General features: G+C 36.0%; 2 protein-coding genes and 1 long non-coding RNA gene across 6 annotated transcripts in view; 2 read left to right on the forward strand and 1 right to left on the reverse strand.

Moving 5' to 3' along the window:
- Nucleotides 1-33,004: 33,004 nt before the first annotated feature.
- LOC121427206 (elongation factor 1-alpha-like) lies at nucleotides 33,005-107,556 on the reverse strand. Of its 2 annotated transcripts, none has more exons than XM_041623482.1 (7): nucleotides 107,448-107,556; nucleotides 102,818-103,023; nucleotides 101,069-101,248; nucleotides 82,547-82,846; nucleotides 68,428-68,587; nucleotides 45,300-45,556; nucleotides 33,005-33,504 (listed from the first exon to the last, which is right to left on the reverse strand). In XM_041623482.1, the coding sequence occupies exons 2-7, from the start codon at nucleotides 102,968-102,970 to the stop codon at nucleotides 33,145-33,147; spliced, it is 1,410 nt and encodes a 469-aa protein (XP_041479416.1). In that variant the 5' UTR covers nucleotides 102,971-103,023; nucleotides 107,448-107,556; the 3' UTR covers nucleotides 33,005-33,144. The 2 variants fall into 2 exon arrangements, with proteins under 2 accessions (XP_041479416.1, XP_041479417.1); XM_041623483.1 differs by having other exon boundaries at nucleotides 102,818-102,979; nucleotides 107,448-107,550.
- On the forward strand, nucleotides 56,085-62,722 carry LOC121427207. The gene is made up of 4 exons (XR_005971680.1): nucleotides 56,085-56,393; nucleotides 57,647-57,793; nucleotides 58,758-58,882; nucleotides 60,245-62,722. It is a non-coding gene; the product is annotated as an uncharacterized LOC121427207 (long non-coding RNA).
- A 20,143-nt stretch (nucleotides 107,557-127,699) lies between the features above and the next one.
- The window catches only part of LOC121427223 (methylenetetrahydrofolate reductase-like), a 17,353-nt gene continuing 873 nt past the window's right edge, over nucleotides 127,700-144,179 (forward strand). The window contains exons 1-12 of one of the 3 annotated variants that reach the window (XM_041623521.1): nucleotides 127,700-127,759; nucleotides 130,423-130,779; nucleotides 134,027-134,265; nucleotides 134,595-134,711; nucleotides 135,341-135,534; nucleotides 136,282-136,436; nucleotides 138,168-138,579; nucleotides 138,965-139,147; nucleotides 141,069-141,167; nucleotides 141,653-141,775; nucleotides 142,542-142,787; nucleotides 143,683-144,179. The exon at nucleotides 143,683-144,179 is cut by the window's right edge and continues 873 nt beyond it. In XM_041623521.1, the coding sequence (XP_041479455.1) occupies nucleotides 130,511-130,779; nucleotides 134,027-134,265; nucleotides 134,595-134,711; nucleotides 135,341-135,534; nucleotides 136,282-136,436; nucleotides 138,168-138,579; nucleotides 138,965-139,147; nucleotides 141,069-141,167; nucleotides 141,653-141,775; nucleotides 142,542-142,787; nucleotides 143,683-143,718 (2,073 nt within the window). In that variant the 5' untranslated portion in view covers nucleotides 127,700-127,759; nucleotides 130,423-130,510 and the 3' untranslated portion in view covers nucleotides 143,719-144,179. Of the gene's footprint in view, nucleotides 127,805-128,121; nucleotides 128,282-130,422; nucleotides 130,780-134,026; nucleotides 134,266-134,594; nucleotides 134,712-135,340; nucleotides 135,535-136,281; nucleotides 136,437-138,167; nucleotides 138,580-138,964; nucleotides 139,148-141,068; nucleotides 141,168-141,652; nucleotides 141,776-142,541; nucleotides 142,788-143,682 lie in introns of those variants that run through there. The other 2 variants (XM_041623520.1, XM_041623522.1) reach the window with 2 other exon arrangements.

Here is a 144,179-nt window from a genome sequence, read left to right on the forward strand (position 1 = left end):
AGCACTTTTTTTATATAAATCTGGAATTAAACACAGCCTGGAAAGGTTTTTTGCAGTGGCGGACCGCGACCAGGAGAGGACAAAGCATTGGAGGGGCACGTACAACATTGTTCACAAACAATACAGTGCCCCTCGGGTCACTGTCCGCCGGTTGACCGTTTTATAATCTGATAACTTTCTTAATCTTTGATGGATTTTCTTCAAACCTTCACCAATAAGTATCGTACCCACGAGACACTCTGACGAACTTACCACTATACAGAACTTTACTGGACAAAAATTAAATTCCTATTCAACGGTCCTAAATTATGGAACTCCCTATCTAATAATGTTAAAGACAGCGTCTCTTTAAATTCATTCAAACGTAAAGTCCCTCGTAAATTCAAACTTATCCTGCTTCATTCCTATAATTCTTTCCAACGGAACTAACACTTCGTTATCTTGATTATATCGTCCTTACATCTTTTTTCATCTTATATTGTCAAGTTATATCATCTTTTATTATTTCACCAGATCAGGTAGGTTTCTGGTCAGCCCTTCCCCATTCTGACTTTTCCTCCTTTAAAAAAAATACAATGTTTTATCTTGTCTTGTAATATCATGTCTCTTGTTTTGTCTTGTTTTCTATGTTCTGTCATTCCCTCTCTCTCTTTCTGCTTTTTCTTCTGTCTATTGCGCAACATATCTTCACAAGGAAGACCTCTTTGTGTGAATAGCTTTGCATTTGTTCAGTAATATTTTCATCAATATGATTTCGACGTTTTTGTTCCTTCTTTTTTTTCTTTCCTGTATATATAAGCATATATGAATAAGTAGAATATATTTTCTCCATTTCCAAGGAGGATCCACACTCTACAAGCTTTGCTTTTTAGTGGACCCTTGTTACACCCACAAATGTAATAACGCCCACAAATATAATAATCGCCCACAAATGTAATAACGCCCACAGATGTAATAACACTTTACCCACAAATGTAATAACGCCTACAAATGTAATAACACTTTACCCACAAATGTAATAATGCACTTTACCCACAAATGTAATAAATTTTTGATCGCCCACAAATGTAATAATGACTTTACCCACAAATGTTAGAAATTTGAAGGGGTTTTGGCAAATCCGTTCTAATCTAAAATCCGATAGTAATGCGTTCATATAGCACACAAGTGCAAAGTCTCTTTTCCTGATCCGGCTAATTAACAAATTATAATTTAAGTCCAAAGCCATTTCTCCAGACCCGGTTGTTTCAAAAATTATAATATCAAGCCAAAGTCTTTATCCAGACCTGGTTGTTTCAAAAATAATAATATGAGGCCAAAGTCTTTTCTCCAAACCCAGTTGTTTCAAAAGTAGTCTTTATTCCAGACCCAGTTGATTAAAAAAAATTATAATACAAAGCCAACAATAATATGAGCCCAAAGTCTTTATTCCAGACCCGTTTTTTTAAAAAAATGATGATATAAGTCCAAAGTCTTTTTTTCCAAACCAACTTGTTTCAAAAGTAATAATACAAAGCCAAAGTCTTTATTCCAAATCCGGTTGTTTCAAAAATCATAATATAAAGCCAGAGTCTTTTTGCCAGACCCGGTTGTTTCAAAAATTATAATATAAAGCCAGCGTCTTTTTTTCCCAACCAACTTGTTTCAAAAGTAATAATATAAAGCCATGGTCTTTATTCCAGACCCGGTTTTTCAAAAATTGTAATATAAAGCCAAAGTCTTTTCTCCAAACCCGGTTGTTTCAAAAATTATAATATAAAGCCAGCGTCTTTTCTCCAGACCTGGTTGTTTAAATAATTATGATACAAAGCCAAAGTCTTTTTTCCAGACCCAGTTGTTTCAAAAATTATAATATTAGTAGAAAGTCTTTTTTCAAGACCCAGTTGTTTATAATATAAATCCAAATTTATAATATATAAATCCAACGTCTTTATTTCAGACCCGGTTGTTTAAAAAAATTATGATATAAGTTCAAAGTCTTTTCTCCAGACCCGGTTGTTTCAAAAATTATAATATGAGCCAAAAGTCTTTTTTCCAGACCCGTTTGTTAAAAAAATTATAATATAAAGTCAAAGTCTCTTTTCCAGTTCCGGATGTTTCAAAAATGATATGAGCCCAAAGTCTTTATTCCAGACCTGGTTGTTTCAAAAATTATAGTACAAAGCCAAAGTCTTTTTTCCAGACCCAGTTGTTTCAAAAATTATAATATTAGTCCAAAGTCTTTTTTCAAGTCCCAGTTGTTTATAATATAAATCCAACGTCTTTATTTCAGACCCGGTTGTTTAAAAAAATTATGATATAAGTCCAAAGTCTTTTCTCCAGACCCGGGTGTTTCAAAAATAATAATATGAGCCCAAAGTCTTTTTTCCAGACCCGTTTGTTTTAAAAATTATAATATAAAGTCAAAGTCTCTTTTCCAGTCCCGGATGTTTCAAAAATAATAATATGAGCCCAAAGTCTTTATTCCAGACTCAGTTGTTTCAAAAATTATAATATTAGTCCAAAGGCTTTTCTCCAGACCCGGTTGTTTCAAAAATTATAATATAAAGCCAAAGTCTTTTTTCCAGACCCAGTTGTTTCACAAATTTAATATTAGTCCAAAGTCTTTTTTCCTGACCAGGGTATTTCCGTAATAACAATATGAGCCCAAAGTCTTTATTTCAGACCGGTTGTTTAAAAAAAATGATAATATAAGTGCAAAGTCTCTTTTCCTGATCCGGCTAATTAACAAATTATAATTTAAGTCCAAAGCCTTTTTTCCAGACCCAGTTGTTTAAAATATTATAATATAAAGCCAAAGACATTTTATTCCAGACTTGGTTGTTTCAAAAATAATGATATGAGCCAAAGTCTTTTCTCCAGAACCATTTGTTTCAAAGGTTATAATATAAAGCCAAACTCTTTATTCCAGACCCGGATGTTCCAAAAATTATAACATAGGTCTTTTTTCCAGACCCGGTTGTTTAAAAAACTATAGTATAAAGCCAAAGTCTTTTTCCAGACCCGGTTGTTTCAAAAATAATAATATGAGCCCGAAGTCTTTATTCCAGACCCTGTTGTTTCAAAAGTTATAATATAAAGCCAAAGTCTTTATTCCAGACCCGGTTGCTCCAAAAATTGTAATATAAAGCCAAAGTCTTTTCTCCAGACCCGGTTGTTTCAAAAATTAAATATCAAGCCAAAGTCTTTTTTCCAGACCCAGTTGTTAAAAATTATGATATTAGTCCAAAGTGTTTTTTTCCAGACCTGGTTGTTTATAATATAAATCCAAATTTATAATATAAATCCAACGTCTTTATGCCAGACCGGTTGTTTCAATAAAAATTATAATATAAGTCCAAAGTCTTTTTTCCAGACCCAGTTGTTTTAAAAATTATAATATAAATCCAAAGTCTTCATTCCAGACTTGGTTGTTCAAAAAATAATAATATGAATTCAAAGTCTTTTTTTCCAGACCCGGTTGTTTAAAGAATTATGATATAATTCCAATGAAAGTCTTTTTTCGAGACCCGGTTATTTCAAAAATTATTATTTAAGTCCAAACTAAGATACAATAATATTCCAGTGGAATGAAAATGAGAATCGAGCTTAGTCTTTTCTCCAGACGCTAATATTAAATTGATAATCAAGCATAGTCTTTGCTCAACACCCGGTAACTAAAAGCTGAAGCCTTATAGTACTGCATTTCTATTGCACAAAAATCCGAAATCTTTTTTCCAGACCGGTTAATTAAAAAATTATCATGTAAGTCCAAAGTCTTTTTTCCAGACCCGGTTATTTCATAAATTATAATGATTATAAAAATAAAGACCCATGATCCTATTTATGCAAATAACGTTGTTGTTGTTGTTAGCTTGGGTTTTGAAGCGTGTGTCATTCAGATATGAAAATATAGCGTTTAAAAATCATTAAAAACACAACAATAACAACAACAAAACAACGACCCTGCAACCATTTAAAAAAAAATGATTTCTTGTATATTCCTTCTTTTTTTAATACATATGAAGAAAAATGAGAAATAAGATATCACTAACCAATAGGGGGATTACTTCCCTAAAACGATAAGGTTGTTGATCAACGATCTATGATATAGTATATAACAGAAAAACATTCTATCAAAAGGGATATCCATTCCATGTTTTTATTTGGCAATAAGTCATGATTTACTATTTTTGCCACCCACTGTATGAGAAGTAGGGTAACAATTTAATAAGTGTTATTTTGATTACTCCTTTTTTATTATTATTATTTCTTATATATTCATTCCTTTTTATTCTATGAAAAAAACCTTTAAATATATATAAAACAAAAAACTGAGTAATAAGATATCAGCACACAATATGCGGATTACTTCCCGAAAACGATAAGGTTGTTGATCGACGATCTATAAGATATTATATAAAAGAAAATGATTCTATGAAAGGGAATAACGTTTTAACAAGTATTTCGGTACTTTAAATTTTCAGTGTACCAAGCACCATTTGTAACAGCATTTTTTTTAGATTAGTTACAATTCCAATAATCTCAGTGGCCTAAGATATATTTTCTGGTGTTATATTGACCCGTAAAGTAAAGAGAAAGAGAGAGAATTTATGTGATCAAGAAGTGATAAGATAGGGAAAAAATTATTTGAAATGACTGAAAGAGAGACAGGCAAAGAAAGAAGAGACCCTCCCAAACCCGTACCAGAGTTACGGGGTTAGGCTGTCCCGTCGGTGGATTCAGGTCCATCAACGTCTTGAGGTCTGATCTTTCCAAGGGACAAACGTCTTTAAATATGGTGTAGTCTTTGCTCTATACCATGTTTTTCCAAAATAGGAAATTATTAGAAACGATAAAAAACAGACAAACAATATTAACAAAGACGCCACAATATCATTAATGTAGAACAACGATGTTGTTGTTATTTTGGTTTTTAAGGAACGTACCATTCAGATCTGAATATTTACGCCTTTTACTAATTTGTCGTTTTTGTGGTATGCGTTATCACAGGGTTTTTATAGTTTGGGAGAGGCTGGTGTCTAAGTTTTCAGATTAATCTTTTGCTTAATTTGTATTTTTAAGAAAACTGGGTGTGGGGTAAAGACAACTCTTCTAAACCCAAGCATTTTAACTGGGTTTAATTTCAAAGATTGTTTTTTTTCAACATTTGTTTATCTCTTATAATAACTGGGTCTAAAGACGAAGGTCTAAGCATAAAATCCATGTTATTCAACAGGAATAAGAATATTACAAAATCTTATGTTTTTAAGAATGTTTAAATTAATTTGATGACTGGGTCTGGAATAGAGATAACGCTCTAAACACGTGCTTTTCTACTTGGTCTTAATTTGGAAGATTGTTGGTTCTTAGATTCGTTGTTGGGGTTGGGTTTTATTGGTTTTTTATTCTTGAAATAATTGTGTCTGGAGAAAAGTCTACAATTGATCTCCGTGTTATTCCACAGTAGTAAGATTATTGGGTATTCGTTTTAGAATATGTTTAAAAACTATTTTTTTTTAATAATAACCAAGCTGGAGAAAGGACGTTTACTTTATCAATGCATAATTACAACGTTTTGTAGGGGGTCTTAGTATTATTATATAAAAAAAATCTGGGTGTGGGGTAAAGACATATTTTTTACTGGGTGTAAGATTTGAAAATTGGTTTTAGATTTGATTTTTTTAAATTCATTCATTTCTTTAGATAACCTGGTCTGGAGGAAAGAGAACTTTTTAAAACTCGTGCTATTCAAAAGAATATGACAGAGTCTTATGTTAGAAGATTTTTTTCGTAATTTTTTTAATGATTAGGTCTGGAATAAAGACAACGTTCTAAACCTCTTTTTAAAAACAGGTTCTTAGGTTCAAGGATTGCTTGGTCTTAGATTTGGAGCTATTTCTATTTTTACTATTAGCGTTATTTTGAAAAACAAATGACTTGGTCTGGCTGAAAGACTACGCTATATGTCCATGTTATCCATGTTATGTTAGTCTTTATACAGTTTTTGTTGTTGTTGTTGTTTTGTTATTTACAATTTTTGAATAACAGGGTTTGGAGAAAAGGCTAAGCTTGATTTTCTCTTTTCTTCCATTGGAATACCATTATGGTATCTTAGTTTGGACTTTATAATTATAAATCATAAAATTATAATTTTTAAATAACCGGGTCTGGAAAAGAGACTTTGGACTTTTGTGCCATATGAAGGTATTACTGTAGGGTTTTAGTTTTTAGTTTTAAATAACCAGGTCTGGAGATAAGACTATGCTTGATTCTCAATTTCCCTCCTCATTTTTTATAGGGCGCTAATAAGATCGCTAATGGATTATGAGTGCGAGGCCTATGATAGTGCATCCCAAACAATGAAAGCAAAATTAGATGCAATTCAATATCAAGCATTAAGGATATCTGTTGGAAGGCTCCCTCTTACCTCACTAGAAGCCCTGCAGGCTGAACTCGGGGAAATGCCCCTCGACCTGAGAAGAAGAGTACTCACAGATAAGTTCAGAACAAAGATTGAAAAAATGCAGACTATCCAACTTTGCTTAATATAAAACCGTGCTGGCAATTCGATTTATCCAAAACTCAAAAAAAAATTAACCTTTTGGAATCAGAGTGGAAAAAATAAACTACTCTGTAGAATCATATAAATGCGCTTTTCCTCCATGGCTTTTCAAACGCCCGAAGGCTTCAGTAGAAGTGAACAAGGAATTAAATAAACATGACCATCCTTTATACCAAAAACAAAAGGGCCTTGATCTTATTAACTCAAAATGGTCAAATCAACTCCATATTTACACAGATGGATCCAAAGAACCCGTCACTGGAGCCTGTGCTTCCTCCTTTTACGTTCCAGCTTTCCATTACTCCAAGTCTAAACGCCTCACTGATTATTCTTCATCATATAGAGCTGAATTAGCAGCAATTATCTTAGCCCTCAACTGGTTAGAAAATCTTGATGTATACGTAGGAGTAGTAATATTTAGTGACTCATTAAGCTCCCTCGTAGCAATATCAGAACAAAAAGAAGTACCTTTTGTCTCAGAAATTCTTACCCTATTAACAAATTTAACATATTTAGGCATAGATATAAACTTTGAATGGATCCCCAGCCACTGCGGTATTAGTGGAAACGAGATGGCAGACATGCAAGCAAAAAATGCATTGAAGAAAAAAATTGAAATCAACAACAAATTATCTTTAACAGAAATAAAACATCTCATTTTCAAAAGATACAATCTAGAATGGCAAAAAAGATGGAATGAATCCCACAGCCTACTCAAATTATACCATCCCACTGTTGATTCTCCCTTTTTTGTTCCCTAATTAGATTCCACGAAACCATTATCCACAGACTCCGTTTTGGTGTAATAGGATTGAACTACGATTTAAAAAGACTTAATATACACCCCACGGGACTTTGTGATACATGTAGGCCTAACAAATTTGAAACAGTTGAGCATTTCTTAATCGAATGTCCCAAATATATAATAGAGAGGGCCATGCTACTTACAGAAACAAATCTTTCAACCTCCAAAAAAATAATGGATCTCTCAAAGAGTACTAAGTTAGAAACTCAATCTGCACTAGTCTGTTTCGTTCTCAGAACGAAACGACTATATAAAGTCTGAATAAGGAGGAAGAAATGAGACTTTTCTCCTCCTTTCTTACCCTTGGCTGATTATCCGAGTTTCGTTAATTTGGCAATTCGCCAAGGGGACAGAAAGGATGAAGAGAGAATTTCCGTTGTTATTTGTTGGTTTGTTTATTTCTATTTTCAATTTTTCAATGTTTTTTTTTGTGCACTTTGCACTTTCATCCTATACTTTAGTTTCGGTTTCCCAGAACCTGGAGTTTTATCAGGCCAGAAATCCAGTTTACTTTTGCTTTTTATGTTGCAGCTTACTGTAGCAGAAGAAAATCAAACGTGCTGCAAGAATCAGAACACATATAAAAGAAAAATAAATTAATTTTATGAAAAAGGAAGGGAAACAGAAAAGAAATAAAAAGGAAAAAAGAGAAAAGAAAAGAAAAAAAAAAGAATTAAAAAAGAGAAAAAAGAAGAAATATGAAAAGAAAAGCAAAGAAAAAAGAAGAAAAAAAAAAAAAATAGAAAATAGAAGACAAAAGAAAAGAAAAAAAATAAAATGAAAGGAAAAGAAAAAAGAGAGGAAAAAAGACAAAGAAAATAACAGAAAAGAAAAGGAAGAAAAAAAAGAAGAAAAAAAAGATTTAGAGAGAGAAGGAAAAAAGGAATGGCAAAAATATATATTAAGCTACTGAAAATGAACAAAAGCTGTGGCAAATATAGTCAATCCTGACTGGATGCCAACCAAGGAAAGAAGAAGAAGAAGGTTTACTCGTGGCGAATATATTCACAATACATTGCGTGTAATTCAAAACAACAACAAAGACATTGATTCCACCAGCTTTAATTAACTGGGTCTGGAGAGAAGATTAAGCTCGATTCTCATTTTTATTCCACTGGAACATGGAAGACTTCAGACTTATATCATCATTTTTTAGACAACCGGGTCTGGAAAAAAGACTTTTTTATATTATTATTTTCTAAACGATCGGGTCTGGAAAAAAGACTTTGGACTTAAAATTATTTTTGACACAACTGGGTCTGGAATTAAGACTTTTGATTTATATTATAATTTTTTTAAACAACCGGGTTTGGGAATAAGGACTTTGGACTTATAATTTTCTGAGCAATCGGGTCTGGGGAAAAGACTTCGGAATTATATAATAATTTTTTAAACAACCGGTCTGGAAGAAAAATTTGGACATATATTATAATTTTTTAAACAACCGGGTCTGGAAAAAAGACTTTGGACATGTATTATAATTTTTTAAAACAACTGGGTCTGGAAAAAAAACTTTGGACTTATATTATTTTTTTAACAACCGGGTCTGGAATAAGACTTTGGATTTATATTATAATCTTTTAAACAACCGGGTCTGAAGAAAGACTTTGGACTCATATTATCATTTTTTAAACAACCGGGTCTGGAAAAAAGACTTTGGACTAAAATTATTATTTTAGACACAACGGGGTCTGGAATAAAGACTTTGGATTTATATTGTAATTTTTAAAACAACCGCGCATGGTAAAAAGACTTCGGACTTATATCATCATTTTTTAAACAACCGGGTCTGGAAAAAAGACTTTGGATTTATATTATCATTTTTTAAACAATCGGCTCTGGAAAAAAGAATTTGGATTTATATTATAATTTTTTAAACAACTGGATCTGGAGAAAAAGACTTCAGACTTATATCATCATTTTTTAGACAACCGGGTCTGGAAAAAAGACTTTTTTATATTATTATTTTCTAAACGATCGGGTCTGGAAAAAAGACTTTGGACTTAAAATTATTTTTGACACAACTGGGTCTGGAATTAAGACTTTTGATTTATATTATAATTTTTTTAAACAACCGGGTTTGGGAATAAGGACTTTGGACTTATAATTTTCTGAGCAACCGGGTCTGGGGAAAAGACTTCGGAATTATATAATAATATTTTAAACAACCGGGTCTGGAAGAAAAATTTGGACATATATTATAATTTTTTAAACAACCGGGTCTGGAAAAAAGACTTTGGACACGTATTATAATTTTTTAAAACAACCGGGTCTGGAAAAAAGACTTTGGACGTATATTATTATTTTTTAAACAACCGGGTCTGGACTAAGACTTTGGATTTATATTATAATCTTTTAAACAACCGGGTCTGAAGAAAGACTTTGGACTCATATTATCATTTTTTAAACAACCGGGTCTGGAAAAAAGACTTTGGACTAAAATTATTATTTTAGACACAACGGGGTCTGGAATAAAGACTTTTGATTTATATTGTAATTTTTAAAACAACCGCGCATGGTAAAAAGACTTTGGACTTATATTATCATTTTTTAAACAATCGGATCTGGAGAAAAGACTTCGGACTTATATCATCATTTTTAAACAACCGGGTCTGGAAAAAAGACTTTGGATTTATATTATCATTTTTTAAACAATCGGCTCTGGAAAACAGAATTTGGATTTATATTATAATTTTTTAAACAACTGGATCTGGAGAAAAAGACTTCAGACTTATATCATCATTTTTTAAACAACCAGGTCTGGAAAAAAGACTTTGGACTTATAGTATAATTTTTGAAACAACCGGGTCTGGAAAAAAGACTTTGGACTTATATTATTTTTTTAACAACCGGGTCTGGAATAAGACTTTGGATTTATATTATAATCTTTTAAACAACCGGGTCTGAAGAAAGACTTTGGACTCATATTATCATTTTTTAAACAACCGGGTCTGGAAAAAAGACTTTGGACTAAAATTATTATTTTAGACACAACGGGGTCTGGAATAAAGACTTTGGATTTATATTGTAATTTTTAAAACAACCGCGCATGGTAAAAAGACTTCGGACTTATATCATCATTTCTTAAACAACCGGGTCTGGAAAAAAGACTTTGGATTTATATTATCATTTTTTAAACAATCGGCTCTGGAAAAAAGAATTTGGATTTATATTATAATTTTTTAAACAACTGGATCTGGAGAAAAAGACTTCAGACTTATATCATCATTTTTTAGACAACCGGGTCTGGAAAAAAGACTTTTTTATATTATTATTTTCTAAACGATCGGGTCTGGAAAAAAGACTTTGGACTTAAAATTATTTTTGACACAACTGGGTCTGGAATTAAGACTTTTGATTTATATTATAATTTTTTTAAACAACCGGGTTTGGGAATAAGGACTTTGGACTTATAATTTTCTGAGCAACCGGGTCTGGGAAAAGACTTCGGAATTATATAATAATATTTTAAACAACCGGGTCTGGAAGAAAAATTTGGACATATATTATAATTTTTTAAACAACGGGTCTGGAAAAAAGACTTTGGACACGTATTATAATTTTTTAAAACAACCGGGTCTGGAAAAAAGACTTTGGACGTATATTATTATTTTTTAAACAACCGGGTCTGGACTAAGACTTTGGATTTATATTATAATCTTTTAAACAACCGGGTCTGAAGAAAGACTTTGGACTCATATTATCATTTTTTAAACAACCGGGTCTGGAAAAAAGACTTTGGACTAAAATTATTATTTTAGACACAACGGGGTCTGGAATAAAGACTTTTGATTTATATTGTAATTTTTAAAACAACCGCGCATGGTAAAAAGACTTTGGACTTATATTATCATTTTTTAAACAATCGGATCTGGAGAAAAGACTTCGGACTTATATCATCATTTTTTAAACAACCGGGTCTGGAAAAAAGACTTTGGATTTATATTATCATTTTTTAAACAATCGGCTCTGGAAAACAGAATTTGGATTTATATTATAATTTTTTAAACAACTGGATCTGGAGAAAAAGACTTCAGACTTATATCATCATTTTTTAAACAACCAGGTCTGGAAAAAAGACTTTGGACTTATAGTATAATTTTTGAAACAACCGGGTCTGGAATAAAGACTTTGGGCTTATATTATTATTTTCTAAACGATCGGGTCTGGAATAAAAACTTAAGACTTAAATTGTTATTTTTGACACAGCTGGGTCTGGAATGAAGACTTTTGATTTATATTATAATTTTTTTTAAACAACCGGGTTTTGGAATAAAGACTTTGGACTTATATTATAATTTTCTGAGCAACCGGGTCTGGAGAAAAGACTTTGGAATTATATGATAATTTTTTAAACAACCAGGTCTGGAAGAAAAATTTGGACATATATTATAATTTTTGAAACAACCGGGTCTGGAAAAAAGACTTTGGACATGTATTATAATTTTTGAAACAACCGGTTCTGGAAAAAAGACTTTGGATTTGAATTATTATTTTGACACAACTGGGTCTGGAATAAAGACTTTCGATTTATATTATAATTTTTTTAAACAACCGGGTTTGGGAATAAAGACTTTGGACTTATATTATAATTTATTAATTAACCGGGTCAGGAAAAGACATTTTGCACTTGTGTGCTATATGAACGCATTACTATCGGATTTTAGATTAGAACGGATTTGCCAAAAAGCCCTTCAAATTTATAACATTTGTGGGTAAAGTCATTATTACATTTGTGGGCGATCAAAAATTATTACATTTGTGGGTAAAGTGCATTATTACATTTGTGGGTAAAGTGTTATTACATTAATGGGAGTTATTACATTTGTGGGTAAAGTGTTATTACATTTGTGGGCGTTATTACATTTGTGGGTGCAACGCCCCCCCCCCCCCCTCATTTCCATTTATGCTCAATGTTATACTTTTTTTACGAAGTAAGAATGCTCGTCTGTAAAATTTTACTTGATTTGTATTATTATATATTAATTTTTAATATGTTTTTGAATGGAAATTGAATAAAGAATTGAACTGAATTAAATGTTCTTTGTACTGTTTTTATGCTATATTTGCAACAAACTTTTCGTCAGGTTGAACGTTGCCTTTAATAGTCCTGAAATTAAGTGGAATAGATGTCCTAGATGTCACCGTAAAAAAGCTCTTTAAAATTCTTGACAACATAGTTCTCCACAACATGTTCTTCACAACATATGAGCTTTACTGTGACGTGTTTACAGTTTAAACAACCATTCTCAGTTTTATTGAGAATTGAATATTGGAAATTAAACTTTGTTATTTAATATTTCAATCATTTCCATTAATTTCCATTTATTGGATAATACGTCAATTCAATTTGATTAAACCTTTTAAACAACAACAGCAAAAGGCAAACATGGTGTATAAACATTTTAATCAGCGTGCAAGCTTTTCAAATACGACACAAAAACGAACAAAAACATTCTTAAATTTTTGACATACGCTGTTACTGTTCGAACCTTGTAGTAGTTGATTAAACATTAATTAAGCAAGTGTTTAAACTGTAAGAAAAGAAGTCTATTTTGTAATATTCAATTCTCATTATATAACGTATCGTTGTTTAAACTTTTTAACAACTACGACGAGCATAGTACGGTCAATATAGTAAACAACGATGTATACAATTTTATAAAAAAAATATAATTGTGTATCATGGTAAAGCTGCGCTAGATCAAGGGTATGAACATATCTTGAGTATGTCTACGTAGGTTTAAACAGTAAAAACTCTTTGAATTTGTATGCAATGCTGTTGACTATGAACCCTACAGTAGTTTGATTTGGTTTCATTTATTTCTGTATTCACACAATATACAAAGACAATTTATATAAAACAAAATATTGATAGTCGTGTAGTATAAATAGAGAAAAATAAATATAAAAAAAATGTATTATAATCTACATTTTGCAAGACAAGATGACAAGATTCAAAGGAATGCAGGAGACCGCCATCGTGAGCGATTATAGGCTTGATGATGATGGCGGCCTCGTATAAATGTTATGTAGTTCTTCATTGATGAAGTGGGTGCGGTGCAGGTATACATGTAGGTGCAAGTGAGAGCAGTTCTCGAAACCACATAAACACCTGTTTGCGTATTATGTTCCTGTGCGTGACTCCATCATACATTTTTAACATTACAGCGATTATGTATACCCAGTGGGTATATGTTCTGGTGTGAGAGTATGTTAAAGGGGAAGTTCACCCTAAAGAAATCTTCGTTGTAAAAATAGCAGAAAAAACAATAGAACAATATTGGTGAAGGTTTGAGGAAAATCCATCAAAGGTTAAGAAAGTTATTAGAATGTCAAGTTTTGGATTTGTGACGTCATAAATGAGCATCTGCCCCATATGTTATGCAATATAAAATGTACAAATTTCAATTTTGCAATGGTTCGTGAACACTATTGTTTACTTTTTAGAAACGGGTTAAATGACTTGTCTATTGATATAACGATGTTACAGTAAAAACCATTTTCAATTTTCTGAGAAAATGACATTATATTGATTTTCGCCATACGATATGTAGATATGTACAAATCAACTGATTAAAACTCTAATAACGTTTTTATTCTTGAATGGATTTTACTCTAACCTTCGGCACTATTTCTAATTCATTTGTCAGGGTAAACCTCTCCTTTAAGAGAGAGAAATATAGATTGGAAGAGGGGGAGAAGGGGGAGGGGCATTCTGCTATGCAAACCCTGTACTCTATAAGAGTCTGATTGTGCAGCCTACATGTATAATGTCGTGTGTACTGAAGGCCTTCTCAGCAGTATTCTTTGTGTGGCGACGGAGATCCACTTGTTCATCAAAGTTTCAATCAGGGTCTGTGCCTAAAGACTAAGGGGAGGGTGAGAGCGTATAGTGGGTTGCGATTTTAAAGGAAAAATCCAACCCCAAAAAGGTTGATTTGAATAAAAAGATAAAAATCCAATAAGCACAACACTGCACACTTCATCAAAATAGGGTGTAAAGTAAGAAAGTTATGACACTTCACCATACAGTTATATACACATCCTGGTCCGTATGCAAATGAGGAGAATGATGACGTCATCCACTCACCATTTCTTTTGCATTTTATTACTAGTATGAATGATTCTAATTTTGTCCTCTTGTCAAGTGAAACAGCCAAAAGGCGGCGGAAGCGGGGGGGACGTGTCCCCCCCCCCTAAATTTTAGGTGGGGGGGACGGTCCCCCCCCCCTAAATTTTTTTTTGCTAACCTTTTTTTTTTTTTTTTTTTTGCTTGTCAATTTTTTCCCTGCGTCCCCCCTAAATTCACGTGGACCCCCATTGAAACGTGTGTGTCCCCCCCCCTAAAATTTAGGTTGATTACCTTTTTTTTTTTTTGCTTGTCAAAAATTTTGGAGCACTTGTCCAATGTGTCCATCCCAAAATTTCAGGTAGACATCCCCAATTTTGTTTCCTTCCGTCGCCAATGGAAACAGCCATGAATTCTTCCCTGAATATGTGGAATTAGCCTTGTTTGCGGTCCAGTCGTTGGTCCTTATTGTCAGTTCTGTGAAAAAATATTGTATGTTTAAACAGTAAAAAAACGAAATAAATAATGAGTGAGGGACACCATCGACCGTCTCATTTCCATGTCTCTGAGTTGTGAATATCACTATTTTGTGAAAAATAAGCGAAACGAAAATGTCATAACTTTATTTATTTTACATCCGATTTTTATTAAATTTTCAGCATTATGCTACTTTAATTGTTTTCTATTCATTCAAATCAATATCATTCTGGCGTGGACTTGACCCTTAAAGATGCACTTGCTTCTTTCTCGATTAGTTCGAAATACAAGACCACCCCCCCCCCCTTCCGTGGCGCCCAAGAACGTGTGTATAAACAAGCTGTCTTAGATTCTATCTTTTGGTGAAATGGCAGAAAATATATTACACCTAATGAGGGGCATTTAACGAAAAAAGGCGATTTTACATGCTACCAAAACCCTTGTATTTGATTAGAATAAGGGTTTTTTTTAATAGTAAATATGAAAGATGCTTGGTGAGACACCCCAGGACGCTTGGCATTCTTATAAATAAAGAATATGATTCCTAAGATTTTGGAGACATAGCCTTGAGCTTGGTATCCCAAATGTAAATAATGACGAACTAAAACAGCAAGCTAAAAAAAAGAACGATGACGTCAGAGTTCAGTGGGGTCCTGCCTGCTAAAACTGCAACTTGAGCTTTAAACATGTTAAAACGCACATCCCACTGGTATCATACATGATTGTACTTGTTCCAGCAAATAAGCAGCATGTACCCCCTTTTCATGTTGAACTTGATGTCAGATGTCGCGTTCATTAAATCTACCCAAGATTGGAAAGGACATGCCGAGCGTAATTGCTCCCTCATGTTGTTATGTTATTTTACGGACCTGTTGCCTGCCATTATGGCCATATTATGGCATTATATCCTGCTTGATATTTATTTTTAAATGTGATTGTAAACAATGCAAAATGAAAGGGAAAATGGAGTGCTACGTAAACAAAATTCGGTTGAAAACACATAGAGTGTAAAAAAGGTTCAATATTTAGAGATATTCATTCAAAGAATAATCTCACGGACTCGCCCGATCGCGCTCAAGCCCCAAACTTGAAAAAAAAATGAATAAATTCTGTGCCAGCTTCAAAATTAAAGCACGTATGGATGCCTTTAACCATGTTGACTCTATATATGTGAATGGGGGAATGGTCAATGCGATTACAATGCTCTTGAACCGACGGATATATAGATATTTACGGACCTGTTGCCTGTCATGTTGTACACCTTGCTTGATATTTTTAAATGTGATTGTAAACATTAAAAAATGAAGGGAAAGAATGCTACGTAAACAAAATTCGGTTGAAAAACACATAGAGGGGAGGAAAGGGGTTCGATAATTAAGGATTTTAATTTAAAGAATTAATCTCAAATACCCGCCCAATCGTGCTCAAGCCAAAAACTTGAAAAAGAAATATGCGTGAATTTTGAGCCAACTTCAAAGGTAAAATACGTATCAATGTCTTTAACTCTGTATATGTGAATGGTCATAGCGAGGACAATGCTCTTGAACCGACCAATATATACATGATAATATGTTTTGGCGAATATAATGAAGACAAATTCGTATAGGCCTACAGAATCGAGATTTCAATAATCTGAGAAGTCATTGTTATGGGCTTCAGTTCGTTGCGTTTAATGTCAATTTCTTTTGGATATCTCCGGGGTTTTTTTTCAACGCATAACAATGGTAAAAGGTAAATGAGAATACATAAAAATTCTTATATCGTGTAAAGGTTAATTAACTATGCCTCCGGCTTGCTCTAGACATGATAGACGAGTTTACGTCCCCTTTGAATACCGTCCGTTACATTGAGATTGGGCTCCGATATATGTAAGCGTATTTTTAGAAAGGAACAAAAAAATAGATACCTTGTAAATAATGGGCCGTATACGTCAATGGAGTATACAATTTCCCCGGACAATTTCCATTCATCACACTCTTGTATTAACGTACACACCGTGTGATAAATATAGATTGAGTTCATCTGAGTTATTATTGTCCATGGGAGCATCAAACGTTTAGTCTGTACGGTGGTTATTACGTTATTGTTAATTGCTATATTGTATATGCTACGTCAAACTATATAGCTTTTATCATGAAGTTTTGGGGACAGAGTTTATACAAGCACCAAACTCAATAGCTTCAATTTTTCCCACAGAACATAATGTTGAAAATTGCATTTGATGCAAAAATATGTTAATTTATGTAAATTATCACTAATTTATGCATGAAACTATCTATTTATTTCAAAGAGGTGCACACCAAGTTACCAATAATGCATAGAGCATTTCCATTTATCAGAAAGCAAGATAAATAAATTCTTTGCTCACGGGCATAGTTGCCGCGGCCGGGATCGAACCCCAGACTTTTTCATGTATAGCCAGGCGCATTAGACCACTCGGCCACGGCACCTCCACCTCTTCATGCCGTCACTGATCGATTTATTTATCTATTTATTTATTTATATTTTATTATTATGCCTATTTGCAAAGTCACCAGACCATTTCAACTGATTTTATGCTAAGAAAGTAAGTAGACTTTAAACCGGGTAGCCATCGGATTATTCCAGCAGTAGGGTCCTCGATATGTATGGGCAGTATTTATAATGATAATAATGATAATGATAATGATGATAGTAATAAAAATGTTGATAATAATAATAATGATAATAGTAATGATATCGATAATAATATCAATAAAGATATTAATAATACTGATGATGATGATAATGAAGAAGATGATGATGATGAGTTTAAAATTCACCTTTTTTTTAAAAAAAAATCGGACTAACAATAATGAATAGATTGAGGGTAAATTCATATATTTTAGAAAAAGAGGTATTTGTCATGAAAAGCTTTCGCAAAGAAAGAAGAATAGAAGAAAAAACGAGAAAGAGCAAAAAAAAATGATGAAAATTTATCAATCATACTACAATGATATGTTGACTTGCATGGAAAAAGGTGTTTTTATTCAGGCTATTTTCAACCCTTTACTTCTTAAGCATTATTTTCGTCTCACTGCTCCATTGAAAGATATACTTCCAATTTCCTCTCAAGGTGAACAAAATTTATATTTCCATTATTTAATTGGGAAGAAAATTCAAATGTTTTGCGGAAATGAAATGAATACCAAATTTGAAAAATTTGCAAAGTACATTCGTCTCATAGTCATGATTGTAACATGGGGAACATACTCTGCTTCATCCGCAGAAATAATGATCTGCGGCAATTATATTTGGTACAGCTTTCCGTGGTAAATCTCTGCATTGTGTTCCTGTTGACATTTGAAACATGTATTGTAAAATGTTTCATGGAATGTGCGGGGTAATTTTACCTGAATGTAATTTGGAAAAAGCAGTCTATATCACAGAGGGCATGAGATACCAGACTATTTGACTTTGTAAGGACAAAAGAGGAGGGGTATAATATAATCTAGGAAAGATGATGTCACTTTATTGGTACCTTCTTCCTTCTCCCATTTGCAGAAATCAAACTTTTCGTCGGCGGTCATCCAAACCGTCGCATCAGTCAATTTGATCTAAAATCGATTTCGATATTTTTTTCATAAAATGAAAGTACGTTCTAGGCAGGGTGTATTTTATTGTCTGGAATATGAGAGGATTTTCACGGCGATGCCATACATTTTTTAATAAACTGCGCAAATCCCATGATTTGAAACGTGTATTGTAACAAAGCAATACGGCGTTTTCACCGACTGGGATCGTGCGCATTGCAAACGCTGTCAGTCAAAACGTCAAATCGCCTTTTCCCTATGGCGTTTTTGTACGGGGGAAATCTCAGCCGCTCACACCGAAATTACAAGCATCTAGCTCTTTTACAATATTCCTTGGATAATTAGTTTTTTGTAAAAAATACCAATGTCAAGCAATTTTCTTGGTCTTTCCAACCATGTATTTTCTAGCAATTAAAAGGGTGGTCCAGGCTGAAAATATTTATAGGTTAATACACAGAGTAGAACTCACTGAGCACAACGCGGAAAATTTCATCAAAATCGCATAACAAATAATAAAGTTATTGAAGTTTAAAGTTTAGCAATATTTTGTGAAAACAGTCGTCATGAATATTCATTAGGCGAGCTGATGATGTCATATCTCCACTTTCCGTTTTCTTATTTTATTACATAAAATCATATTTTTTTTCATTATTTCATACTTGTGTGACTAAAATGGCTCCCTTATAATGAAATAAGTTGCAGCAATAAATACCTAATGCACTCAATCAGTTGTCAATCCAATTTTGGAGGAAAAAATTTGAATAAACCTAATTTCATATAATAAAATACAAAAGAACAAGTGGAGACGTAACATCATCAGCCCACCTAATAAATATTCATGACGATTGTTTTTACAAAATATTACTAAATTTTACAATTCAATAACTTTGCTATTTGTTGTCCAATTTTGACGAAATTTTCGGCATTTTGCTCAGTGAAATCTACTCTGTTTATTGAATTATGAATACTTTCAGCCTGGACCACCCCCTTAATATGTTGTGAGGCTGGGGAACTAAGTGTGAAAATTATAGTAAACTTTGAAGTCGATTTTCTGTGAAATGGGTATTCAACGTCGTATACGGTTAAGATGATCGCCGACGATTTATTTCACGTTAAAAGCAATTTTGTGCTGCAAGGTACTGTCACCTGTGAATTTTTTAATGAAATAAGCCCCTGAATATATCACCATAAAATCATTATTAGTGCTTCGAAACAGTGACAATAGAATAATCAGAAATACCATCCCAATTCTATTTACTACATACTCCCAGGTGATAAATATTAACTGATGTTCTTTCAGTCACAAGTAATCTTGAAAGTGTCTGCACAATTTAATGTCAATTCTATGGATCCAGCAGGCTAAAAATATACACAGCTCTTTTACAAATAGGCCTATATGACACTTTGATGTATAATACAAAATCATCAGAGTCCATTTAAGTTATTCGTTAATCAGTTAATCAAGTCATTAATGAATACTATTGTAGTACTTATCTTTATTCCAATAATTGCAATAACTATTTGCCAGGGCAATACTGCGTATTCAGAGCGCCTAGGAATTCCTGATCGGAAAAGATAAAACACACATAGTTGAACAAAAAAGGGGGAAATGAATGAAGCTCAGTGATCCTGCCCTATTGTGTTATCAACCTACAAAGCTTTCTTTTTCAGTCTTTCCCCGTTTTCTTCTCTTCCCCCTCTCTCCTCGCCCCGCTTGTGCCTCTCTCTCTCTCTCTCTTCATTTATTTCCTTCCTTTTTCATTTATGTGTCATACTTAAGCTAGTTTCATTAAAGGACCCTACTATCAATTATTTTTCTTCTGCTTAGATTCATTACCTCAGCGTCGGCCTCGTCGTCCATCTCGGGCAGATCTACGAGGAAAAACCTCTTGCCAGACACCGTCACCCTCCCGCCGGTTCTCGACTCCTCCGGTCGACTGCGTGTTCATCGACGACGGGACGATTCCATGCGGTTGGTACGACAGGCAGTCAACAGCGACCACAATGAGTGGATGGATAACAGCAATGAGCATGACAAGCGGAAAGCGAAGAGTACTGCGCTAGGTTTCGCCGAGGTTTGAATCATCCGTAGGATATGGAACGAGAGAAAGAGAGAGGGAGAGAGGCCAAAGATGAAGAGGAGGGGGAGAGAAGACAGCGAAAGGCTGATGATCAAGAAGAAGAGGGAGATGGAGGATGGTGAGAAAGAGGAGGAGCGAGAGAGAGAGAGACTGTGGGGGGGACTGACATGGCTGAGGAGAAGAGGCGGAGAATGTGGATAAGTAGATCGGTGATGAGGGGAAAGAAATGAGGAGGGAAGAAGGAAGAGCAAGACGAGGAAATAAGAGAGGGGCCGAGGAAAGAAAGGTGGAGGAGGGGATAAAATAGTTGAAGAGCAAGATAAGAACAGAAGAGAAAAGAAAGATGAGGTCTGGAGGAGAAAGGAGAGCGTGGAGAGGAAGAAGTAGAAAAGGAAAGAGAGAGGGGGTGGATAGCTCGGAAGAAAGCGTACGTCATAATGTAGGTCCTAAGTCGACTACCTCTTTGAAATAGGCCAACGACATTTCTATCCCAGCTTTGTTTTCTCTCTTATTGGTGGAACTAATTTCCGACGACAGCAGCTGCTTTAACTATACTTACCATGTAGAAACAGGCCATATCCCGGCTTCATAATTACTAGTTACTTGGAAAGGTTTGACGTCCGTCAACGTGTATGTCGTCAGAGTTTTATGTAACGTGAGCTCCAAGTATCGTTTTGATCACGAGATCATACAAAAGTTCGGTAACCACTGTTACTTCACTGCAGCTCCCACGCACTTTGGATTTGCATTTTCAATGGCGCCATCTTAAGTCAAGGGTTAAACAAGTCATGGTCGCAATAATGGGAAGATCGGTATGAGCGTGCTCCGTCATTTTCATTTTTCAAATAGCTAATTTTACTGGAGATTCGATGGAAAAATGACACCAAATGAATTCTGCTTCACTTGCAAAGACAAATCAACATGATTCCCACTCATTCATGTCATTGATCATGTTGATATGACGCGGGACCTACAGATCTAGGTTCTTTCCTTCACTTTTTTTTTGGGGGGGGCAATAGTCAGGCAGCATATGTCATGATTTACCGGCTACTTCGACAAATTGGCTAAGTCTGATTTTTCACTTTTATGTGATTGGTGACATCACAAGGAACAACTTCCAACTTGGTGACAAATTTCTAATGGTCATCTTGACCATGTTAGGGGTCAAAATGTGGTCAATAGGGGTCAATTTTTTTAATTGCTCCAATTCTGTCAAATGACATATCAAATTGTTTGTCTTGTTATACTGAACAAAAAAGTGTACACAATCATATACTCTTGACCTCCCGTTAAAAAGTTATGACCGGAAATGTCAAAGGTCAACGAACTTTTGTTCAATGGCAAATTACACTGAAGGTGTTAAGAAAGCTCATTTTTTCCGTGTTTTATGCATGTGTGTACTTTTTTATTCTCGATTTTGATAAGTCCATCGTCAGAAGTCCTTATCCATAAGATATAAAGGGTCAAGACAAGGTCAGGGAAAGGTCAAAAGGTCAACAAACTTTCATTGGAGGCCAAAATACACGTCTAATATAGCGGTTAAAAATTTAGAAGTCTTATTTTTCGTGGGTTTTCTATTTTGAGTCTATATCTAAGAAGATATTTTATATACAAAGGGGTCAAATATGCTTATTTAGGAACAATACAGATAAACAGAGATAGACGTCGAATACATTCAGTGTGGTATGGTATTGCAGGAATACTTTGAAAAGACTTGACAAACCCTTATGCCCTTAAAATCTTATGATCTTCAAGATGTGATGAGTGCAACCAGTGTGTTTTTTATTTAGGAATTCAATTCAAGTTCAGTTCACTTTCCATTTTCTAATCTTTGATATGTAAAGAAGTATTTCCTTCATTTGCTTTGTACAGAATATCTAAATTAACAGAAATTATTGTAATGTATTGGGGTATAAGTATAATACTATGTTAACAGAAAAAACACATCGATTGATCAGTGCTCCCAGCTCCTAAGAAAGATGCCCAATATTTCATTTGGATTATCTTGCAAATAAGATAATGAGGTTAGGATTGAGGATGATAAGTTTGGCTCCAATTGCTCCTCAATTAATTCTAATGTCTGACGGTTATATTGTTTCTGACAAAGAAGCAACATCGTGTATGCATGCTCATTGTAGTCATGGATGTCCATTATGCTGATGTAATATATTCTGACCATTACTCGATCTCTGGAGTCAAGAAGGACTATATTCACATTTATGGTTTATGTGCTGTTCTAAGCTTATCATTGGGCCCTTTTGCATTTTGTAAAGTGAAAATTTATAAGGATTTCGTGCATACTTTTGGTCAATCGTATTTATTTTTTTAGTAAAAATGCAAGTCTTCACAATTTCTGGGGGCAGCTGCCCCCCCCCCCCCTTCCCGCTGCGGTATGGCTGTGGTTTACTTCAATTATATAATTATTCTTTCTAGTAAAACATGCAGGTAATTCAGCAAGTAGGAAAAAAACAAGAACGACAAAAGAACGAAAACAAAATCTGCATCTTGTATTAAGTTTAGTTTCACGTTGTATGCTCTGCAAACACACACTTGATAAAATAGTAGATGTTAGGCATCTTTCTTAGGAGCTGGGAGCACTGATCAATCGATGTGTCTGTTAACATAGTGCACATAATTATATTCCCCAATACATTACAATACACTCTCTATTGATTAAAATATTATGTACAAAGCAAACTAAGTATTAAATGTATCTTTACATATCAAAGACGAGTAAATTGAAAATGAACTGAACTTGAATTGAATTCCTAAATCCAGAAACTCGGAAAGAGCTGGTTGCACTTATAACATCATGAAGATGATTTTAAGGGCATAAGGGTTTTTCAAGTCGTTTCAAAGTACCACACTGAATGTATTCGACGTCTATTTCTGTTTATCTATTTTAAATAAGCATATTTGACCCCTTTGTATATAAAATATCTTCTTAGATATAGACTCAAAATAAAAAAATCCACGAAAAATAAGACTTCTAAACTTCTAACCGCTATATAAGACGTGTATTTTGGCCTCCAATGAAAGTTTGTTGACCTTTTGACCTTTCCCTGACCTTGTCTTGACCCTTTATATCTTCTGGATAAGGACTTCTGACGATGGACTTATCAAAATCGAGAATAAAAAAGTACACACATGCATAAAAACACGGAAAAAATTAGCTTTCTTAACACCTTCAGTGTAATTTGCCATTGAACAAAAGTTCGTTGACCTTTGATATTTCCGGTCATAACTTTTTAACGGGAGGTCAAGAGTATATGATTGTGTACATTTTTTTGTTCAGTATAACAAGACAAACAATTTGATATGTCATTTGACAGAATTGGGGCAATTTAAAAAATTGACCCCTATTGACATCATTTTGACCCCTAACATGGTCAAGATGACCATTAGAAATTTGTCACCAAGTTGGAAGTTGTTCCTTGTGATGTCACCAATCACATAAAAGTGAAAAATCAGACTTAGCCAATTTGTCGAGGTAAATGACATATGCTGCCTGACTACAACGCAGGACCCCCATCTGTATGCCAATGGAAGATAAAGAAGAAGTAATAACGGCAGAGGTAGATAACCATGGTAACAGAAAGTTAAAATTTGATATACTTTTTCGCTGTGCACCTTGTTTTTTATCTCTAAAAATATTAACGCCCGATTTGGAAAAAAGTTTGAATATGTGAAAGCGATTTTTGGCGAACTTTGGCCAAGTTGGGGGTATTTGAGGAATTGTCATCATAACTTTAAACTTTTATGGATATAGTCCATGAAGCTTGGACATAAGAGAAATCAAGTATCCTTGAACATCTTGTGCGAGTTCAAAACACATCAATAAGGTTAAAGGTCATTTAGAGTCAACAAACTTTGGTAATGTAGGGGTATTTGTGGAATTGTCATCATAACTTTAAAAGTTTATGGATCTAGTTCATGAAACTTGGACATTAAGAGCAGCAATGTATCCCTGAATACCCTGTGAGCGTTTCAGGAACATGGTCAAGGTCAAAGGTCATTTGAAGCTCAATGAACTATGGCCATGTTGGGAGTAGGTGTTGAATTTGCATCATAACTTAGAAAGTTTATGGATTTAGGCTTTTAGCTCATGAAACATCGACATAAGGGTAATCAAGTATGAATGATTGTTTTGCACATGTCAAATTAGGTCACATGATCATTGTCAAGGTATTTTGGGTTAATGGACATAACATTTTATTACATAAGTATTTTCGCCTGTGAATAGTTATTCATTAGCTGTTTTCATAGGCAGCACAGTTGCTGCCAGAGGCGTTCTACTTGTTACCAAAAGTTAACAATCTTTAAGACGTGGTATACATGTATCATTGAGATGTGTGTGCTATCCTTCCATAGGGTTTTTAATTAAGTGTTTTCTTTTGTACACAAATATCTGTATTATTTTCGGATACATCATTTTGGCTGCCATGTTGTGATTGTTAGTCAGAGTTGCAGGGTCGTATGCTAAAAGTTTTTTTCCAAATACTAACAGCAATAAAGGTTTCACGGGCCTTACTGGCGGGTAAAAAAAGATATTCATTCAATTTTTAAATTTGATATTGCTGATTGACAAAAATGAATGAATATGAATGAATTTCCTCTTTATTTTTATTTTTTAAGTATCACCTTAACACACGAGTCTATGGGAAATTAATTAGGCCTGTGATACCTATATCTTAGACTATAGCCTATTACAAGCTGACAAGGGGAATTCCCTAGTGGATGAAATACCTGCCCAAACTCTTCAGTAGCAAGATATTTTTTACTAGTATATATGTTTCAATCTTGAAGAGGTCTAAAAATTGAACTTAATGGCTATATGCAAGGCTGTATAGGGGCAGGGGTATGTCAGGTAACGAACTGTGATTAGTAGCTGTGTGCTTGTATACCTAAGCTAGGCTGTGTAGGCTTACGTTAGTCTCTGGCTTACATGTTTTGGTGTGTTTTCGTGTACCAACGAGCGCTGCTGTATTCGTGTGTAGCGCTCATCACAGGATATTTACACATTAAGCCTTGATTGTGAAAATGGTTCATGATCAGGGGAAAGGGATGGAGAAGAGAGAATTTTAGAATTTGACTGAAGAGTGGTGGATTCAAGAGCGCGGGGAGGGTAGAGAAAAGAATGGAAGTATGTCTGGGGGTGGCTTAGAATCGGAGTGCTAATATTTTGCTATCTTGTTTAAAATTTTTACTCATTATTTTCTAGTCCCCATCCCTTAAGAATAAGCCAGTTCGTAGTTCCTTTCTGCGCATGATCAAAATATTCTACGCATGATCAGAGGAAGGTCATTTGTACTAAAGTTACATGCATGGTTTAAAATCTAATGAGATAAAGCACCAACTTTGATGTCTTGATTATTCATATATCATTTTGAATTGTAGTTTTCATTTACATCCACAAAAAAAATGCGTTCACGAACGACTGGTATTTCACAGATTGCCAAGTACATTGCGCAACATGCTCTGATATGCATTCAAAGTAGGAATGCAACAAATACCTTCATAAGGTGTTCATTGGTGTGCTACTCTAGTCATCTGGTTTTATTCAATCTCTTCATCCTGCTATGTAAGGCAAGCTTACATAATATCTTGCTTTGAAATCTGCCTATCATAATGAAAGAAATGAAAGGTCATTTGACCAAAATTGTCCATAAGTAACTACGAACTGGTCTATACAAGCCATCTAACCCCCTCTCCCCCTCTCTCTTACACCCCTTGTCATAAGAAGATGTTAATGTGTAGTATGCTTGTATGTTAATTCTCATTTCTTTTTATTGTTATCTCATTTAACTCATGTAAATCTGGTTTTTATATTGTGGCAGTTCTTGCATACAGATATCTACACTTTTGCATTATAGAGGACCTTGGGCCCTACGTTGCATCTATTGTTGAACTATATATAGGCAGGTAGGATGTGTGTAAATCCTTAGAGCACTAGACATATAGGAGTAACATTAAAATTGGTCATTACATAACACATCTGTATATTTCATGAATTTATTTGTGATAAAGTGAGTGTACAGATTTTAAAGAAAAGCCAGCTAGGAAGGTGATTTAAAAAGAAACCTTCATGTGTCATATAATAGAGGTTTCACGGGCCTAACTACAACTGGCATGCAGGCAAAACATATGCATTCGACCCAACCCAATTCTCAATTTAAAAAATTTGATATTGCTGATTGACAAAAATGAATATGATTGACAATCTAACACTGATTCTAGGGAGGGTACCTACTGAACTTCCTTTTTTTCAAATTGGAAAGATATATCACTACTTTGGAACTATTTTTTTTACTGGCGGAAGAATTAGGGCCATTTTACTCTCTCAGGTGATGAATTTGATCCTGTCAGGTGTAGTCATGCCGATTTATTCTTAAAATAAGCCGGCCGAGGTACCCTTTTCTGATCAGATATGGAATGTCAGACATATATCCTGTCCACTGGTATTAAACATTCAACCCTCGAATTTCCTCCTTATTTTTCATGATTTTATTAAGTGCCACTTTGACACACGAGTCTATATATGGGAAATGAATTAGGCCTGTACTTATACCTATATTGTGTGCTCTGCTTTCTGTTTCCGGTGAATACTATGACTATACAAGTATACAAGTTTCATGTTGTTACGTCTCTAATCATATATATAAAACAAGGAGCTGCTTTTGAATAAAGTATAAACTATATAGGTTTTTTAAAAAAATCCAGAGGAATAAGATATTTTAAATATACAGTTAACCAATAGAGATTTAGAGCTACGGAGCCTCTGCCAGACTTTAATATGGGAGAGGGCATACTTAAAGATCAAGTCCACCCCACAGAAATGATTTGAATCAATAGAGAAAAATCAGACAAGCACAATGCTGAAAATTTCATCAAAATCGGATGTAAAATAAGAAAGTTATGACATTTCAAAGTTTCGCTTATTTTTAACAAAATATTTATATGAACGAGCCAGTTACATCCAAATGAGAGAGTCGATGATGTCACTCACTCACTATTCCTTTTGTTTTTATTGTTTGAATTATACAATATTTCATTTTTTACGAATTTGATGATTAGGACCTCCTTGCCAGAAGCACGAAATGTTAAAATAATGGAATTCCACGTGTTCAGGGAGGAATGAAACTTCATTTCACATGACAATGACGAGAAAATAAAAATATTTCATATAATAAAATACAAAAGAAATAGTGAGTGAGTGATGTCATCAGTTCCCTCATTTGCATACCTACCAGGCTGTGCTTATAACTGTTTTGTGAAATTAAGCAAAACTTTAAAATGTCATAACTTTCTTATTTCACATCCGATTTTGATAAAAATTTTCAGTGTTATGCTTGTTGGATTTTTCTCTTTTTATTCAAATCAACTTTTGGTTGGGGTGGACTTGTCTTTTAAGCTGTCTGACTCTGTCAAAGACCTTGGGGTCACTTAATAGACAAGCAACTTACCCTCCAGCCATATATCAGGAACATCTGCAAATCAGCATCATGGGGTTTATTTAGGATTGGTAAGGTCAGGCGACTACTCGACCAAGCCTCTACTGAAAGACTCATTCATGCCTTCGTCTCATCCCATGTAGACTACTGCAACTCCCTCTTTGCCAAACAATTTCTTCCATCTCTCCCCTCCAGCGAATCCTCAACACTGCAGCGAGGTAACCTTGAGCAAGAAACACGAACACATCACCCTAGTCCTTCGCAAGGACTGTTCTACTTTTCAGTTATGTTGTTGATCAATAACACAATCTTCGACCTCTACGCCCGAAAAGAAAACAGCCGCACGATTTCCTCCCATCAAGGGCGTGAAAGAGGGGATAGCGCGATCACTGGGGAAGGCGCGCAGGGGATGGAGAATGAAGCAAATGGAGAGAAATAACAAGTACACCGACGTCTAGAATCTAGACTAACATCACCCCTATTCTCCGATCACTTCATTGGCTTCCGGTTCACTCTCGCATAACGTTAAAAATTCTACTAATTGTATACAAAATTACCCATAATATGTCACCCAAATATCTCCAAGACCTTGTTTCCCTTCGTTCTTCCTCTTCAGTCAGATCCTTACGTTCATCATATTCCAATAATTTAATTCATGGCCCTCGCACTAAGACCCGATATGGGTGATCGTGCATTTTCTGTAATTGCTCCCACCCTCTGGAATAAACTCCCAATTCATATCCAAAATGCTCCCTCCGTAGAAATTTTCAAATAGTCACTTAAAACTCACCTTTTCTCATATTTTTTTTATCGATTGACTGTATATTATTATTAGCGCGATCACTGGGGAAGGCGCGCAGTGGATGGAGAATGAAGCAAATGGAGAGAAATAACAAGTACACCGACGTCTAGAATCTAGACTAACATCACCCCTATTCTCCGATCACTTCATTGGCTTCCGGCTCACTCTCGCATAACGTTAAAAATTCTACTAATTGTATACAAAATTACCCATAATATGTCACCCAAATATCTCCAAGACCTTGTTTCCCTTCGTTCTTCCTCTTCAGTCAGATCCTTACGTTCATCATATTCCAATAATTTAATTCATGGCCCTCGCACCAAGACCCGATATGGGTGATCGTGCATTTTCTGTAATTGCTCCCACCCTCTGGAATAAACTCCCAATTCATATCCAAAATGCTCCCTCCGTAGAAATTTTCAAATAGTCACTTAAAACTCACCTTTTCTCATATTTTTTTTCGATTGACTGTATATTATTATTATCTGCCAACCTGCGCCCTTTGAAACACCCGTATAAAGCGCCCTACAAATGTTGTTATTATTATTAGAAAAAAAAATCAAAGAAGCATAACGCTGAAAATTTCATCAAAATCGGATATAAAATAAGAAAGTTATGACACTTATTAAAGTTTCGCTTATTAATCACACGACAGTTATACGCCCAACTAATTCAGTGACATGCAAAAAGACAGAGTTGATGAAGTCCCTTCCTCATTGTTTGTTTCATCTTTATTATTTGAATTATGCAATAATTTTTACGGATTTGACCAACTTGACTGATCCATAACATTTTGAATTCATGGTTGTTCTACATGTTCAGGAAGGAATACGATTGTGTTTCACAGAACAAAATTAGAATATTTCGTATGTCATATAATGAAGTATAAAATAAATAGTGAGTGGGTGACGTCATCAATCTTCTCATTCCATACAGACAAGGATCATGTGTATATGACTGTTTTGTGATATCAAGCGAAACTTTAAAAATGTCGCATTTTTTCTTATTTTATACATTATTTTGATGAAATTTTCAGTGATCTACCGGTTGGAATTTGTCTTTTTATTCTAATCAACTTTTTGTTGGGGTGAACTTGTCTTTTATATCGTGGATTCTTTCAAGCTTATTATAGGGCGCATCTCACCCCTTAAGTCTCTTCCTGGCTTTATGACATGTATATTATAATAGTATTTTCAAGGGTTTTGAACTCTTATAGGCGATTCAGATGCTTAAATCACTTGGTTTTATTATGGGAGAAGGCCTTTAAATATCTAGCGTTTGAACTACTGACAGATTAAAGAACGAGCTACCCTACTAGATGAAGACAATAAAATATTGATATTAACATTGCGTACTTTCCTTTTGGATGCTAAAATTATCATATAAATAAATTCATATTTTACTAAAATGAGGAGTAAGAACCTGCCTTCAAGAGTAGTGATTAGAATATTTCCTATACATGGTAAAAAAAATGAAGGGCTAATTTAGCTCTTCACCATAGTGAAGTCACTATACATGCACTGTAAGTGCTAAATTTGTACTTCATTTTTGACAGTGTACCCCACCCATCCCCTCTCTCTCTCTCTCTCTCTCCCTCTCTCCTGAGCATGTATCGGCGCAGGATGTCCGTAAAATCGCCTTGCGGTCGCAGTAAACGGCTTCAAGTCGCAGCCCATTAATACGTTATTACGTTTTGGAATTGATTTGCTTTTAGCCCCGCCGGGAGGGTTGGAAACAGACTGGAATTTCAAATCACTTTGATCGTTAAGATTTTATAGGTGGAAATACGCGTAAGAAATAATGCCATTAAAATTTCTTTGAAAGTCGGATAGCAAAGGATCGTATAGTGTACGCCTGGCTTATACCTAGTTCTCATTCTAACTACTCTCGCCACAATTGAAATGGTGGTTTTCATCGTAAAGTAATTATACCGAGGTTGTTTACCTGACTGCTAAAAGAACGGCCACGAAAGCCTTTGAGCAAGCAACCAGAGGACCAACGGCTGAATGTCCTCTCCGAGGGACCTGTTAATGAGGATAAATGCCTTTCCAAGGGGCACTAGCGCACCATTTGGGAATTGAACCCGGGTCACCGGAATCCGAAACCCCCGGCTCTACCGACTGAGCTATCGCGCCTCCAAATGTGAGATCAGTCGAGATAACTAATTGTAAAAAAATGAATGGCAAACAAATTTTCACGATCAGCTACGAAAGTCATTATTGGCGTTCGTGACGGATCGTGTGACACAGTCGAAACGCGGTATCAAGAAAAAGCTACCGGGAATTAAAGTCGCGATCTTCACACAAGTTTTTTTTTGATAAAATGGTTTAATTTTAATGAGAGAATCACAAACATTAACAGCCAATTTCGTTAGACATTAAAATCAAGACGTTTAGTATAATCTTTGAACATGTTGAACATATAATAAAGTGATTAATATGAGAATAGTATTGAAATATCGTGCGTTTTTGTTTGCTGTCAAGAAATATTGTTATGACATCAAAGTTTCTCCTATAAAGGAAATGGCATTGTGAACTTACTATTTCAATTGAGACTATGTACACGGTTTGGGCCTATGCCCAGAATGAAAATCATCTAATATAGGTTTTCCCGTCCAATTTCGTCAAAATCTCAACTGATTTAATGATGTAATAATTTAATTTGCAGCTAATTTGAATGACCTATGAGATCAGCATTTAAATAGCCAAATACTTAATTTAATTCTGCTGGCACGCGATTTCATAGTTATTTCATTTAAAACATTTATAAAGAACGATCAAATTAAAATAGCTGAGTCGTGTTTTCAAATTCGCACCGGTACCTTCCTTGCGAACGTTTAGGAATTCAAAATAATTAATATGCAATCACTTACAAGATATGGACAGTGTTTTTCGTTGTTGTTGTTTTTTTTTTACTTCTTTTGAATAATTATGGAAATGGGTTTTACTCCTAAATTGGATGTTCAAAATTTTATTGAATTTTACATCTGACAGACCATCATTGGGACAAAAACTCGTTTTTGTTCCACTTTCATAACTATAGACTGTGGTCAGTACCATGATACCCATCCCTTCCCCAAAACGATTTAAATTAGGTACAATTATGTAAAATAAAAAATAACAAGATGATGAAGAAAAAATACCTACCATTGGCATACTAGGTCATCGACTCACTCAATGGCGGATCCAGGTTAGGACACAGCCGACTCGTGCCCCCCCCCCCCCCTTTAGAGGCACAATTAATTTTTTTTCGTGGACGGAATACCCTTATTCTTTGGTTAAAAATCCTTTTTTTACTCGTCAAATTCCTCCGGAAAATGTGCCCCCTTTTGGGAAATCCTGGATCCGCCCCTGCACCCACTCATCAATCACTAAAAGAATAAGCGTTTACAACCATATCCTATAAGTGTTGCATGAATTACGTCTTTATCAAACATAATGGAATAAAATGATTCTAACTGAAAAGATCCGCAAAAAATAGAAGTATAGGGTAAAGTTTGAAAAAAAAATGAATACAGAAACATATCTGAATTTGGAAGTTTAAAGTGCAAATATGTGTGCCGATAAATGAAATTGAAAATGGTGTTTTAGGCGAAATTAAACGATCAGTTCGTCGTCGCGAAATTAAATGACACCTTAGGGCCATTAATTTAAACAAACTTCTCTCTAAATTGAATTTCTACAAAATTCAAAGGAATGATATAGAACGGAATTGAATGCTAAATGAATGAAAATGAAGTATGTGTGAAGAGGGTGGACGAATTATTTCGAATTTGAACGTCCTTTCATTAATTTAATTGCAACTCTGATGAAATTGGACGGGAAAACCTATAATAAAATGCTAATCAACATAAAAACTACCCTTTTATGAACGATCCACACGATGTTACCACACCTATAGCATGATACACATTAAGAAATCCCGGTGCACTAATGGGGTGTACGATATACGTACAACTCGCAATACCATCGAGATAGCTCTTTTGCGAGAGTACGTGTCTGTTGTACACACCTGGGTGCCCATTGCATAAAACTTTTTACCTGAGAAAACTCAGGTTGTTTTTACCAGTGTTTTTGCCCTGTGCTAAAGTCAATGACAGAAATCATAATTGTGTTCAAGATGTATGTTTTTGTGGAATGTGAAACAATAAATCAAATCAAATCAATCATATATATATATATATATAGGCCTACCGATATGTATATATGTGTGATTTTGTGTGTGGGGGGAGGGGGTGAGTGTGTGAGTGTGTTTGTTTTGTGTGATCGAGCGCGCCTTTCACCGCCTTTGGAACGTTAATTCATTATTTTGCACCCCCCATCTAAAAATCGATTGACGCCCCTGGGATGTAGTATCAAGTATCACTTTTTGCCACCTGCCTTCTGGGCAGACTTGGTAACCTTGCCGGTAGAAGCTTCTTCCCTCTCTACCGACTTCACCACACCAACGGCGACTGTCTGCTTCATGTCGCGTACGGCGAACCGCCCAAGAGGAGGGAACTCCGACATGACCTCGACAACCATCTTCTTGTTGGGAACCAGTTCTGCGATGCAAGCGTCCCCAGACTTCACCTTGCTTGGATTCTCCTCAAGCACCTTGCCTCCTCGGCGATCCAGCTTCTTGATTAGTTTAGTGAACTTGCAGGAAATGTGGGCTGTGTGGCAATCTACGACCGGGCTGTAGCCAGCGTGGATTTCCCCCGGGTGGTTCATGATGATAATCTGGATTGGATTGAGAAGATCAAATCATTTCAGGGGGTATCGTGGGGAAAGGGCTTTATGACTATATTTTTTAAATGATTTTTAACATGTTCTCTTAATCTTTTTTTCCAATATTCTTTGGAAATGTAATGAGAAATGAAAACAAGAGCTATCATTTACAAACTGGTTTTTGCCATATCTGAAATAAACTAATAAGATGACCTCAAAATGGCTAACAGTCGTTATTGAATTTCTTTTGTCGTGGATGTGTGTTAGGGTGTATGTTTCTCTTGATGTCGACTTCGTCTATGTGGGTTCAAGTTTAACCGTTACATTTTATTCTTAACTGTTTTATGAAATTTGGTGAAGCTTCGAAATTTCACAACTTTCTTTATTACATCATTTTTTTGTCCAAAACTAACTTTTTAGTTGGAATGTATAAAATTAAAGGCTTTCGCATCCTAACCGGTTACCCATTTAACACCTTGGTGGAGATCGAATGGCAAAGCGGGATTCGAACACACGATCCTCAAATTACAAGGCAAAGGTCAAAAACGCTACACCACGAGGCTCCTTTTGTAAGAGTAATAATCGAACAATCATTCTAACAAATCATCATCAATAGAGTACCGAAGGGTGACGTCATCAATTTTCTCTTTTGCATGTCAGAGTTCTGATAACATGTTTTAGGAGCATGATGAATCACATTCACAACCCAAATAGGAAGAGGGGGGATGAAAGAGAAAAAATGATAAGGGGGAAAGAAGAGATGAAAACAAAGATAGGAAGAAGGGGGAGGAGGGAGGAAGAGGGGAAAGAGTTAAGAAAAAAGAGAGGAAGAGGGGGAGAAAAGAAAAAAAGAGACAAATTCGGGGAAAGGAAGAGAAAAAAAGGAAAGAAGAACTGAGAAAATAAAGAGAGGAAGAGGGAGAAAGGAAGAGAAGGAAAGGGAGAGGGGTGAAAGAAGAGAAGAACAGAGAGAGATGAGTGGGGAGAAGAAGAGAAAGAGAGAGGAAGAGGGGGAAAAGAAAGGCGAAGAGAAAAGAGAAAGAAAAAACAAGGGAAATGAGAGGGGAAACCTATAAATTGTCGCATACATATTACCTAAAAAAAAACACTTCATGTACTTAAGGAATATCTCCTTTTATTATATGCTTGCATATTTTGATCCAGTCTCTCTTGCTCATCTTTTCTACTTTGGAGCTCATTTTATTCTTCACTTCTCTCATATCTTTCTCTTTTTCCTTTTATTTCCTTCTAAATCTACCCCCTTCTCCTGACTCTTCTCTTTTCTCTTTACTTTACACTTTACCCTTCTTTAAAGGTCAAGTCCACCTCAGAAAAATGTTGATTTGAATTAATAGAGGAAAATCAGACAAGCACTATGCTGAAAATTTCATCGAAATCGGCCGAAAATAACAAAGTTATGACATTTCAAAGTTTCGCTTATTTTCAACAAAATGATTATATGAACGAGCCAGTTACATCCAAATGAGAGAGTCAATGATGTCACTCACTCACTATTTCTTTTTTTTATTGTTTGAATTATACAATATTTAAATTTTTACGAATTTGACAATTAGGACATCCTTGCCTGAAGCACAAAATGTTAAAAATAATGGAATTCCTCGTGTTTAGGGAGGAATGAAAATTCATACTACATGACAATGACGAGAATATCAAAATATTTCATATTTCATATGATAAAATAAAAAAGAAATAGTGAGTGAGTGATGTCATCAACTCTCTCATTTGGATGTAACTGGCTCGTTCATATAACTATTTTGTTGAAAATAAGCGAAACTTTAAAATGCCATAACTTTCTTATTTTACATCCGATGAAATTTTCAGTGTGGTGCTTGTTGAATTTTTCTCTTTTTATTAAAAATTAAGTTTTTGTTGGGGTGGACTTGTCCTTTAAGCTTTCTGCTCCAACCCTGTGTTCTTCTCTTTTATGTATAGCTTTTTTTTCTTATTCAGTCTACCTTTCCTGCAGACCTCAGGCCTTTTTAAGTGTGCCTCACAAGCCTTTCATTGTATTTAGAACACATTTTATTTTTTTTTTCCTTTTTCACTGTAAATATAATGATTAGTTAACATGTATTTTCTTTTACCTCAATGCATCATGTAACATCCACATATTCTGTATGGAGCTGCTCTACATTGATATCTTTGAACTGTTTCTCCTGTATTTATCTTGTTTTTAAAAAGAACCTTTTTAATCGGCTGGTGAAATAAAGATGAATAAAAAAAAACGAAAAGGGGGCCGAATCGATGTTCAAACTAGGAGGGGCGCCAAATTGATGTTTGAACTAGTGGGCGCCAAATGATGTTCGAACTAGGGGGTGCCGAATCGTGGTTCAAACTAGGGGGCGCCAAATTGATACTGAAACGAGTTGTGCCCAATTGATTTTCACAAAGGGGGGCCGTATTGATGTTCAATCTAGGGGGCGCCAAATCGATGTTCAATTCAATTTCAAATTGTTAATAATTCATGAAATGCCAAGCTGATATATGCAATAAAATGTGTTTGTGAATCACAACAAAAGCCTATGGCTTGCTAAACAGTGATCCCCATACATGCAAAATATGCAATATAATATGGTAAATCAAGTTAAAAGAACAATCAAATCTGCAATAGGTCAATTACAATCAGACTACAAACAACAGTCAGAACACATTATGCAGATAAAATAAATTTTCTACATTTAGATTTAAAAGCATATTGTGAATGTATATTTTTTAAAATGTAGGATCATTCCATAACTTAGTACAGTTAAAGATGAGGGAGATACGCTGTGTGAGATACAGTCGCGGATCCAGGGGGGGGCACATGGAGCACGTGCCCCCCCTGAAAAGCAAAATAATAAAAAAATAATGTAAAATTGCCATGAAAAAAAAAGGTGTGCCCCTTTTTTAAGAGTGAAGACTTTGTTTTTGCTTGTCCATTTTTTACGAAATACCCTTAATTTGTGGTTGAAACGTTTTTTTTGCTTGTCATTTTTTTCTTTAGAAATATTTGCCCCCCCCCCCCCCTCTTTGGAAAATCCTGGATCCGCCCCTGGTGAGATATGTACGACGATATGGCAAAATAGCGTTATTCCTATTACGTTTATGAAATGAGTGCTTAAATTAACTATTAGAAAATAAATCATCGAAAATAGGAGGTAGTTAGTCATTAAAATAAAAAAAACAACAGAAAGTTTGCCAATCTTAGGTTAATCGATAATAATAATCGAGCATTAAAAAGAATTTTGCATTTTTAGACCTCACGAGATCACGACAATGAGTTTAAATCCCTATTACTCAGGGGCCGCAGAACGGTTTTCAAAGTGGGGGGGGGGGCTGACCATTCAAAACAAGTGGAATGCCTCTGGCCGTCTCACCTGCATCACGCGATTCAACATAGCAGCAGTGCTCACTTTGAAAACTACTATAACTCACACAAGATGTTCAGTGATACTTGGTTATTCTTATTTCCACGTTTTATGAATTAGACCAATACACTTACAGAGATTGGATGGTAATTCAACAAATACCCCCAATGCGGCCAAAGTTCATTGATCTCACATGACCTTTGACCTTGATCATGTGACCTGAAACTTGCACAGGATATTCAGTGATACTTCATTACTCTTAGGTCCAAGTTTCAAAAGTCAGATCAATAAACTTGCAAAGTAATGATAGTAATTCAACAGATACCCCATTATGGCCAAAGTTCATTGACCTATGACCCTGGTCATGTGACCTAAAACGCGCACAGGATGTTCAGTGATACTTGGTTACTCTTATTTCCACGTTTTATGAATTAGACCAATACACTTACAGAGATTGGATGGTAATTCAACAAATACCCCCAATGCGGCCAAAGTTCATTGATCTCACATGACCTTTGACCTTGATCATGTGACCTGAAACTTGCACAGGATATTCAGTGATACTTCATTACTCTTAGGTCCAAGTTTCAAAAGTCAGATCAATAAACTTGCAAAGTAATGATAGTAATTCAACAGATACCCCATTATGGCCAAAGTTCATTGACCTATGACCCTGGTCATGTGACCTAAAATGCGCACAGGATGTTCAGTGATACTTGATTACTCTTATGTCCAAGTTTTATGAACAAGACTAACATACTTTCAAAGTTATGATGGTAATTCAACAAATACCCCCCAATTCGGCCAAAGTTCATTGACTCTAAATGACCTTTGACCTTGATCATGTAACCTGAAACTTGCAAAGCATGTTCAGTGATACTTGATTACTATTATGTCCAAGTTTCATGAATCAGATCCAAAAACTTTTAAAGTTTTGATTGTAATTCAACAGATACCCCCAAATCGGCCAAAGTTCATTGACCCTAAATGACCTTTGACCTTGGTCATGTGACGTGAAACTCATGCAGAATGTTTGGTGATACTTGATTAATCTTATGTCCAAGTTTAATGAACTAGATCCATATATTTTCTAAGTTATGATGACATTTCAAAAACTTAACCTCAGGTTAAGATTTTGATGTTGATTCCCCCAACATGGCCTAAGTTCATTGACCCTAAATGACCTTTGACCTTGGTCATGTGACATGAAACTCTAATAGAATGTTCAGTAATACTTGATTAACCTAATGGCCAAGTTTCATGAACTAGGTCTATATACTTTCTAAGTTATGATGTCATTTCAAAAACTTAACCTCAGGTTAAGATTTGATGTTGACGCCGCCGCCGTCGCCGTCGGAAAAGCGGCGCCTATAGTCTCACTCTGCTATGCAGGTGAGACAAAAATCACAATCATATGATCATTTTTACGTTTTTGTACATGGTTTTGGAAAAAGTGGGGGCTGAATCCGCCAGCTCCCCCGCTTCCGCGGCCCCTGTTACTTAGTAAAAATCCATGAAAATTTCATCAAATTTTGCAATATGATTAATAATTGTATCCGTAAGATGGATAATCTAATTCTATTGCTGTCAATTGTTTGCTCATTTAAGTCTAACAACACTTTCACTTCTTATAAATTGCGGGAGAGATATTCAACCTTAAAAATTTCAAATTTCATTATCCAATTTGAGAAGTAAAAGAAATCTGCACTTTATTCAAAACCCATGTCATTTACACCAAACTTTGCAAAGTTTTAGAGGAAGGTATACCTAAGAGGTGCAAACATTAAAAATTATGGGTTCATGTGCTTATTTTTTAAAACTATCAGCACTCTTATTACGTACATGAGAGCAAATTTGCTTTTCTTTTAACAGCTGAAAACGCGTCAAAAGCAGTATCTATTTGAGGAAAATTTCCAAACCACTTTTCCATTTTATTCAAACTGCAACAGTGCTCTAATGTATGACGAATATGACCCCGTGTTTGAATGAATGGTAGAATGGTTTAGAATTTTTCCTCACATACATACAAAGCTTTTTGTGCTTTTTAGGGTGTTTTAAAAAGCACATTTGCTCCAATAAAAGTGCTGATAGTTTGAAAACGAGCACATGAACCCATATTTTTTTAATGTTTCCACATCTGAGGTATACCTTCCTCTGCAACTTCGCAAACATTTGTAAAAATGACAGGGATTTTTAATAAAGTGCATCATTTCTTGTACTTCTCAATTTTGATATTGAAATTTCACTTTTTTGAAATGGAGTTTTTGTTATCTTTCGCGCAATTACTAAGTAATATTAATAGATCATCCATCTTAAGTATACAATTATTAACTATACTGCAAAATTTGATAAAATTTTCATGAATTTTGACTCAGTACACTGTGAAAAAAAAGAGTAAATTTACGTTGGTCATTTTTTTGTTGGGTAATATATACGTTGGTTATTGTTTTGTTGGGCATTATGTGCCCAATACTTAGGCAAATTTTTACTCTGCCGCTGCCAAAATACAGATGTCCAATTGTTGGGCTAGTAATTGCCCTGCTGAGTGGTAAATGTTGCGAAACTTTACGATCACGAGTTGCGCTTGCAGCATGCTACACACGGTCGATAAGATATGGAGGAGCTTCTAGATGACTGGGGCTGGGGAGCCTCGCTAAATCTTTCATAGATGAGTTGCTTAAACGTTTCTTTAATTTTTTTTTATTTTGGACTTTACGTTAAGCATAATTTGTAAGGAATTTGTCAGAATAGGCCTACATACATGACATATATCTGACGCTGTTTTGTTTTTGCTTCACTCACTTGAGATATGCACTTGCACTTGTATGCAGCGTTATTGTGCATGCAAAGCACTTTCGGATAAGGTCTCCGGATCGACACGGACCAGGTACACGAAGTGAGTGTAGGCCTTGCCCAGATGTTGGGTTAATAACTTTATTAAAAAGTTGGGCAAATTAATGTCCCCCAAAATGTAGTTCAAAATATTACCCAACAGTTGGGCACATTAATGCCCCAACAACGTTGGGTAAAATATTGCCCAGTAGTTGGTAGGGTTGACTATCGGCCCAACGTTGGGCAAAATATTGGGTAAAATATTGCCCAATTTTTTCACAGTGTAATAGAGCTTTAAACTCATTGTTGTGATCTCGTGAGGTCTAAAAATGCCAAATTCTTTTGAATGCTCGATTCTTATGAACATCCATTTAGGAGAACTTTGAAGCTCTATTGCAAAAAAATCAAACACATGGATCCATGTTAATATTTGCACATTTTGTATATTCAGGTGTTTAAGTATCTATGCACGAAGTATGATGAAAATGACATGGATTTTCAATGTTTGGGAGCAAGACTACGGAACCATTCGCATTTTTGACGGTGTAATCAGACTTTTGCTTGTTCTCGGCGCATTTTGGGCTGTTTCAAGCCGTCTCGCAATATTTTGGACATTAATAATTTGAAAAACACATGGACCCCATATTCTTAATGTTTTAACGTCTTCAAAATATTTTCTTCTACAAATATGGAGTGTATGAGTTAAATGACATGGATGTTGAATGTTTCATCATCATCATCTGCTGTAATCTTTAAATGGCTCTGCAGCCTATCACGAAGATGAAGATGTTTGGCTCGGTGTTAAAGTGGCAGAGGTAAAAATGGCAGAGGTAAAAATGGCAAAGGTAAAAGCGGCAGAGGTAAAAATGGCAGAGGTAAAAATGGCAAAGGTAAAAGTGGCAGAGGTAAAAATGGCAAAGGTAAAAGTGGCAGAGGTAAAAGTGGCAGAGGTAAAAATGGCAGAGGTAAAAATGGCAGAGGTAAAAATGGCAAAGGTAAAAGTGGCAGAGGTAAAAATGGCAAAGGTAAAAGTGGCAGAGGTAAAAGTGGCAGAGGTAAAAATGGCAGAGGTAAAAATGGCAAAGGTAAAAATGGCAAAGGTAAAAGTGGCAGAGGTAAAAATGGCAAAGGTAAAAGTGGCAGAGGTAAAAGTGGCAGAGGTAAAAATGGCAGAGGTAAAAATGGCAAAGGTAAAAGTGGCAAAGGTAAAAGTGGCAGAGGTAAAAATGGCAAAGGTAAAAATGGCAAAGGTAAAAATGGCAGAGGTAAAATTGGCAGAGGTAAAAATGGCAGAGGTAAAAATGGCAAAGGTAAAAGTGGCAGAGGTAAAAATGGCAGAGGTAAAAATGGCAAAGGTAAAAGTGGCAGAGGTAAAAATGGCAGAGGTAAAAATGGCAGAGGTAAAAATGGCAGAGGTAAAAATGGCAGAGGTAAAAATGGCAAAGATAAAAATGGCAGAAGTAAAAATGGCAGAGGTAAAAATGGCAAAGGTAAAAATGGCAGAGGTAAAAATGGCAGAGGTAAAAATGGCAGAGGTAAAAATGGCAGAGGTAAAAGTGACAGCGGTAAAATGACAGAGGTATAAATGACCAGTCTTAAACCCCAAGCAAAAAAAATCCATAAGCCCCTCCATATACAGTAGATTAAATAAGAAATGTTCTGAGAAGAAAGTTAGAATTATAATGTTAAACTAATGAAAAGGGAAACATTTTAAAATCATATTGTAGATCTTCTCTGCACCAAATTGATAACACTTGAGTTGGTATTTATTTATGTTTTCCTTGACTTACATGCACGGCCTTCTCATATCAAATTGCTCCTCATATATTTAAATTTCAAGCACTCTTTGGATCCCAAGTATTGTACTCAATTCATTAAAGGGGAAATTCACCCTGACGTACAGTTTATTGTAAAAATGACAGAAAATAATCAAAATAATATTGCTGAGGATTTCAGGGAATCCATCAAAGATTTAAAAAGCTATTAGATTCTTATATTTTAACGGTGACGTCATATGCGAGCAGTAAATTTCCCTTACATTATGGAGTAATAACAAATATTAATGAAATGTTATTAAAAAAAGAGAATGCTTTTTATTATATAGAAAATAAAAATGTGAACGTTCTTGTAAACAACCTTAACGATGATCTTATTGCAATTAACAAATGGTTAGCGAATAATAGATTGGCGTTGAATATAAAGAAATGCGAGTTTTTGTTGATTGGGAGTAGACATCGAATAAAAGAATAGAAGTAACCAATGTTTTTATCGGACCTAATGTTATTAAAAGAGTCACTCAAATGAAATACTTAGGAATTTTGATTAACCAATACCTTGACTGGAGCAAACAAATATAGAAAAACTGAAACAAGACGTCAATAAAAAATCTGTACCTACTCAAAAGAATCCGACCGGTTATAACTAAACAAACAGCACTGATATTTTACAAGAGTTTAATACAAAGCAAATTTGATTACTGTGATATAATTTGGGGCAACTTAGGAAAAGTTTTGAGTGAAAATTTACAAAGAATTCAAAATAGAAGCCTTCGTTGTGTATTAGACGTGGATTGGATGTACCCATCCGAACATATAATTCAAGAATTAGAAATTAAAAGATTGGTAGAAAGAAGAAATGTACGCGCCTTACAAACAATGTACAAGATAATGGTATGTTACCACAGATCATTCGTAAGCAATTTATTTTAAGTAATTGTAACTACATGCTAAGATCATCGTCTCTAAAAATCAAATTACCCTTAGTTAAAAGCAATTTATGAGAAAAGAAGCTTACAGTACAGGGGGGCCAGAAGCTGGAACGCACTACATAATGACTTAAAAGTAACTAGATTCAACATATTTAGATTAGATGCCAGAGTGATGTAAACTTGTTTGTTCTGTGTATTTGTTTTTCTTTGTAATATTGATATTTTAATTGTATATTTATTTCGTATTACGTATCTAAATTGTATATACATGTAATGTGATTTTAATATGTACGCACGGACGTTCAGAAGAACAGCCATTGGCTGAAGTTCGTTTACCGTGTTGAAATAAATGAAATGAAATTGTACCTTACGTATATCAACATGTATACAAATCATTTGGTGCATAAAATACGGGGCAGCTGCTTGTTTATGGCGTCACAGATAAAAGAACATTCATAATAACTTTCTTTATCTTTGATGGGTTTTTCTCAAACCTTCACCAATACATTTTCTGCCATTTTTGCAGTAAACCATTTGTCAGGGTGAACTTCTCCTTCAAAACAGGTCGATAGAATGGTTCCTACGAAAGACCTATGATTATTTTTACCTCTGCCATTTTTACCTCTGCCATTATTTCCTCCGCCATTTTTACCTCTGCCATTATTTCCTCTGCCATTTTTACCTCTGCTATTTTTACCTCTGCCATTATTACCTCTGCCGTTTTTACCTCTGCCATTTTTAACTCAGCCATTTTTACCTCTGCCATGTTTACCTACGCCATTTTTACCTGGCACATAATTCTCTTGATTGCGCAGCATTTCATATCATTCAAATCGGCGACTTTGAAGTCCGTAGAAAAAATAAGCACATGAAAAAAAATAAGCACATGAGCCCCACTGAACATTGACTTCAGTGGGGCTAATTATGTATTCATGAGGTCAGCTAAGGCCCCCATGGACCGATTCCCATCAAATTTTGGTAGTGGGCATTTTTTTTTCGTTTTCATGCCCTTCCGAGATGTGGTTTTAAAACGCTAAAATCCAAAATAGAAGTTGTTTTTGTTGTGACCATGCATGGGTGTCAATCACGGGGGGGGGGATGGGGGGATATACCCCCCCCCAAATATTTCAAGTGGGGGGATGGCCTGTATTATCATCCCCCCAATAATTTAGGGTAAAAAATTATAATAATGATGATGAAAAAATGAAAAGTTTGATCATGATGATTATAGTGATGCTTATAGTATGCCATCAATCAGTTTGTTTCCCTCGCAATTTGTGTATATTGTTATTATTTTCAGGACTATTAAACAGATGGGTGGAGGTTCAAGATGAAAAAGGATGAAATGCATATGATATTTTTTAACACATAACATAAAAGGACCCCAACGAAAACTAATTTATGTTGATACGGCGTTTCATCCCACCAGTGGTGAATAAATTAATTTTAATAAATCAATTAATTCAAAAGGGTGGAAAAATAAACGGGAGTAAATGGGTGACAAGATAAATCATCTAAGGAATGACGGTAAGCCCGATTGCACACGAGAAGCCACACAATTTGTGTTATTCTTAATTGGTCCGAATCTGCATTTTATCATCATGCATTAAGAAGAAAAAAAGATATTGCCAGTCGGGTTAGATTTAAGAGAGAAGTTGTATACACAGAGGCATCGATCCTAGGGGGGGCAAGGGGGCGATCGTCCCACCGATGAAAATAGGGGAAATATATCGTTTTGCCCCCCCCCCCATAATTCCGCATGTGCAGCTAAAAAATAAAATAAGATTGTAATGCTACGCTGAAATCAGCAAGCGAAATTGAGATAACAACTCGATTTTGATTTGAAATCGTGCTCAAAATGTCTGCTTTTCAGATTGGAATATAAAAATTTTCAGCTCGCGCGTCGTGCTCGCATCATTTCTGTACCAAAAACCCATACTCTTCATGATTAAATAGGTGAATAGAATGTCCCGTTTTCAGTTCTTAACCTCAAAAGAATTCCCGCTTCGATTTGCAATTATCTTTTGTTGGATATATATCTTGTTCTTTATTAAAAGCGTCCATTAAACTGTGTGTTTCCAGATCGAAATATCAAAATTTTCAGCTCGCGCTTTGCGCTCGCATCTATTGTTCTTCTAGATACCCATCTTAATCATTGGTACCAAAAATGCTTAGAATATCAAGCTTCAGGTCAGAATATAAAAAAAAATCAACACGCTCGCTACTAGTGAGATACATGTATCTATCCTCCTCATGAGTTACTACAAACAAACCTAAACAGGTACATTTTTCCTGTTTTCATGTCATAATTAATAAATTTCAGCTCGCGCTTTGCGCTCGCATTGTTGGTGAGGATGAGATATGTGTCTCTTTCTCATGAGTCATATATGTATATATATATATATGCATATATTTATAAATATAAGCCTATGTGTGTGGGAGGTGTGTGTGGGTGAGTTTGTTCGTTTTGTGTGATCGAGCGCCTTTGGAACGTTGATTCATGATTTTGCCCCCCTCAATCTGAAAAATGGATCGACGCCTCTGTGTATACATCATGCTCAATAAACAGATCAATATTTACGTGGTTAAGACAATTTTTGTCATTTTTTTTTATTTCGTATGAGTTTAGAATAGGTTTACTTGTAACACAAATTGAATTTTAAAAAAAAATGATGTAAGTGCAGTACACTACAACAATGAAGGAATTTCCAAGAACACCATGCATTATCAACCACTCCCAAAATGTCCTAACATGTGATTTTAGTGGGGTTAATGTTGAAAGATCCCCATCCACAAGAACATTTGTGTCAATCATCCCCCCCAACCAAGAATACCGATCGACACCCATGGTTGTGACGTAACCACTTTGGTACTCTTTATCGTCACTCTCGTCCACATACCTGAGCCTGAAACGACTTAGCAGCAATAGGAGGGGTATTCTTGCTGTCACCGCAGACCATACCACGCTTGACCTCCTTGATGGAAACGTTTTTGACATTGAAGCCGACATTGTCTCCTGGGTTCGCTTCGGGGAGTGATTCGTGGTGCATTTCTACAGACTTCACTTCAGTGGTGATATTAGCAGGAGCGAATTTAACAACCATACCAGGCTTCAGTATTCCAGTTTCAACGCGACCAACCGGAACCGTTCCGATACCTTGAAATTGAAAAAATTGAATTATTAGAGCAATCAAAGAAAATCATGCAACTTCCAGGATGAATATTGTAAAATCAATCTTACATGAGAATGCACCCTGGGAACGATTTTTTTTTGACTGGGGTGCTGATTTCAATTTGACAAGCATAGAAAAAAAATGTTTTCTCCGCAAAAAAATTATGTGATTCTCGTCCCCATGCACTTTGACAAAAAAGGGTTTCTATTAAAAAATCAGACCTATACAGTGCGTTCCACAAAAAAAAATCGAGAATTATCATAACTTATTCACAAATACGATAGACAAATGACCTACCATTGTAAAGCTTAGGATCTCTTCTTTCATTTGAAATTACTTAGATCATTTCTCATTCATGCATGAGTGAGCAAAAATAATTTGAAGAGGGGATACAAAAAAGTCACTTGGTGGGCTGTATTTAGGTTTCAAAAAGAAAGCCACATTTTTAATAAGTTTAATATCTTCTCTTTAATTTGATACCTCAATTACAGAAAATTGTCAAGGAGTAACAAAGTTCTGGTTATTTGAAATAAGGTTTGAATTTCAACCATTTCATAAAATGAAGAGGTTTTACAGGTTAGCGTCCAGACTCACTCGACACTCCGTTTTGTTGACCATCAGCCATGCAGGGGCGTCGATCCATTTTTCAGATTGGGGGGGGCAAAATCATGGATCAACGTTCCAAAGGCGATCGATCCCACAAAACGAACAAACTCACCCACACACACCCCTACACCTCCCACACACACATAGGCCTATATCATATGTATATATATGTGTGTGTGTGACTCATGAGAAAGAGACATATATCTCACCCTCACTAACAAATTAATGCGAGCGCGAAGCGCGAGCTGAAATTTTTTACTGACATGAAAACAGGGAAAAGGTACCTGTTTAGGAGTGTTTGTAGTAACTCATGAGGGGGATAGATACATGTATTTCACTACACAGATAATGTGAGTGCCGTTAGAGAGCTGAAATTTCTTTATATTCTGACCTGAAAGCTTGATATTCTAAACATTTTTGGTATCAATTATTAATATGGGTTTCTAAAAGAACAATAGCTGCGAGCGCGAAGCGCGAGCTGAAAATTTTGATATTTCGATCTGAAAAAATGAACTATTTAATGGACTATTTTTAATAAAGAACAAGATATATATATCCAACAAAAGATTATTGCAAATCGAAGCGGGAGTTCTTTTGAGGTTTAGAATTGAAAAAGGGACATTCTATTCACCTATTTAATCATGAAAAGTATGCGTTTTCTTCCTACAGAAACGGATGCGAGCACGAAGCGCGAGCTGAAAATTTTGATATTTCGATCTGAAAAAAAGTTTAATGGACACTTTTAATAAAGAACAAGATATATATCCAACAAAAGATTATTGCAAAACGAAGCGGAGATCTTTTGAGGTTTAGAACTGAAAACAGGACATTCTATTCACCTATTTAATCATGAAAAGTATGGGTTTTTGCTACAGAAATGATGCGAGCGCGAAGCGCGAGCTGAAAATTTTTATATTCCAATCTGAAAAGCGGACATTTTGAGCACGATTTTAAATAAAGAACTAGTTGGTATCTCGATCTCGCTTGCTGATTTCCGTGTAACATTACAATCTTAATTCATTTTTAGTTGCACATGCGGAATTATTGGGGGGGGGGCAAAATGATATGTTTGCCCCCCAATATTTTCTTTGGTGGGGCGATCGCCCCCCCTGCCCCCCCAGGATCGACGCCTCTACAGCCATGCATTAAGTCTTTTGTTAAAGGACAAGCCCACCATGACAAAAAAAGAATTGGAATAAAGAGAGAAAAATCCAAGAAGCATAACACTGAAAATTTCATCAAAATCGGATGCAAAATAAGAAAGTTATAACATTTAAAAGTTTCGCTTAATTTCACAAAACATTTATATGCACATCCTGGTCGGTATGCAAATGAGGAGACCAGGCGCGCCGGAACACTTTCAGTTTTAGGGGGGCAAAATCCCGAAGGGGGCACAATATTTTGACAGCGTGAGATACCGAAGCGATCGAGCGAGAGAGGGTGTAGGACCCCCACGGTAAGGACTTTGTGTAAAAATGGAGTATAAAAGTTGCGTTTCTAAGAGCATTCAAAAATAAATTTCTTGATAAATAAACGTAGAATTCACTACGAACGACTATATACTCATAATTTGTGAGAACCTATGAAATCTACGCGCAAAACGATCGCTTCAAAATGTGTTTTTTATGTCTGATCAATTAAATTACGTATTATACGCTTATATTGACTCAAAATACCAGAAATTACATTTTTCATGCAATATCCTTTCAGAAACATTTATTTATGTACATTTACATACACGGACGACGCGAGAGAGCACAATCATCATAAGTTTCAAGTAATTCCTGTCAGGACAAGGAGTGTTTTAAGCAGAAGAAGCGTAATAACAGAAACAAAAGAAATTCTAATGAATGTCTTTTCAAATTCAAAATGTCATACTGTTCTGACGTGGCAGACGTCGATAAGCACTTAAATTCTCCTTGTATGCAAATCATTTCTGAAATCAGCATTTGAGATAGTCCCTGATTATCCATGCATGGGCAATCATATTTTCTAACTGGGGAAAAAGAAATATGACAAGCTTAAAAATTGTCTAACAATTCAAGATTTTTCTGAAAATCATTAAAGTTGAAAACATTACTCGATTTATGTGTTTCCTTTTGCATGTTTTGTATGGCTGGGAAGCACGTTTGGATGACTCCATCAACATCTTCTTTTTTCTTTACATATTTTCTGGAGGAAATGTGACCATAACTAGGAAATGATGAATATCAAATTCCAGGAAATATTCATTTGTAAGTAATCATGAACTGATTAAAACCTACCGCAGTTCATAATGTACATTATGTAACATTATTTAGACGAAAACAATTACATTCCAATAGCGGATGTGGTTGACGGTACACCATGTGAAGTTTTCGAGAACAAAAAGTGGATAGAGGAAGAAGTGAAATTGATAGGGGAGGAAGTGGACAGTTGGTAGTCGCGTAATTTTTTGTTTAAATGAGCGTAGTCCTGAAAAAGACAGTAAACCAGAAAAGAATGAAGAGTTGAAGAGGCTTCAGTAGTTGAAAGATGAGTACTCCTGCTCTGCACTCCATTCGCCGACTCTAGCTAGCATCTTCTCATTTATCCAATTATCCAACTACTCAAGCTTCTTTAACTCTTTAACCTTTTCTGTTTTACAGTCAATTTCAGGACCACGCACATTTTCAAGAAATATTACTCTAGGACCTACTCTCAATCTTCCAATTTCTCGCCTATGAATTTTACTTCTTCGGAAGAAGTAAAATTGATAGGCGAGAAATTGGAAGATTGAGAGTAGGTCCTAGAGTAATATATGACGACCTCGAGATGTTATGGCTTCTGGGCTTGACAGCTATGCCATATAGATTCCATAATAATGTTGCTCGAGTAACTAGCGTTCACGTTATCATGGTTATTGATCGGGTCCGGTCTGAGCGTTTCTGGGCGACCGCGCGTTTGTTTGCCGACACAGCCAGCATGCATTTTTGAACCACTTTAATTTCAATTTACTTTCAATTTACTTTCAATTTACCTTCGGTTTAAGTCTGAAATATATTCATTAAAAGCTTAAATGTTATCACACTGTAATACGATGGAAAAGGGGCTTATCAAAGGTATGTTTCACAGAGGGACATGTTCGTCAAAAGACACGAGGCTTACTATGATATGTAATTGCCCCGTTATGGGGCGAATTTTTTTCATTTATGACAATGGAAATTTTAGGCAGAAAAGTGCCTTCTTCGTTTACTTTTGTCCTTAAATAATTTATCATTTGTTTACTTTAAGGGGGGCACAATCTCGTTTTGCCACCCCCCCCCAAAAAAAAAATGGGGGGCAAGTGTCATCCCCCCCCGCTTCCGGTGCCCTTGGAGGAGACTGATGACATCATTCACTCACCATTTCTTTTGTATATTATTATATGAGATATGAAATGTTCTAATTTTCTGTCATTGTCAAGTGAAACAGTGATTAATTCCTCCCTGAACATGTAAAATTAGCATTGTTTAATACTATATGGTTTAGTCAAGTTGGTCCTTATGGTCAAATATGAAAAAAAATGAAATATTGTATAATTTAAACAATAAAAAACAAGAGAAATAGTGAGTGATGGACATCATCGACTGACTCATTTGCATGTCACCGAGTTGTGCATATCATTTTTTGTGAAAAATAAGCAAAACTTTAAAATGCCATAACTTTCTCAATTTACATCCGATTTTGATGAAATTTTCAGCGTTATGCTAATTTGATTTTTTTTATTTAAAAGAGTGGGCACAGCATTGCGCGCGCGGAAAAAAAAGTTGCTCAATATAAGTCCAGAGAGAGCGAAGCGATCGCTTCGCTCTCTCTGGACTTGTGAACGAGTAAATTCACACTGTGAAATCAAACATCACTAAGTGAACACTCTGTGGTAAACCACACTGTTGAGGTGTCCACAATGTGAAATCATTTCACACGGTTAAATTGGAGCGTTTTAACACTGTGAATCACATCTTCACAGAGTCGACTATGTGAACACACTGTGAACACATTGTGGGACACTGTGTTCTTTCCAGCAGGGGCGAGCAGAACAAAAATCCCCTTTACATGAGAGTCTACCGTTGAAATTGATTTTGAAATGATATTCAGAAAATAACATGACATCTTCCTTTCCTGTCCTTTTCTTTCATCTTATCTTTTTGTTCTCGGTTGTAGAACTTTTGGGGTCCAGTGCTCTGCGGATCGGGTCCGAGGCAATGGCGGCACCAAGATTTTTAACATTGGGGGATGCAAAATAACATGGGGGGCAACAAACAAATATTTTGCCTATTTCACAAAATCGAGCGAGAAGCTATTTTTCAAATGTATATAGACCCTATTGACTTGAAAAGGGATTTGTTATGGACTAGCTGTTTGCATTGGGTTATAACGATGATTTCTCACCAAATAAATTATGCGAGCGTGCAAAGCGCGAGCTGAATTTTTGTTTATATTTGGAGATGACAACCATGACAACGGGACGTTCTAAGCACATTTTGTAATCATGAACTGGGTAGCTATCTAATCAAACAATATTGATGCAAGCGCGTAGCGCGAGCTGAAAATGTTTGATTTATAAAAAATTTCTGAATACGCAGGATGTGTATCTCGCTAAAACGAATAATGAAAACTTTAATCGTGGGATGCATATTGACTTGAACATTGGATTTGTAAACCCCGTGTGAACATTTACTTATCTCAGTAAACAGGTACTGCAAATGCGTAGCGTGGGCGAAATTTTGAATTTTATACAACGACCTGAAAGATTTGTGTTAGTGACAAATTGCTGGGAGCTAACAGTGATTGGATGAGAACATTTTTAAAAGTCTAAGAACGAAAAAGCTGTTTTGGAGCACTTTGCATCTTCAGTCGGATGCTTATCACCTTATGACAACATTTACTATTCATTTTAGCCCATACGGCCCGAAGGGAAAGATGAACTTATTTGTTGACCAACTTTGATTTTTTTTTACTTCCATATAATAGAGCTTCATGAGGTTCACCAAATTTTTAACATTGGGGGATGCGAAATAACATGGGGGCAACAAACAAATATTTTGCCTATTTCACAAAATCGAGCGAGAAGCTATTTTTCAAATGTATATAGACCCTATTGACTTGAAAAGGGATTTGTTATGGACTAGCTGTTTGCATTGGGTTATAACGATGATTTCTCACAAACAAATATTTTGCCTATTTCACAAAATCGAGCGAGAAGCTATTTTTCAAATGTATATAGACCCTATTGACTTGAAAAGGGATTTGTTATGGACTAGCTGTTTGCATTGGGTTATAACGATGATTTCTCACCAAATAAATTACACAGAATTTTGACCTGAAAATTATGCTAATTCGTGCGAAATTTTTTCATAAAATCACCCCTAAAATGTATTTCTCCTTCATTTCGTTATCAATTTAATTTTTTTGCTTTATTTTTTTCTTTTTATCCTCGTAATCGAGGTATTTATTCACAATAACATGTACATTTATATACAAACAATTTTTTTAAAAAATAGTTCATTTCAATAATGCAATAATTCTTTCAATATCACATTTTTTCAAAATTCGGAGCTTCGTTTTTTGTTTACATAAACTTTCTAAATAAATAATCATAGTAAGCTTGAATTCAATCCATAAAGAATTCGTATCATATCTTTTTCCTTTGAATATGCTTTTTATATAATTTCGATGAATAACAAATTGAGCAATAACACAAAATAGATTACACATAATATTGCTGGCATTTTGCAGATCATAACCTATAGTTAATGTTTTTTCATCTATAGAAATAGTAATCTTGAAAATATAAAATACCAACCTTTCTATAACTTTCCAAAATAATCGAACATATTTACAATACAGTATGAAATTAAAAGTGGTATCAACTTCTCCACAAATGTTACATGTGTTGCTTTCTAATACATGCCACTTAAATAAATTGTCTCTTGATGGTAAAATCTTGTTTAAAAATTTAAAACTAAACTGTTTAACTCTGTTATCCACAATTAAATGCAACTTGAAATAAAATACATGGCTCCAATTAAAGGAAATTGGTCATGAGAACAGATTAGACCAAAAAGATAAAATGCCTGGTTCTTCCGATACCTCTAAACATAATAAAGAATATACCTTTCTTGTTGGTAAAGAATCTAGAGTTATTTGTACTCCACTTTTTAATGAAATTAAAATTCGTTCACTTTTCTTTAATTCTAGTACACAATTTTCCTTAAACAACTTATTCAACCAATAAACAGGAAAAGACTTTTTTAATTTAACATATTCTAAATCAAATAAAAGCTGAGAAAGACAGATTTATTCAAAATATTTGGTGCTAACCACTGACGATTTCTAATAACATCTTTAACCCTAATTATACCTGCATGCTTCCATTTCTCAAATATCAACATACGTTTATTAAAAGTTATATTGCTGTTATTCCAAATAATTTCATTTTCAATGTTTTTTACTCCAAATATACCAATATATCTTAACTTAGACCAGCTACAAAAAAAAATCATGATAAAAACTGGGCATATTTGCTTTTGTACAAAGAAAATGCATATTTTTTGTTGAAATATTGTATTCAAAACATAAAGGAATTTCACCAATCTTTGATAACCAGTAATTGAAAAGAAATTTCCAACGACGATCGCTTTGCTCTAACAGCTTGCTTATCCACGAAATATTAAGTGATTCAATTTTCGATTCTAAGTGGACCATACCAAGACCACCTTCGCTTGTTTTATTTATACAAACATTTCTTTTAACCTTTTCCTTTGAAGAATTCCAATAAAAGTATATAACATTTTATGTAGAGATTTGATTATTTTGGGGGGAACTCTAATTACTTTTGCAGGATACACAATTTGCGAGACCAACAAAGTTTTGATGATAATAATTTTTCCGAAAAATGTTAGATTTCTTAGTTTCCATACGTTAATAATATTTTGTATCTTATCTATTTTGCCAATTATAATCTTCAACAACTTTCTCATTTTTGCCAACATATATACCTATTAGGTATATTTAGTAAATATTTTATCGGTTCTTCAGTGCATTCTATTTGTCCGGGGACAATATCAATATTAAACTTCAGCAGTTTGTTTTTTTGCAAATTAATCTTTGGCCCAGCATTTGAACCAAAAAGTATTAGTTCTTCCATCAAAATAGAAAGAGAATTTTTATTTTTCATAAATATAGTTGTATCATCCGCAAATTGGGATATTTTTACATCTACTTGATCAACATTCATCTGAGAAATCGGCAAACTGAGACGTTCAATTTTATGATTCTGTTTAATGTTCGTCGCCAAAACTTCTGCAACAATTATAAAAAGTATTGATGAGAGGGGGCACCCCTGTCTTACACCTCTTTGAATTTGAAAAGTTTCAGAGATCCAGCCATGATTTAACACACGGCCTTTTGCGTTGTTATACATTGATTGAATCCACTGAATGAATGAATTTCCAAAATTTAATTTTTTTAAAAGGTAAAATAGAAAATTATGACTTATATAGTCATATGCTTTTTCAAAATCCAAAAACATTATAATGCCCGGGGCTTTCATGCCCTGATAATAATCAATTTTATCTTGTACCAGACGTATATTTTCGGCTGAAGACCTTCCATTAATAAAACCATTTTGATCGGGTGATACAATGCTTGTTATTACATTTTGTAGTCGTCTGGTAAGAACTTGTGAAAGAATTTTGTAATCCACATTTAGGATTGATATCGGTCTCCAGTTATGAATAAGGTTTTTATTTCCTTTTTTAAACAATAACGCCAACATGGCCATGTTTTGACTTGGAGACAATTGCTGCTTTCTATGTCCTTCATTTAAACTGTTCATTAACATATCTTTTATCTTGCTCCAAAAGCATTTATAAAACTCGACTGTGAGGCCGTCGCTACCTGGTGATTTATTATTCTGCATTCTAGACAGAGCCTCAGCACATTCCTTTTCGGTTATATCACCATCACAACTCGATGCTTCATTTTCATTTAGGATTTGTATATTTGTATGTAATAAATATTTTTCGTACTCCAAATCACTTTTACAATTAAGGTTTATATAAATCTTCATAACATTCACGTAATCTCTGTAATATTTTCACCTTATCATTGATCATGTTGATGGTTTTACCCTTGTATTCTAGGCAATCAACTTCTTTCTTGTTTCCGTTTCTTTTTTCAAGGCCAAGAAAGTACTTTGTTGATTTTTCACCTTCCTCCATCCACTTCTCTCTCGATCTTGTGTAAGCTCCTTTAAATTTATAATTATACAAATCATCGATATCCTTCCTTATTTTATTGATTTCTTCGATATTTCTATCATTAGGACTACTGTCAATTTCTTTGTTTAATAAAAAAATATTGTTTTTCCAATTGAACAAGTTTTTCTCTCTTTTTCGTTGTAAATCTATAGCATATTTAATTGTATATTCTTTTATTCCAACTTTATACATTTCCCACTTTCCTTGAGCATCAAGTTTTTCATATTTTCATTTACATTTAAATATTACATTTTCAATATTCAACCTATATATATATCATCTTTAAGTAGATCACTATTAAATTTCCAGTAAGCCCTTCCTCGTACGTCGTTAAAAAGTTTTAATTTCAATGAAATAGCATTGTGGTCGCAACTGAGACATGGTCTGATATCCATAGAGAGAACATATTGGCTAAGGTCTCTTGAAATTAGCCAATAATCCAAACGAGAAAATAAATTGAGTGAAATTTGTCTCCATGTAAACTGCTTACATGCTGGATATAACTTTCTCCAGATATCTAACAATAAGTATTGTTTTTTAACTTTAAGATATAATCATCTGCATGCACCATATCAAATTCCCTGTGTGTCTAATTTTTTGTTTTGAGCATAATTCCAATCTCCACCAAAAATCATTTTCTCATTTGGATTTTCAAAGTTTTTAATCAAACTCATAAAATTTGTATAAAAGGAACCCTTTTCAGATCGTTTGGTGGGTGCATAAATGTTAATACAATTAAAAGATTCACCTTGACATGTGAAAGACAAATTTAGTATTCTACCATCTCCTTTAGCTTTGCTACATATGTTTTCAATATGAAGATTATTTTTAATCAGAACTGCAACCCCTTTTGAATGGTTCGTTCCATGATTAAAATAACATTGACCTTTCCATTCATTTCTAAATTTAGGTTCTAGATCACTTGTCCAGTACGTTTCTTGTAAAAACACGATATCACTTTTTTGTTGATTTAACCAAAGAAAAATCTTACTTCGCTTCAGATGATCCCGAAGCCCTCTCACATTCAAGGATATAAAGTGCACTAAAGCACCGATCATTAAAAGTAGAGAATAAGATCAACTTTGTCCAAGAACGTATTCAAAATCTATTTGATTTTATTTGATCCCTTTCGCCTTCTTTTTGAGGGTTTTTTACCTTTCGAAACAGCCTTAGGAACTTCAGATGAAGATGATGTTGAAGGTGAGTCAACTTCGCTTTCGCTGCTGCTTACTTGTGCTTCTAAGTCCTTAATCAACTGCCTTCTTTGTAGTCGCTGCTCTCGGTTGTTGGAGATCGCTCCGTCTGATGCGTACATGAGACCTTTCGTTTTCTGTGACGTGCCATGTGGACGTACGAGATTAAGGAAATTTGGGAGCACTGCGCATGCGCGAAGTAATCTGTGACGAGCCTTCTCGTCCACTGACCAAATCTGTGACTCGTATTTGAGGGTTTTGACGTTCGGTGTCATAGTGCTCGAACGAGCGCTAGTTCGTACATGATGACGTCATCCCAGCTTGGCAAAAATGAATGAAGCCGCATCAACACTCGAGTTTCGTTGATTCAGCAGGGCTGGTAAACTGCAAATTACTGCTTGTTACCAGCTTTTCCATTACATTTAGTGTGTCATGTTTTCAGACACTACATGTCGTCACCGTTTTTACGAACCGGCCTGGGAGCCAAAATCGATGAAAAAATATAAAATGACTTTTTTCAGTATTTCGACTCAATAGTCAAATATCTTTTATTTCACAAATTTGTAGGTCTTAAAACCATTTCGTTACGTCATTTTTGACGTCATGAGACGCTCTGGGTTCATGAGAATGGACGAATGCCGTTTTTACGAACCGGCTTGATACGCGCGCCGCAGCTAGCTCGCCGACTCGCATCGTCTGTTTGCTGAAACTTCGTTTTTACGATCTGGCCTGAGGCGTCAGCTTGTTCAAACTTGCATCAGGTAAGTTGTTTATTTTTCTTATTTAAAAAGGAAACATTTGGAGAAAAATAGCTGGTAGTTATCTTTTAATACTTGTGATCAAAATCAAACAATTTTCTGTTTAAAAATCATCAAAATAAGACGAAAATTAAACCACTTAAATAACTGACATTAAGTTTTTTTATAGTCCAGCCCCATGCGTACTAATCTGTGTTACTATTAAGCAGTAACGGTAGAATATGTGTCTACAGAGCTAGGCCTAGATCTACTTAGTCAGGAGACTTCTAAAGAGTAAGCCCATGTTAGTGAATGATTTTTACTCTTTAGAAGTCTCCTGACTAAGTAAGATCTACTTGCTGTTAGAATTATGCTGATCTAGACTCGATAGACATCGACCTCTAGTCAGGGCTGCCAACATCGGATAAATACTAAAATAGTTTAGAGTGAGACTCCCATAGGCCAATGATATATTTTGGGGTCAAAATGAGTGAGATCAATAGAAACACATGCAAATGAACTAAATTTGAGAGTGAGAAAAGACCAAAATGAGTGAGTCTCACTCTAAATGAGTGAGAGTTTGCAGCCCTGGAACAGGAGATCCTGCGTCCAGAACTGAACCTTATGTAACCTTATGTAGGCCTATGTATTATTAACTGGCAATGATTCACACTAGATCTAGGCTACTCCACTCTGTAGGATAATAAATTCTAGGGAACATTGCCAGAAAAAAAGCTGGCAGTGGTAGTAGATCTACATGTAGATTCTCGAACTTTAAGTTAAATCTAACAGTTAACATGGTTAAGTTAGACCTATTCACACTCAAGCACCGAGATATTTCATCAAAATTTTCACTTTAGATATAATTTGTGATAGATCTATCTAGACAGTCTAGACATTAACTAGATCTAATTTCACTCAAAAAAGTGCAGAACTAAAAAGAGAGAAAAAATTAAAGTCACTAGTCGTAGATTTAGAGATCTAAGTTAGACAGCTTACCCCGCCACAAGCTGTGTCGCCACTCGCCAACACAGTGTGTTACCGCGGGTGAATTCATCGACCCGTTCATGTGCTATTGTCACCTATGAGGTCCGTACATGTATATTCGGACCCCATTGGTACTTGGAGTGGGATAGTAGGCCTAAAGTTGTGCCTAACTGTCATTATTAGTCTAATGTGAGATCTACAGACTAAAGTTAGATAGCAAAGGAATAAATATATCTTCTAAATGCTAAGAGTTTAGGCCTAAATGCTTATAAATACTCTTTGTATTTCAGCTGAAAACTGTTGCTTTCAGGTAGACCAATGGGTGTCTCATCAAACCATACCTTCGACAGTTAATTCGCCGTTCATTGTTTGGTGATTTCCAGAGCTGTTGCCTGATTTTAAGAGTGAACAGATTCTTACCTCTTCAAACGCATCTGGTGAGTATTTCATCAACAAAGATTTGGCTATTGTCTTTACTTCCACATCAATATGGGAGAATTGACATTGTACAATGTCCAAATTACACTTGGGGGAGGGGGGGTAGGGGTTTGAAAGGAAAATAATGTAAATTTCCTTTTGGAATAGAATTCAAACTCTCACTCGAAGAAATAACAGACTTGTTTTTGAACATTTTTTGTATGTTTATCTGTGATAATGCTTAGCACCTTTTTCCTTAGCCCTGTTCAGTTTCACACTGCATTGCTTAGCACTACAATAATCAGGCTAAACCTGCTTTTTAGCAGGGCTAGATAGTACAATATTCTTTACCATGCTAGCCTTCTTTCATAAAATGCAGTGGGAAACCAAAGTGGGCTAAGCTTAACCCCGGGGAATTGGTGGTGCTAAGGCCCCTCTTAGCCCCACCAATCTCCTCGTTTTTTTGTAGTATGCTATATAAAAAACATGTTTCTCTATCCGCTTTATAGTAGAGAGAAATATGTATAAAAATATAAACAAAAATAAGCCTGTTTAAGGCATGACTTATAAATTGATCATGCAAAGAAAAACATTTGCCAGTTACTTATCAATACTATATGGGAATAACAGTTCCTCTGATTACAAAATAAGTCCTCGTTCTTTGTAAAAGTAATCAATTGTATCCATTGTCGCACTGAAATCAAACAGCACCAATACCACTTCTGAGCTTTAGCATGAGCTGCCTTCCAGCACTCAGTGTATTCCTGCCGGGTACCCATTCGCCTCACCTGGATTGAGTGCAGCACAATGTGGGTTAATTTCTTGCTGAAGAAAAACATGCAATGGCTGGGATTCAAACCCATGACCTTCTGGTTGAGAGACGAGAGTCCGAATCACTACACCCCCAATGTTCCATGACTAAGTAATATTAGAAAGTTGCTGAAAAGTTGTCAAATTTTGTTTTTTTTTCATATTTCTTTTCAGTGGTGGACTGTTACTTTCTATTCCAATTGTTCATTCTACTGGGGACGAGATGCTCAGTGTCTGACTGTCTGGTGAAGGGCTACTACTGAAATTCCATAAATTGAAGCAATCCAGGAGTGAAAGATGTAAGTGATTTTATTTTGTACTCATTTGTGTTGATCAAGATTTTCTAAATTTGAGAACCATTAAACTAATCTTCACCAGAAGGATGTTGGCCGATTGGATGAAATCTGAACTGCTGTACTTTGGCAAAAGGAAGCAAGTTACAAAAGTATTATTTGTTGGAAATGAGCAACGTGTGTTGGTCATTTACATGGGCATCCATGCAATTTAACAGCATATTTTCTTCAATATCTTTCCATAGAACAATCATTTCTTCCCCAAATTTTGCCTGAATGTGCAGCATACAAAGGGTGTTTCAGAAACAACAATAACTCAAATTTGACTGATGTGTCACTTACTTCCTTTTGCCAAAGTTGGGCAGTGTAGTTTTCATAAGAAGTGGTAAGTACATGTATGTAGGTCATCCTGGAACACATGAAGATGGAAGAAGTGAAAGATTTAAAAGAGGGTCTTTTAGAACATCACACTGTATAGGGGAATAATGGCGGATTCTGAACAAATGTCTGTGGTGCATAATCAAGCTCTATTAAGTGTGAATAGCCCAGGCCAGCCCGAGGAATCATTCATGCAAGTATTGATATTAAGTTTGAAGTTGTAGTCAACATATTGCAAAAATGAATCTTTGAAATATTTTGTATTGACCTCAATTATCAAATGATGACAAAGGAATGAAGAATGATGGACGGAAGGTTTGGAATGGTTTGGAATGGTTATATTTACCTTATTTTTTGATATAGAAATGTTAGTCTCCACACTTTATATACCGAATGTATATTAAGTTCCCCCTTCCCCCCAAAAAAGTGGCTTTCATTAATGTTTATATATAGGTCTAAGTACCTTTTGATAATAGAACATATCTATCTCTATTTGATTATCAGTAAAAATTTACAAACTTGATTTGTCAAGCTGTTCAGCTTATAAGGCAAAAAGAACAGTAAGTAGTAAAATAGAATTTAAAAAATTATTCATAATTATATTCAATTGTCAATTTATCAATATTGGCAACTTTGCTTGCATCCAAATTGAGCAAAACAAGTATTCTCCATTTTCATTACTATGCAAAATGGCGTAAATTAAATGCTGCAGAAATGGAAACCCCAAGCTCTCCCAAGGAAAGTACACAGACTTAATGACCCTCTGCATTGGTGAAACAGCAGTCATTGCTCATCCTGAATATCAGGCCTTCTATCGTATGCTGCCACACTAAGCACCTCAACTTGCTTAATGAGTTATGATTTTTAATGTAACTTTGAAATAATATATGTGTAGATAATGTTTTAATGACACATTGCACTGTATTGCTCTAAACAAGTAAATTCAATAATCTTTTGTTTCTTTCTTTTTTTTTGCTTACTCAATTGCAGGTTTCAGAGATTTTTGGAGACTCCACTTTTGAAGATGAAGGAAAATCACGATCTCTTCTGATAAAGGTATACATTTCTTGTGGTTTGACTGAACTTGTTTTCCTTTGGGATATTGATAGAGAGATCTCAAGACAGTAAACATCAGTCTTCACAATAACTCTGATATTGTATTTACTGTCAAGAACATGTGATAACTACTCTTGTTGCTTCAGAGACCAAAGCTCAAAACACAATATATCAGTTCTTATTTGGACTGGTATATTGTATTGTCTGTAAAGAGCACGTGATATGGTCTAAAATGTTTTCATGGCAGAGAAGGACAGTTAGGTAGACCAAAGCTCAAAACAGAATACATGTATAACAGATTAACTGTGAATTTCTGTCAAGGGCAATTGGTAAATTCTTGTTGCATTTAGAGACCAAGAAGGACACTTTAGGTAGACCAAAGCTCAAAACAGAATACATGTATAACAGATTGCCTGTGAGATGGTATTTTCTGTCAAGGGCAATTGGTAAATTCTTTTTGCATTTAGACACCAAGAAGGACACTTTAGGTAGACCAAAGCTCAAAACAATACATGTACAACAGATTAACTGTGAGATTGTATTTTCTGTCAAGACTGTAAGAAGTATTTTTTTGTCCAGAGCAAGTGTACAAATTTGTTAAATTTAGCAAATATGAAAGACTCCGATATTTAAACAATAGCTTAGATCAGAATACATATGTTGTTAGAAAGACTGTCAAAATGCAGTTTGCTTGAAGTGTGGGTTTTTGTTTTAACCTAATATGATGAAATAGCTACTTGATTTCCTAAACTGGTTTATGTTCTCATTTAGGAATAAATGTCACAATTGCATATGTGTGTTGGGAAAAAATTCATGCAAATATTTTTATCGCATGTTTCTTTTCACAACAAATTTTGAAACTCAGGTTATGAAATAAGTGTCATTTTTACAATTAAAGTTTTGCAGACACAACTTGCTACAGATCTGATTTTTCTTGTCATATTTTATTTGCAATCAAATCCACTGCAGTACAATTAACAGTCTTGATGTTGCTTGATTTTATTTATGGTGCTTTGAACAGATCGTAATATATTCATGCTTGAAATTCTATATATTATCCTCTGCCATGTACTTGCCAAATAGTATAATGACTACTCACGATCCGTCTTTCAAGACTAGTTTGCAATTCATGAAATATTTTCATTTGTTTTTATTTGTTAAACTCTGAGATTATCTATTATTGTTTTGTATTTATTTAAAAAAAAGTGTTGTTTGTTAGAAATGAGATTATGACCCTTTGGGTTTCATGTATTAATGGTCAGTTTAAATTTAAATTGGTGTACACGTCTGAAAGATTCTAAACTGGTTATTAAAAAGACATTTTTTCAATATGGAACCACTTTGGAACTTGATTTGAAAACAAAATAGAATAATGGGCATGCAAATCTTTCTGCTAAACTTATAATTTTGAACAGACACTGTAACATTACAACACACACAAAAGAAAATGGCAGTAAGAGGCAAGAGATTTTTTAGATTACACAGAACATGGTGAGAACATTCTAGGACACCATCATGCATTTGTGTATTATGTACAATTTACTGTACATAGTGTGATCAATTTACTGTACATAGTGATGCATGGAGTTTGATTTATTTTTAAAAATGGTTAATGTTTTAAAATTAGTGTTTAATGTTTAAAAATGTTCAACTGGAAGCTTAGTAATAATATGTGTTCATAAAATGGTTTATCTTTCACCTTCTTAAGTGAGTTTACAAAATAAATGGAAATGATTGTTGCCATTTTTGTATTTGAATAATCAAACCTGCAGTCGATTATTAAGATATTCATTAAACAGAAGAAAATAAACTTTTATCCAGGTAAGAGAAATAAAATCATAAATGTTTATACTGTATGCAAATAATAAAAGTGCATTTTGATAATATAGACTTATAAAACAAATTTATTGAAAAACAGGTTTTCAAATGCAGTACGCTGTCATACGTTGTACATTCAAATATGTACACAGATATATCCTTGTGTCAATGGCAATGAGGGTGATAATGTGGGGTGTTTTTCTTTGTTAGGCAGGGGCATTTTTAATCTAATTGATAAGATGTGTGTTTTATGTTTATATGAAGTGCTTCTTTTAATTTTCTTATAAGAATCTCAGTTATAAAACTTAACCAAATTGGTGTAATTTCCTGAAGTACATTTAATGTAAAGTTGGTATATAGGAGACTGATGAATTAGTTAATGTTAAAGAAAATGAAGATGTACTTTTATATGTCTCATTGTGGATGTTGACATGGTTTTTGTAAATGCAGGTATATTATCTACATGTATATGAATTTTTAATGAGTATTTTCATTGTGTATCCTTTCTAACATTTGATATAATTGAAACAAATTTCTATGATCTTGTGTTGTCTATGTTTGGAATTTCAATTAAAGGTGTATTTTCATCTTTTATTCAAATGTTTTAGAATTTACTTGAATTTTCCTAATAGTAAATTTAGAAAGAAAAAAGGATAGTTTAGTTGTTATGCATCACCAAAAGAGAGGGTGAATGAAATGGAGAGGGACACAGCAGTCAGGAAAAAGAGAGGGGATGATTATGAATAAGGTGATAAAGAGAGGGCAAATGAACAGGTAGAGGGGTTGAGGAGGTAAAGAGGGGGCTATGAAGAGGAAGAGAGTTGTCCTGAAACAAAGGTTGACAGATGGATCAAGGGATATCAGGAAAAGAGGAAAGAGGGTGAGGGATAGGAAAAGACTGGGGTTATACAGGAGAAGAGGAGGGGAGCAGAAAACACAGGAATTGGGATGGGGAGTGATTGACCGTCGGGACAGAAAAGGAAAGACTGGAATGAGAAAAAAAGAGGGGTGATAGAAATGATTCATGAGAGAATGGAAGAGAAGGATGTGAATAGGTGAGGAGAAAAGGGAGAAAACATCTACAGAGTCGAGAAAGGGGCATCTAAGTAAAGAGAGAAGAGCTACTGTCATGACTGTAGGGAATAAACAAAAATTGGGAGAAATTAGCGGGGGGGGTAGAGTTCTGAATTGAAATTAAGTTGAGATATAGGATATGCAGATGGAAGGCAGAGCACAAAGGAACTCGTGTATATAATGCAGAATATGGAAAGGGTGATGGACATTTTGTCCAGGAATGGAACCATTGGCGGTGAAACGACATTTGCTCCTGCGACAATTGCTCCGGGTTTTATTTATTTAGATATAGGGTTAGGGTAGCAATAGGGTTTTATGTTAGATTTAGGGTTAGGTTTATGATAGGGTAGTGTTAAATCCAGGGTTGAAGTTAGTTATTCGATTAGTGTGTGGAATTTATAGCGGAACAATGTCGCCGGAGCAAATGTCATGGAACCATTTGGTGTACTATTTCAATCCAATTCATATTGGGAATTAAATACAAACAAAACCAGCCCCGGTTATTGGACAATATAGTTCATTTTGTGACAATCACCTGGAATGTATCATCTTCTAGTTAATACCCATCATAGTTGATAATGTACCATAATTATCTCAATTTTATTCTTGCCAATAAGGTTATATTGTACAATAACCGGGGCTGGTTTTGTTTGTATTTAATTCCCAATATGAATTGGATTGAAATAGTACACCGAATAGCCGCAAAAATGAGAAGTAGGTCTAATATTAATTTTAGAAAGGGTATTCAAAACAACGCTTGGCGCGCGCTGCAATCTTTATTACACAAGCATATGACGAGCGCGTACGGTGCGTCGAGCGCGCATCATCCAGGCCGGTTCGTAAAAACGACATTTGTCACATTGCGCTGTGAAGACGCGGCTCCGCACTGTGCGAAGCCAGTTCGTGGTAACGGGCTTCAGTGGGGATTTCAACTTTATCGTTTTTACGAACGGGCTTGGACGAATGAGGCATTATTATTCATTAACAAATGGGTTATATCGATAAAAAATCATATCACATGAATTCTTTGATAGTGTTCTTTCCTGAAATCCAAAATTAACAGATATTATTTACTTTTACCCGATGAAAATAGCGAAGAAACAAAGTATAAACTTTAAACGCATTTATCTCGAAACTCATTCTATCCGCAAAATGGGCCTCCAGGCCGGTTCGTAAAAACGGTGTCGATATATCCGATAGGTAATTGATGTTTTATTTCCAAACAACCGTGTTTTTCGGCTTTTTGCGCAAGAGTGGTTGCACCCATAGTCGCCTCACCGGTTCGTAGCGTGATGCTACGCCTGATTCTCCGGCCAAGCATCGGCCCACGGCCCGCTCGCTATCACACTGGTATATGCTGTGGCGTGGTACGGGTACGTCTGTCAACTTAAATCGAAACTGTTTTCATCAATGTACGAACGTGATACTGAACGAGCGGTGTCACCACTTCCGGTTAACTAGGAATACGTTGCAGTCGCAGACAATCGAAATCTCTCTGAGATGTCTGACGATTTGCAGCTTTACGAGGAGGAAGTGAAGATGTACTCGCGCCACTACGATCGCTTTGCTGTGGTTTTGTCAGGAAATCCGCGAGGCTGGTTTGACGTTTCGCTTCTTTGCCGCTTCGGGGTCGGGAGCACACGCTGTATCCATGGTATCACTAGATACCGCGATATTACGTAACTCATCTATACTTTCGTTGCCAGGGCAAGCACTTTTCATGTGCCCAAACTTATGCCATGGTCACATTTGTTCTACGGCGGCCGTACGGCGAGCCGAAAACAGCCGTTTTAACATTTTTTGTCCAACTACATATCGGTGGTTTGAATCAAAATTGATAAAACGGCTGTTTTCGACTCGCCGTACGGCCGCCGTAGAACAAATGTGACCATGGTATTACTGCACCTTATGCACTTTACTTCACTAATACAGGTGGATGCATGGTGACCAACTTCTAAGCATCTTGAGCATTTCACTTGACCCCTGCTGAATTGCTGTGGTTGGCCATCATGGTAAACTCTACCTGTAAACAGGTTACTGAAGCTCATCTTTCTTGGGAGTGGGTGGGTTGGTGGGGTGATGAAGATGATCCTATCCCCATTCAAACAATTGGTCAGCTGACCGTTGACCCGCAACCTTTGCCGATGAATATCTCCTTTTGTTTCTTGCTTTGTTGCCAAGATCTCTCTTCTGATGACATCATCACTTAAAGAAAGGGGGATATCTTTCACTACAACCCTGGTAAGATGCTCATCCCTCGCCTTTGTAAAAGGATTGACGTCATGGATAGCAACAAAAGATCCACGTAGATCAAGGCCGTTTGAAATCAATGAAACCCTGTCCTCGGATGAGATTAGGTAGATTCTCCTTAGGTGACGAATTTCTTGAATACCTGAGATATTTTCAGGTTCAACGACCTTTACGATACTCTTGTAAAGTTCCTCTCCCGAAAGTGGTTTCTTGTCTACGTTACGGATGTCGGTTGAACGTAGAAATACGGGTTTGGGACCTTGTGGAAGAAATGAAGGGAGTGGCGTAGCTTTCTCCACAAACATCTCGGAAACGGAACAATAATCCAAATTATACTTACAATGTAAATGTCCTATGATATTCCTTTGTAAAAGTCTTTCAATACGACAAAAAAAATGATAATAGCAAAAGTCGATTTCCAACGATTTAAGTTCGAATTGAACGGAGGAGAGAAAAGAGGCGTCGTAACACCTCAAATCGCCCTCTTGATTTTTTTTTTGCTTTATATTTTAGCATTATATAGTAGATTCCGGATGAGGTCCACATCATTGATGTGCTTTTTTTTCTTCCAAATTTCGGGGTGGGGGGCAACTCACTGGGGTCAAATCCCCCCCCCCCCCCCGCCTCCTCCTTGGTGCCGCCACTGGTTTTGGGCGGAGGCCCTAGAACCTCATGACATCTTTTAACGTTGCAGATGGTCATTTTTTATCAAATCGCGGGTACATACACAACACAAATTAACTTCAACGCAGTTGCGGATACTAAACAAAATATTTTGACATGTTTGAAGCATCACAACATAGCAAATGTGATAAAATTTGTAAAAGTAGTCAGCGAGCAAAGCGAGCCAGAAACATTTGGAATTTTAAAATGATTTGAAATAAATTCTAATTATATGATAGTAGCTTCGGACATTTAGCAAAATAAACATTAAAGTGGCTTTTTATGGTAATCTATATAGCCAGCGTAAAGCTTTACTTAGGTTAGGGCATGATATATTATAACTAGCCTTAGGCTAGCCCTTGGCTAGTGATTTTTTGTCCTGATTGCCTGCCATTAGCAGCTGATTATTGCATCAAATTTAGCAAGCTTATAATAGACGCCATCCACCTTTCTTAACGTTCTGTATATTTTTCAATCCTCGGTAGCCCGGCCATGTTATTAAGTTTTTCTCGTTTTTTCTTGTCCCTTTTCTGCATATTCTGATTTTCCAATTTACCTTTAGGCTTACTTCACAATTTTCGTACACAGTGCTAGAAATGGTGCTTAAATTGACCCTTTTCAGATGGGAATATCTAATATTTTCAGGATTTCAGCTCGCGTTTCGCGCTCGCATGATTTATTTTCATGATTTTATTGTTATGCCATTCAGTTTATGATTGCTTTGCAAACTGCACATTGATAAGTATTACTATTGAACTTATTTTTGTGTGTGTGCGTGTGTTAATTAGGTCAAATGAAAAATAGTTTAGGGCTAATTGCCTCACATGCAAGCTTTGCTTTTTTTTTGGCAAGCCCCTCCATTTTACTCTGAAATACAAAAATTATCTGAGGCAGCTTTATTTTTTGATGTTTTTTATCATATATATAGGACTTACTATGTTATATATGATGTTAGGTCTTGTAATATTCTTTACTTTATGTTATGTTTATTACATTATGTACAGTGTGAAACGGAAATCAATGAATTAATTGAAATGAATTGATTTAAGAAATGAAAATGCATTCAGAATGCCGAGATTCTAGGTCTAAACTGGGTCTTAATCTAAAAACGCACGCGCATGTTTATTGAGATATTTTATAGCTTGTTCTTTATTTAAAACGAGCTTAAATTATCCAGTTTCAGATCATAATATCACAAATTTCTGCTCCCGCTTTGCGCTCGCACTATTAATGTAGGAAAATATTCAACTACCATCTTTTTTATGAGTTACTAACATGAATAGATTGTCCCATTTTTAGGACTGAAATCTCTTTTTTCTACCGCTCACGCATGCGTTCGTGTTAATTGTTTAGTCATTTACCAATCCCGTTCATGATTACAAAATTCCGTAAGAATGACAATTTTTTAGGTTGAAATGCCCATTTAATATTTGCTCGCGCTTCGCGCTTTCATTATCTAATTTTGAAATATTTATCGTCTTCATGGTTACCTGCCAACAGTCCCTTTCCGATCAGACCACAACGTATATGAAAAATGTATAGTTACATACGCATCTTGTTCAGGATCACAAACATTGCCCAGAAAGTATGTTCAGTTTCAGGACAAAATACATGACATTTCAAGATTCATGCTTTCTTAGCAATCAGGAAAAAAATCACCACCATTATCTTGTCGGACAAAAATGTTGATGAAACGGCCGAGCCCTGCGGTATAGCGGTTAGCACCCTAGTCCAGACTGGACCTTGTGGTCTCACAGGCCTAATTCATTCCCCATAGACTCATGTGTCAGAAAAAATTGGAACCATTGGGCTTCGAACCTGCAGTAGATGGCAGGTTCGAAGCCCACTGGTTCCAATTTTTTCTGACTTATAATCTTATGATTTTCATTACAGATCGAGCATACCGATCTTATGATTTTCATTACAGATCAAGCATACTGATCTTAAAACTAATAGGAGTAATGCCGAAAATTTGTTAAACAAATTATAATTTCCTCCTATATAGCCTCTTAATTTACAATTATGAATGTTTATCTGCTAGTATTTATCTTTCTCCGACAGACCACCTAATTCGTCCGCATGACGAATTACAATCTAGTTTATTAAAGGATTTTTCTTTGGTTTGTTTTATTTTACATTGGAGATCAGGCTAATTAGCGGAAAAACGTTTGTATGTGTGTTCGTGTGTGTGGAGCGTACCCTTCCAATTATTGTTAATAGAAACCCAATTATTGTTTACGCGGTGATCAACCAGAGACTATCCTATCACATCCAATGCAAGGGATTATATCTACAAGAAACAATGCTCTTACCACTAATTTTGTAGACATCCTGGAGTGGGACTCGAAGAGGCTTAGTTGTTGGTCTTTCTGGCATTAAAATAGAATCTAGCGCCTCGAGGAGGGTATTACCCCGTGCATCAGAGATATTTTTACCACGTTCGGTAAGTTTCCAACCCTGGTACCATGGCATCTGCACAAAATGGTAGAAAGAAAAAGAAAATTCCCATAATATTTTGTAGGATTAATACCTTGGTCACATTTGCTAAACGGCGGCCGTACGGCGAGTCGAAAACAGCCGTTTTAACATTTTTGTATATACTAACTACATTAGTGGTTTGAATTAAAACACGATACCTATGTGCCGCGCAAACTCGAAAATAACATGAATAAGGGGCTTTGCTACTAAATCTTGTCTTAAAACGGGGGTCTCTGGAATGGCTCTTGGATCAACGATTGCTCAAAATGCAATGCTCTGGAACGAACCACAAAACTTAGGGTCTCCGGAACTCACTAGATCGTAGGCGTAATCGTTAGTGGCTATGTAAAAAAAAAAAACGCGCGCGCGTCTTGTTAGATTCATTCATATCGGACAAGCGAAATAGTCCAGTCATTTTATCTTTCACTTGGAACAAATTGCAACATAATTTGTTCCAATGCATAACATTTTTTTTGAGGTCCATAGCAGACTACACTAAAAGTTCCCAAAAATCCAAATAGGGAAAAGTGTTATAATTGTTATTTTTGGTCATATTCGCTCATTTAGTTTTCGTAGCAAACGACGCTAGTGTATACTACGGACTCAGACCCGATTGCAAATCAAATCAATTCCGGACTCGATAGTACTATAAACATTGGCCTCCTCAAACTATCTAGCTATATCATAAATATCACTTAGCAAAGATTTATACTACAAGAACATTGTTACTATTAATATTAAATACATACATTCAGGGTTGCATAAATTCGATTCTGTTTGGACTGTATTATTGTTTAACATGATAAGGTCTAGGCACGGAAACTATCATATGCTAGTCACGTGACGTTGTACAACAATATGATGACATTTTCTGCCTGCTCGATCTCAGAGTTCAAGACAAACATGAAATGTAGCTATTAGACCTGCCCCATCCTATTAACGAAGTCACTCACCCCTTTTCCGTATTTTGCCAATTAATGGGAAATCTGTCAATTTGGAGCCCCTGAAGAGGCAAAGCGTCGATGTGCTAACAATTTGTTATATGTAGCTGATAGAAAAGGCCTTCTCTTTCATCTCCATGTGGTTTTACAAAATAAAAGTGACTTTACGCTATAGTAGAAACGCCTTTTGCCTCAATGGTGTGCTAAAATTGACTTAGTACTAGGCAAAAACGTGGGGTGACATACAACAGCCACTGAATTAGTAGCGTCGATTTGTCAGCAGTTTGTTACATGTAGCCGATAGACGAAGCCTATTCATCTTTAAGTGGTTTCAAAATTTGATAAAGGTGACTTTACCATATAGCAGAAATGCCTTTTTGCCTGAATAGGGGGGGGGGTAAAAAAACTGCCTGGGATAGGCAAAAAAGGTGGGGAGGCTTCGGGAACCCCTGAGGGGGTAGGCTTTGCTGAGCCAGCACTTCTTTATTATGCAGCTGATAGAGGATAATCTACCTTTTTTTATCTCCAAGTGGTTACGAAACAATGAAAGTGGTTTGCTACAGAGCAAAAACACCGTTTTGCTTCAATGGGGGCTCCAAATTGGCACATTTTCCCATAAATTATAAATTAATATATAGGGAAAATATGGAAAAGGGGTGGGTAAATTCGGCAAACCCCTGAGAGGTAGGCTTTGCTGTGCCAGCACTTCTTTGTATGTAGCTGATAGAGGAAAATCTCATTTTGTTATCTCCAAGTGGTTACAAAACAATAATAGTGGTCTGATGCAATGGGGGAAACGTCTTTTCTTTTACCTCAATGGGGCTCCAAAATGGCGAATTTTCCAAGAAATGCGCAAAATACGCAAAATGGGTGGGGTGATTTCGGCAGCCTCCTGAGGGATGTAGGCTTCAATATGCCAGCACTTCTTTAAACGGAGCAGATAGAGGAAAGGTTACTCTTTCGTTTTCAAGCGTTTTTTAAGCACTGAAAGTGGCTTACACTCTAGCAAAAACACCTTTTTTGCCTCAATGAGGGCTCTGGATTTATAGATTTTTCCATAAATTGGCAAAATATGGAAAAGGGGTGAGTGAGTTTGGCAAACCCCTGAGAGGTAGGCTTTGCTGTGCCAGCACTTCTTTGTATGTAGCTGATAGAGGAAAATCTCATTTTGTTATCTCCAAGTGGTTACAAAACAATAATAGTGGTCTGATGCAATGGGGGAAACGTCTTTTCTTTTACCTCAATGGGGCTCCAAAATGGCGAATTTTCCAAGAAATGCGCAAAATGGGTGGGGTGATTTCGGCAGCCTCCTGAGGGATGTAGGCTTCAATATGCCAGCACTTCTTTAAACGGAGCAGATAGAGGAAAGGTTACTCTTTCGTTTTCAAGCGTTTTTTAAGCACTGAAAGTGGCTTACACTCTAGCAAAAACACCTTTTTTGCCTCAATGAGGGCTCTGGATTTATAGATTTTTCCATAAATTGGCAAAATATGGAAAAGGGGTGAGTGAGTTTGGCAAACCCCGTAGGTGATAGGCTTTGCTGTGTCAGCACTTCTCTATATTCAGCTGATCGAGGAAAATCAAAAGTGGTCTATTGCAAAGGGGAAACACCTTTTGCCTCAATGGGGCTAAAAAAATTGCGAATTTTCAAAGAAATGGGCATAATACAAAAAGGGGTTGGTGACTTCGGCATAACCTCGAGGGGGTAGGATTTGCTGTGCCATAAGTAAAGCCTACTATTTTGCCTCCAAGTGATTTTAAGGCAATAAAAGTAGTTTTTCTCTGTAGCAAAGACACCACTTTGTCACATTGCGGGCTCCAAAAAAAAACGACACTTTTAATAGTTAAGCTATACGGATAAGGGGTACCTTCGACGGGCTATTGCGGGACAATGCTTTAATGTTCTTGAACACTTCCTCTAACTTTGACAAGAGATAACATAAACGTTACTTTAATAATAATGTATACCAATCTAAGTAATATACACCTTTCGATCGCTATACGCACATCACAATGTATTTATGCGTGTTAGTCACACCAACAATGGCTAGGCAAGACCGATTTAATCTATTGTACTCTTTAACGCTAAAAGGGCTGAGGACGGGGGGGGGGCATGATGCCCCCCTATTATGCCCCCCCCCCCCCCCATTTGATCTCGGCCGCCGTTCGTGCGATCTTTTTTGCAGATCTCATCTTTGAAATCAGATTTAATAGTTGCCACAAAGAAAAATTGCAAAAGCCAATTTTTTCCTTATGTATTTCTTTGTTTCTTCATCTTTTGTTTTTCATTGTTTTTAATGGAAATATTACAGACCATTTAACAACTAAACTCAACCCTAAACTACTTAGGCAGACCGATAAGAACGAAATGTAATCACCCTTTTATGAATTTCATCTCCCATAGACTTTGTACACAAAGTATAAAAATGAGCCATTTTCGGCACGACATTGTCTTGTAAAAAGTCACGTGACGTCGCGATCCCGTATGTCGCGAACTTGGTCTCAAAAGTTGCGCAAGACTTAAAAAAAAAGTCATAAAATTTTGCGGCGCTAACTTCTGCGTTTCGGAAATATCGCGCGAAGCGTCGAGGGGGGGCATGAGTCCTTTTAGGGTTAAAGGCATGCCAGCGATCGCGTTGTACTCGACATCAGAGGTGTGACTAAGACACGGAGGATGGTTTTTGGTGTCACTTTATTGCAATATCGAGTAATACATACGGAAGTATTTGCCCTTAATCTAATTAAGCTAAGACTTTAAAACTGTTATTAAGCATATCAATATATTTTTCGTTGATATATTCCCTTTCTTGTCTAATGCTGATATTTTGCATTAGTTGTGGATGCTAATCGTAAAACAGAAAGATATCAACGCAAATGCAAATTTTTGACCGAAAACATTAAAATTTTGGCATAAATTCTCACATTTTTCAACAAATATTAACCGGACAGTTTCGAAAACGACTGTTATCGATTTATTATACAGTGCGTTCCAAAAAAACTATACACTTTTGAAATGGCTGCCAAATAAAAACAAAAAATATATCACGGGGGGGGGTCTTATTTATATGAATAGCCAATAAAGTCAACTTTCAAATGACATCAAAAAGTTGGAAATCGATTCGCGCTTGAGCGAGCAGTGCCCACGGAAACAAAGGGTATGAAAATTAGGCTGGGCCGGAATTAGCTTTCCAATCTATGTCAGTTTTTGAGAGGCAAATCCTTTGGAACTTGCAAAGTTAAGGGCGTTGTGATAAATTAATGATCAACCGTGGCCATTTTGGTTCTATAAGCAAATTTCATTAATTATTAAATTGAATCTAAATGCATGAGTGAACACAAATAACACTTTTTGGGCAGCATTTCAAATTGGAATTCCTTGCCCAACGATTTTAAGGAATCCCCAAGCATCACTATTTTTAAACATAACCTTAAAAAGATGCTTATTTGCCAATACTTTACACAAACAAGTCAATCTACCATATAACTAAACCTACAACAAAAACTACTAAGAATTTTTTTTTACCTCCCTGGATACAACTGGCCTGCCGACCTGTTACCGCACCTGCCATGCTCCTCTTTGCACCTCTAACATGCACCTCTCCTCTCTCCCTGAATTTGCCTATCTGTTTCTCCCTCATTATCACAATTATTGTGACTACATGTATATTATTTTTTATAATTACTATTATCATTTATTCTAATTTGTGACACTCTTTCGTTGTTACCTTTGATATTTTGTATAGCCTCCTTTCAAACTGTCTTCCGTCTCTCTTTTATACTATACAGTGCGTATAAACAGAACGGGACAGTTTTGAAAAGTCTATAAAAAAATTGTTTCAAGTTATGACATCAAAATTTAGATGTTAATAGATGCTCTGAAATCTTATCTTTGAAATGCCATTCAAAATAGATTGATTTTGTTCATGCTTGAGCGATCAGGAGACGTTTTGTCGGGTGTTCAAAAAGAGCCTTGCGCCAAAATGGCAGAAATTAGAAATTCGATGATCAGACTTCTTGCTAATCAGCAGACTTCCTCTTATCCTTTTCATTATCTTTGCCACGAGTTTCGAATTATGCTGTCAAATTTCATTTACAAATTTATTTATTTACTTGTTTTTCATTTAAACTTCTTTACCTCTGAATTGTCCTTCATAAGTAAGAAAAGAAGACTTTTTGTCAACACTAGCAAGAAGATTTGCATTATTTATTGGGAAAGCTTGTAATTATTCAAATCATTTTATTATGTGAAACGTATTATTTTATGGTACATTTAAAACATGAATCCTATTTTCGGGTGGGTATTGATTCCTTGACCAAGTTTAATTATGTGCTTGACAGGACAAACAGGAAAGGATTCATGTCTTTCAATAGCAATGATGTATTAAGGCAATATTTAAGGAGCTAGATATGGCAGATCGGATAAAATGTATCAAAAAGTTGTGAGCGAGCGAGGCGAGCAAGCAATAATTTCCACTCTTTTTATTAAAATATCAAATTTTAAGATCGATTTTGACTTAATATTCAGAAAATAAATCAAAGTTCACTTTTTATCTTTACTTTTATTTCTTTTCCACGGTTTTTTTTTTTTAAAGGGGGAAGCACCCCTCAGCCCTCGCCCATCTGCGTGCCACGTACTGTTCAAAGGCACCATAACCTTTGTAGCACACAATGAAAGGTTTTGAAAAAAAAATACACGCTCTCCCATACTTCGGTTGAATTTTTTATGTTTTTGCTTGAAGGAATATTCAAAGCTAAAAGAGAACATAATAAAAAATAACAGGAATAGAACAATTCAAGCAAATTTACAAATGTGACAATGAATTTTGACCGCATAAATCGAAAATTATGGCAAAGATAATGAAGGGTTAAGAGGAAGTCTGCTGATTAGCAAAAAGTCCGATCATCATATTCATCATTTTATGCCACTTTGGCGCAAGCCTCCTTTGTAACCCCACACAAAAACATTCCGTGTTCACTCAAGCATGAACGAAACTATTTTTTTTATGGCATTTGAAAGATAAGACTTCAGAGCATATTAACACTAAAATATAGACATCATAATTTGAAACAAAATTTTATAGACTTTTCAAATCTGTCCCGTTTTTTTTTTTTTGATACGCACTGTAGTTTTGTAATGTTGCCTCTACGTATTGAAATTAATAAAGTTACAGGGGCTTGCCTCCCGTACAAGCTTTGCTTTTCTTGGCAAGCCCCTCTGTTCTGTTTTATTTTGGTCAAAGTTACTGTAGTTCGCATTAGATCTCATTGTTTATACCTTATTCTTATGCATTATTCCGATTGATATTGTACTTTAATTTTGACTATATATTGTTACTTTGATTTTGTTGTGCTTTGTGAACGGAAAATGAATAAATCTGAATCTAAACTTTATCATGTGGATCTCAGCAATGTGTTCATGGGAGTCGGGAGAATAGGGGATGAGATAAGACTTAAGTGGGAGAAGTAGGTTGATGGAATAAGGGTCAATAGAACATTTACCCCCCCCCCCCTCTCTCTCTCTTTCTCCTGCCCTTCCCTCCTGTTGAAAATGGTTGAGAGACTGATTGTTATTGTCATGTACGCGTGAAGTCCAGAGCAGAATGTTGATTCAGTGATAAATTTCATTAAATTGGGGCATCAACTTTTTTCTTGACCCGCGGGAGACAAAGCATGGGGGGCACTGCATTGTTTGTGAAGAATGACGTGCCCCCCAATGCTTTGTCTCCTCGGGGTCACGGTCGATCCGCCACTGCATTCAATAAATCAACTCATTCAACACATGTTAAATGTGCAATGTGATCAATCAAACATTCAGTTTTTTTTCTTCAATAAATTACTTCATAAATCATCATAACCCGTCAATTTCTTGGAAATTATTCAATGAAGAAAAAATTGCCATCAGCCACCGGTCACTTGGCAGTTACGTTTTGAATAGGCTACAATCCAGGAAGTGAGTCAGAGAAAGAAAGAGAGGGGGCCGGGGAAATGGAGGTGGCGAGGGTAAACATAATTATGACTTTTAATTTGTAAAAGGATAAAAAGAAGAGGAATGCCCTTTTGACCAAGTCCTACCATATCTCGCCCTCTTGCTTGTAACAGGTACCATAACATTAATACTCTGATTATCACCAGGGACGTGAGAAGGAGAATATGCTACACTAAAATTACAATTCCTGTTCACTCATGCATCAAATTTCAGTTGAGTAACTCATGAAACTTGCATGAGAAACCAAAACTTATCTCACTCATTTATGTAGCATAACACCCTTAGCTTTTTAATCAATAGTTTTAATTATTCCTTTATACAAGGTAAATTGTCATTGGATCAGAGGAGAGGAATTATTCACCTCATTCCTAAAAAGGACCAAAATTCTTCGCTTTTAAAAGGTCGAGGCCCATCTCTATTTTATACACCGACTATAAACTTCTTGCAAAATGTTTAGCTTTGAGATTGCGAAAGGTGTTAGGTAGTATATTATCAATAATGACCAGACAGGATTTTAACATGGTCGGTATATTGGTGAAAACATTCGCTTAGCCTTATGAATTTCCAGATGTTAATGGCCGACATAGAAAATGCATTTGATTAATTAGAATGATCCTTTTTACTTCAAGCTTTGAAATATTTTAATTTTGTTGAAGATTTTATAATATGGATTAGAGTTATGTACAATGATATATATTCTTTTATTTTGAATAATGGACATGCTTCAGAATTTTTTCAAATTTCATGTGGAGTAAGGCAGGGCTGCCCTTTAAGTCCTCTTCTTTATATCATTTGTAATGAAATTATGTGTTTATGGATAAGGGGAAACAGTGATATTAAAGGTATAACAGTGAATGGAATAGAAATTAAGGTTATCTCTTATGCAGATGACAAAGCATTTAATATAAATGACGTCATGTCTCTTAAAATTTTGGATGAATTTAAGGTTTTTCATGGCTTTGCATTAATAGAAATAAATCTGAAATTGTGGCACTTGGTTATTATAAAGCACATCCTCCAGACATATCCTTTTCCGGATTAAGATTTTCTTATGGCCCATTTAGATTATTGGCAGTATATTTTTCGCCTGACTTATTTGAATTGAATTTTATTCCAAAGCGTAAGAAAATAAAGAATGTTTTAAGAGTATATGGAAAATGAGAAATTTATCCCCAATAGGGAAGATAACTATTTTGAAGTCACTCGGCCTTTCTCAAATCATATTTCTATTGTCTGTATTACCAAAACCTCCAGAAGATTTTTTTAATGTACTCTTTATTTGGAATGAAAAACCGGATAAAATCAGTCGTCTTACAATTATTGGAGACTATAGCCAAGGTGGATTAAAAATTTTACATTTACCTTCTGTAATTTCTGGCTTGAGAATTGCGTGGGTTAAACGTTATATGTGCACAGAAAATAAAGGAGAATGGAAATGTTTTTCGAACACAACTTGGTCACCTTTGGAGGAGAAGTGTTATGGACATATAATGTGAAATACGATGATCCCAAAATATTACAAATAAAAAATCAATTCATTCGAGAAATTTTAATTACTTGGAGTAATTCTCTCCTAATTTATCTGATTTGAATATAAAGAATCAAGTATTATGGAATAACTCATTGATCAAAGTAAATGGGAAAGTTATATATAAACAACTTTGGCTTAAAAATGGGATCATCAGTACTAAACATTTAATGGATGAAGAAAACAATTTTCTCTCACATACAACTTTTTTACAAAAATACAAAATTAATTGTAATTTTCTTGAATATTATTCATTGACTTTTGCAATACCGAATGAATGGAAACATTTTAGTCAACATCTTGTTGAGAGTAGAGCAACTCAAGAAGATTTGTTGTATAATTTAAATAATGTTTTTAAGGTATGCAAGTTTATCCATAAAATTTCTGTTGATAAAATCTTTAAGTCCCGTACTTCGCAATCAAAATGGGCATCCATTTTAAATGAACCGCTTAATAATTGGAACAGATTGTTTATGATTCCCTTTAAATGCTGTCTTTCAACAAAACTCCGCTACTTTCAATATAATTTTTTCAATCGGATAATAGGGGTGAACAAACATCTTTACAATATTGGCTTGTCTGATTCTAATTTATGTACATCTTGTTCTTCCTCTATTGAAAGTATTTCACATCTGTTTTGGGACTGCCCTGTAAATCAACAATTTATTCAAAACTTTCAAACCTCTTATTTGAACAATGACGTGTATTTGAATAATAATTTATTTTTGTTTGGTTGCCCTGACGCCCAATACTCTTTTGTAAACCGTTATATTCTTTACGCTAAATATTTTATTTTTTCAGCACGTTGTAAGGGTGATCGGTTGTATTTAGCTCTTTTAAGATTGAAACGCTATCATGGCTATTGTGAAATTGAAAGGGTTCTCAGTCAAAACATCATAATTTTGTTTTATCATTAGATAATAGTACGCATGTGTAGTTGTTGCAAACATGTTCGCTTCATGATTTTTTTTTGTAAATTGAATTACTTTCGTGTTTGATTTTGAATAAAATCTTTCTATGAAAGAAAAAAAAGTTCAAAAGGACTAACCTCTCAAAAACTGCAAGGAAAATCCCTGCCCAACCTAGCCGCCAAGCTTCATAAACTCATCCTCCAATTAGCCGCCTAAGAATAATGCGGATAATTCAATAAAAATTTCGTTCACAAACTCCGAAAATAATCCGCACTATTATTACGGTTACACTTCGTAATTCTGAAGCTTCGTAATTCCGAAGGTTCTTTATTCCGAAGGTTCGTAATTCCGAAACACGTAAATTGCCTATACCTCGATGTTCGTTAATCCGAAAACGAAAAAGGGTTCGTTAATCCGAACATTTGTGGCGTTATTCCGACGGTTCGTTATTCCGAAGGTTCGATAATCCGAAAACGAAATAAGGTTCGTTGTTCCGAAGGTTCGTTAATCCGAAAACGAAATAAGGTTCGTTGTTCCGAAGGTTCGTTAATCCGAAAACGAAATAAGGTTCGTTAATCCGAAAACGAAATAAGGTTCGTTTTTCCAAAGGTTCGTTGATCCGAAAACGAAATAAGGTTCGTTAATCCGAAAACGAAATAAGGTTCGTTTTTCCGAAGGTTCGTTGATCCGAAAACGAAATAAGGTTCGTTAATCCGAAAACAAAATAAGGTTCGTTAATCCGAAAACAAAATAAGGTTCGTTAATCCGAAAAATGAAAACCGGGAAAGCAGAGGCAAGGGGATGGGGCGGGGGACACTGTTGCCGTTCAATTGTTATGAGGATGGGAAGGCAGGGGCGGCCGAACGAATTTTCGTTTGGGGGGTAAAGCCAAAAAATGAAACTCATACGTCAAAATGGACACTTTGGTGATATTTTCCCCTTAAGATTATCATCTGCTTGAAGTCACTGTGTGTTTGGTAGTGATTAAGTAGAGAAAAACCTTTTTTGAAGTGATTTCTTATAATGGCAAAACATATATTTAGGCTTTATTTTTCGGGAGAGAGTGTAATGAGCGAGCGGCTTGGTAAAACAAATTCAAAGGTGAAGTTTTAAAACGTTTTTGGCGTCAATTATTCTTAAAATGGCATAATTGCGAGGTGTTGCGAGCGTGAATCATAAGCTAAAACTTTAGGGTATTTCAATAAAAAATGAAAATAAGTTTTTAAAAATCCGAGCAGATTTCTGCTGTCATTAAAAAGATGTGCATCTAACTAAAAAATTTACACGAGCGCAAAACGCAGCTTAAACATACTGACCAGAAAAGGAACCTGTTAAAGAAAGCATTTAGTGACCTCTTTAGGATGCATATTTCACCAACCGAATGAGAATGCGAAGCGCAAGCTGAAAATTTGCAATATTCCAGCCTGAAAACTTAACTTGTCTACTTTAAAAAGAGTATTTTATTTCGAAAAACACGAAAAACGGCATATTTATTTTTGGAAAAGGAACTTTCCCATTTTGGAAAATATTCATTTCCCTGTTTTTTATTTCATTTTGGGGGTGCAAGTGCCCCCTGCCTCCCTCCCGGCGGATCCAACTTTCGTCAAATGTGGGGGGGACAATATTTTTTTCAGCCACATTTTCCTCGATCGGCAGCTTAAAGTTGATTTTTGTTTGTTTCTTTGAAAGGGTAGTCCTAAAAGTCAATAATTAGCTTTATACTTATAAAATAAAGTAAATATGTAATAGCATGATAAACCCTTTTTAAATAATGCGAGCGTGAGCTATAAATTTTTTTAATATGATGGGCAATATGTTTGTGATCTTCAAAACGATATGCCTATGTAACGAACTTTAGATAATAACTGCGAGCAAGATCGCAAACAGAATAAGCTCCGACCTGATCTAAAGGGGAAATTTAAAGAACTTTTTGCAGTTAGCCATGAAGAAGATGCGTGTTTCAACCAGTGGCGGCGGAATATATTTTCCTTGGGGGGGGCGGGGCAAAGCCAAAAAAAGGGGCCATTAGCGGCAATTTGGTGCAAACGTTTATTTTCACCATGAGATTATCATCTGTGTAAAGAGGTTGTGTGTTTTGTAGTAATTGAATTGAGCAAAAAAAATTAAGTGATCACTGATTGATAAATTATATATTTACGTTTCATTTCTGCGAGCGTAGCGAGCAAGCGGTTTGGGGGGGGGAAGAAATCAAATCTGAAGACGTAAAATTCGCTTTTTTGGTCAATTACTGTTAAAAGGGCATCCTTGTGAGATGTTGCTAGTGAATCACGTGCTCAAACTTTTGAAAATTTCATGTAGGCCTAGAATGATATAGATATTATTTACCCAGGGAAGCCACTTCAGTTCTGCAAACTGTTCTCCCAGCTATTATTTTTTTTACAAGAATGCTTAGAATGTCCAGTTTTCAGGTTGGAAATCGGAAAATTTTGGCTCACGTTTCTCGCTCGCATCAAGTATTGTTTATTGAGGAACTCATTCTATTCCTGGTTACAAAAAATATAAAATGTCCAGTTTTCAGGTGAAATATCACAAATTTTAAGCTTGCGGTTCGCGCTCTTGAGTCACTAAATGCAGTCCTTAAAACAGGTCAGTATATAAACAAATTACAACTCGCCCTCGAGTTAATAATTTCTTTAGAAAGATACACATCTTTCTCACGATTAAAAAAACTGCTCAGAATGTTTAAGTTCACGTCTTGTTACATGGAATGTCTACTAGTTTGAGCTTGTGATTCGCGCTTTCAACATCTCACAAGGATCATTATTATAGTATTATTTTTATTACCAGCAGAAGCTGTTTTTAAAAATGACACCCCCTCCAATACAAATCCTATTATCTAGAGGTTACTCGCACGCGACCAACACACTTGATCCCCTGCATCTTTAAACCATTTGCTTAGACAGCAATTGCTCAGATAAATCGAAATCAGCCTATGCTTGATCAGGGCGCCTATTCTTAATGAAATACATGCTTTTGGCCACAACACATGCATGTATCATCGATCGTCATTGCATAATATCGTGTAATCTTGTAATGACAACACCGTTTTTGTTACCAAAATGAATAATTTTTCATTTTCGGAAATAAGAACCTTATTTGATTTTCGGATTAACGAACCTTATTTCGTTTTCGGATTAACGAACCTTATTTCGTTTTCGGATTGACGAACCTTCGGAATTACGAACCTCATTTTGTTTTCGGATTAACGAACCTTCGGAATTACGAACCTTATTTCGTTTTCGGATTAACGAACCTTCGGAATTACGAACCTTATTTCGTTTTCGGATTGACGAACCTTCGGAATTACGGACCTTATTTCGTTTTCGGATTGACGAACCTTCGGAATTACGAACCTTCGGAACTACGAACCTTCGGAAATACGAACCTTCGGAATAACCGAACCTTCGGAATTACGAAGCTTCGGAATTACGAATGTATGCGATTATGGTGAGCGCCCGTCCTGAAAAAGGCGGATAATCGTCATGACAACTGGACACGCCCCCTCCGATGCGGTGGTGTTGGAAAAGGGTGACCTTGTGACGGCAATTATCCGCATTATTTGGAAATGCGTTCATAAAGGTCCCGATGCTGCTATTATGCGGATAATAGCAGCATCAAAATAATGCGGATAACTCTGGGGTGTCTGGAAAACGAAGACCGAAGACCGGGGACACATAAAACACTCGTGTGAAAGCGTTAGTAGTTCACGCACGTACAAAGCAGTGCAAGTGTGTACAAAACACGTGTGCGGGTTAGAATGGACTTTGGACCTTGCCCCCTACACATGTTCTCCCATTGACAATGCGTGGGTCCCCGGTCTTCGATCTTTGTTTTCCAAACCCGATAACTCTGGTCCTCCTCCGATTTTACGACCAAATTATGCTGCTATTAGCCGCATAATTGGGTTTATGAAAAGGGCTATTAGTCTCTCAGGAGGGGAGAAGGGGGGGGGTAGAGATAGAGGGAGGGGTTGCTAAATGTTCTGTTGACCTTTATCCCATCAACATACTTCACCAACTTAAGTCATATTTTATCCCCTACTCTCCTTACTCATGAACACATTGCTGAGATCCCATGATAAAGTCAAAATGCTGCACTAAAAATTGCAATTCATGATCACTCATGCATTAAATTTCAATTGAATAACTCGTGAAATTTTCTCAAACAACAAACTGATCACAATTGATCATTGATTTATCACTAAACCCTCACCTTTGCAAGTTCCAAGCAAACAAACCTGAAAGAAATTGAAAGGCTAATTCCGGCCCAGTCTAATTTTACCCCTTGATTCAGTGGGCATGCAACTTAAAATGCCAAATCAAAATACCGAATCAAAATTACAAATACAGATTTCAAATTAAAAATCCAAATTATTCTCTGGGGGGGCTTGGTCGTTCTCTTTTGCTCACCCCCCCCCCCCTTTAGGATCACATGCAAAATTTCCAAATTAAAAATTTAAATTATTGTCTGGGTTAATCGTTCCGATATTTTTCTCACCCCCCCCCCCCCCCCCCCCCCCCCCTTGAGGATCACAGGTGAGATGGGAGATGTTACTGGCTGACTTACATTTGGCGACTTCTCAATCATGTTATCACCATGCCATCCAGATATCGGCACGAAGGCGACCCCCTTTGGGTTGTAGCCAACTTTCTTGATGAAATTAGAGACTTCTTTCACGATTTCATTGAAACGGCTTTCGCTGTACTTCACTTCACTAGTGGTGTCCATCTTGTTAACAGCGACGATGAGCTGTTTCACACCTAAGGTATAACAGAGCAGGGCATGCTCACGTGTCTGCCCGTCTTTGGATATACCGGCTTCAAACTCGCCTGTACCAGCAGCCACCACCAAAACGGCACAATCAGCCTGTAATAGATGATTATAATAATTCAATTTAATTAATAATAGTAATAATAATAACAACTAATAATTAGGCCCGTATCAGACATCTGAGCTGGTATTCTTCAAAACCATATGGCCCTATAAATTTTCTGAATATCGGGAAGGGATAGGTATTTTTTTAAACAAGTGCACACCTAGTTACAGATAATGCGTATAGCATGTCCATTTATTTGAATTCTGGATAAAAGAGCATAGATGTCGAGGCCGGGGATCGAACCCAAGACTTACCATGTGTAGCCAGGCGCCTTAAACCACTCGACCACGGCACCTCCACCCACTCGACCACGGCATCTCCTCTTATTTTTTGCTCGGTCTCTATGGGCGTATTGACTTTGCAGGCAGAGACAATGCAAAATATTATACAGATATTGACTAATGTGGTGTGTAATATAAACATTCTTTGGACCGCCGGACTTATATTTTCCCGAGGGGTTATATTTTCCTGAAGCGCGCAGCGCTGAGGGAAAATATGATCACGAGGGAAAATATTAATCTTTAAGGCGTTCCAAAGAATTTTTTTACACATCCCATCAGTCAATATCTGTTATATCAGATAGCCTTTAATGATGTAGATAAAAATGGCCTAACGATGCGTGCAGCCTGTTGTTTACGATAGTCACAGTGATCATGGTGATTGATGGAACTGGTATAGATCTAGATGTAACTTTAGTCTACTACTACTCTAATGCAGTGAATGGCCCTTTTCTAATCAAATCAAGTTTGTTTTAGGCCTAGCCCGAGATCTAAGTGAGATTCCAGTTCAGATACTTTAGTCTCACATATTTTATTTCCGTTTAGTTGGTAACATCTAATCCACAAGAGGGCGCCATACACGTAGAAAAATATATTCACGGACCGGTTGGTCAATATATTCATCGAAGGTCTCACAGGCCTAATTCATTCCCCATAGACTCATGTGTTAAATTGGCACTTTAAAAAATTCATAAAAAATAAGGATGAAATTCGGGGGTCGAATGTTTACTACCAGTGGATAGGATTTATATCTGGCAATCCATATCTGACCAGAAAAGGGTCCCTCGACCGGCTCATTTCAAAAATAAATTGGCGTGTTTGAAGACACCGTCGGGGGGAGCAGATTCATCAACTCAAACAGCAAAATGGCCCTAATCCTTCCGCCAGTCAAAATATAGTCCAAAATTGGTGATATTTCTTCCCAATTAGGGAAAAGGAAGTTCAGTAATTACCAAAAATAGAATCAGTGTTAGATGTACAATCATATGCATACACTTTGTCAATCAGCCATATCAAAATAAAAAAAATAGCAATGGGTTGGCTCGAATGAATATCTATGGCCTACCACTAGTAATTAGGCCCGTGAGACCTGTATTGTATGGCACATGAAGGTTTCTTTTTAATTTACCTTCCTGGCTTTTCTTCAACATCTGTACACTCACTTTATCACAAAGAAATGCATGAAATATACAGATGTGTTATGTAATGACCATTTCTAATGTTATTCCTAATGTGTAGTGCCCTATGGATTTACACACATCCTACATGCCTATATGTAGCTCAACAATGGATGCAATGTAGGGCCCAAATCCTATAATGCAAATTGTAGATATGAATAGTGTGCATATCTGGATTCAAGATCTGCCCACAATATAAATACCAGATTCACACGAGTTTAAGTAGATAACAATAAAAAGAAATGAGAATCAACATACAAGCATACTATAAATTCACATCTTCCTATGACAAGGGCCCAAGCCAGGGTGTAAGAGAAAGAGACAGGGGGTTAGATGGCTTGTATTCTAAATGGATGGGGGCTAGTCTGGCTAGAAGTCAGTAAAAGTTGAACAAGATAGCAGTATGTAGAACTCATTCAGCCCAGCCCCCCCCCCCCCCCACATACTAACTATGCTTTTTCTCTACCCCCCCCCCCCCCCCTCCCTCTTGAATCCACCACTCTTCAGCCAAATTCTAAAGTTTTCTCTTCTCATTCCCTTCCCCATGAACCAATTTCACAAGCGCAATTGATGCAAGGCCTATCTAATGTGTACTTTATCTCGTGATGGGTGCAATACACGATTTACAGCAGCGCTTGTCGGTATACAAAAACACACGACAACATGCTAGCAAGTCCCACGCACAGCCTACACAGCCTAGCCTAGGTACACAAACACAGAGTTAGTTACTAATAACAACTTGTTACCTGTAGTACCCCCTATGTAGCCTTGTATAGCCATGAAATTCAGTTTTTGGACCTCTTGATGATTGAAACATGTCTACTAGTAAAAACAATCTGCTACTGAAGAGTTGGGCAGGTATTTCATCCACTAAGGAATTCCCCATGTAATACTAGGCTATGCCAGGTTATATATAGGTCTCACAGGCCTAATTCATTCCCCATAGACTCATGTGTTAAATTGGCACTTTAAAAAATTCATAAAAAATAAGGATGAAATTCGGGGGTCGAATGTTTACTACCAGTGGATAGGATTTATATCTGGCAATCCATATCTGACCAGAAAAGGGTCCCTCGACCGGCTCATTTCAAAAATAAATTGGCGTGTTTGAAGACACCGTCGGGGGGAGCAGATTCATCAACTCAAACAGCAAAATGGCCCTAATCCTTCCGCCAGTCAAAATATAGTCCAAAATTGGTGATATTTCTTCCCAATTAGGGAAAAGGAAGTTCAGTAATTACCAAAAATAGAATCAGTGTTAGATGTACAATCATATGCATACACTTTGTCAATCAGCCATATCAAAATAAAAAAAATAGCAATGGGTTGGCTCGAATGAATATCTATGGCCTACCACTAGTAATTAGGCCCGTGAGACCCGAAGGTGGACCGGCTGGGAAAATACACGGATTTCGATCATATCACGTGACGCGCAATTGACCAATCGCGCTTGGCTATCTGTCTCGGCTATCTAATATACCTTATTATCACCCGTATCAGACATCTGAGCTGGTCATTTACAAAACCGTATTGCCCTACATTTTCTGAATATCGGGAAGGGTAGGTATATTGTTTGTATTTTCCTCGGTCTCAATGCGCGTATTTACTTTGCATGCAGAGACGAAGCAAAATATACCTTTGTATTTTCCCCTGGGGCCCGTTGCAGAAAGAGTTGCAATCAAACGCAACTCTAAAAATCACGCGCAACTTCATTTTCAACCAATCAACAGCGCGCATTTTTGACTTACGATTGATTTTTTGACTTGCGTTTAAACGCAACTCTTTCTGCAACGGGCCCCTGGTCTCACATCCGGGAATTTGTGGATGCGTATAAAGAGATATGCTTCATAAGGATCCGCCCACCAACAATATACGTCATAATAAAGACAACGCTGAATCCGAGCGCTTGCAAGTACGTCATAATGGTAAAGTGCAGAGCCTAGACCGATATTAACATGACACAATAGAACTCTATTCTTAAAAGAAATATCCCCATTATCGTGATTTTTGCTCTAGATATCTGATTTGGATGACAATAAAAATATTGACTGGCTCTTCTGTCGGGGAACATCAAATATATTGCCCTTAAATGACCCATATTGCCCTCGTCTAAAGACTCGGGCCAATATGATTCATTTGCTGGCAATATATTTGATGTTCCCTTCAAGGCCAGTCAAATATCATATAAGTATTTTCCCTGGTCTCACATCCGGGCATTTAAGGATGCGTAGAAGGAGATTCATGATGATCCGCGCAACAACAATGTACGTCATACATACTGTGTTTACACTTAATCGGCATTTGAATCGGCCATTTCATTGCGTGTAAACGTGAGTAACTTGCATATCGACTCGCGGTTCAGAACCGGCAATTTGCACCACCAATGTAGTAGGTTCTGAACCGCGAGCCGATGCAGAATCGGCTTTTTTACTACGTGTAAACAGAAAGCCGATTCTGCATCGGCAATTTGTGGGCATTTCATTTACTTTACCATTGTCATGATTGTGACGTAATTGTAAGCGTACTGATCCAGCATTGTCTTTATTATGACGTATATTGTTGGTGTGTGTATCTGAACCGCGAGCTGTAACAACGCGTAAACGCAAACCAAAAGCCGATTCTGCATCGGCTTTTGGTTCTGAACCAAATGCCGATTAATACCGTGTTTGCACGGCTCACGGTTCAGAAAAAAGTATGTTAACCTAAACAGAAGCATCAATGAAAATTACAAAGGAATCATGGAAAGGTGAAGAAAAGGGGAAGAGAAGAAAAAAAGGAGAAGAGAAAAGGGAGAAGGAGAGAAAAGAACAACGGAGAAGAAAACAGAAGAAGAAAAGAAGAAAAAAAAAATAATAACATAAATAATGATAATATGTAGAAGACGAAGAAATGATATAACGTTCTCAAAAACATCAATAATATACAAAATGAAATATCTATCGGTAATTCGAACAAAGCGGTGCATACAAGGTAACAGCAAATGTGAACATAAAAAGTAAAATGTCAAAGTAAATTCTTGTTTCTATAATGGACAATCTAGCACAAGAAAATTGATACATGATTTATCAATGTTAAGAGTTATAAAAATGACTGGAAAATTTATGAAAACTAAACATGCACTGAACATAATTATAAAGCATTAAAAACTTGGTTAGTATCTTATCTTATCTTATTTGATGTTCCCCTAAAGGCCAGTCATATAATATATCATCTAATTATGCATAATCAACATTAAATATATTTATGATATTATTACTATCATTACTATTATTGTTATTTTTCACGATGATACAACTTTTGAAGTATAACATAATCAGACATTTTAGATTAGAAAACCACAATTTTTGGCTCTCGCTTCGCGCTCGCATTAGTTATTGTTAGTAAGGTACTTCCCCTGTCTTTTTGGGTTTTAAAAATGCTTATAATGTCCAGTTTTCAGGTTTGAATATCAAAGCCTATAAGCTTGCACTTCGCACTCGCATTATTTGATTGGTATAATATAGTCTATTCATGAGTCACAAAATGTAGTCCTCAACTGGCTTACAGGTTCCTTTTCTGATCAATATATTGAAATTTTCATCTCGTGCTTCGCGCTTGCGTTGATTTTTTTATTAATACAAATCTGTTTCCATGATTGCAAAAACTACTCGGAATGCTTAATTCTAATTTCTTATTAAAATGTCCAAAAGTTTGAGCTTGCGATTTGCACTCGCAACATCTCGCATTGGTGTCAATTTAACAATAGGGACCTAATAAGGCACCATAATTAACCAAAAATCGAATTATACAACTTCAGATTTTATTTTTTTCCAAACAGCTCGCTCGCTACTCTCTCTCTGGCGAAAAATATGAAGCCTTACTATATATCGTGTCATAATCAGTAATCACTTCAAAGAGACTTTGCTCAACTTAATTACTTCAAAGCACACAAGGACTTCACGATAAGCTCAAGGTGAACATATCCGTTTGCACCAATACGCCGATTTTATTGTAAGTGCCTGTCTTTGTATTTTGTCCCAGTGTATTATCTGGCTCTTTAAACCATGCTTTAGACACCAAAATCATTTCTCCCTGACATAATTTGAAATACATGTAAACTATGTCCATTTGTAACAGCAGAATCGGCGGAAACCTCCCCCAAAGATAGGGGGACCAGGGGCTGGACAATTTGACAACAAAAAAGAAGGTTTTTCACCAAAAATGTAAGGTCACTTAGTCCAAGTCCAAAATACATATATTTTTTCGATTGTGAATGATATGTTTTTCTCCATCATAAACGGGCGGATCCAGCGTTCGCCAATAGGGGGGCCGAAAAATGTTAACTATACTATACAAGCACTTTAAATGCTAAATTAGCACTTAATTTTTTATTTTTACAGTGAGCATTTCATGCGAGCGCGAAGCGCGAGCAAAAAATGAGATTTAGACCTAAAAACGGGACACACTATTCATGTTTCGTAAATCACGAAAAAGATGACCTACATTAATAATGCGAGCGTGAAGCGCAAGAAGACAATTTCTTATATTCTGATGTACATGAAACTGGAAAATTCAAGCTCATTTCGAATAAAGAAGAAACTGCATATCTATTGTGTGCGCGTGTTTTTGAGATTTAGACGTAGAACCTGGGCAGTCTAAATACATTTCTTTTATCATGAAAATCAATGAGCGAGTTGATAAAGAATTATGGGGATCTGAAGAGGGTCAATTTAAGCACTATTCCAAGCATCGTAGGAAAATTGTGAAGTGGATATGGATCGTACTTCAGAAATAATGCGAGCGCGAAGCGCGAGCCGATTTTTTTTAATTAGTAAATATTTAGACCAAGCACCCAAGGAAATTGTAAGGACATTTTTATCATCATTATGAAAATGACTATTTTCCTTTATTCCTCTTCTTAAGCGCGGATTTTATTTTAATTAGTAAAATATTTAGACCAAGCACCCAAGGAAATTGTAAGGACATTTTATCATCATTATGAAAATGACTATTTTCCTATATTCCTCTTCTTAAGCGCGAGATGAAAGTTGTCGATATCGATATTCCATTCTGGAAAAAGGGACGATAAGAAATTCATTAAACTGTTAACTTATTCATCAATCTAATATCAATGAGAGCTCGAAATCTGTTGATATTGAGGCTTGATGCCATTGCGAGTATGCCTGTGGGGATCGGGCCGGCCGTAACGAGGCCGTGAATTAAACATGGCCATGATGGGTATATATCTCCTTTGTACTTTTCTTTCTGTTTTTCAGTGTTTTTCTCGAGTTAAAAGGATCTTTTTTTGCTAAAAAAAATCCGCGCCTGATAAAAGATTAAAAAAGTAGGGGGCACTTGATATTGTGTCCCCCCTACTTTTTTGGTTGGGGGACGCGTCCCCCCCCCCCTGTCCTCCTGAGATTTCCGCCCATGAACAGCAATCAATTTAGACTCAATTTTTAGAAGCCCTCTTCGATTTTTGGACATACTGGACCACTGACTGCCCTTTTAGCTTGTCCGTATGTATTATTTGACCCTTTAAACCTTTTTTAGATCCCAAAATCGTAATTCTTAGATGTATGTTTAACGATTAAACTTTTGGGTTTTAAGTGTCAGCAGCCGTTATTTTATTAAGACTTCGTTTGTGGAAGCCATCTTGGATTTTTGGACTTACAGGACCACTGACTGCCTTTTTAACTTGTTCTAATGTGTTTCGACCCCAGTCAGACGGCAGGTCCCAAGAAAGTGACTCCTTTCATCCAAGTGATATTCATGACTTGAGATGTTTTGCATATTTAATGAGCTTGATGCGGACCAAAACACTTCTTTTTATTCGGTCATTGCTGCTCTAATTGTGCATCGTATTTCATGAATTTGACATTGTAAAGAAGAAAAATTTTTCTTTAAGGTCATGTGTTTGAATTTATTCAAAGATTTTGTAATAAAGGTTAAAATTTTGATCTAAAATATGCTGCAAAATAATTATTTTCACCTGACAATAGCTGCTATTTTCACACTTTATTTTTGTTTGAGCCCAAATAATTTTTAAATCATGATAAAGCTGAATATGTATGCTATAAAATGATATAGGTTTCAAAATAAGAATGGGTTTAATCGGGTCAAGATCACACTTTTCATTTGCCAAGTACATAAAGCAGCTTGAAAACAAGAATACTGCACTCTGATTGGTCAAATAGACCACCCACCGACAAATTCCAACGGTTCCAGTGCCTGGGTTCATGGGAAGGTCATACTTCCCATGTGGTAATCTTCTCAAATACACCACGCCTGTTGTTCTGTGAACCTTATCCAGCCAATCAGAACTCTGGATTTCATGCAAATACAAAATTTCAGAAATCTCGTCTTGTACCTTGGTGGGAAAAGTGTGATATTGACCCGATTAAAAGGTGCCGCATATCAAGAGTGGCATTGTGAGAAAGTACAGAAGCTCAGTTTTATGATGATATAAATATCATTGAGGCTCAAATTAAAAAGTTTTGCACAATTTGCAAAAGAAAACAGAGGAATAAAATTCAGTTTTGAAGCACATTTTTAGGCCAGAAATTTAATTATTTAACAAAATATTGAATACAAAATAAATGACCATTATGAAAGACTATGATACTCTATCTGGTGGTGCAATAATATTTCATTTAACTTGAGGTTAAACAGGTAAATTATTAGAGAAATAAAATCTCACGAATCACGAGATTTTGCAAGGAGGAGGATTTAGCCACGAGATGATTTGGATGGATCTGGCCTTTTTGCTCATTAGTATAGGGACCTGCGGTCTGACTCACCCATTGAAACATTACATGGTTAGACAGCATTATATCCCAATGTAATAATTAACCGAAATTATTTGGATAAACCTACAACTGAAAAACTAATCAACTAATCCATGCATTTGTTCTCTGTCACATTGATTTCTGTAAAAGCCTAATTTTCGGTTTACCACAGCGACAAATACAGAAACTACAGACTATCCAAAACTCTGCTGCTAGATTAGTTACTCAAACTCGAAAATATAAATCAATCACCCCTGTACTACGAAACTTACATTGGCTTCTTGTTCATTCTCGTATTTCTTTCTAATTATTAGTTTTGCATATGAATGCTTCCATGAGATAGCTCTATCATGTTTAACTGAATTATTAAAAGTCATGTCCACCCTAAGGAAATGTTGACTTGAATAAATAGAGAAAAATTAAACCAGCATAGTGCTGAAAATTTCATCAAAATCGGATGTAAAATAAGAAAGTTTCCCTTATTTTTCATAAAACGGTGATATGCACAACTAGGTGAGTCAGTCGATGATGTCCATCACTCACTATATAATTTCTTTTGTTTTTTTCTTTTATTTCTTTTATTTTCTTTTTATTGTTTGAATTATACAATATTTCATTTTTTCATAGATTTGACAATAACGACCAACTTGACTGAACCATATTAGACAATGCTAATTCCACATGTTCGGGGTGGAATTAATCGTTGTATCACTGACTTGACAATGAGGATACATTTAGAATATTTCATATTTCCATATAATAAGATACGAAAGAAATAGTGAGTGTACGTCATCAGTCTTCTCATTTGCATACCAGCCAGGATGCATGTGCATATAACCGTTTTGTGAAATTAAGCGAAATTTTTAATGTCACAAGTTTCTTCTTTTTACACCCGATTTTGATGAAATTTTCAGTGTTATGCTCGTTGAATTTTTTTATTCAAATCAACTTTTTGTTGGTATTGTATTTGGAAAAAAAGGTCGGATTTTTCCTTAAGATTTACTTACAAGAGTTGGACGAAAAGGGTGTAATATGTTTGTCTTATCACAACATTGAAATGTACATCCCAGAACAAATAGTTCCATTTTGGTAAAGTTATTATATTGAATATGGACTGTTATTATAATAATAATAATAGCCAATTTTTATAAAGCGCTTTTCCCAGAGTGGCCCAAAGCGCGTTACAGCATATTATTACCCCGGTCATTGGATTCATTTCAATCAAGCATATATTAGAAATTAAAATTTATATTTAATTATGTTAATTGCTTGGGATAAAGTATACTTCTTTTTTTAAGTTATTTTACGAAATGGTGTTATAATTTAGTAAAGAGAAAGGATTTTGTGAAAGTGGTTATGTTACGCGGGAAGAAAATCCGCTTGGTCAGTAGAGATCGATTGGTCAAGCTACTCAGCGAGGAGAGCGATCAGTCGGAGAGTCCTGTATACATGCGCATGGTATAGATCCAGATAATTCATATCACAATCCTGTCGAGGTATGTTGATTGATATGTGCTATTTTATGTGCTAGTTGAATGATATCTGCTATAAGAGAAGAATATCTATGTTTTGGAATATATTATCTCTAAATCATGAACTATTATTAGAGCACTGAATCGTATTTTCTGTTAGGTCAAGGATACCTTCTACGTGGCATGTTACGTAACAGTCAATGTGTGTATATATGTATGTATCGGGTACCTATCGACTCAAGATGGTAGCACTCTTTCCTTTTTGTCTTGGAATTGCCAAATTGGAGGAATATGTTTATGTAAATTATTTACCTGGTGTATATAAATAGACGATAAGGAGAATTTATCAATGTGAATAATTCGTAAACCGGGAGATTTGGTAAATGGTAGCCTCAAGGTCAGGCAAGGTCAAATCGTTTCGTACTGATGTGATGGTTTAGATTAATTATCGGTTTAACTTTAATCGATTGATACTTTCGCCAGTTCGGTTATACATTTTAGATTTTAGAATGATACGTGATCAATATGCAGTGCGTCCCAAAAAAAATGTCCCTCTGACATAGGACTGAATTAATTCTAAAATGTGGTAGGATTCTCAAATAAATGTTCATGAGTAGAAAGCTCATTTCTTGTTCTAACTTCTATAAAAATTTCATTGGTCACGCTTCAGCGGTTTTGAATACACACTCTGTAATGTAACAGTGGTGCATTTGAGCTCATTCCATGTTTGCAGCATTGATCATTTCTTCATTGTCTATGGCATGTTAACCCCAATTCTTACATCCAGGATCTGAGCAGGGATGATTCCCTAATCATATCTAGGCTCATCAAATCATAAACTTGAGCATGTTCAGAAGGACAAGAAACATAAAAAATTAAGTTTGTTTGATGATTGACAAGGGGAATCAGTGCACCAACTTGAAAGAAAATGTGAATGATGGATGAGTAAAATAAGCTGAAAAAGGGGGAATCCACAAGTTAATCCCCCTTTGAAAAAAGAAACTATACCAAAGAAAATTGACTTTTTTCTTTTAAAAAGATACACTGAATTATTGAATTTGGCCTCAGTAGCTAATTAACTAAAAAAAGTAATGAAAACAAAAATGCAGTATTGTTGGAATTATGCATGAAACAGACATGACCCGTTGTCTAATGATTGTGCATCTCCCGTTCATCAAACATGAAATGAACTGTCAAATATTGTTTTTGCCCTTCTGAACATGCTCAAGGTTGTGATTTGATGAGCCTGGTTAGATCATGGAGATTTCCCTGGTCAGAACGAGGAGATAGAGGTGATATCTCCTTGGTCAGAATGGTCAAAGGGGTTGATATGCAAGAAAGTGCAGAACACAAAGCAGTGTTGCATGCATACAAACTTGGAATGGGCTGAAAAGCACCACTGTTACATAATAGGCTGTGTATTCAAAACCACCGAAGCGAGACCAATGAAATTTTTATAGAAGTTAGAACATGAGATGGGCTTTATATATCTATACATTTCATCGAGAATAATTTTTATTTTTGGAAATTATTAAGTCGCATATCAGAGGGACATTTTTTTTGGGACGCGCTGTATATTATACAGTCACATATATTAAGGATTGGTGTATCGTTTATTTATTTTAGTCCAGGATTTTTTTATATATACAATATTTTTTTATGGTTTCTTGTCAGTTCGAGGGTGCTGATTACGAATCTGAATGATGCCACTCGTGTAACCTTGAGCATTTTCCGCAAATTGGCAAAATCCAATATGGCCGCCAAAATATGCAAATTACCCATAACAATCCAAAAATTGTCCGCACATTAGCTACGAAGTGCATGAAATTGTGTTGCAGGGGTGAGATACTCTCTGAAAAAAATAATTTTTTACAAAATATTTATTTTCCTCATATGTAAAATGGCCGCCATAGTCCATTGTATACTCTATTATGTACAATATAAATAGGGAAAACTAGCTTTCACAAAGGTGAGCACTACAGTGCTAAAAAATAGCGATGTGTGAACGAAGTGATATATGGAAATCATTATTACTAACGAGATCATGGAGATATGTCATTTATTATATCATAAATGGGAAGATTTCTGTATTTTGATATCTAAAATATTTTGTTATAAATCACGTTTTCAGACGATATTTCACTCATACATCACCATTTGGCCAAGCAAAGCCAAATTCTGCTAAAATAATTTGTTCCCATTCACATTGTGCATAATATCATAAGGCCCTGTAGCGGCCATTTTGACTTTCCAATAACAGTATTTATCACCTAACATGCCTAACTGGCAGATTAAATGATTTCTCTTAATAGAAATTATGCTTTCAGACAATCTTTTCCTCATAGATCACTAATACCTGCATTTATGGTGCTCACTCCTGTGAATATTGGTTTCCCACTTTCCATTGAGCATAATATTGTTAATGTCTCTGGCGGCCAATTTGAATGTAAAAATACAGTTAACACAAACTTTAAACCTGAATGATATATTTCGTTAAAGTTTTTAAACAGTATCCCATTAATTTATCACATATAAATGCATTTTAGTGATCATTCTTGTGATTTCTTTGCCCCACTTTCTCATTGTGGATAATACTTTTAGGGCCTTTGGCAGCCATTTTGAATATCAAAATACAACATTCATGGCATATTGATATTTCGTTAACAATTATGATTTTAGTCAGTATTCCACTCGTTTAATCTTAATAATATGCATTTCAGTGACCACTCTTGTGAATTTTTTGGCCCCCATTGCCATTGGACGCAATACTGTTTGGGCCAGTGGCGACCATTTTAGATAACAAAATACAGAAATGTTCCCATTAATGACATAATAAATGATATATCTCGTTAGTAATGATGATTTGCATATATTACTTCGTTCATACATCGCGATTTTTTGCGGTTCAGTGCTCATTTTTGTGAAAATTAGTATTCCCTATTCATATTGTACATAATAGAGTATACAATGGACTATGGCGGCGATTTTGAATATCAGGAAAATAAATATTTTGTCAAAAATAATTTTTTCAGAGTGTATTTTACTCCTGCCACACGCTTTCATGCATTCCAAAGCCAGTGTGCGGACAATTTTAGGATTTTCATGGGTAATTTGCAAATTTTGGCGGCCATATTGGATTTTGCCAATTTGCGAAAAATGCTCAAGGTTACACGAGTGGCATCATCCAGATTCGTAATCAGTACCCTCGAATTGACAAGAAACCATCAAAAAATATCGTATATATAAAAAAAACAAGGTTTGGTCAAGTTTCTATGGGGCCTATCCTGGACTATTTAGGAGTTCGAATGGAACTATATTCATTTGTTGATGGAATTAACTGGATTGTGATGAAAGATTTCTGGGTTTTCTACGAAGGTACGAAAAGCTATAAATTTTCCTTCAAATTTAATGACTGTGTTGTTCGAAGTGATATCTTATAAAAGTTGGATAAAATTGATTGGTTGAATTTGCATTTGTCCTTCGAGCATTGAAGGCTTTAATAATAATTTCTTCCTTACATCAAAGTGTTTGAATGAATAATTCTATTTTTGACAACGTGATATGTAGGAAATCGATTGTAAGGATGACTATCATTATACAGAAGTTCCCTGTAATATTTATAGAAATCTAAAGAGTATTATAATATAGTCGAGTAGCTACTCATGCAAATGTATGTTATTATTTATTTCAGATTGCAGTGTTGGGTACCGGAATCTGACCTTAGAAAGCAATTGTTTTGTTCCTTGGTATGGTTTTTAACCTGTATCTGCCCTAGTCGGGTGAGTCAAGATGGCCGTACTTAAAAGATTGAGACCTGCAGTATTTTTACAAAAATTAACGGGTTTTGTGATCGATTATAGAAGTTTGAATTCGTGTGAGATACATAAAAGATTGATATATTTGGAAAAATGTTTCCAATGGTTGCTATATAAATTGTGAATTCATATATTTTACATTGGAAGAAAATGATTGCCAAAGAGGTCAATTTAAGCTTTAGAAACATATAATACTAAGATACTTGACTATTTAATTGTCGATAGCTGAGTTAATAACTTGTTATAAACATTATTACTTTTTGTTTATTTTCCAGCGCAGATTTTAATTGGGCGTTGTGGCGTGCGCCTGTAATCCTAGCTATGGGGAAGTTACAAATTGATGCAGAGATTCGAGGTTCGAGCCCTGGTCTCGTCTTTCGGATGGTGACGTTAAAAGTCGGTCCCAGACGTAAATAATCATATCTGATTGATACACGTCTGACAAAACTCAAATACACACACAACTGGGCGTCGTAGCGTGCACCTGTAATCCAAGCTGTGGGGAAGTTACAAAAAAAATGATGCAGAGGTTCGAGCCCTGGTCACGTCTTTCGGATGGTGACGTTAAAGGTCGGTCCCAGACGTAAATAATCATATCTGATTGATACACGTCTGACAAAACTCAAATACACACAATTATCTACATGTATATGATTTAAGATTAATTTAAAAAAAAATACACACAATGCAGTGACCTGCTCACTAACCGAAACGTGTACTCGTAATACCATGGAGCTAATACTAAGAGGATATACAAAGTCTTGATAGGTAATTGCATTATTACATGCTGTAATGATATTTTGAACATTATACTCATGTTCTTTATTGTTTCTCTCTTTTCTGCTTGCAGAGGTTTTTTTCCTTGATATTTTCTTTAAGCCCTTGAACAACTGTTGTGCTCAAGTGGGAAATTAAATTCCACTCACAACCTACAACTCTCGTCGTATCGTGTCCTTTGTGTTCTGGAGTGTCCTGACAACTTCCCCCCCCCAAAAAAAAAAAAAAAGATCCAGAATACTACATTTGGGTATACTTGTCCTTTAACTTTACATCAGACCACTCGTACTCATCAAGATCAAGCACAAAGCAGCTGTTTGCTATTCCTCCCATTGTAACCAAAACTTATATTATTGCGAGCGCTCATTTGCACATGTCTCTTCCGTCTTATGGAATGCACTTCCTAATGATTATATGAGAAATATTCATGATTTAGATAAGGTTAAGACTTCCCTAAAAAGTATCTGTTTAACTTGTAATGAATTCAGTGCCCAACACTCTTTACTTTCTAATTTCTGTCCTTAATTTCATTAAAGTGCATAGGGACATGCGTTGAGTTATGCGCTATAAAACTGAATATTATTATTATTATTACCCTTAAAACCATAAAATAGAAACAAAATTAAGGACACGAAAGTAATATATGAAATACAGCCATTTTTGACGCCATCTTGGATTTCCAGGTACCCTGGAGTGCTTATGTTCACTCCAACATGACTTGTATCAATAGACCATTTTATCCTTTTGAACCGTACAATATGCACCGAAACTGGACATGATGAATGTCTAGGGTGGATAATGGGTAAGTTATATCCAATTTCTGCAGAAATTTGACATAACTCACTCATTATCATTTTGTGTCAGAATGACGGTCATTTTGGACGCCATCTTGGATTACGGGAAAACCCCCCAAAAGGATACATGAGGACCTTTAGTATGTTAATCTAGACATATTCCTGGAACTATCCTGAAAGAAAAAAAAAACAGCTTGTTACCTGAAATTTCCATTCTTAAGCCTTTTTTGGGCTTAATTCTCTTAGCCTATGAGTAGTATAGCCACTTCCGCTCTGTTCTTTAAAAGGCCCTGCATTCACCTATTATTACCATTCTCCACAGGGGCTGCGGATTCGAGGGGGCAAGGGCAGCCCCCACCCCTCCACGTTTTTCCAAAATGGTGTACAAAAATGTAAAAAAGTGCCATCTTATTGTGATTTTTTTTGCTTGGTCAGAACCCCTACCCCCTCCATTTTCAAAACAGTTCCGTGGGCGGCGAAAAATATTTTCATCAACATTTTTCTCTATTGGCCACTATAATCTGCATTTTGGGGGGTTGATTTTTTTATAGGGTAGTCCTAACTAAAGACTGTTTTAAGTATTATGAACAAGATGTAAGGTATCTCATGTGGTCTTGATATATTTTCTATATATGATATCTATTTTCCAATTCTTCCCCTCACCTTTTTCTCGTTTCCTTTCGGGGTCGGGCCGGCCGTTACGAGGCTGTAAAATTACACATCAGACCTATTTCTTACTTTTGTTTCTGTTTTCATTGTTTCTATCAAGTTAAAGAGTACACTTTTTCTGCAGGTTGCCAAAAATAGAGGGCGGGGCCGGCTTGGCCCACTCCTGGATCTGCGCCTGTAAAGAGTAAACTTTTCTGCAGGTTGCCAAAAAATAGGGGGGCGGGGCCGGCTCGGCCCACTAATGGATCCGCGCCTGCTAGCTGCTCCATCAAGCGCCTGACAAGAAGACAGAAGGTCCTTGTTTTCAGATTTTTGTTGTTTAACTCGTTCGAGCTCACGTCCTGCAGTTCATGAGGCAGGTTTTTACCATTGACTCTCCATGCCCGGTATAAGATACAACAAATAGTAATAAACAATAATAATCTTGGTCTTGTGTGTGAGAGAGGGTGAGTGTGTGATAATAATAATAGTATGAAATAATAGTAGAAGTAGTAATAATAATCAGTGGCGTAATTACGGGGGCACGTGCCCCCCCCCCCCCATCGGCTGGCAAAAAACGGGGGGAGGGAGAAAGGAAGAGAATCGTAGTGGGGGGAGAATAAATCATTGGATATCATAATTATATTATATACTAATTATTATATTACATAAAGAAATATTTTTTTCAGAACTTTATGAAACATAAATGTCATTTGCGTAGGGCCTATGTGTTAATCAATCCTTGTGCTCGCACTGTCTGTTTAATTCCTGTTGTACTAAAACATTCAGTTTCCAAGTTAATATACACCAAATAGGCGTATATTTCATCGCACTTTGAGTAATTGTTTTATTTAGTGTCATAATATTATGCTTCTTTTTCATGACTACTTAAAGTGATTGCCCCCTTTTAAGGTCTGGAGGAATATAAAACATTTCCAGTGTATACTTACGTTCGCATAAGTGGATCGGTGAGATATGTTTGTTCTTCCTGAATTCCTAAGAACAGTTCTTAAAATGTTCCTCTTTCTAGTCTGAATATCCAAATATTCTCCTCGCGCTTCGCGCTCGAAACATTTGGTTATTGAAAATCGTATGGTCTTAGTGAAACTCTACAAACATTTATTAGAATAAGTTGGGTCTGAATTTCAAACATTTTCAGCTCGCGTTTCGCGCTTGCAATATTTGATTAGTGTGATACGTATCATGTTTATGATTAAGTTTACTACAAAAAGTGCTTCATGTGTTTAGGTGTAATTCTAACAAAATAAGCAAGCCCTTGGCGCTTGCTTAAAGTCAGATACGTATGCTCTTCATGAATTCCTAAAACATAGCCCTTAAAAAATATACAAACTTTTCACCTCACGCTTCGCGCTCGATTTGTTTCTTTTAGTGAAACAGGACAACAGGTACGAATCATGATTACAAAAATTTGCTTATGATATCCATATTTATGTCTGAATATCAACAGATTTCATCCCGCGCTTCGCGCTTGCATTTAATGCGAACGCGAAGAGCGAGATGAAATTCAGTTGATCAATGAAATACATATTCGTTTAACATGTTTAAGGGAACAGTCCTAAAAATGCCTCTATTAGGTCTGTATATTTGGCAAGTGAGCGCAGTTCGCGCGCCCATTATTAGGTGACTCAAAATGTTTGCTGGTTCCCCGCCCCCCCCCCCCCATGCCGTACCCCGCTACGCCACTGATGATAATGATAATGCTAAAAAGCAACATTTATATAGCGCTTATTACATAATCACTGCATATACTATTACCCCGGGGTGGTTTCGCACTTTTAAAGGACAAGTCCACCCCAACAAAAAGTTGATTTGAATAAAAGGAGAAAAATCCAACGAGCATAACACTGAAAATTTCATCAAAATCGGATGTAAAATAAGAAAGTTATGACATTTTAAATTTTCGCTTCATTTCACAAAACAGTTATATGCACATCTCGGTCGGTATGCAAATGAGGGAACTGATGACATCACTCACTATTTCCTTTGTATTTCATTATGTGAAATATGAAATATTTTGATTTTCTCGTCATTGTCATGTGAAATGAAGTTTCATTCCTCACTGAACACGTGGAATTCCATTATTTTAACATCTTGTGCTTCAGGCAAGGAGGTCCTATATCATCAAATTCGTAAAAATTGAAATATTGTATAATTCGAACAATAAAAAACAAAAGAAATAGCGAGTGAGTGACATCATCGACTCTCTCAATTGGATGTAACTGGCTCGTTCATATAACTACTTTGTTAAAAATAAGCGAAACTTTGAAATATCCTAACTTTCTTATTTTACATCCGATTTTTATGAAATTTTCAGAATTGAGCTTGTCTGATTTTTCTCTATTGATATCAAATCAACATTTTTCTGAGGTGGACTTGATCTTTAATTATTATATAGAGATATACAGGAGCATGGCAATTAATTAATTTGTAATTCATGAAAAAAAAAATTTAAAAAGTTTTACCTGTGAGGTCCCAGTAATCATGTTCTTAATGAAATCACGATGGCCTGGTGCATCAATGACAGTGACAGAGTATTTTTCCGTTTTAAATTTCCAGAGAGCTATATCGATGGTGATACCTCGTTCACGCTCTGCCTTTAGCTTGTCGAGAACCCAGGCATACTTGAAAGATCCCTTTCCCATCTGTTACGATAAGTAATAATATCAAACAAATACGTGTAGAAACGTAAAAATGAAATTCACTTTAAAGATAAAATGAAGCGATAAGATGATATGTTTTTAAAGGTCTGTTCCAAGAATAAGAGAGATCTGTAATTTTTCTCTTTTTTTTTATTTCTGATGTCATATATTACAAGCAGCCCACCAATATATCGTGTAATATAGATTAAATAAATGTCCTTTTTTGCAGTGTTTCCACTTTGAAGAAAATTACCCGAATTCCGGGAAATCCAAACGTTTTCCTGGTAATTTCCGGGAAATGAAAAAATTCCAGGAAATTCCGGGAAATCCGAAAATTACAATGAAACAACAATTGAATATAGCAACTATTAATATTAATATTATATTTACATGATTTTAACCTCCATATGTAGCTCAAAATTTTTCGTTCGCGCTCCGCGCTTGCATTTCGTAATGTTGTTCCTATTTTTAAAGAGGGCGGGGACAAAAAAATGCAAAATTCCCTGATTTTTGCCACCTGGAACAAATTTATACTCGTTGTATTATTGCCCGATTTTCGTTAAAAATCAAACTTGAAAATTTCAGGAAATATTTATGGATTTCAGGAAATTTGGAATCCAATTTCGGGAAATTTATTTTGGAGCTGTGGAAACACTGCTTTTTGTATAGAACATTATGATCAAATTTTTCTTCTAGACATGCTAGAAGAGGGTATATAATAGAATGTTGTGTCCGTTGATATATTTCCAACAGAGAATATTGTACAAAATCATTAGCAATACATATAAATATATTCAATAATATAAATACACATTAACTTATAAAGAATTTTACACACATGAAATGTTTTTGCAGACAATATTTATGACACATGATTTAAAAATAATCATATAAGTATCTGTGGAAATAGGGGGAGTTACTAATGTGAAAGCTAATATAAAGTGAACCCTCATCCCCCCCCCAAAAAAAAAAATGAGTGAATTGTTGAATTAACAAATAAAGACACAAATAAATGAATAAGAAAATAACATAATGTTGGCTTTGTGCTATGTCTCTGCAGTCAGTTGTTTAAAATATTTGCCTGATTAGGGCTTTTTTTCAAATAGTTTGATTCTACCCGGGTATTTTTAACACTTCACTGGTGTGGCCCTGGGAAGCGGGGGTGCTCGAGCAACCCCCGAGATTTATACTTAAGAGCGCTGCGTGTATAATTTACCATAGGCATCACCTCCTGTAATTCTGGTAGGGTTGCTGAGTAGCAGAAATTTAACAAAAATCACTTTATTTTTGTTTCAGTGAAATTTTTTTCCTGAACCACGATATCCTTCATTTTTCTTACGAATCCTTTTTTTTCTTTTTTTCTTTTTTTTTTGGGGGGGGGGGCTTGTAAATTATTTCATGACCAAAATGGCCTTCATTTTGTTGTCCCTTTTTTAATTTCCTCTGATTTAAACCAAACAACGTCTTAAAGTATCGTCCCAGGGCCATGTTTGCTGGTGCTCCCCGATATACGGCACCGGTTCGCATGTGTTTGATAAATACTTGAATAATCTTGACCGATAATTAACAAACCTCTTGGGCTTCCTTCTCAAATTTTTCGATGGTGCGTTTATCGATCCCGCCACACTTGTAGATGAGGTGACCAGTTGTCGTTGATTTGCCGGAATCTACGTGGCCGACTACAACAATGTTGATATGGCCCTTTTCTTCTTTCTTAGGCGGCATTGTGAATATCTAAAGAAGAGTTACGTCACAGGAAGTTTGCGTCTGAATAAAGGCTAGAAATTTGAAATCAAACACACGTCCGAGAGAGGTTATTATTAACAATGATAATAATGACAAAAATAATAATGATTCTAACAACAATGATAATAGGCATTTCTTTAGCGCCAAATATCTAGAATTATTTCAAACATAAATTGAATCTTCTGACCATACATATTCTAGCTAGGCCTATATATGCTGTTGAAACAAATGCCCACTGAAGCAAATTGAGCCTACTATTACTTGACGTCTATAGCCACCTACCTTTCGCAACCTCAGGTCCGTATGTAACACACACTGGATTGATTTTCACAATTGATTTTACATTATAGTCAACATGGTCAATGGAATCAATTTTAGAAAACGTAGAAAACTACAATCATTGCTAAGCTTTGTGTTACCCCGGAAGCGAAATTACAGTTGTAGACATCAAAATGAATTTTCATGACTTTCGTCTTCGGAATAATACTACGCATGCGCGTGGACTCAACAAAAATTTGTGGCCGTTCGCGTTGCATGTCATGCCATGAATGAATCAGCACCCTAAAATCACCGGTACCCTGCAGGGCTTCTACAGCTAGACCCAATTCGTAAACACTTATCAATTGCCATTAATGACAAGACAAAATGTTAGGCTAGGCTATGGCTATAGTGTACATAGCCATTAACCAACGAACGTAGAGGGCAGCAACACTTTGCAGTATTGCTTTTAGGAAGGTCCCATGGAGTTGGATAAAGCGGAGCTAGAGCGCTGACTCCAGGCAAATCGTGTGCCGACCATTACCAAACCGCGCAACTGTGCCCTGCCAGGCCGCATTATAGTACACCGCTCCTAGATGGTTTTCTAAAAAAAATCTTTCAAATTTTTTTACAATTTGATTTTATTGTTCTATTCCCCCTACTTTCAGGGTGCTGAACACGATTATGCTTGTTAAAAAATACATAAATTACGTCTTTGGTGGTTGTCATTGCAACAGATTATTATATCAAAAATAATATATAATCCCTTGAATGGGAAATAAACATGGTATAAATTACCCAATCTTACAGTTTTAAGCTTCCAGTTCAATCAATGATAATACTTCTAGAAATTCAAAGTCATCCCAATAGTTGAAATTGCACCGTTGCCACGGTAACGGTTTTTCCCCTAGAAAAATAAACAATTTAATTTTTGGTAACGGCTTTTCCCCTAGAAAAATAAATAATTTAATTTGAAATGTAGAATCTAAATTTTCCCCGTTTTTACCTTATTTATCGCTTTGATCAAGAAAGTTTCTACCCATGTAAGGATAGTCAAATGCCAATTTAGGCCGTTACCATGGCAACCGAATAATTCATAACTTGTTTTAAAAAAGATAATGGTGGAAAAATACAATAAAATACAAAAAATCTACATGACTACGATTTGATCCAAATCTTATTTCGTTATTAAACAAACCAATAAGAATCAGTGGTACCTTGGTAACGATTAAAATAGAATATCAAATTTATAAATGATTGCTATGGTAACAGCTCATGTTTCGCTCCAAAAGTCAATAAAAAAATAGATCTGAAAATGATTTTTTTTGGGGGGTGGGTGGTAATTTCATCTTAATTTCAGGATATTGAAAATGAATAAGTAAAAATAACGTCCTATAATCATTGCCATGGCAACCAAATAACATCTAATAATAACATGGTGGAAAATTACATTATGCACATGCAATAAGTTTTACCCACTCATTCAATTTTTTTAACACTGCGGTCAAACTAGTGATCTGCATGAAATGATTTTTTGTTGTCATGCTAAGGACTGAAATCAACGATAAATATCAATGTTGCAAATTAACTATTTCCATGGCAACGACCCACTTTTCCCCAAAAAACTACATTTTTTAAATTTAAAAGTGTAGATTTTTTATCATTTTTCATGCAGCGTCCTGAGGGAACCCCCTCCCCCGTATTAGATTCTAAATGTTTTTTGGGGGAAATGAGCCATTACCCTGACTACAGGTCATTTGCTACATCAATATTTATGGTCAAATTAAAGTGTTGCCAAGGTAACAGTGATTCTTATCATTTAATTGGATCATACAGACCGCAAACTAGTTGTGGGTCAAACATTACGCATGTATTAAGTGATTTTTTTATCTTCCACCAATATGTTTTTACAACATGCATAATATTTTTACAAAGTTATGGGTTCTTTGGCTGCCATGATAACGGCCAAAAACTTTATTAACTATTTTTACATGGGTAGCATCAATCATTTCCTTGATAGGAACCGATATATATGGGGGAAAGGTGAAAAATTTCAGATTCTACATTTTTAATCAAAATATTTATTTTTCTAGGGGAAAAGCCGTTACCATGGCAACGATAAAAATTTCAACTATTGGGATGACTTTAAATATCTATAAGTATTATTATTATTCATTAAATTGGAAGTTTATAACTGTAAGATTTGGGCATTAATATCATGTTAATCTTCAATACAAGGCATTATGAAAAATACGAGACATTTGACTTCCTCCTGCTCGTACGCACGGGCGTCCGTCGATATAACACATGATATTTTTATGAAAATATGCACACTTTTTCTTAAAAGTTGATGGAGAGGGGGAAAATTAATCGTATCAAGTCGGGGTATTCAGTAATGAGTACAGGAGAAACTATATTTCACTGATTTTCATGATTCATCCCATTTGATAAACTCATCTATTCGTGTTTTGGGGCTAATCTTTCCCTTACGCATTGCTTTTTGGCAGTTCTATGGAAAATGCACCTTTTTTCACACAAATTTTGAGACACTCTGTATTCATTCCCCCATTGCTCGAGAATGAATGGGCAGTTAACAACGGGGTGAAGATTTATTGAAGAATGGAATGTATATTTCATGAAAATGAGAGCCATTTCCCCATTGGATGTTATCTTCAATACGTGTTTTTTAGATGAAGTTAGTTGTCGAATAGGCTCTCCTGACATTTGAGGTCTCTATCGGTGACGTCACTCAGGATCGTCATGCCTGAACCATCGTCCAGGCAGGGGTCGCAACGGTAGTATATGATTAATGCATAATGCACTCGATATATAAAATAATCTTGTCCTCCCGTTTAAATGAATGTGAAACTCATATAATTCAACAGGAGTACTGTAGTACACATTTATTTGTTATAAGTGAATTAAAGTGCCTCCAGTGAGTTTGATCACCCCTATTGTGAAAATGTATCACCCCTAAGTTGTAACACAGTCAGCTGTGTCAGCAAGAGTCACACTCTTGTACATAAATGATTGGTCTGAAGTTTCGATTTCTCTCCCCCTTAGCTCTCTCATGAAATTTATTTCCCCCCTCTCTCTCACTGAATGTCCTCACCATCCCTTCTAACCAAGTTCTTTTTTTTTCTTTGCTCTCCCCCTTGCATGACATCCCTGTCTCCCCCTTTTATGAAACATGACTGAATGGACTTGCATAATGTCCTCGCCACCTCCTCCCTCCTCTCCATCTAGTTTCACTCTCCCTCTATTGCACTTATCTGTTTCTCTCGACCTCCCTCTTGCAATCTATCGCCACAAACGTTCGGATTAACAAACCCTTTTTCGTTGTCGGATTAACGAACATCGAGGTATAGGCAATTTACGTGTTTCGGAATTACGAACCTTTGGAGAACCTTCGGAATTACGAAGTGTAACCGTGGGGTAGATATTTTATTTTTGGTATTTTTATTAGCTTTAGATAGTGCCATTTAAAAAGAAAATCCGAAGTTGCCCTTTCCCCTATGCCCCAACTTTCAAACCCGCTGCACCTTCCCTACACCTCCGCCCCCCCCCCCCCGCCCCCCACTCTTTGATAAGTTGTTGTGCATGAGTGGTCCGTCGAAACAAGTTGACGTGAATAAAACAGAGAAAATCAAGCAATTTGGACACTGAAAAAAGTCACCGAATTCTGATGAAAAATAAAAGTGCTGGTATTTTTAACGAGTTTGATCTTGTCACATAATTATAATTGTAATTATAATAATGTAAGTTTCGAATTTGAAATACTTTTATCGTCAACACAATTTTCTCAAAAGACTCAAAACGAGTTCAAAATCAACATTTTACACTTTTTGACATGTTTGAGCACAAATGGAAATATGTAATTAAAAATTCATTTCGAAAAATGCAAACGAATAATCAATATAATTTGAAGCTCTGCTTCTCTCTCTCGCTTATCAAAATCAAGTTGATAATCATGGGGTATACTTTGCTTTTTATCTAATTATTAGATATTTAACTTTCTTCATTTTTTGTTTCATAGCGATTTACTTATGATGACACCGGATTTAGACAGATATTAATTGAATCGACATGAAAAAAAAGAGTACTGAATTGGAAACAAAAATAATTAGGCCTAATAAAGCAAAATAATAGAAATTGATTGAAGTGAATGAAAAAATTATGATATTGCAAATTCTCTTACCTGTAGCTTAAACTGTATTATAGATGTGGCTCAGTCGAAGTGATGATGACATAAAATGGCGATTCTAATGGACTTTTATAGGAGTGGCTTTTCTGGAGCAGATGTGTGCGCATGCGCGTGTGTGATGCATAGTAATTCGAGGTTATTAAAAAAGAGATGCACAGCCGAGTAGAACAGAGAACTATCAAAAGTTCATACCCTAATGCCCATCATGAATGTTGTTTTCTTATCAGTTTTTGCTTCAAGGATCACCATACTATAAATATCATTGATGCATACAAAATCCTTTCGGAATGGCTCACCCATTCCAGAGAAATAAGTAGATAGGCCTGTTTGTTTCGATACACTAGACTAGTTAAGAATGGGACGGGACACTTTTCTTTTTAATCTGGAATAAAATACAGGGAGGGGCCGGGAAAGGTTCTTTGACCGTTTTATTTCTAATAACTTTCTTAATCTTTGATGGATTTTCTTCAGACCTTCACCAATAACTACCCATGAGACGCTCTGCACTCTTAAAACAAATCAGTCAAATTGACTAGACCAGTAGTCATCTGGGTGCAACTGATATGGAAATCACTGATAATCACATTTCTGACATATATTCTAGTCAGAAATAACTATGTTCTAGTAAAATACGACTAGAAAACAGTCGAATTTGACTAGAATTACAGTTTCTCCCAGCTGACCCTATTAACCAGCCATTTTTGACTGATTTGTTTTTAGAGTGTGACGAACTTCATATACCACTTTACAGAACTTTACTGGCCAAAAATACATCCATATTCAACGGTCCTGAATTCTGGAACTCCCTATCTAATATGTCTCTTTAAATTTCATTCAAAGGTAAACTCCCGCGTAAACTCAAACTTCACTCTTATAATTCTTCTCAACGGAACTAACACGTCATTATCCTGATTATCATTCATACATTTTTACATTTTTCATTTTTATTGTTTTATCTTTTTCATCTTATATTGTACATTTAAATCATCTTTTGTTATTTCACCAGATCAAGCTGGTTTGTGGTTAGCCCTTTCCCATTCTGACTTTTCCTTCTTTTTTTTCAAAAAATAACTTATTATGTTCTTATCTTGTCTTGTACTGTCCTGTCTCTTGTTTTGTCTTGTCATCCCCTCTCTCTTTCTGCTTTTTCTTCTGTCTATTGCGCAACATATCCTTCACAACGGAGACCTCTTTGTGTGAACAGCTTTGCATTTGTTCAGTAATTATGTTTACATCAATATGATTTCGACCTTTGTGTTCCTTCTCTTTTTCCTTTCCTGTATATATACGCATATATGAATAAGTCGACTATATTTTCTCCATTTCCAAGGGGATCCACACTTTACAAGGGTTTTTTTTAGTGGACCCCCCCCCCCCTCATTTCCATTTATGCTAAATATTATACTGTTTATTTTTCTTTTTGTTTTTTTTACGAAGTAAAAATGGTCGTCTGTAAAATTGTACTTCATTTGTATAACTGTATATTATTTTGTATTGTGTTTTTGACCAGCTGACAGTGGCGTAAGAGGCGGAGGGCAGCTGCCCCCCCCCCCCCCCCCCTTGGCGGATTTCACCGGGAAAAACGGGAAAAGAGAAAAAGGGAGAAAGAAAGAAAGAAAGAAACAAAGAAAGAAAGAAAGAAAGAAAAAAAGGGAAAGGGGAAAAGTAACAAGAAAGGGACAGAACGTAAGAATATGAATAGAGAAAATGGAAGGAAATCGGGAAAAGGAACGAAAGAACATACATGTATGAGAAAGTACAAAATATCATGAAATACTAATACATTAGCATGATTAGCAAGATATGGGTATAAAATCAAAATATATGACTCAATGGTACAGGCAAGAATGGCGGGAAAATGAGAGAAAGAGGCAAAAAGAAACGGGAAATGAAGGTATAAGCCAAAAGCTAAATTGATAAATCAGAAGAAAAGGGACAAAAAAAAGAACTTGATATCACTACCGAGCTGCCGAGGATTAAAAAATGGAACAAGGGGAAGAAAGGTGGATGGCGTGTAAGCTTGCTAAATTTTATGCAATAATGGTCGTAATCAGAACAAAAATCCCTAGCCAATGGCTAGTTATATACCCCCCAACATGCCCAATGTCGATCTTATCCTATAAGTAAAGCTTTACTCCTGCTAGATTTATAACAGTCAGTGGCGTAACTACGGGCACGCATGGGGGCACGTGCCTCCCAATCGGCTGGCAAAAAAGGGGGAAAAGACGAAAAAGGAGAAAACAGAAACGTAGTGGGGAAGAAAAAATTATTGTATTTTACATATTATGTTATATTATACATATTACATCATATTACATAAGAAATATTTTTTTCATAAATTTATGAAACATAATTGGCTTAGGGCGTATATCAGTATATAGAGGGCTAATGTGTTCATCATTTCTGGTGCTTGTATTGTCATGTCATGAGATATGTGAATATATATACATATATATATACATGTATATATATATATATATATATATATATATATATATATATATATATATAAATATATATATATACATATGGATATATAGTAGTGTATAATCATGTACTAAAACATCCCGTTTTCAAGTCAATACACACCAAATATATTTCCTCGTACTTCGAGTATTTATTGTTTTATGTAGTGACGTATGCTTTTTTAATGACTATTTCATGACTGCCCCGTTTTAAGGTTTGAATATCAAACATTTCCTGTCCGTGTCTGCGTTTGCATTAGTGGACTGGCGACATGTCTGCTCTTTATATATATAAAAAAAAGAGTGAATTCCTACAAACAAGATATAGAATGCCCCTCTTCAGGTCTGAATTTCAAAAATTTTAAGATCGCGCTTTGTGCTCGTAATATTTGATTCGTCAGATATGTATCATGTTCATGATTACAATGACTACAAAAGGTGTTTCATGGGTTAGGTCTAATTCTATACAAAATCAGCAAGCGCGTGCATGGCGCTTGCATTAGATGACTATGGCTAGATATGTATGCTCTTTACGAATTCCCTAAAACAGTCCTTAAAGTGTCCCTTTTTCGGGTCAATATATACAACAAATTTCAGCTCGGGCTTCGCGCTCGTATTGTTTGTTTTGTGAGATAGGTACGCATCATGATTACAGAAATTTGCTTATGATATCCTTTCTTAGGTCTGAATATAAAAAATGTTCAGCTTGCGGTTCGCGCTCGCATTATTTGATAAGTGAGATACATATCCGTTTAATGGCACCGTCCTTAAAATATCTCTGTTACTTAAGTCAGTATACCTGGCAAATGAGCGCACTTCGCGCGCCTACTAAGTGACTCAACATTTTTGCTGGTGCCCCCCCCCCCAAGCCATGACCCACGGTACGCCACTGATAACAGTACAAAGCCTCTCAATGTTTACTTTGGTTAAATTCTCAAAACTATCATCACATAATTAGAATTCAATTTCAAAATCTTTTTATGAAAGACCAAATTTTCTGGCTCGTTTCGCCCGCTAGCGATTTTTTTTTTAAATTACCACATTTGCTATGTTGTGCTGCCTCAAAATAGTTCGTGTATTACGTACCCGCAACTGCTTTGAAGTTATGTGTGTGTGTATGCCCGAGGTTTGATGATAAAGTGGCCATCTGCAATGTGTAAAAATATCGCGAGGTTCCGGGGGCTCCGCTCCGGACCAGTGACGACACCAAAAGGGAGGCACGGGGGCATTTGCCCCCAATGAGTTGGCCACCACTTGCCTCCCCCCCCCCCCCCCCCGAAATTTTGAAAAATAAAAAAAAGATGTGTAAGGGAAGGCGGGGTAAGTTGTGACAGTTTTTGCTTTTTGCATGTTAGAATTGATATGATTAATAATCTTGTCGAAATAAGTACCTTGCCTTGAAATTTAATTCTTCTGAAATATTATATATATAACTTTCTATTCCCACACTGAAAGTCATCGTGACCTTTGAAAAAAACGATGTCAAATGGCTCAACTTTCCCCATATATGGGGTAAGTTTGAGCCACCTTCTGGGGTAAGTTGAGCCACAAAAACTATGTACAAAATGTATGAGGGGAGAACCAGCATGTCAATTTTTTGTTTAAAGTCTTTTCACTTGCTAATTCTCTATAAATACTAACATCCTTTAAAAGGAAAAGAGCAGTCATGTAAATTTGCTCCTTTCAGTCAGCATTTCAATAGATTTTTATGGTTTGTTTGTTTTTTAAGATACATTACCATAGAAATTACCATGGCTCAACTTGCCCCATGCTGTTTGGTTCAACTTACCCCAGTCCGAACTTAGTGCGATAATTTTGTATCCACACATTTATTATGCATCCATCATATAGAAGACTATGACAAGAATGAAGATCCATACCTGGACTAATAATGTTGTTATCATGTCTTTATTATATTAAAGACGTGTGTGTTTCTAAAGCACTTATCTATTTCACACTCTTTTTTACTTTTTTGGCTGAAATTCATATTTTTCCAGCTAAAAAACTACTTTTTGTTTCAAAGTTGCAAACATTGTGGTGGGGTTAGGGGTTATGCTATGGGTCATCAATACATGACACCACCACAATGTCTGACTCATTCATTATTGGCCTGGTGCTGGTGGCTCAACTTGCCCCTATGCTCAACTTACCCCGCATTCCCCTACTTAATGTTGTCATAAGCATCCTAATAAATCTGTAAAGTGCTCCAAAACAGCTTTTCGTTCTTTGAATTTTGACAATTTTCTCATTCACTGTTAGCTCTCAACAATAATTATATGTCAACGTAAATCTATTAGGTCATTTTATAAAATTCAACTTTGTGCTCGCGCTATACACGCTCAAAGTAAGCGTTGACTGAGATAAGTAAATTACCTGTTCACATGGGGCATAAAAACCAAGTATTCAAGTCAATATACTTCTCGCGATTAAAGTTTTCATTATTCGTTTTAAGCGAGATACACATCCTACATATTCATAATTCTCATAGATAAAAAAAATTCAACCCGCGCTGCGCGCTCGCACCAATTGTTTAGTTAGATAGCTTAGAACGTTATATCATCTCAGGATATCAAAAATTTTCAGCTCGCGCTTCGCGATCGCAGTATTTATTTGGTGAGATATAATGTGCATTGTCCAATGCAAACAGCTAGTCCTAACAGGTCCCTTTCAAGTAAGTAGTGCCTACTTTGAAAAAATAACTCACGATTCTCCCTCAAATTTTTTGAAGTGGGCAGAAAATTTAGTTTTTCCCCTCCCCCAATGTTCTTTTGCCATCCCTAGGGTAAAAATCCTGGTGCCGCCACTGCCCCGCGCCCAATCCGCATAGCACTGGCCAAGAACTAAAAAAAGATGAAAGGAAAGGGAAGGATGATGTAAAATATGTTTTTTATGAAAATCTTTTCAAAATCAACATGATCAATGTCAAATCTAGATTCTCATGTAAAGGGATTTTTTTTTCTCGCTCGCTTCGCTCGCTCGGGACTTATGATATTGAGCAACTTTTTGCCGCGCGCGTCATGCTGTACCCCTGTGCCCCCTCTTTGTTGTACTTATCACGCATTGTGCTGCTTCGCCCTAATGCTTGGGCATCTTGCCCCCCCCCCCGCCACCGACCCCTGATACGCCGCTGTTTTTTAATGGATCGAAATGGAATAAGGAATTGAATTGAATGTACTTTGTACTATTTTTTCTGATATATTTGTAACAAACTTTTCGTCAGAGGGAACCTTATCTTTGATAATCCTGAAATTAAGAGGATTAGATGTCCTAAAGGTCACCGTAAAAACGCTCTTTAAAATTCTCGACAACATAGTTCTTCACAACATATGAGCTTTACTGTGACTTGTATAAAAGTTTAAACAACCATGCTCAATTTATTGAGAATGAAATATTTAACTTTAAACTTTGTTGTTTAAGATTTCAAACATTTCCATTGATTTCCATATGGGTCAGTATGAGCCAAGTAGCTCTGTTTTGTAGTTTAAATAGAGTGTAGTTTAAAAGAGCCAGTTTGCCCAAACGACAATGTAATATGATATATACACAACAAAAAAAGTAAGTCCCCCTAAATCAAATTGCTGTAACTTTTGAACGGAATTATTTTCAGATAAGATATTTCGTAGGTTATTTTCTACACTCATAAGGCAACTCCTGGGGAAATATGAGATTTATCGGTTGAGTCATGCATGGATAATCAAAGATTGAATTAAAAATGACCATTTTTGAAAGTCACAAGAGTCGTGTTTCAGATTGTGCAAATACAATGTTGGACAAAAGTTGTTTTTTAGGTGAATTTTATGGTGTTATACTGGTTTACTATCCATCATTTAGCCACAATTTTGATATCGTATGTTCATGGTTGAGTGAGCACATTGTATTGCATGCAGGGGCCGCGAAAGCGGGGGGAGGGGGTTCAGCCCCCCCCCCCACTTTTTTCAAAAAGCATGTACAAAAATGTAAAAATGACCATACGATTGTGATTTTTTGCATGGTCAGCCCCAACCCTCCCACTTTTGGCTCAGCTCCCCCCGCCCACTTTGAAAACTGTTCCGCGGCCCCTGTATTGTGACGTATCATCATAGGGGGTTATGGTAGTATCCTTTACAACTTGCTACATCATGTAATAAATTGAAAATGTTGGTAGCTCCCCCGATTATAGGCCCCTCCCCCATTTTAAAATTCTGGGTCCACCACTAATTTGCCCATGAATTAAACTGATCATGAGAAATTGTTATGAAAAGAATACATTTATGCCGTATAAAGAGTATTCATTCCTAAGTATTAGAATGTGCTCGCTCAACCATGAAAATGATTAAAGTTCGGAAAGTGTGTGGTGATAGAAATGATGAATGATAAAACAAAAAAAATGAAACCGAATTTGCCGTCAATAATCACTTCATTACCCTTTAAAATGAGTCTGTGACATTGAAAATACCAATTATCCCACTTTGATGCGTGATCACTCATTCATGAGTTAACATATCGATTTCATTTTTGCACAGAATTCTGCCCATAGGTTGATAAAAATTACTGCCAAATGACATTGCTAAAGACAGCCTTAAAAAAAGTTCCAGCAAATTGAATGAGGGGTTACCAATTCTTAAACATATGCACCCATAATGTACACAAGTCTATGAGAGAAGAAGTCAAAACTTTCACAAATATGAAATGAGGGTTTGTTTCAAGGACGGTTTTTGCTACTTCTGCCAACAGTTATTTCATGAAACTTCGCACATGGCTTCAGAGTAACACTATCCAACAGGCGCGCACACCAAAATAACCATTCAACACGACACACAGTGGGGCCAAGGCTTTGTACTTTCTTCTCATTTGCATAATTTTCGAATATTGTGTGCTCACTGATGCATTAAACATCGTGATTTTCATAAAAATCAAATCAAATGAACTATGCAAGGAGGTTTTTAACAGATATCCATAGTTACGAATTGCATTTTTTCCAATAACGTAAAAAAGAGAGCATCACATTCCACATGTTCATTCAAGCGTGAATGTTTAATTAAACGCCTCTGAATCATTGAAGCATGTTAAATGGCCGTGAACATAACGAAAAAGTTGAGAAAAGATCATTTTCAGTTACCAAAATGAAACAATACTTGCCTATGATATTTGAAAATCGTATTTTCTGTTTTTAATAAATGTTCATTGAACCGTAAAACGAAGAATATTGTTGAAGATACTCTTCCCCAAAATAACTGTCATCATATACTTTCATTCTTACTGATATAAATGTGTAAAAAATCCAATTATTGGAAATTCGGACTTGTGTTCATTCAACCGTGAAATTTAGCCCAAAAGTTGTATCGTACTTTCGAAAGTACCTTTTACAAGCCTTCTGACTATTTTTCATGATAACAATGTGGAATTAGTTCCAGTAAAATGGAATCAAAATCATGATATTTGGCTTGTGACTTTTGAAAAGTGATATTTTTGCCTTCTGACGGTGCTCACTGAAGCATGACACAAAACAAGTCGACAACATTTACTCAGAGGGTAGCTTATGAAATTACCTACACGCTCATGTAAATTGTAAAAATATACTAAAAACTCGCATTGGTTCGGAAATTATTGATGTTTGTTTAAGGGGGGACTTACTTTTTTTGTTGTGTATATATATGGAAGGACTAAAGAATTGTATATCAAGAATAGTGTTTTTTGAGGAAGAAGGAATTTGAACTTTGAAATGATTCCAATACTTTTTGAAACGCACATTGTAACCTGGTGTTGTGTTGGTTCCAAGACACAAATTTATCCATGATTACTGACCCCAAAATTTAGAATTGTTTTTCTGTTAAAGGCGTACCGTCAATGTCAATGTAAATCGGTGTGTTGATATTATGGGATTGATGTCTGAAATACATAAAATGTGTCTTTTTTGTATTTAAGGAAAGTTTGCTGTCCTTAACCATTTAGATACCTCGTAGATTTCACAATTTAGTGTGTTGTTTAATGAATTAAGGTCTTTATGACATTGAAAATCATAGAAAGTATCCAAGGTGAATTGTTCGAGCTGAAATGTGATGCAGAAAGGAAGGACAAAGAAATAGAAAGATGTAAAGAAAAGATAACTCAACAAGAGCAGAACATCATTAGATTGGAGCATTCAGTGAACAAATGGAACAATACTCGAGGACATCATGCCTTCGCATATTTGGTCTACAAGAGAAAAGAGGAGAGAACACTGATACTTCAGTGAAAGACGTTGTCACCGCGAAGCTTGGTGTGTCCTTGGATACCATGAAAGATATCGACCGCTCCCACCGAACTGGACGAACTCCGGTTTCAGTACAACTCGGGTCATCGTCACGATCCGGAACTGATGAACCGAAGCCGCGACCAATCATCGTTAAATTGACCAGCTACAGGAAGAAAAGAGAAATCGTTCAAAATCGTAAAAAGCTGAAAGGAGCAAAGATTGTGATTGCCAAAGACCTTACGATGAAGAATCAAAAACTTCTTTCGCAGACAAGATCTTCGAAAAGCGTATAAACAGCTTTGTCGTCTGATGGACGAATTATCACTTCGTCAGGTAAAAACATTACAAAACTCATAACGTGTGAAGAGGATTTGAGGAGGATTCCTACTACATGAACTGACTTTTTGTCTGAAGACTATAATTGTAAATGAGCTTTTGAAGATAACTTACGTAGTAAACAATGTGAATAATAACTATTGATCCATACTCTATTTATCAATGTTTCAATAATTGAACTTTTAACCTTGTTATTTGTATTTACTTGTATTTGTTTTGAATTGATTTCTTACCTATTATTTCGATACACTTTCAACTTTTTCTCTGTGTTCTGGAAACTTGTCGATTTCTCTCTTTATTCTAAATCTAATGAATATTTGCTAAACAATGTGTCGCATACTGTATTTTCCAGGTCTTACTCTTTAACACCTGCTTGAATTTTCTTTCCCGACGAATTTTTTAAGTGATATACAGTTACAACGTTCTTAATTTGATGTGCCTTCTTTTAACTTCAAATATGAAGGTGATTAATTGTCTTCATCATTCTCATTTTTACATTTCAAATGTAGAAGTCTTGTGCAGAATTTTGATAACCTTAGTTTATTTCTCAGGAGTATAACTCATACATTTGAAATAGTAGGTTTGTCTGGAGCATGGTTGAAAAAATCATCTCCATTAAATCTTTATGACATGATATAACTTAATATGTAATAATAAAGAAAATAAACGAGGTGGCAGAACGGGAATGTATGTACATAATTCATTGCATTATATTATCAGAAATGACTTGTCAGTTGTCTCAGAATCATATGAATGTATTTTTATAGAATTGTGCAATAGTAGTCAATGTAAAAAAAATATTATTGGTGTTGTATATCGTCCGCCTGGATATGATGTAAATTTGTTTCTTTGTTCCTTTTCTAATCTGTTACATAAATCAATATTAATTCATGCAACTGCTTTATCATGGGTGATATGAATATAGACTTGACTCAAAATGGTGTCAACTCAAAAGTTGATTCCTTTTTAGATCTTTTACATAATTTCTACTTGCATCCAACCATTGAATGTCCTACTCGAATTATTTCAAATTCTGCTACCTTATTAGACAATATTTTTATAAATACAAATATCTCTGTCAATTCTGGTATTATACTAAGTGATGTTAGTGATCATCTCCCAGTGTTTTGTATATTCTAATCTTTCAAACATGTTTCAAATAAAAAGCCAATTTCTTTTAAAACTCAAAATATTAATGATATAAATTTGCAATCTTTTTATAGCAAACTATACAATGTCACATGGAATTTTGAATCCTCTAATGCCACTGTTGATACTATTTATAGGACTTTCTTACAACTATTTACGGAAATTTATGAAGACTGTTTTCCTCTCAAATCCCAACGTCCAAAACAAAAACCTAGCAACCCATGGTTAACCAAGGACTTGTTAAAACTATGCCATAAAAAAATCAGTCTTATATAAAAAAATATTTGAAATATCGAACTTTATATAGAAAGCAAGCTTTCAAAAAATTATGTAACTTTGAAGATAAGACAGGCTAAGAGAGATTATTATAATTGAAAGTTCCATGAAGTAGAATGCAATATTAAATCAACTTGGAAAATTATAAATACTCTCTTAAACAAGAAAAAGAATAAAAAAGGAAACAAATTTTATTTGCTTGAAGTTGATAAAGTTAATATAACAAATAAGAAAGACATCAAAATTGAAATTAAGATAAATTTATCCTCGTGTAACCTTGAAATTAGGATAAATTTATCCTCGTGTAGCTTTGAATTTAAGATAAATTTATCCTCATTTAGCCTTGAAATTAGGATAGATTTATCCTCGTGTAGCCTTGAAATTAAGATAAATCTATCCTCATGTAGGTTTGAAATTAAGATAAATTTATCCTCATGTAGGTTTGAAATTAAGATAAATTTATCCTCATGTAGCCTTGAAATTAGGATAAATTTATCCTCATGTAGCCTTGAAATTAAGATAAAATTTATCCTCATGTAGCCTTGAAATTAGGATAAATTTATCCTCATGTAGGTTTGAAATTAGGATAAATTTATCCTCATGTAGGTTTGAAATTAGGATAAATTTATCCTCATGTAGCCTTGAAATTAAGATAAATTATCCTTATGTAGCCTTGAAATTAAAATAAATTTATCCTCGTGTAGCATTGAAATTAAGATAAATTTATCCTCGTGTAGCCTTGAAACCAATAACTCAACGCGAAATAATATCTATAGTTGATAAAATGAAAAATAATACTAGTAAAGGTATAGACAATATAGATATAAGAGTTGTAAAATTTGTCATTCATCCTATTAGTGCCCCGCTTTGTAAAATATTTAATAAATGTATTTCATATGGAACTTTTCCCTCTGATATGAAAATTGCTCGTGTAACGCAGATTTTTATAAAAGGTAATCACAAAGATGTCAATAATAATAAACCAATTTCAGTACTAACAATTTTCTCTAAAGTTCTAGAAAAAATGCATATACAAAAGGCTTAGTGATTTTTTTTGTAAAACACAATACTCTTATAAATAATCAATTTGGATTCCGTCAGGGACATACCACAGCTACTGCAATACTTAATTTTATTAATAATATCAATAAAGCAATCAATGATAAAGAATATGCTCTTACCATATTCATTGACCTTACTAAGGCTTTCGATTTCATAGATCATAAAATTTCATTACAAAAAATGTACCATAATGTCATTAGGGGTACTCCTTTACAACTTTTATCAAGTTGTTTATTTAATCGTAAGCAACTTCATTGTTAATGGAATCGAATCCCAATTTAAACAGGTCAATTGTGAAATTCCCCAAGGTTCAATCCTCGGCCCCCTTATGTTTTTAATTTATAAAATCACATGCCAAATTCAACCCAACATTTAAACTATATTTTATTTGCGGACGACACCAATGTATTTTGTAAAGGTCCCGACCCCCCAACGTTATTGGGGGGTCTAGCTTAGCCGGGTAATATAGGAGCGCTTCGAGCACCTAACAACAAGGTGGATATGTGCGCAATATAAATACCCTATATTATTATATATTGTTATTATTCAAATGTGTTAACACCCAATTAGCCAACATAAGTAATTGGATGAAGTCCAACAAGTTAATCTTGAACATCACTAAAACTAATCATATCATATTTGGAACTAAAACCACAATTTTGCCTGACTTAAACTTGTTTTATAGAAATGAAAAAAATTACACGTGTATCTCATACCATTTATTAAAGGAATAATCATCGATACTAAATTATCCTGGAACAATCATGTAAATAATTTGTGTAATACTCTGTCTAGAAATGTTGGATTTCTCTATAGATTGCAATTCTTGCCACAAAACGTCCTGCTTATGTTATTCATGCACTCATTTCTTCTCATATTAAATATAGTAGCATTGTCTGGGGCTTTACATCTAAAATTAAATATAGAACGGATTTATAAATTGCAGAAACGTGGAATTCGTGTTATAACACACTCCGCATATCTTGCCCATTGTCTACCTTTATTAAAAAAAATGCAGGTTCTACCTATAAATGAACTAATGTCATTAGATACAGCTACTTTTCTGTTTAATTTATCTAATAATTGTCTTCCAAAAATTTATAGCTTCATATTTACTCTGAACTATTCTATTCATAGTCATAATACCAGGAACGCTAAAAATATTCATCTTCTTCTTAACCACACATCAATAGCACAAAAGTCAATTTTCTTTAATGGTCCGATGCTTTGGAACAATCTCCCATTTTATTTTAAAAATAGTAAGACTGAAAAACAATTTAAACATCTGTATAAAAGACACCTCCTATTTACTTTACCAAATTAATTCAGAATTCACATATCGAATGGTTCCTTTCTATTTTCTTTCCCTCCTTTATTTTGTATTATACACTGTTCTCATTTATGTTATTTTATCTTTGTTTACTTGTACTGTAAGGGGTCATTTTTAACAAGCCATCTTTTGTGCTTTCCATGATCCCCCACTATACTTATATGTATTGAACATTGTCTTGATTTGTATATATTGTTGCTTTATAAAGTGGAAATAAATTGAATTGAATTAAATCATGAGAATAACAAAATATTTGTATTGTCGGCAAATAAGACAAATTACAAAATAGAGGAGGTTTTTATAATATCATTAACATAGAGTAGAAATAAAAGGGGACCTAAAATCGAACCCTGTGGAACACCACATCGAGCTAAAAGGATTCAGAGTCATAATTATCAAAAGTGACATGTTGCCTCCGATTATTCTTAATTGGTCTCGTATTCCATAATGGTTGAGTTTGGAGAGTAAAATATCATGGTAAAGAGTGCCAAATGCTTTACTTAGATCACAAAAAAAAATGTATATACGTGTTCTTTATTTGCTATGACATTTGTTATTTTGTCATAAATTTGAAGTAAAGCTGAGTCTGTTGAATAATTTTTCCTAAGACCATATTGATAAGAATTTAGAATATCGTGTTGATAAATTTTGAAAGGTCTTGTTCATATACAGATAGGACGGTAATTAGTTAATTCGTGGGGACTGTCTTTCTTAAAAGTTGGATTTACTTTTTCTATCTTAAATAAATCCGGGAAAACTCCTTGAGATAAGGAGTAATATGTAAGCCAGGGGGCTAGCAAGAGGGTGAGTTATTTGTTTAAGTACAAACATAGTGATGCATCAGAACCAAAAGATCTATAATTATGAAGGGTACGGACAATATTGATAATTTCAGAAGGGTTTGTTGGGGTTAAAAAAAGATTCCTGGTATGGATCTGGGAGATAATCGGTGAAATGTGCATCAGGAGTGTTTATTCTATTTGCTGATTCGGGTCCGATATTCGTAAAAAAAAATTAATGATTTCGCATAAAGACTGAGATAAAGTATTTTAGATCCATTAAGAGTAATGTTATCGCTTAGTGGGGATGGGTTTGTATCCGAAATTTCTTAAATGATTTTCCAAGTTATATTTGTATTTACACTGGTATTATTTATATTGTTAGTATAGTACGATTTTCGGGATATTCGAACCAATTTTGTTAGTTTATTATGATTTTGTGTTCAAGGAATTATCAGTTGGACTGCGTAATTGGTACTTATAGAACCGATTACGTTTCTGTATTGACTTCAGTACACCTATTTTATCCAAGGATTTAAGGGTTAATTACGTTGGGTTTTTAACTTTTAAAATCTTAGTATTTTCTGTCTGTTAATCAGTCTGCATGTCAAAAATTCCATAGTACTTAAACAGTCTTCCTTAGACTTAAAAACGATCTCTTTAAGTCCGTGGACAATTCAAAGGTCCCATTGCTGCTTCTACTTTATATGCATGAGCAGTGCCTTTGACACGATAGACCGCTCACGCTTGGTTGAAACACTTCAGAATAATTTTGCAATCAGTGGCAAAGCACTCAGATGGATTAAATCCCCGGGGGGCCACTTACATTGACGAGTGGATACCATGCGCGACCCAAAAAACACGTAAAAAGTATGTCTTTTTTCACGATAGGGCACGTTACGTACGTAACGTGATAAGGGTGTCAAAAACACAAAAATAATGAAAAAGGGTATCTATTTCCCTTGGAAGATTTACGTGTTTAGGGTCGAATTTGCGGGGATGATCAAACAAAATCAAAATGTTTTATAAAGGATGTCCTTTTTCCCCCAACACTTCGTGTTTAGAGTCCGATTTGCGCGAGATGTAGAATATGGGGTCGTACTAAACCAAATGAGGTAAAGCCGACGACCGAAGGACCCGTAACAATAAAACATTCCTGTACTTGTTTAGGGGTTCATTTCAGGGAATACTTGCCAAGAGTATCGTTTTGTTTCCAATACTTGTTAAGGGTAGGGTTTCACACGCCAGTACTTGTTAAGGGGTGCATTTTCAGAATATGGAAATTACGTGTTTAGGGTGCTTTTCGAAACCCCATGGTCGCGCATGGTATCCACATAATCCACTCGTATGGAAGTGCCCCCCCCCCCCCCGGGATTAAATCCTATCTTTCAGAGAGAAGGCAGTCAGTCGGAATGGATAATAATATGTCAGATGCATTCAAGGCGCCAGGTTTAATTCTAAGACACGAGCACCTCGGAAGCTCTTGCAGCGCAATAGAATATATAGTTGTAAACAAATGCATATTATTATTATTATCATCATTATTATTCTATTAATGATAGAAAAAAAGCCTAATGAGTATATAAATTTCATGAAATTAGTTGCATAATAAGGCACATCTTGGCCTTTAATGCCTGGGCAGAGTGAAGAGCAAAGCCCGACCACCCGCCACCCCCTCCCCCCCCCCCCCCCCAAAAAAAAAAGATAAATACAATAAAACCATTTCAGCAACAAAACTTAGAATTCACAACGGGGGAATTGAGACAAGACAGTGTTTAACTCTTCTATGCTTTACTTATTGAGAATTTAGTGTTAAGAATTAAACTTTGTTGTTTAAGATTTTAGATAACTTACTTGTTTAAAAAGTTAAAACAACTACTGAAAGGTTCATATACTAAACTGCGTTTTATACAAATTTGATTTCAAACAACGTTTTTACTGTGTATGTTTCTCTTGATATAATTCAAATACGATATGTTTGGTTTTATTTTTTTTATATTGGAAACAGCAAAACGATATTTCAAAAACATTGCCCTTATGGAAGATGTCACTTTGGTCCAAACATTTTAAAAATTGCTAAACGTTGAAAATACGGTGTATTAACGTTGTTAAAACGTTATTACAAGACATTCACATTACTAAAATGTTATAAAGTATTTTAAATGCTCTTTGGAAGGCCTACTCTAAAATCAATAATGTTATAACCTGTATTATAAACGTATTAGTCGGGCCTACATTAACTTTGTATACATGAATAACTACAATGTATTATTTTCGGTGTGTCGACGAAAAGCCGATCTGCATGACTTAAGTCAAATAGGGAATGACTGCATGGTCTGCAGACAGTGAATGAACCAAGTTGTCGACATACAAAACTTTCTAGAAAAAAAGTTCGAATTGGGACCTTTGTCCTGGATTTGGAAACCTCAAGAAAAAGTGTTTCCAAAAAGGTTCGTAACAGTAGCGTAATGAGCCAAATATTTTGAAGGGGGCCAGATATAGGGGAAAAAATATATTTAGAAAAAAAACTGCAAGCGAGCGATTTATTCAGAAAATGATATAATTTTTCACCCCTCTCCCTTTTCCTTTTCTTATCTTTTCTCTGTTTTTCCTTGGTTGTTAATTTTTTTTCTCGGGTTGAGCAAGCGTCCAATCCCCCTTTATTTTGAGGGCGACTAGATTGATGTATCGGGTAAAAGTTGCGAGCGAAGCGAGTGTACAAACATTTCTTTATTTTTTTTTGTTTAAATTTATAATATTATTTTGACATAATATTCAGAAAATTATATCATATTTTACCCTTCTTACCTGACTTTCCTTTTCTCTTTTTCTTTCTTGTTCTTTAAAAACAATAAGGAGGGCGAGGGGGCAAGCCCTCTTGTACGCCACTGGTTCTTACTGAATACGGGAAATAATCATCTACTGTCTGGTTCCACATTCCATTCGGAATCTGGCCTCATAATAGAACCAGAACGTGAATATATTCCGTATTAGCAGGGTATAAATTTTAAAGTTCGCTGTCACAGTCTCCGCTCGTAAATTCGTTGAATGGATGGTAGTACCTTTTTTCTCCACCGCATTTTTTTAATGAAACTTAATGAGAGTTTTTTTATGCGATTACATACTCAAACACAATTACTTTATCACCATGTGTCCCATATCGAATTGCAGGGGTAGTTTTCATAATTTCTTATTTATTTCAATATTCATAGCTGATTAACCAAAACGTTCCTCATATGACCTGATTGTCACAATATTCATATCTAAGTACCATATTTCCCCGGCCATGGGGAGGGGTAGGAGCTAAATCTATGATTCAAACATTTCTTATGCTTATATAATTTGCCTCTGCATTTTTTTCCTCATTATGTTGTGCTTTTTTCTTGTATTTATGTCTTATACTCCTGTTATAATAAAAATGTCACTTGATTATTTGTAATTTAGTTTCATGCATTGTAAATTTATTTACAATTGTAGAGCGTTGTGGATTAGTCTTCGGACTTTGAAACAGAGGGTCGTGGGTTCGAATCCCAGCCATGGCGTAATTTCCTTCAGCAAGAAACTGATCCACAATGTGCTGCACTCAACCCAGGTGAGGTAAATGGGTACCGGTAGGAAGTAATTCCTTAAGAAGCTGTGTGCGCTATGAACGCCTAGCTTAGATGGGTAATATAGGAGCGCCTTGAGCACCTAACAAGGTGGATATGTGCGCAATATAAATATCCTATATTATTATTATTATTTGTTCATTCAGTCCAATAAATGCAGAAGATCCTGCCAAAAACAAACCATGCTGCCACTATGACCCCTGGAGGGGGCACATAATGGCAGCATTGCGTATGTCCTTATTATGACTCCCTTTTATATATATAAACAAGCTGCGTATCTGAACAAACATGCATGCGCGTATTATGATTTTTCCCTATATAATCTAGAATCTGGCCATTCTAAATTCATTTCTTTATTATGAAAATAAATAATGCAAGCACGAAGCGCAAGCTTGAAATATTTGATATTCCGATCTGAAAAAAGTGTGAATTTAAGCACTATTTTCAAACACTGTGTAGGAAAATCCTGAAGTGGAGGGGGGTCCTACAAAATACGTCGTTCATTTTCATTACATTTCTGTCATACCTACCAGATTTCCAGGGGGTGCTGCTTATGGAAAATTACACACGCAACTCCCCGAAACAAAATTTGTGTGGTGCTTCAACGCCCTCTGCTTCCCAAGGCCATGCTTTTCTGGTATTTGGTGTTTTGATACCCTTATTACGTTAAGTACCTAAAGGTCAAGTCCACCCCAGAATAATGTTCATTTTAATAAATAAAGGAAAATCAAATTAGCATAATGCTGAAAATTTCATCAAAATCGGATGTAAAATAAGAAAGTTAAGACATTTTAAAGTTTCGATTATTTTTCACAAAACAGTGATATGCACAACTCAGTGGCATGCAAATGAGACGGGCGATGATTTATTTTTATTTATTTCAAATCTTTATCCAGAGTAGCCTGTTCAGCTTTATACAAACAAATATGCAAAATTATATACAATTAAAACGTTAATTAAAATCGCTGGTCTTCCACGGGGCTTTGCAGAGACAAACAGTAATACACATCAAAATAAGATTCAGAATGAGAAAGTAAAAGGACACGGTAAGAGAGGGAGAAAGAGAGGGAGAGAGAGAAAGTGGGTAGAGGCTCCCTGAGAGGGGGAGAGTGAGAGTTCAGCGGAGCAAAGAATATTTGACCCTTGATGTCCCTCACTCACTATTTCTTTCGTTTTTTATTGTTTGAATCTAAATTTATATTAGATTTGACAAAACTTAACAACTTGACTGAACCATGTTAATTCCACATGTTCACGGAGGAATCAATCGTTGTTTCACTTGAAAATGAGGACAAAATAGGAATCAACTATTTGTTGGGGTGGACTTGTAAGTATACGTGCCCACTCTTGTAAAAAAGATATAGGTTTGCGCGCGTTTCTAACTGAGGTCGCTCCTGGTATCCCAATCGTCAATGGAAGTGCCCCCAGGACATGCATAATCTCTAATATTATAAATATAAAGAAAGTATATATAGGTTTAGCAGCATCGAGCTTTAAAGAAAAAAAAGAGGGGGAGGTGCTATTTAGCGGGCCTATACTCAGTGATGCATGCGTGATAAATAATAAAGTTTAGTTCTAATGCCGGTTTCGCCGGGGGGTGTTCTGTTAATTTTCTTCTTGGGGTTATGTATACTTGGGGGTGCATGGGTAATCATCTGGAACCCACCAATTAATCACCACCCATCTCCCACCGGCCACCGGTGTCCCCTCGAATTGATGGCTACCCCCCGGGGGCCACTTACATTGACGAATGGATACCATACGCGACCCCAAAAACACGTAAAAAGGATGTCTTTTTCACGATATGGTACGTTACGTACGTAACGTGATAAGGGTGTCAAAAACACAAAAATAATGAAAAAAGGGTATCTATTTCGCTAGGAAAATTACGTGTTTAGGGTCGAATTTGCGGGGATGATAAAACAAAATTAAAATGTTTTATAAAGGATGTCCTTTTTGCCCAAACACTTCGTGTTTAGAGTCCGATAAGCGTGGGGTGTAGAAGGTGGGGTCGTACTAAACAAAATAAGGTAAAGCCGACGACCGAAGGACGTACCAATAAAACATTCCTGTACTTGTTTAGGGGTTCATTTTAAGGAATATTTGCCAAGAGTATCGTTTTGTTTCCAATACTTGTTAAGGGTAGGGTTTCACATGCCAATACTTGTTAAGGGGTGCAGTTTCAGAATATGGAAATTACGTGTTTAGGGTGCTTTTCGAGACCCCATGGTCGCGCATATCCACTCGTGAATGGAAGCCGTGGCCCCCGGGGGCTACCCACTTCGAATTACCAGCTCAACGTCACAGTTTTGCTCCACCGGCCCCCGCCCCAGAGAGAAAAAAAAATGAGGTCGGTGGCTGGTGTATTCAGTCACTCTTCTGAAATTTCGCGAGCTCTCATTAAGAAAAAAAAATCCATGATAGAATTCGATACAATGAGGTACAATCAATGCACCATTTTCCCTTTTTCGGGGGAGGGGGGGGGGTCGAGGTGCACTCTAAATTACATGGATTTAAAATAAGTCCAGATGGACTGTAGTTAGGGACTAATCGAATTCCGGATTTAGTTTGAATCCTTAAGATTCATTTTTAAATCTCGAAAGATTTAAATTTAAATCATTTGAGATTTGAATTTAAGTCTCTTGGATTAAAACTAAATCCAGAAATCGATTGGTCCCTAACTACAGTCCATCTGGACTTATTTTAAATCCCTGTAATTTAGAGTGTGGTCTCACAACGCCATTTATTACAATTTAAAGAAAAAGGACGTTTAAAATGCATGCCTTTATTTTACGCCCAACTTTCGAAGCTCAGCGCTGAATGCGCAACATGCTCTTGACTTTGTAGATAGGTGGAAAGAAATGAACATGAGTTCAATTCGTGATGTGATATTCCAATCAACCTTTGATTCTCTGGTGTGATGATTATCGATACAGCATTTCAGTGGTTTCGCTGTAACGTTAGAGGGCGCTCAACGAACTGTCGCACTGCATGCACTACTGCCGAACGGAATAAAATTACGCTGCGATCTTGTCTGGGTCTCTTTCGCTTCTCAACCTTCGCCGAACGTACGTCTAGGCAGCTGCTGTATGTAAACGAGATTTCGTAGTCTTGTTCTGCTTTGTTGTACAGGCACGTATCGTCTACCCTTCAATTAATTTCGTCAAGCTAAGCCTACTTTAGTTTAAAATGTGAAGTTTGTTGGGCATGCGTTTGTTGGCCAATTTGTTTGTTGTTTTCACCATTTTGCATTTTCAGGGAGGAAACTGCGCCGCGCAGAACACAAAAGTGCACGCAATTTTAGAGAACTGAGATCAAGATAACTCATGTCTCTGTGTGAACAAATTTAGACTACGGTACGGTATACGGTAGTTTTGATCTGCGGGATATTATCAACAACAACAGATGGCCTGGCCCTTGCCCTCGTGAGATCAGAGACAGAGATCGGGCTCTTTAAAAACTTAGTTTCACTTCAATTCGTTTGCCAGAAAAGAGATTCTAGATCTAGGCCTTCATCGAAAAAAAGGTCTAGGCTAGATCTAATTAGGCCTACATGTAGATGCGACTTTTGAAAAGGAATTCGGGACAGCATCATGGCTTGGCTTGAGAGTGAGAGTGAGTTGAGGGGTGGCTGCGCTGCCCTCCGTTCTCGCTCCGGCTCCGCTTGCCGCCGAGTCTCTTGCCATGCTTGCGAGACGTCTGGGCCGGGCCGATCGCACGAAATCCAAAACTAAAGGGTCTTCGAGTCTTTCAAAGACTCTTTGCAAGAACTGTCTTTCATAAATTGTCGCCCATTTTTTTATGATGCACCATGTGAAATGCATTTCAAATGAATTATCTGTAAAGTGTAAACATTTTAGTCATCCGTTAAAATAAACAAAATATTTAATTAATGATGTGAAAAATTTTGATGATATCTCATGAAATAAGAATTAAGATTTTATTTGAAAGCAAGCTAAGCCTAAGAATTGTATTTGTTTATCAATATCATTAATTTCAGAAACACCCTGCTTGCTAGCCTTGCTTTATAGTGCATCATAAACTTAAAAGATGGGTGACAGGAAACATGGGAAAGACTGTTGGAAAGAGCCTTTCCTGCAATCTGGCTCTGCGGGGCGGCATCCCTGGGCCTGGCCCTCCGGCTCTGAGGCCGAGGCACCGTCGATTCAATTCAATTGTAGTCAAAGAAGCAGGAGGACTTTTAAAAAAAATCAGAAAATGTTTAATAACTTCTGTGAAACCGCAGAATTTTCAGTCTGCATCATGCCTCGCTTTAGCTGGACGCCATGCAAGCCAAGGCAATAATACCTTCAAAAAACAATTGATACTTTTGTTTTTAGGTTAATAATATTATTGTTGCTGGCCACTTTTGGAAATCAACAACGAATTTACAAAATGAGCGAAACCACCAGTGGCGTGCCTGACCGTTTGTCAACAAACGGTCTAATATGTTACCAAAGTCTAGACTACAGACAAGTCAAAAGACTGGACACTTTGCCAACTTATCGTAATGCTTTGCATCAATTTGTGTGTAAAATAGTAATGCCTGGAGGCTGGACCCTAACCCAGGGAGCTCCGGCCCGCGCAGCGAGCGGGAGCCCAGGGGCTTACCGTGTATTTGACCATTCTCATGGGACTAGCGTGATTCATGGTCTAAATATTTCTCCAAATGAATTGTGAAAAGAGAAATTATGCACTTACCATGATTGTATGGATGAAACGAGTGGCAGTTTTCCTGACATCTGGGCACAGACTCAAAAAAAACCTCAAAAAACCAAAAGTTCTCTTCTACCCCCGTCTCGATCGGCCATTTTTGTTATGAATTGTAACAAAATGGCCGATCAAAACGGGTAGAAGGAGAGAACTTTTGGGTAAGCTGGACCCTAGTCTTTTCCTTGTAGGCCTAGGCTCATTGGCGGCGGAAGCAAAACATTTTAGGAGGGGACAACCAAAAAAATTTTGACAGGCAAAAAAAAAAAGGTTCTGAACCCAAAAATTTTAGGGGGGACGTAGGAAAATAAATTGACAAGCAAAAAAAAAAGGGTCATCAACAACAAATTTAGGGGGGACCGTCCCCCCCTCCTCAAATTTAGGGGGGAATACGTCCCGCCGCCTATGCCTAGGCTACATGTAGATCTAGTGTCTGATATATAAAGTAGTGCACCTCTTAAAAGACGAAAAATAGCTGTCCCTGAACTTGAAGTGGAACAGCAGCATCAACATGAATGAACATATTAGGCCTATGATATATATTTGGAAGTCCAAAGAAGTCACCATCCAAAGCCTGAAGAGCTTAAGCCTGTATCTATGATTTTATTAATCTATTATTCATCTCCATCCACCAATATTTTTTTACCTAAAAAATGGAGGGGTGATGGACAACTCAATAATACTTAATTACAGCTGCTATTCAGTGTGATTTTATAGACTAGATGTAGGCCTAGGCTGATATTAAATCCGCTGTTTCGGAGGAGTTTTTCAACATTTTATGATTTTTTTTAAATTTAGGGGATGCCGCAGAGCCAGACAAAGTCTTAGCAGAGCATATCCCTGACAGAAATCGACCTTTTTATCTGTCTAGACTAGATCTAGCTCTAAAATAAATACTGAACTTTATATTTTTGAAACATGCAGCTTACACTAATGTTCTATATTTTTTTAAGCTGAATAAATTACCCAAACTCTGTACATGTATGTTGATAATGCTTGTGGATCATGTCTCATGATATTCTCTGTCTATTAATTTGCAGGATAACACAAATTCACAGCATTACTTAGTATCCAGAAGTGGAAGATTACGCAGAAATCATCACAGCACTTTGGAATTCTTTGCCTATCATGGCAGTTGTGACACCAGTTGATCAAAATGGAGTTCCCCTACAGAAGGAAGCCTCGGCCTCAAATCTCCAAACCCTTATTCAAACGTTGCATCAGAATGGAAACCTGACGCCCACATCTCTTTCTCGCAGCCCCTCCCCGGATCCAGTCTTGCCCTTCATGCGACTGTCCGAGAAGATTGCCAACCGCATCGCCAATAAAGAACGCTGGTTCTCCTTGGAATTTTTTCCTCCCAGGACAGCTAATGGTGCAGTCAATCTCGTAGCAAGGTATGTGCAGTCATTTTCATCAATGTGCGGTTTTGCTGCAATATGTAGTGTAAAATTGAAATGGTTGCTGCCTTATGATTTTAATTTAGCAGAAATTTATTATCAGCAAGGACAACAGACGATTTCACCCTCATGACAACCAGAGTGGTTTGGTTCAACCATGTTTCTTATTATGTTGCCATAATACATGTATCTGCCACAAACAATATTAAGGAACATTTAGAAAAAAATGAATTTATGAAGGAGTTGTTGATTGAGAAACAAGAGGTACATGTAGCCTTCGAAAATTGAAATGAAAAAAGTAGCCTCGGAAAAGTAAAATCCATTTCCGGACCATGCGAAGAATGAAAATAAAATTGATTGAAATAACGATTTGAAAAATAATTGATTCTCATGATTTTGTTCAAAAGATTCAAAACCAACTATTTCATTGTTATACTTTTTTCTACACCATTTAAGCCTATTTTTAATTGATTTATGATATAAAAGTACGTGTATCTAGACTTCTACTTGTAATTTCTCATGATTATAGTAGTGAACGGGATGTTTGTAGGTTAGAAATAATTTTTTTTTTGGGGGGGTACACCCGGGGAGGGTGCAAATTCTTAAAAAGTTATTAATTTTTTGAAGTGCTGTACAGAGAAACTACTCTCCCCCCCCCCCCAAAAAAAAAGATAAAATGAATAATAATCATGATAATGATGAAGATATAAAAGAAGAATAATAAAAAAGATGAAACAAATAATAAGTAATGGAAAAAAGAAAATAGTAAAAAATAGGTCATCCTAAAAAGAAATATTAGGATTTAAAGTTGGTGAGAAATTTATTAAGGAGTGAACACAGCCAATGACTTTTAGAATGCAAAAGTAAAGTTCCCACTTGCTAGGTGAATAGGACACAGCTTACTTAGTATCCCTACGGCCCCCTTACCCCAGAATCTGTAACTCGGGGGGGGGGTTGCAAGTGACTGAAAAGTGTGGAGGTTAAACCTTAATAATACATGGAGGAATGTCGAGAACAGGAAGACCGGTGTAGAAGAGCGTCCCAAGACAAATGCCTCTATCACCTTGGGCTAACAAGGCGGAAAATGAGACACAAGGTCTAGTCAAGTTTATCATCCTGAAAAGCAAACTAAAGTAGATCTACAATGTAGATAAGCCATGATGGCTGATTATCATTGTCAAGGTGACCTCTGTCAGTTCAGGTGACGTCAATAGGGCAATGTCTCATAATACCGATAAACAACAAGCTTCTTGTCTTCTGATGTGTCTAGGTCATTTAAAGAGAAATTCCAGTAGTTGCAGTAAACACTGATTTCATGAGAAAGTCTGAAAAACAAGGCTTAATTGTCAGTATATCATCAAGGATCTAGATCTGGTACAGTTACATTAAGTGAACTTTGTGAAATCTTGAAATCTACGGTGAAAAATGTTCACACCGAAGATCTCTAACACAGATAAGCGCACGTGGGACAATGTATAATTATTTCTCAGCAATTACACAATTTCTTCCAGAATCCTTTGGCAAATGCGTTTTATTTATACAAACAGACACTTTGGTGGTCATTTCATTGGATTCTGTACGAACTAATTTTGATATTGTTACCAAAACTAGCATTTACCTTTAAAGGGCAAATGATCCATCAGCCTAATAATATCCTGCCCCACCCCCAAGTCATCCACTATACTAATATCTGGCCTTGTTCTTTGCCTGTGATGCAGTAGTATACAAGACTACATTGCACATAAGAGGGGGAGGGGGCACCCCCAGTATTCTCATAGAGTGAAATAGCCCCCATTCACTAGACCAAGTTTCATTCTGGTTGTGATTTTAAAAAAGGGAAGAAAGTGTGTCTCAAAGCTGTCCCAAAGACTACTTCATGAATGAGAGATGTAAATTGGACCCAAGACTGTAGGATAGACTAAGGATATTTTCTTTGTTTTCCGTATGCAGTCACTAAATTTGTAAAATAACTTGTGTTTTATAAAAATGTGCCTTTTAACACTACAGAGAGAAGGTGCTAATTATTTTCAAATGTAGAATTTCACTACAGTGGTCTGAATTTGTAGACTAGCGTAGATGAATGAGATTGTATTTTTGTAGCTTCTTCAAAATTCAGCAAGAGGAAATACAGTAAACTTATCTCAGATATGCCAATTAGAGTCTCTGACTGCAGACTAATAATGATTATTGTATCCCCGAACTGAGTTCGGAGGATACTATGGATTTGGCCTCCTCGCGCCGCCGCGTCTGTCGCAGAGATTTCCTTGTGAGTGCTCTATCAGCTGCATTTCTTCTCCAATCGTCTTCAAATTCGGCATGAAGGTTAAGCATGGTATAGCAAAGAAGCCCATCGATTTTGGTGTGGGCGGAAGTCAAAGGTCATTTTCAGGTCAACATTAAAGTTTACAAGACACCTAACTTCGCAACCGTAAGTCACTTTTCAACCAAACTTGGATGATAGATGGACTTGGGAAACCTGCATGTTATACTGCAGTCAGAGGTCAAATGGTAAGGTCAAAGGTCATTTTCAGGTCAACATAATAGTTTACATTCAAGACTCCCTTATGACACCTAACTCCGCAATCGTAAGTCGCTTTTCAACCAAACTTGGATGGTAGATGTTCTTGGGGCACCTGCATGTTACGCTGCAGTCAGAGGTCACATGGTAAGGTCAAAGGTCATTTTCAGGTCAACGTGAAAAGTTTACAAGCAAGACTCTCCTATGACACCTATTCTCTGCAACCGTAAGTCACTTTTCAACCAAACTTGGATGGTAGATGTTCTTGGGGCACCTTCATGTTATGCTGCAGTCAGAGGTCACATGGTAAGGTCAAAGGTCATTTTCAGGTCAACGTTGAAGTTAACATGCAAGACTCTCTTTCTCCGCAACCATAAGTCACTTTTCAACCACACTTGGATGGTAGATGGATTTGGGGGACCTGCATGCTAGGATCATTGTCGCCGTGATAATTTTATTTCTTGGTCAAATTTTTGTGTGAGCTCTATATTGCAATAACAGATGACGCGGTGGGCTCTGGGGATACATGTGCTCGGCTGCACGACCCACCGAGCATCTCTAGTTATATACCGGTAAAGCATTTATGAGGCGCCGATTATCTAGTTGTCTATTCAATGGCGCACTATATATTATATTACCCCGGCATTAGCTCCAGCTGCTTGGTGCATTCAAGGAATTAATCCATTTACAGTGTATTTTTCTCCATCTTTGATTCGATTTCCGTAGATTTGACCGTATGTTCCATGGTGGGCCCCTCTTCTGCGACATCACTTGGCACTCTGCCGGCAACCCTGGAGGGCGCAAGGAGACCAGCTCTATGGAGATAGCCAGGACCATGCTCAATTACTGCGGACTGGACACCATGCTTCATATGTGCTGTGTCAGTCAATCAGCAGAAGTCATCACCAGACATCTGGAATGGGCCAAAGAGTGTGGTATCCGCAACATCTTGGCCCTTCGTGGAGGTAATACTTGGATCGATGTTCAGTGCTGATTTAGATATTTTGAGTTTTGAAATGTGTTATTTTACAGGGAGCTTTCGCAGCATGGCCCAGGGGTGCTAGGGGTGAAGAGGCATTCCAAGATTTTTCTTTGGGGGCAACATTTTTATTTCCTTTTTATTGCTCCACATGCCATGTTTTGCCAATTAGAGTTTTTATCTTAAATTATGTTTGGGAAAATGATGAAAATTTTCCTGATGGTTTATGATTTTTGATATTATATCCTTTATATCAATGTTTCTGCTTTGAGAGTATACAAACAGAGAAAATAGTTTTACTATTTTTTTTCACAGATATTCCTGGTCACACAGATGAATGGCAACCCACTCCAGGAGGGTTTAACTATGCTGTTGATCTTGTCAAACATATTCGAAAAGTATTCGGGGACGATTTTGTCATTGCAGTTGCAGGTAAGTCGGAATCGCCAGTTAATAATTCGACTTCAGAGTACTGTAAGTTATGGTGACCATAAGAGGGGTGGGGGGAGGACATTGGAGGAGGGTTATTCCAAAGAAGAATAAAAGTGTTTACAATGGGTGCATTTCACCAAGTGCGTTAATTGCTATATCGGTGCATAGGTAATCTTTATTTACCTAGTTTGGAGTCCTTTCTCCCCCCCCTTCCATTGTGAGAAATGTTTTCAAACCAACTTGGTCTACATTGTATATCCTCGGTGAATTGATTATCTGCCTTGCAGGATGATCATGGGGAGATTATGATTTACCTCGGTTAAATTTTGTTGTAATACTGTCCTAGAAATAAGGAAGATGGAATGTGTTATTGGACACTTGCAGGTTGGAAGTGACAGTAACAGATTCAGGAGAGCGTTTCATCAACATTTTTCATCTGACAAATCCGACATCTTTCCTTGATTTTGATTTGATGAGACGCTAGGTTCCTAGGGTAACCATCAGTTAAAACGAGACTTGTGGGACAAAACGTCCACATGTCCTTTCTTGAAATACTCCCCTGATGAAAGCACCTGATGTGGAATAAGGAAATATCTTTTTACTGAGTTACCGTGGTGTTTGTTTGTCAGGCTACCCATCCGGTCACCCCGATGCTGTTAGCTACGAGGAGGATCTCAAGTGCCTGAAAGCCAAAGTCGATGCAGGTGCAGACTTCATCATCACGCAGCTCTTCTTTAAAGCCAAGACATTCCTCAAGTTTGTCCATGACTGTCGTGCAATAGGAATCACCGTGCCAATTATCCCGGGGATCATGCCCATACAGGTGAGACAAGAGAATATGCAGTAATTGCATTCTACGCACGAATAGAAAATGGTTGTTTAAACGTTAGGTTGTTTTCAAATTCTCTGACATTTTCATTCATGGTTTGATCATTAGTTAAATAATTTGAAATTTTCTTTTCATCACATCCATTTAAGAAGCAACAAAGTGTTTTATGGATGGTAATTGCCAGTAGCCCAAATAGTGTCACTGACATTCTACTTTAGTAACCTGGTCTATGCAATGTTTTCTTAGATTTTGTATTATGCATGATGTTGTGTCAGGGAAAGCTTTCACATCATCTTCAATTGGAATGGAAAATGGGCATTTGTGAAGGGTTTTTCTTGAGCCTAACAGCGAAATGGATTTTATTTCAGTTGTATACATATTTTAAAACAAAGTACCTGGAGTTGCATTAAACATTTCTTTGATGAGAGTGTTTGTAAAGGTAAATTGTCACAATATCATGATAGATCTTGGCCCTGTAACAGAAAGCTTAATGATGAATAGCAAATATGAAAGAACACTAATGATTGGTTCCTGGTCAGCATTTTGAATTGAATGAGCGTGTAACATTGATTTTGATTGGCGAGTCCATTGAGCAATTGATAGCTAATCTTTGTGTTACGAGCCCAGGTTTATTTACATAAGCCAACTCCATGAAGTCTTCAGTGTTGTGCATGTATTTGAATAAGATCATCAGACAACAACTACTAATATTACCATTACAAACAATATTGCTCTTATCAGGGTTATCACTCTCTAAGGAGTCTGGTGAAATTATCTAAGCTCGATGTTCCTCAGGAGATCATGGATGTGATTGAACCAATCAAAGAAAACGATGCTGCAATAAGGAACTACGGCATCCATCAGGCCGTCACTATGTGCAAAGAATTATTTGAAAGGTATGGAGTTACATTGTATTATCTGCAAATAAATCTTTGGCAGAAATTCATGGAGGGAAGTCTGCCAAAAACAAAGGGAATAGGTCAGAGTCTCTTTTCAAATTCAACATTTAGAGGACCGGCTGCAATTCAGATTTTAAAGTGGGTAACAATTGTTGCCAATCACATGAGCTTTAGATCAGCCATTCTCAATTAATTTTGTTGAAGCGCCCAATTTCTTGTTGAGAATCTGGACTGCTCCACTATCTAACATGCAAAGAGCGAAATATTGTGGTATGGGGGGGGTGCAGGACCACCTGAAGAGCAGAAAGCCTTTTAAATGGCTGAGAGGGGTTCTCCAACAGAAGATTTAAAAATACCAACATACTACACAATTTATGTAAAAATGATAAGTGACTTGCTCAAATTAGTGTTAACTATTATGTTTCTGTATGAAATTTTGTTCTTGATGAGGATCGTGTTTCAAAAGCAAACCGGGTATGTTGATCAGTGGTAGAGTGTCAGCCTCATGAACAGGAGGCCGTGGGTTCGATCCCCAACAGAGTCGTACAAAAAAAAATATCAAATTATACAGGAATGGAATCTTCTTCCCTGCAGTGGCGGAACCCAACAAAGCATTGGAGGGGCACATCATTGTTCGCAAACAACAAAGTGCCCCTCCAATGCTTTGTCTCCTCCGGGTCATGGTCTGCCACTGCTTCTGCCTTCTTGCTTGGCGCTCAGCATTTAGATTGGAGAAGGGTAATAATAACATACATGGAAATGCAGGGCCCTCTGCAGTTCCCTAACCGAAATGGCTACCCTGAGTAAATAAATAAAACGTAATTATGATTATTATTATTATAAAAAGCACTGTTCTCAAATCTATGTTCACATATTATGTACAGTCTTTGTACGAATCTCAAATGGATACATTAAATATGATCCTCCATAATAGGGGTTATCGAATGCTAGATTACACAAAATCAGAGGAAATCAATTAATCAAATAGCATTTAGATTTCAAAAAGAGCCGAGTTTTTATTTTCCCTTTGTTATTAAATGATCAAACCTCAATTCCAGATTAATAGTAGATCAACCTTTTATTTTCTATTTTCTTTTTCTATACCGGCTCCAATGCGCCACTCCGGAAGGCTCGGTGCGCCACAAGTGGCGCGCCACCATTTGAGAATCCCTGCTTTAGATCACATATATGCTCTTTATTTTGGGGGCCAATTTGCACAGGAGTGCAACAAGACTACAGCAAAATGCATTAACACTCTAATATTGAATGTGTTATTTCTATGTATACAAACCCAGTGTGCTGAGATGGTGCATGTGGTTTTACATGCCGAGATAAAAGGAGAATATTTGCAGCTTTGCTTAATAATTGACTTTGCTTTTTTTAAGTCAAACAAATTTGAATCCATTTCTTCTGCCCTAATATTCCAGACATGCCAGATAACATGCAGATTTGACTTTGTGATGTAGGGGCTATGCAGGCATCTTGGGTATCAACAGTGCAAAAGCTTCCAATTAGCCTTGTGGATTCGCACCATTGTACAGTAGGTACCCACCAGTGCACCACATTGCCACAAACACACACATACTTGTTCATACATGTAATTCATAGGACTATGATGGTTATCTGTAACAAGCGCATCTAACTCTTTTGTGGTTGCGTACACGTGCAGATGGCTAAACTTTCATTTGCGTAGTCTTTGGTGTTAAATTAGTTGTTTGCTTTTTCTAGCGGAGAAGTGTTTGGAATTCACATCTATACTCTCAACCGAGAGGTAGCCACCATCGAGATCCTTTCATCTCTTGGACTATGGTGTGGTGAGCCAAAGAGATCACTCCCGTGGAAGACCACCGCCAACCTCAAGCGAAAGCAGGAGGACGTGCGTCCCATCTTCTGGGCCTCCAGACCCAAGAGCTACGTTTACAGGACTCAAGAATGGGACGAGTTCCCCAATGGCCGCTGGGGCGATTCCTCGTCTCCAGCCTTTGGTGAGCTGAGGGACTACCATCTGTTTTACCTGACTAGCAAGTCCGACCAGAAGCAGTTGCGAGCCATGTGGGGCGAGGAGATTACCTGCGTTGAGGACGTCAGCGAGATCTTCACGTGCTACCTGTCGGGAGAACCCAACAGATATGGCAACAAGGTGGGCAGAGACCAGTTGATGACATTAATTTTGTAGTATTGGGAAGTAAAATTTAAAGATCGTAATCAATTCCAAGGAAGGATAGGTTTAGGATTTTTTTTTAAGTAGTCAAGTCAAGTGTTGGTCTTGTGCTTGGGAAGAAGGATGGCATTCTTGTAAAAAAATTTCCTGCATTTTTAAGAGGTTTGTTAAGGCATCCAATGTTTCTCCAAATTTGATAATGTTGAGCCAGTGCATTTTCTGACCTTATTTGCAGGTCACATGGTCATGTGGAGAGAATGAAATATGTTGTTCCTGTAAGATATATTTTGTTTCTTAAAGTGGTTCGTTTACATGTAACGTCCAATAATTTTTACCCATTTGATAACGTCAACCATATCCACAGGTCACGCGATTTCCATGGAACGACGACGAGGTGTCCTCCGAGACAATGAGGGTGTCGTCCCAGCTGGTGTCCATCAACAAGCGCGGCGTGCTCACCATCAACTCGCAACCCAACGTCAACGGTGAACCATCCTCCGATCCGGTGGTAGGATGGGGGGCATCTAATGGTTATGTCTACCAAAAGGTAACATAAGCCTGTTGACAGGGGCTCTTATTATCTGGCCTGACAGGTACTGTTTCACAGTGGTGAATGGTAAAGTAGCAGTGCGGTTGGTTCCTACTAATGCGCGCTACTCATCATTGCATGTTCTACCTCTTGCCAGTTAACCTCGTCATTTTGCCATTCTTTATTTTTTTTCTGACACATACCTTGTTAACATCATTTGCTCTTTGGTCTATTTCCTGCACTCAAAAGTTAACGAAAAAAAGCTTTTTTTGCCAGGCCAAAGCCTGAGATGTCTTCTATTTCATTCCCTTAAAGCCATTATGAACCAACACTAAACAAAGTAATAGGCTAATTTGTTTGTTGTATTATTGATTGCGTATAAAAGGGAATAGGATTAGAGTTGATCATAACAGAGGTAACAAGAGTGTTGGTCAGTTTATCATCAGTTGAATTCGTTGAGACGATCCATAATTAAAACCGAAGTTTAATTGTAATCCTGAAAAAGATCTTGAGTTTACTCTGACCATAATCAAGTTCTGACTTGAGATCTACATGTAGAGCTTACAGGTTAGCTACCTTTCCCCAAAGTGTAGCCATTCAGAATTTGTGAGGTATTCCAAGGAGCAAAAATGTCAGTAGAGCGAGTTTCATACCTCCTCTTCTATTTACCGTATACCATATACCGAACCTTTGCTGTATAGATGTCACTCAACAGGAATGGATGGTTTTAATGGAAGGTTTATTTAAGCCTTTTCCAGAAGCTTTCAAGTGCCATCTATACTTCTTGCCATGTCGATATGATAGCCTTATTATGTTGTCGTAGCATCATACGTCATCTTGTCAAGTAAAAAAAGAAAGGTAATTTGTCATCATGGTCACCTGGTTATTGCGAGTTACTTTATCGTGTGTATCAAGCGATTACTTCATGTAACTTCTACTCTTTGACTTTGCAAGCTTGGCAATATGCTTCATCTGGTAAATTGCCAATTCATCTACTGCCAACTCATCCAATCACTTCATGGTCTATTTTCATTTAGCCTAATGCCATTCCGTCCATCAACATTTTGTCGAACAACCATTTGGTCAAATCATCACTTTGTATAATCATCATTTCGTCTATGACCATTTCGTCTCATAATCAGTTGGTCTAATATTCATTTCATTGTCGTTTATTTTTTACAATTAACACTGTTCAATAAGACCAAATGTATTGACTAAATTGCTATTGGACCAACTGGTTATTAAGAAATAGTGAGGGGATGAATGGGCAATTAGACTAAGTGGATAGTTAATGATCTGATGGTAGACCAAATAATTGTAAAATATGAGTTGGCAATTGGACAAATTGGCATTAGACAAATTGGAAATAAACCCTCTATCTCAGCATGTAGTCATGCAACTTTATTAGAATTGACTTGGCAAGGTGATGTATGTATTAATGTCAACATACAAATTGTTTATAAGTCAACTTGTTAAGATGGTATCTCTCACTATGCCAATTCCACAAGGATATTAAGCCACCATGTCAATGAAAGTATCCTGCCATCTTGTCAAATAAATGACAATTTCAAGCTTTTGTCAATTTCAAAGTATTATTATAGCATGTACCTATTCATTACAGGCATGAAAAAATTGCCTTGAAATATTCTTTAAGGATATCCTTTTTGGGGGGTCTGATTTCTACCTTGCTCTTCCCAAACATTTTTGCTCTCTCCATGTTCTGTATTGCTTCTCATGTAGCTTTCTGTTTGTTCCCTTCTTCCTGCCTTTTTTGTGTTTGCTGGCTTTTCATTATGCATTGCATTAGCTTTCCCAATATGACTGACATTTCCCGTTTGATAAATACGTTGACAAGTAGACTTCATGCGTACATAGTTGCTAACACACTCAGTTCCACTAAAGTATTCCCCAATGTTTTTCTTGTTCATCCTTTCTGCAGGCGTACCTTGAGTTCTTCTGCTCTAGAGAGAACATTGCCGCTTTGCTTCACATTCTTCAGGACTTCCCTCTTGTCAACTACCACGTCGTCAATGCCAAGGTGTGTATGGTCTTTAGTTCATAAATGCCACTTGGTGTGCACCCTCTTTGTTTATATTTTGTTTGGTGTAACCCCACATTGTACAATCTTTTTGTTTTTTTGTATATATATAGATACTCGCTAAGCTTTGAATAATTTAGCGAAAGAGTTATTGTTGCACTCATTAAAACTTTTTGTCATACATTTTCACCATCTTTGGGATATTTCATGATTTTACTTTATATCTCAATTCTTATTTGCACATAATGTTCACATATTTTATGAAATTTATCTACCATATTCTACCTATGATGATTTCAACAGATTGGAGTCTGAATCAAAACATACCTTTTTTAGAAGCACATGTTTTATTAGCCCTATATAAAATTAAAACAAATCTTCCACATACATAAAGACTATTTATAATTGGTATTATGCGTCTCTAAGAACTGATTATCATTATTTCATCTAAAAGTAGTGGGTTTATTATTTTTCTCTGTGTGAAGGGCACTGAAACAATAACCAATGCCGACCGTCTCAAGCCGAACGCTGTGACATGGGGTGTCTTCCCCGGAGCAGAGGTCAAACAGCCCACCGTTGTGGACCCAGTCAGTTTCATGTCATGGAAGGTCAGTGATTGAACCCCTTGCCTAATGAAACCTGAGGGTCCCTGTACAAATCATATGGGAAGCACAATAGTCGGAAGTCAACCGGTTAATTGTGTTGAAGTGTTTTTATAGCATTATTTAGATGAGAGCTTGGAGTAATGAATGATAGAATAGACATTAAAGTATCTCTGCCCATGTGTATGTTGAGTCACTTTTGCCCCAGACGTATTTGCTGTTTGGCTTAGTCTATTTGTGAACCACAAGTTTTGTTGTTTTGAGAAACTTTGTGGTGTTCTGAATAAATGTATATTTTAAAAAAAAAGTGTATCAAAAAGTTTCTTGTCTATCCATTTGTTTCTTTTTTAGGTAAATGTATTTTTTTTCAGAGGAAATCATCTGTAATACTATTCTGATCATGACATAAAATTTATTTGATTTTGATTGGTAAGAATAGAAATAATGACATGAATTTTGACCAGGAACAGAATTTGCATTGTATTTGTACGTGGAAACATGTTTTTGCCATTTTGAGTCTGACATGCACTTACAAAATTACTGAGCATCTTCGGAACCATAACACAGAGGACCGCAAATTTCATCTCAAAAGTTGTGCCAGACCATTCAAACAATCAAACATTGTATCATTAACTTTTCACAATACAGATTTATCTCACAAACATTGAGGGAGACCATTAGGGCTAACTCTTTACCTATTTTCCAGTTGTGCTTTCAAAATCCCCCACATTTTCAGTTCAATTGACCATTAAAACTCTAATCTCTTCCACAGGACGAAGCATTTGGCTTGTGGCTAGAATCCTGGGGAACACTGTACAAGGAAGGCTCGCCCTCATGGCACATCATACAGTTCATCCACGACACCTACTTCCTGGTGAACCTCGTTGACAATGACTACGTCAAAGGCAACGTCCTGTTTGAAATCATTGAGCGTATGCTGCAGAGGTGCGAGAACTCCAAGGGAGACTGCCGAGTGAGAGATGTCGATGATGAATGCATTGCCACAAAGAAATTGAAGGTAATAACAGTATTTTATCTGATTTATTTATTTGTAGTTTTATGTACAGTGATTTTTCACAAAATTAATAATGCATTATCTTTATCACATTTGAAAATGTTTTCTGAACTCCAAAATATATATCACCATATCTCCGAGCTCACGTAAAGGAAATAAAGCAAATGAATGAGCAAGTGTGCACAAGTTGCACCTTCGCATCACCTGACCAGTTATTTGTAGTTTTATGTACAGTGATTTTTCACAAAATTAATAATGCATTATCTTTATCACATTTGAAAATGTTTTCTGAACTCCAAAATATATATCACCATATCTCCGAGCTCACGTAAAGGAAATAAAGCAAATGAATGAGCAAGTGTGCACAAGTTGCACCTTCGCATCACCTGACCAGTTAGTGATGCTATGGTACGCCAGATCTTCCAGGCTTGGCAGCGTATCATGACCCGCTCGCTATCATGCTCTTTCATGTGGACGTACATACATGTCAAGTTAAATATAAAATATTCATATCTGTAGTTAACATAGACAAACGACTACTTTGACACACATGATCAGTCGACTGCTTCGCCGTTCTCATTCACTCGTTTTAAAAGTCTCAATTGTAAAATATTTGTTTCGTCTGTTGATACATCCTAGGCCTTGTTACATAAAAACTACAATCAAATCATAGAATGTTGGATAACTGTATGTCTATTGCAAACCATGTACAGAAACGTATCAATTCTTATCTTGATTTGTCTGATAATGCAACATTTCATTACCCTGTTACATAGAAGCTGCAATGTATGTATCGATTTTAAAATGAAGCATAAATGCACATCTATGGCAAATCATGTATAGTATTTTACAATCAGTTGTAGTTATCAATTTTGTCTCTTTATGTTACATCTCCCAGGTTTCTGAAGAGGAGATGAGCTTGTCCAACGACTGAACGATGTCCTCTTGGTCGGATTAGGATCCCATCTGAAATACTATTGACAAGGCTCTGCACGAATGTCTACACCATTGCTTTGATCTTGAGCCATTGCGTTGGGCTGAAGCCTTCTTCACTCGTCTGAAATAAAGAAACTGTGCTGGATGACCATTATGATTTATGTATATTGTGCAGTATTATGAGAGGTGGCATTCCAAGTGGATAACTTAAATGTAAATGCCTAAATAGTGTTAGACTTGAAATTTCAAACACGGTGATATTTGTTTGAGCCATTATGGTTCATAAATTGCTATCATATGTTTAATGAAAACATTGAGTGATTTCAAGTGTGGTGTTCGGTGTTTGTGTTGAGAGCATGAAAAGGCCGCTGAACCGAGCTCCAGCACCAAGCTGGGTTCAGAGGAACAATACAGATTGCATTACGCGCACCTGCAATGTGCTGCTGATCATCTCAACTT

The sequence above is a fragment of the Lytechinus variegatus genome, chromosome 14 (assembly GCF_018143015.1).
Source record: "Lytechinus variegatus isolate NC3 chromosome 14, Lvar_3.0, whole genome shotgun sequence".
Classification (NCBI taxonomy): Eukaryota; Metazoa; Echinodermata; class Echinoidea; order Temnopleuroida; family Toxopneustidae; genus Lytechinus; species Lytechinus variegatus.

Coding starts and splice junctions, on each gene's coding strand:
- LOC121427206 (XM_041623482.1), bottom strand. CDS start 102,970: ATGCCGCCTAAGAAAGAAGAAAAGGGCCATATCAACATTGTTGTAGTC. Junction 68,588..82,546: donor TGATTGAGAAGTCGCCAAAT/GTAAGTCAGCCA, acceptor CATTTTGTGCAG/ATGCCATGGTACCAGGGTTG. Junction 33,505..45,299: donor CTAAGTCGTTTCAGGCTCAG/GTATGTGGACGA, acceptor AATCCAATCCAG/ATTATCATCATGAACCACCC.